Below are 121,896 nucleotides of genomic sequence, written 5' to 3' on the forward strand. Positions count from 1 at the left end.
CAAGCAAATAGATGTGTGTGTGTACGTGTTTGTATGTGCTAGGTGGCTAACCTGCTTAGGTGCTTTTCAAAATCCCACTAGGCATCTTTAAGTGCCTAAATAATTTTGAAAATCTGGCCACTAGCTATTATTACAAATGGTGGCAATTGTTCATCATGTCACATGGTGCTGAATGCCAAAATGCTGCCTAACCATCCAGATTTCTAATGTTTGTATATAGCCATCGGTGGTACACATTATTGTGAGAGACCTACTGCAAGAGCCTTGAACCCTCTAAGCAGTTTTGAAATATATTATATGCATAGATTTTTAAGGCCAAAAGGGACTATTATAATCATGAAGTCTGACTTCCTGCATAACACAGGCCATCAAACATCACCCAATGACTTCTACTTATAGCCACACTTGTAGTTGAACAAGAGCCTATCTTTCAGAAAGATATATAGTGTTAAAGCCTCCATGTGATGTTGAATTTGTTGCATCCCTCAGTAAGCTGCTCCAATGCTTAACTATCCTCACTGTTAAAAATGTTCATATTATTTCCAGTTTTGTGTCCTAGAACAAAAGTTGTGCTTTCAGTTGGAGAGTCCCATGGAAAAAAAAAGTTTTTACTCTAGCTCAGGGGTGGTGAAGCCTTCCCAAAAGTGGAGGAGCCAGGGCTTCCCACCCCCAAGGCCCCACTCCTTCCCCCTGAGGCCCTTCCCCCAGCCAAGCCAGAAGCCAGGGCAGGGCCAGGGAGCCCGCCCCTCACCCCCGATGTTCCGGTGCCCCTGCTCTAGCTTTATTTTCTCCAGCTAGGCTTTCATCAGCTGGTGTATGAAGGCTGAATTTCCCTGTACAGAAAAGCTAAGTAATTGTAAAGGGTAAGACACTGATAACATTTCATGGTTAAAGGGGATATTGTTTATAAAATCTTCAATAAAAAGGAAGTAGGTTTTTGGAAATGTGTGCCATAAAATTCACATTTAATGAGGGTTTTGTACACAGGCAGACTAAGATTATATCTGTGGTCATATTTAATAAGAATTTCATTAAGACTAAAAATAAATGGTGCTTTTTCCTCTGCAGTCATCAAGTTGTCATTAAGGTTGTGGCTTGTTTGTTTTTTTTAAACTCAGTTTTGACAGAGTCATGTGGTTTTGTTTAAACAAAATTAATCTAACAGAAATTTTTCATGTGTGTTCCTATGCTAAAGAATTTTTGGAGAAATATTAATAAATACTCTCCTTAATATTATTAGAGAACTAAATACTATTTGTGTCATAGTGAGAGACTTTAATACCCCAGATATAGACTAGAGAATAAACGGTACTAATACTGGTAGATCCCAATTGTTCCTGGGTGTGATAGACAGTTTTTTTCATCAAAGTGCCCCTGAATCAACAAGACATGATGCAATTTTAGGGTTGGTTTTGTTAAGTACTGAGGACGTTGTAGAAGAGCTGATCATAGGAAATAACCTTGGATCAAGTGATCGTGAATTGCTTCAGTTTAAATTAAATGGAAGGATAATCAAAACCAGATCATCAGTTATGGTTTTTTATTTCAAAAGGGCAGACTTTGGGAAATTAAGGGACTTAGTTAAAAAAAGTCAGCTGGACTGAAGAGCTCAAGGACCTAAATATGGAGAATGCTTGGAATTTCTTCAAATCAGCTATACACAACCTATCCGAAATTTGCATTCCAAGCAAGAGAAACAATTTGTAGGCAAAGGCTCCAGACCCAGCTGGATGAATAACCACCACAAAAAGGTTGTTAGAAGTAAGTAAAGATCCTATAGGTTGTGGAAAAAAGGGGTTGATCAGCAAAGAAATCATGGAGTTTAGAAAATGTAGTAATAAAGTGAAAATTGCTAAAAGTCAAGCTGAATTAGCTCTTCTGAAAGCAATTAAAATAATAAGAGGGTTTTTATTAAATAAAAAGTGAATAAGGAAAGATGAGGTTGGGGCCCCTATGTAGTATGGATGGGAAGGAGACTAAAGATAATCTGGGCATGGCACAAAAACTCAATGAATACTTTGCCTCAGATTTTAGTACAGATGATAATATGGAACATGGGCATGAAGGTAAGATGGCTGTTGGAAATGAGGGACTAGAAATGGAAATTACCATATCTGAGGTGGAATAAAAATTTAAAGAGCTTAATGTGCTCAAATCAGGGGGCCTGGATAATTTCTATCCCAGACTACTGAAAGAACTGGCACATGAGATTGCTAGTCCAGTAGCAAGGATTCTTAATAATTCTATCCAGAAGTAGTACTGTATGACTGGAGAATAGCTAACACTGTACCTATATTTAAGAAAGGAAAAAAAAGTGATCCGGACAATTATAGACCTGTTAGTCTGACCTCAGTAGTATGAAAGGCTTTAGAACAAACTGTGAAGAAAAGAATAATTAAATTCATGGAGATAAATGGTAAAGGGAATGTAATGCAACATGGGTTTACCAAAGGTAGATCATGCCAGACTAACTAACCTGGTTTCCTTCTTTAAGAAAATAACTGATTTTTTAGATAAGGGAAGTGCAGTATATCTAATATACAGGGGAAGATTTTGTGGGGTCCCTGGGCCAAAGTGTGGGCCCCTCCCCACCCCTTCTACCTGCAGTCCCTGCTGCCCCCCCACCCCCCAACTCGCCACCTCTCCTGCTGGAGCAACAAAGGAGGAGAGAGACCTGGGAGTGTGGGGTAGAAATTAGAAGACATTTTCCAGTCTTCGGAGGAGTGAGGTTCTGGAACAGCCTCCCAGTAGGAGTAGTGGGAGCAAACAATGCAAGCAGTTTTAAGAGAGCTGGATAAATCTATGAATATGATTGTATGATGGGGTTGCTTGTGATGGTAGGGACCAGGGCTCAGCAGTGCTGGGGCTCACTTCCAGTTTATGTCTTATGTTCCTAAAAGCTCATGCTTCAGGGCTTCAGCCAGTCACCTGCACAGGTCAGGAAGGGTTTTCCACCAACCCTATGTATTCTGTTGTTTGGTTGGTAGGTTGTTGGTTTTTTTCCGTGTTGTTGTTTTGGTGTCCTTCCTCTAAACCATCAGAGATGGCTATAGCTGAAGATGGGATACTGGGTGGGGTGGGCCGGTGCTCTGAGGTGTCACCAAGCATTCTCTCTCAGGTAGCTGGCAGGCTGATTCTTGCTCACATGATCAGGGTCTAACTGATCACAGTATGTGAGATCGGAAAGGAATTTTCCCACAGGTCAGATAGGAAGTTACCTGGGGGAAGAGAATTGCCTTCCTCTGCAGCATGTGGGTGCAGGGTCACTTGCTAGGATTATCTGGGTATATCTCACTTAGTTCCCTGACATTGCAGGAGCCTTGGGCATTGATGCACCTCAGTCCCTCCTTCTCTCCCTATGGCATGTAATAGTCTAGTCTCCTGTGGTCTGTAATACTTTGGTCTAATTTCGGTTGTTGTGATTAGTGTGCGGGTACTGGGTGGTGTTGGTGGCCTGTGAAATACGGGAGGTCAGACTACATGATCTGGTGGTCTCTTCCGGCCTTATACTTTATGACTCTGAATTCAAACTAATAGTACCTTCTATGATTTTCAAAGAGCTTTAGGAATGTTAATTAATTAAGCCCCACAACATGAAGTAGAGAAGTATTATCGCCATTTCACAGGTGGTCATACAGAAGCCCAGAGGGGTTAAGAGACTTGCCCAAGATCAAATAAAGTCTGTGGCTATGCTATGCTGCCCTGAGGTTCTGGGTTCATGCTATCAGGTCAAAGACAGTTTTGCATAGAAATGTAGACTTCAATAGTGGTTTTCTTCAATGAGAAACATGGTGTTTGATGATTTTTGTAAGATTTGGCATTAATTTTGAAGTCAATACATTCTTCCCCTTAAAGCTTCATGAACTCCAGGTTTCCATAACCCACAGGTGACAAAACTTAACATATCTAAAGGCACAGCTAAATACTTTCGATTTTCTACCCTAATAGGTAGGATTTTGCCACAAGCCGGACTGCCCTTTAAGGGCAGTCAGGCTTAGCCTTGCCTGTGAGGATCAGCTACCCTCCTGGCTGGATCCTAATTGGCTGGGGATCAAGGGGCCTTGGATAATGATTGGACCTAACTTAGAGAGAGTTTGCACAAAAGGCTGAGAGCTCAGTTAGGATGGGGAAAGAAGCTTGAAGAGGGAGTTAATACTTTGGGAGTGACCCTGATAGGAAAAGGTAGCATGGGTGAAGGAGACATTGCAAGTGGGCTTCAGAGATGTCTGCTCCACAGGCAGGTAGCCTTGGGAATAGACTGGAGTTGAGGATTCAGACTAAGCGAAGAGACCTAGGAGGATGGATACCCAGGAGAGATAGGGTGTAGGGTTCCCTCTTGCTGGAAAAGGAGCTAGCCCTATGGTGGGACCTGAAAAGGGACAAGGTTCCAAGAAGATAGCCTTGTGTGTCAGTGTTCAAGAAGAGGAGCAGAGAATTGGGGAGAACCCAGATGGACTAAAATCACAAGCCCAGGGTGGGCAGTAGTAGCTTTGGTTTTGTTTAGGGATGGGGGTTGAGTCCTGCTGGGGAGAAACCCAGGAACTTGCCCCTCTGAAAGAAGAGGGGGATTAAGGAATAGCTCAAAAGGGGTGGAAGACTGTATGAATGACTAGTATTGTGTTGCATATTAGTACCCTGCAAAGGGTGAAGCTGTGTGTGACCTGGCTGGAGGGTTGAATCACAGAGAGAAGTGGACCAGCAGCAGGGCCAGAGTGGCTATTATCAGGGAGTGCCCCTGGAAGAAAGCCTGCATGCTATGACCAGCCACAAGTGGACATGCTGGCTGATGAGTGATTCCTTTACAGGTACATAAAATATGCCCAGGAACAGACTAAAAGTATAGGGCTTCAAATGGTAGAATTTGGGGGTAGGCTGTAGATGAAAATGTAATTGGATGTTAGACCAAAAATGTATATTGTGTTACTAAACATAAAAACATGCTAATGAAATTTCAAGGCAATTTTTTCATGCTGAAATAAGATTGTGCCTTTGCATCTATAACACCAGAAAAAAATCCTAATAAGAACAAAGAAGTCACTAAAAACTTGAGAGAAGGAAACTGTAGGTTAAAGTTATACTTTAACAAACCCAACCATTTCAAATTACCACAGGGAAATACAGAATTAAGTTACCTGAAACAAACTTAGCTCTGCCTCTGTTTCCTTGCCCAAATTACCAACATAGCCTTACATCTATACACTGCAGAACTTCTACATTGAGACCATGAACCATATATCCCCCTCATACCGTCTCCTATGCCAGTGGTTCTGACGGTTTTTATGTCTGTGCTCTACCAAAGCCATCAGATTTGGACCAGTGAAAAATCAAATGGGTGTCTGGTGTGAGCTGCTGCATGAGGGACTGACTATAGGTGCTGGTGCTTCTTTTCTCCACACTGGGCAGTACTGCTGCAAAAGTATCTAACAGCATTACTTCCCCTGGCTCCAGAGCTGGGTTTGGGACTGAAAAGGAGACAATCAGGCACGGGACAACAGGAGAGGTGGGGAGAGAGAGCCCTGTTGGGAGTAAGAGAGGGCAGCTATACTTCTTTCTGGAGAAACTGGGCCCAGTAATGAAAGTAGACTTGAAAAGAGAAGGAACTATCACAAAACAAGATAGGAGGAGTGGGAGTTCCCCCTCTGCTTTAGCAGAGGAAGGAGAGCTATGATTCACTGCACCATTTCCCCTACCTTCACCATCTGGACCTTATTATATTCATCAGGGGATATAAAAGATTTCTCACCTGTGGGATAGAAAATGATGAAAAAGTGGGCATACATCGGCAAAGGTGCAAGTAAAGAATTGCTCTAGGAAGCTGTGAGCTTATTTTTTAAAGTTATTTGCTAAATCTCATTCTTTTATAGAGAGCTGTATAAGGGAGAATTATGGCTCAGTAATAATGTCTGAGTAACTTTAAAAAAAAACCCCAAACCCAAAACTAAATAACTAGAATGATCAAAGAGGGATCTCACATCACAGAATGAGAGAATAGAATGGGAGAAAGCGACAAGAAAGGGAATCCAGTGCAGGTATCAAAAATAGGATACTTTAATTTAAATCCCAATAAAGTAACTACAATTCTGGTCAAAGCTTTACCTTCTCATATCGCCTTAAGGCCCAGTTTTACAGTTTAATAGCCCATTTGAGATTAAGTTGTTCTTCTTTGGACTATGCTCCACAGATGCTGGGAACTAACTTTATAGTCACATGGTTGCTCTGCTATTTTGATTCAGCCAATGAGTCCTCTCCACTTTTCCACCAGCTAATGGTGTTGCATTCCCACCACCTAGGGTGACCAGATGTCCCGATTTTATAGGGACAGTCCCGATTTTTGGGTCTTTTTCTTAAATAGGCTCCTATTAGCCCCCACCCCCAGTCCCGATTTTTCACACTTGCTGTCTGGTCAGCCTACCACCACCAGAAAGGGCTGTGTGAGGGTAGAACAGTAGCACTCATATGACCTAAAATGGAATCCAGCATTACTATCAAATGCAGCTAGTTTCACCTGGTTCCAAGAGGAAAATATTGTTCCCTAAGATAAGAGTACCCAGACCTCCACTTTTTATAGTGTAAGGCTGAAAGGAACAGGAGCAAGCAACCAGTTGTGTAATGAGCACCCTACAGTTGCATTCTCTTTTCTGCTTAGGATTTTATAGTATGAGGAGTATCTAACATGTGATGTTTACACACACACACACACACACAGGCGATTAGGATGCCAGTCTCATCTCTTTTGGTGGATAAACTTTGCAGCACAAGGGCTGCATTGGCAACTTGCCAAGCGTTTGAGCACTGCATTTAATTTGCAATAAAGTACACAACAGTCTCTGTTTGACTTGTATCTTCCTTGCTGGATGAACAGAATTCATTTGTTTTATGTTCAGCAACAATAAAAATATGTAGTTTAGCTTTGTCCTTAAGTGGCAATGATAGACTGTTTTTCTTGTGTACCTGATCCATGTTCATTAGGCCTTCTGTATAACCAAGTTTGAGGCTAAGTGGTGGGGAATAATGAAATATCAGTATCACTGCAGCCACCTAGGGCCTGATCCTGCAGCTGGATCTACAAAGGTAGATGGCTGTTTGTGCTTACATGAAGCCTCATTGACATTACTGACTGGAGTAAAGCCAAGCAAATGTGTTAGTATTTGTAGAATCAGGCCCCCAGATATGATGGCGATGAATGTGGTATAAACCCTCAATACATTCAGTAATTTTCCTTCAGATGCTTCTCTATACCAAAAGTTTAGCAAAAATCCTAATACAGTAATTTGACACTAGACCTGGAAAAACTACCATAATGATTGTAAAATAACTTAAATACACAAGGAAAAGCCTTAATCCTGCTGAGCTACTTGCCTTTTGAAAAACAAATGTAAACAGCAAGCTTCACTCTGAAAATCATAGTATGACTGATTTTTTTCAAAGAAAAAGGTTTATTTCAGTTTCCTGAATGATGTGACTCTGAAACAAAAGAAAGTAAGAGTTTTGAGGTGAGTTATTCAGAGTACACTTGCCGTAAGAGCTTAGATCAACTTCACAAGTTTCTGAAACTGGCCTCTTACTAATTAACTCATGTATAGGTCTCATGCTATACATGTCAGATTTGGCTACCTTTATTGACTTTTTTACTACTAGGGAAACTTGCTACTGTGAAACATCTGTGTGTTACACTATTTTTTTTACAGTATTTGCTCATTGTTTTTTCATATTATTGTTTACTATCCTGTTTCTTACATTAATATACGTAGTCTTCTAGCTTTTTAACTCAGGCTTGATTTTTTTATTTTATTTTTTTTCAATATTCAGTATGTGTTGTGTGAGTTCCATTCTCTTTGGCTGTATTCAGTATATCATTTACTTTGAGATAGCATCAGTAGTAATGATTAGGGTCTGGGGTCCTTTAATTAAAGCTGGTGCCAGCAGACTGTCAGATGAAAGATCCCCCCCGCCCAAGCAGGCCTTACCAGCAAATGCTGTAGCTAGAACTGACAGATCTTATGCTTGGTTATTGTGTACTCTATCCATGTAGAAACTCAGTCATGTGGCATTAGGTTGAGCACAAAGTAGAGATGAGCACACCTCAAAAGGTTCAGTGATGTAAAGTGAAGCCTCAAGATTCACCACTAAGTCAGTTTCATTATTATGACTGTAGTAGCCTCCAGAGGCCTCAGTTGAGATCGGAGCCCTATTGTAAGTTCTCTGGGGTAGGGGATGTTTCTTGTTAGACAACTCAGGCCTCCCTTTCTGGGGGGGCACAATCTAAAGGGGAGGACATGTGACTGCCCCATGTGTCTCCTCTGCCCAGTGACACCCCCCACACCCTGTGCCGTCATGCTCTCCCTGCCCCACATTACCTGTGGCCGGGGGGGAGAGGAGGAAGGGGGCTCTGTCCTTCTCCTCCTGAGCCTCCCATCTGGCATGTACGCTGCTTTCCCTGGCAGCCGCGTGGGAGCGGGATGGATCCGCTTCTGCCTGAGAGAGCTTGGCTGGGAGGCAGTGGCGGCCCACTCCCTGCCTGGGTTCAGCTTCCGGGGACAGAGGCCTTGCAAGCCGGAGCCTCCTCTGCTCCCTGCCATGTTTCCAGTTCGCTTGGCTCCTGTCCCCAGCAGCTGCAGTGGCAGCGGGCCACCCCCTGCCTGGGCCCTGCTCCTGGGGACAGGGACCAAGAGAGCTGGAGACCCTCCTCGGCATGCTCGGCCCCTGTCCCTGGCAGCTGAGACTCAGAAGGGAGCAGGCCATCGCTGCCTCCCAGCCAGGCTCTCTCGGGCAGAAGCGGCTTCATCCGGCTCCCTGCCCTGCTGCCGGGGGGAGGGAAGACCTGTGGGAAGGCCCAAAGCCCATGTAGAGGCACAGCACCTTTTTGCAGGTGGTCCTGGCAGATTTCCGCAGCCCCTAAGATCTGTCTGGATCTCACAGGGTCTGTAGGCTGCACCTCTGGCTTTCCCTGTGTACAAAGATAGTGGTGCAACCCTCCCCTCCAGTGGAAAAAATGTGAAGAACCTCCAGGAGGGGACCTACATAGAATTTTCATGGCCCCTTTGTGGCTGCCTCTGAATAGGAACAAGATCTGATCCCATGTGTCCATTTTACATGAATACTGTTTCAATACTTTCTAAGAATATCCATTATTTTTCTTGTGGGTCTTGTAGCTTGCCCATGTACTGTCATTAAACATTAACTATTTCTGGTGTTAACAATGTCTGCAATTTAAATGAAAGTAAAAGGAGAAATTAAGCTTACATTACTTCTCTATTTTTATGTTTTGTATAAAGAAAACTTCCATAACTGAAACACTAGTAGGCTTATGATGAAATTCTGTCTAGGCATCTGCAACTCCCAGTAAAATAAGTGAGAGTCTCATGCAGCTACCAGAAGGCAACATTTGGTCTGCAATATGTCTAAAGTCTACATCAGTACATAGCTAATTGTAAGTTGGGGGTTAGAATCTTGAATTCTATCATTACTGGATTCTGTCTCTCAAGAAAGGAGACCTAAAATCTGGTAACAACTAAACAGCCTTTCCTTCTGTTCTGTCCTAGTCAGTAAACTGACATAAGTGGTATTCAAAGGTTTTGTAAAAAGAAAAGGAGTAGTTGTGGCACCTTAGAGACTAACCAATTTATTTGAGCATAAGCTTTCGTGAGCTACAGCTCACTTCATCGGATGCATTCAGTGGAAAATACAGTGGGGAGATTTTATATACACAGAGAACATGAAACAATGGGTGTTTACCACTACAAAAGGTTTTCTCTCCCCCCACCCCACTCTCCTGCTGGTAATACCTTATCTAAAGTGATCACTCTCCTTACAATGTGTATGATAATCAAGGTGGGCCATTTCCAGCACAAATCCAGGGTTTAACAAGAACGTCTGGGGGGGGAGGGTAGGAAAAAACAAGGGGAAATAGGTTACCTTGCGTAATGACTTAGCCACTCCCAGTCTCTATTCAAGCCTAAGTTAATTGTATCCAATTTGCAAATGAATTCCAATTCAACAGTCTCTCACTGGAGTCTGGTTTTGAAGTTTTTTTGTTGTAATATCGCAACTTTCATGTCTGTAATTGCGTGACCAGAGAGATTAAAGTGTTCTCCGACTGGTTTATGAATGTTATAATTCTTGACATCTGATTTGTGTCCATTTATTCTTTTACGTAGAGACTGTCCAGTTTGGCCAATGTACATGGCAGAGGGGCATTGCTGGCACATGATGGCATATATCACATTGGTGGATGTGCAGGTGAACGAGCCTCTGATAGTGTGGCTGATGTTATTAGGCCCTGTGATGCTGTCCCCTGAATAGATATGTGGGCACAGTTGGCAACGGGCTTTGTTGCAAGGATAGGTTCCTGGGTTAGTGGTTCTGTTGTGTGGTATGTGGTTGCTGGTGAGTATTTGCTTCAGGTTGGGGGGCTGTCTGTAGGCAAGGACTGGCCTGCCTCCCAAGATTTGTGAGAGTGTTGGGTCATCCTTCAGGATAGGTTGTAGATCCTTAATAATGCGTTGGAGGGGTTTTAGTTGGGGGCTGAAGGTGACGGCTAGTGGCGTTCTGTTATTTTCTTTGTTAGGCCTGTCCTGTAGTAGGTGACTTCTGGGAACTCTTCTGGCTCTATCAATCTGTTTCTTCACTTCCGCAGGTGGGTATTGTAGTTGTAAGAATGCTTGATAGAGATCTTGTAGGTGTTTGTCTCTGTCTGAGGGGTTGGAGCAAATGCGGTTGTATCGCGGAGCTTGGCTGTAGACAATGGATCGTGTGGTGTGGTCAGGGTGAAAGCTGGAGGCATGTAGGTAGGAATAGCGGCAACCACATACCACACAATAGAACCACTAACCCAGGAACCTATCCTTGCAACAAAGCCCATTGCCAACTCTGCCCACATATCTATTCAGGGGACAGCATCACAGGGCCTAATAACATCAGCCACACTATCAGAGGCTCGTTCACCTGCACATCCACCAATGTGATATATGCCATCATGTGCCAGCAATGCCCCTCTGCCATGTACATTGGCCAAACTGGACAGTCTCTACGTAAAAGAATAAATGGACACAAATCAGATGTCAAGAATTATAACATTCATAAACCAGTCGGAGAACACTTTAATCTCTCTGGTCACGCGATTACAGACATGAAAGTTGCGATATTACAACAAAAAAACTTCAAAACCAGACTCCAGTGAGAGACTGTTGAATTGGAATTCATTTGCAAATTGGATACAATTAACTTAGGCTTGAATAGAGACTGGGAGTGGCTAAGTCATTACGCAAGGTAACCTATTTCCCCTTGTTTTTTCCTACCCTCCCCCCCCCCCCCCCCCCGACGTTCTTGTTAAACCCTGGATTTGTGCTGGAAATGGCCCACCTTGATTATCATACACATTGTAAGGAGAGTGATCACTTTAGATAAGCTATTAGCAGCAGGAGAGTGGGGTTGGGGGAGAGAAAACCTTTTGTAGTGGTAAACACCCATTTTTTCATGCTTTGTGTGTATAAAAAGATCTTCTATACTTTCCACAGTATGCATCCGATGAAGTGAGCTGTAGCTCACGAAAGCTTATGCTCAAATAAATTGGTTAGTCTCTAAGGTGCCACAAGTACTCCTTTTCTTTTTGCGAATACAGACTAACATGGCTGTTACTCTGAAAGGTTTTATAAATTCAAATGACACAAGAACTCTCTTCTGTTCAGTATAGAATTATTCACTAGATGTCACTGTTGTCCTTCCCAGGATAAACAGCCTAACCATTCATATATATCCTTAGCTACTGTTTTTCTCCTTATATGCAGTCTTGTTGTAGCTGTGTAGGTCCCAGGATATTGCAAGACAAGGTGGGTGAGGTAATATCTTTATTGGACCAAATTCTGTTGGTGAGAGAGACAAGCTTTTGAGCTTACACAGAGCTGAAGAAGAGCTCTCTCACCAACAGAAGTTGGTCCAATAAAAGATATACCTCACATTATATGGGGGAAGGGGGAGTAACTTCATATTTACTCATAGGCTGCTCTAAATCATTCATTGTGCTGATGAAGGCATGCATAATGCTAGGAAGGAAGACCTAGGACTCAACCATTCCAGTGGTTGTCAGGACTATATTCCTTAGAGTAATTCCTTCAAGATGCTGATCTCTAGCATTTTATATCTGTGCCACAGGAGCCATTGCTGTGTCCCTCTACTTGTTCCTCATGTGTTATTCTGGAGGTTGGGTGGCTAGTCAAACCTCATTGAAGCTTTGGGGCATGTTAACCACCTTTCATTCAGAATAAATGAGGGAACAGTTAAATATTCCTTTGTTTAGTATTAGCTGAAACAACAGAAGCTATTACTCAAATCACAGACCAGCATGCAGTGCTGGTGTAGGAGCTGAATCATGGCATTTTCTTTGGGGAATGCATGCAAACGCAGGAGCTGGGTATTGTTAAGTGAAGCTTTGGATCTGTGAGCCAGAGAAGGCAGCAGGAATACCAAAGACACTGCAAGGGAATCACTGGTAGGTGTCCCTCAGAAAGCCAAGAGCCAAGGCTGGAAAGAGGCTTGGAACTGTGAGGAGATAAATTGCTTCCTGTTTGATTCCTACTGTGTTCAGTGAAACAGGACTTAGTACATTCTTTGTCAATAAACAGGATTGCCTCAAAGGCAACAGGATTATCTGTTTGAATCCATCATCAATCTCTCCTTCAGAAAGTTAATATTCATGGCTTGCAGGTTGTTTCTAATCACTCAGGCTAACACGTTTACCTGGAGTTCCTAAGACTACTTAGAGCAGTTCTGGCTGTGGATTTGTGGGTAAGAGATGTTTCAGTTTCTTAGTGGTATAGGTGCATATGATGTTGTCTAGGGTTTTGTAGTCTATTTCTCCTAGTATATGATATTGTGCTCATTTGTGTGGGGATGATACAGTGCTTTGGGAGCAATGCACTAATCCACATTTCTGCATAGAGGAGGAGGAGGATGGGATGGGAGTCATTTTAGCCACAAAAGCAGCCTTCCATTTGCTAAAAGGATCCACTGACCTGTAGAACATACTACTAAAGTGATTTTAAATATGTAGCAACTCTAACTTATTTATCAACTTCAGTTTCTCATGTGGGTGAGAAGAAATTAAGGTGTTAATAAAACAGTTGCTCCGGAAAACTTGTATAATAGATAACTGTACCTCAGTATCTCTTAATACTCAGGGAAACAGCGGCAATAAAGTTCTCAGCACTTGCATTTAATCTTTTGTATAACAGATTATAAAATGTGTAAAGAACAAAACCAAGTTAAAATAAATAACGTGTGTTTTAGGAGTAACTTGGACTATTTTAGCTAGAAAATTTGTATAAATCTAGTTTGCTTATTTACCATTTATATTACATGTTTACTTTTTGCCCTTCATTTACCTTCTATTATATCAACATAGTACCTGTGTGCCTTACAAAGTAAATATATGTATTGGATTGATAATACATACGGGACCAACAGTATAAAGCTGCAATATCTAGTTTCCAAAAAGAAGTCTTCAGTGAATGTAAAACTGTTTCTGGTTTGTAAAAACCTTTTCACATTTAAAAAATGAAACTTACATTTAAGGGCCTCAACAGCATTTTGGAAATGGAGGTGCTGTACATAATGGTACAGCAAACATAAACAGGCATACTTCATTAGCAGAATCGATTTACTTAGCAGGGTTAAGTATATCATAAATTCCTATATCAAAGGTAAACAAATAGAGGGTTTAAGATTATGCAATAAAGTGGATGCCAGCATTTAGTAATAGACATTATGTTGTCTTATTCCAAGCAATATATTTAGTTATTACTATTTCCTCTATAGGCAGCCAATATGTTATTGCAACTATTTTCTAACATAGTCTGAATTAAAACTCAAAGGAGCATAGAGGCCAGTTCTGCCCAGATTTACACTCTGTGTGCAATCCAAGGAGCTTGTCCAAACACCGCTCTTATACCATTTTAATTATATCAGTTTAAAACTAGTGTGGTCAAAGGGGTACAACCAGTGATGAGCTGCCAAAATCTTAACAACCGGTTCCCTATAAAAAGTTCTGATTTAAGGGATGTGCCCAGTATGTATTTTTTGTACCAACAGGGTTACCATACGTCCGTATTTTCCCAGACAGTGATTTAAGAACCAAAAAGCCTGACCTGTCCGGGAAAATACGGATGTATGTTAACCCTGCCTAAAGTTCTTTTTTAAAAAGATGGGCCTGAACTAGAAATGAGCTCCATTTCACATGTGTGGGTCCCCGCCACTCCCTGGGGGTGTGCTAGGGTGACCAGATGTCCGAATTTTATAGGTTTCAGAGTAGCAGCCGTGTTAGTCTGTATTCGCAAAAAGAAAAGGAGTACTTGTGGCACTTAGAGACTAACCAATTTATTTGAGCATAAGCTTTCGTGAGCTACAGCTCACTTCATTGGATGCATAAAGTGGAAAGTAGAGGACAGTCCCGATTTTGGGGTCTTTTTCTTATATAGGCTTCTATTACCCCCCAACCCCTGTCCTGATTTTTCACACTTGCTGTCTGGTCACCCTAGGGTGTGCACATGTGTGGGTCCCAGCTGCTCCCTGCCCCCCCCTCATTGAAGCAGGTGTGCAGGGTTACTGCCCTGGGAACTGCAGGGCACCAGTGGACGTGGGGCCAGCTGCAGACAGGGGCGTGGGGCAGGGCTAGCTGGAGGCAGGGGGTGCAAGGCTGGCTGCGGGCAGGGCAGGGGGTGCAGAGCCAGCTGGAGACAGGAGGGTGCGGGGTTGTCTGGAGGCAAGGGGGTGCGGGGCTGGCTGGAGACAGGGGCAGGCTGCGGGCAGGGCAGGGGGTGCGTGCAGCAGAGGTTGGCTGGATACAGGGCAGGGGGTGCGGCAGGGGCTGGCTGCAGGCAGGGGGTACAGGGCGGGCTGGAGACAGGGCAGGGAATCGTGCGGCAGGGGCTGGCTGCAGGCAGGGCAGGGGGTGCATGTGGCAGGGGCTGGCTGCGGGCACGGCAGGGAGCATGGGGGGGCTGGAGACAGGGGCTGGCTGCAGGCAGGGGGTACGGCAGGGGCTAACTGGAGGTAGGGGCTGGCTACAGGCAGGGCAGAGGGGGTGCAGGGCTGGCTGGAGATGGGCTGGCTGCGGGCAGGGCAGGGGGTGCATGCGGCAGGGGTTGGCTGGATACAGGGCAGGAGGTGAGGCAGGGGCTGGCTGCAGGCAGGGGGTGCAGGGCTGGCTGGAGACAGGGTAGGGGGTGCGTGCGGCAGGGGCTGGCTGTGGGCATGGGCTGGCTGCGGGCAGGGCAGGGGGTGCATGTGGCAGGGGCTGGCTGCAGGCAGGGAGTGCAGGGGTGGCTGGAGACGGGCTTGCTGCAGGCGGGGGTGCGGCAGGGGCTGCTGCGGGCAGGAGGTGCGGGGGTGGCTGAGACAGGGGCTGGCTGCGGGCAGGGCAGGGGGTGTGGCAGGGGCTCACTGCAGGCAGGGCAGGGAGTGGCTGGAGACAGGGGCTGGCTGCGGGCAGGGCAGGGGGTCCGACAGCGGCTGGCTGGAGGTAGGGGGTGCGGGGGTGGCTGGAGGCAGGGCAGGGGTGGCTGGAGACAGAGGCTGGCTGCAGGCAGGGGGTGCGGAAGTGGCTGGAGGCAGGGCAGGGCAGAGGGTGCGTGCGGCAGGGGCTGGCTGCAGGCAGGGGGTGCAGGGGTGGCTGGAGGCAGGGCAGGAGGTGCGGGGGTGGCTGCAGGCAGGGCAGGGGGGGCTGGAGGCAGGGGCTGGTGCGGTCAGGGCAGGGGGTGCAGCAGGGGCTGCTGCGGGCAGGGGGTGCGGGGGTGGCTGAGACAGGGGCTGGCTGCGGGCAGGGCAGGGGGTGTGGCAGGGGCTCACTGCAGGCAGGGCAGGGGGTGGCTGGGGACGGGCTGGCTGCGGGCAGGGCAGGGGGTGCGGCAGGGGCTGGCTGGAGGTAGGGGGTGTGAGGGTGGCTGCAGGCAGGGCAGGGGTGGCTGGAGACGGGGGCTGGTTGCAGGCAGGGGGTGCGGGGGTGTCTGGAGGCAGGGCAGGGGGTGGCTGGAGACGGGGGCTGGTTGCAGGCAGGGGGTGCGGGGATGGCTGGAGGCAGGGCAGGGGGTGGCTGTAGATGGGAGCTGGCTGCGGGCAGGGGGCGCGGGGGGGGGGGCTGGCTGCAGGCAGGGGCTGGCTGCGGGCAGGGCAAGGGGTGCAGCAGGGGCTGCTGCAGGCAGGGGGTGCAGGGGTGTCTGGAGGCAGGGCAGGGGCTGGCTGCAGGCAGGGGGTGCGGGGGTGTCTGGAGGCAGGGCGGGGGGGCTGGAGGCAGCGGCTAGCTGCAGGCAGGGGGTGCGGGGGTGGCTGGAGGCAGGGCAGGGGGTGGCTGGAGACGGGGGCTGGCTGCTGGCAAGGGGCGCTGGAGGGGCTGAAGGCAGGGGCTGGCTGTGGGCAGGGCAAGGGGTGCAGCAGGGGCTGGCTGCGGGCAGGGGTGTGGGGGTGGCTGGAGACAGGGCAGGGGCTGGCTGCGGGCAGGGGGCGCGGGGGTGGCTGGAGGCAGGGCAGGGGGTGGCTGTAGATGGGAGCTGGCTGCGGGCTGGGGGCGCGGGGCGGGCTGGCTGCAGGCAGGGGCTGGCTGCGGGCAGGGCAAGGGGTGCAGCAGGGGCTGCTGCAGGCAGGGGGTGCAGGGGTGTCTGGAGGCAGGGCAGGGGCTGGCTGCAGGCAGGGGGTGCGGGGGTGTCTGGAGGCAGGGCGAGGGGGCTGGAGGCAGCGGCTAGCTGCAGGCAGGGGGTGCGGGGGTGGCTGGAGGCAGGGCAGGGGGTGGCTGGAGACGGGGGCTGGCTGCTGGCAAGGGGCGCTGGAGGGGCTGAAGGCAGGGGCTGGCTGCGGGCAGGGCAAGGGGTGCAGCAGGGGCTCGCTGCGGGCAGGGGTGTGGGGGTGGCTGGAGACAGGGCAGGGGCTGGCTGCGGGCAGGGGGCGCGGGGGTGGCTGGAGGCAGGGCAGGGGGTGGCTGTAGATGGGAGCTGGCTGCGGGCAGGGGGTGCGGGGCGGGCTGGCTGCAGGCAGGGGCTGGCTGCGGGCAGGGCAAGGGGTGCAGCAGGGGCTGCTGCAGGCAGGGGGTGCAGGGGTGTCTGGAGGCAGGGCAGGGGCTGGCTGCAGGCAGGGGGTGCGGGGGTGTCTGGAGGCAGGGCGAGGGGGCTGGAGGCAGCGGCTAGCTGCAGGCAGGGGGTGCGGGGGTGGCTGGAGGCCGGGCCGGGGGTGGCTGGAGACGGGGGCTGGCTGCTGGCAAGGGGCGCTGGAGGGGCTGAAGGCAGGGGCTGGCTGCGGGCAGGGCAAGGGGTGCAGCAGGGGCTCGCTGCAGGCAGGGGTGTGGGGGTGGCTGGAGACAGGGCAGGGGCTGGCTGCGGGCAGGGGGCGCGGGGGTGGCTGGAGGCAGGGCAGGGGGTGGCTGTAGATGGGAGCTGGCTGCGGGCAGGGGGTGCGGGGCGGGCTGGCTGCAGGCAGGGGCTGGCTGCGGGCAGGGCAAGGGGTGCAGCAGGGGCTGCTGCAGGCAGGGGGTGCAGGGGTGTCTGGAGGCAGGGCAGGGACTGGCTGCAGGCAGGGGTTGCGGGGGTGTCTGGAGGCAGGGCGAGGGGGCTGGAGGCAGCGGCTAGCTGCAGGCAGGGGGTGCGGGGGTGGCTGGAGGCAGGGCAGGGGGTGGCTGGAGACGGGGGCTGGCTGCTGGCAAGGGGCGCTGGAGGGGCTGAAGGCAGGGGCTGGCTGCGGGCAGGGCAAGGGGTGCAGCAGGGGCTGGCTGTGGGCAGGGGGCGCAGGGGGGCTGGCTGCAGGCAGGGGGAGCTGGGGGGGCTGGAGGCAGGGGCTGGCTGCGGGCAGGGGGTGCGGCAGGGGCTGGCTGCGGGCAGGGGGCGCTGGGGGGGCTGGAGGCAGGGGCTGGCTGCGGGCAGGGTGGTGGGTGCTCACGGGGAGAGCAGCTCAGAGCAGCCCGAACAGCAGGACGCAGCCCAGGCCCAGCAGAGCAGCCGGGGACCCACCAGGCAGCAGCGGGAGCCCCAGGGCCAGGGGTCGGGGGAACAGCAGCAGCACCAGGGCTCCTGCGCAGGGCCAGGCGGCAGCCCACATGGCTCCCGCAGTGCAGCACCCCCGGCGGCCGGAGGAGGAATTACATCACTTCCCGGCCGGAGCCCATCAAAGCCTCAGCGCCCCCTGCAGGGAAGTGGGTTAACAACTGGTTCTAAAACTGCTTCAAAATTTAACAACCGGTTCCAGCTCACCACTGGGTACAACCCCATAATGTGCCTGCAGTTACACTGGTATAAAGCTACTTATATTGACATAGCTTACTCCCCAAAATGTAGAGGAATAAGCTATCCCAGTATAATGTATCTGGATAGCAGTATAACTGTGCCAACAGTATGAGAGGCTCTCTGTTTTGGGTTTAAAAACAAACAAACCCCTAGCTGAAAGTTAAATTGGTACAAAAACTGTGTGTCGGGAGGACCAGGCTGGAGCTAAACTAGGTTTTCAGTTGTGACTGAGTAGTGCTATTCATGGAATCACTCAGTAAATGGAAACTAGGCTCTGTGTGTTTGGTTCTCCATGCTTGCCACCTGCCAGACCTTTTGTAACCTAGGAAGTTGTTTTTAGGTCGACAGGCGGGGGAGAACTTTTTGGTAAAGTGACATTAGTATAGGCAAGACCCCTGCTTCCTGCAGGCGAGATTTCCTGCTCCTATCCATGACTGTGACTCAAGAGTACTTGGGTTGTAAACTAGGGGAAATTCACCAGGAACTCAATGGACAGTGCATGTTTCAAAACGTCACTCTGTAATTTTTTTGATTTGGTTACAGATCTTAAAAGAAATGTTAGTACTCTGAAACAACCCCGGCTATGATAGACTGTTCCTTATTCTAGTATTCCTTTAAAAAAAAATTGAGGTACCACTAGCAAACAAAGTTAAAGTAGACATTATAAAGTGTGTGCTAAGACTGGTAGCAGCAGGAAGATGCTGCTGTTCTTTTTCCAAATCAGATCTCATTCATTTTATCGACTATCTACTTTCATCTACAAATAAAAATAACTTGTAATATTTTTATGGTCATTGATCTTCAGTAAGTGCTTTACCCCTTCACCCTCATTAGTCACTTTGGTGTTTCATGAGGGGACACTCATACAAGGATTATGACAATTTCAGATTGTCAAAACATTGTAAACTCTATTGGGATGATGGGTAAAGCTGAGGGGATATTGTTATGCATGAAGATGTTAATGGCTGTCATCAACAGATTCTTTGATCTATAGATAACTTGACCTGGTTGAAGCTGATCAGCTGCTGATCAGATCCCAGGGGCTCTGTGTTCCCCATTTCCCCTTCTGGTTTTCTGACATTCCCCAAAATCCAGGAGGGTTCTGCCTTTTGATGCCTCACCAGCAACCACACACCACACAACAGAAGCACTAACCCAGGAACCTATCCTTGCAACAAAGCCCGTTGCCAACTGTGTCCACATATCTATTCAGGGGTCACCATCATAGGGCCTAATCACATCAGCCACATTATCAGAGGCTCGTTCACCTGCACATCTACCAATGTGATATATGCCATCATGTGCCAGCAATGCCCCTCTGCCATGTACATTGGCCAAACTGGACAGTCTTTATAAAAGAATAAATGGACACAAATCAGACGTCAAGAATTAGAACATTCAAAAACCAGTTGGAGAACACGTCAATCTCTCTGGTCACTCAATTACAGACCTAAAAGTGGCAATACTTCAACAAAAAAACTTCAAAAACAGACTCCAGCGAGAAACTGCTGAATTGGAATTAATTTGCAAACTGGACACCATTAAATTAGGCTTGAATAAAGACTGGGAGTGGATGGGTCATTACACAAAGTAAAACTATTTCCCCATGCTAATTTTTCCCCCTACAGTTACTCACACCTTCTTGTCAACTGTTGGAAATGGGCCATCCTGATTATCACTACAAAAGGTTTTTTTTTTCCTGCTGATAATAGTTCACCTTAATAGATTAGTCTCATTATAGTGGGTATGGCAACACCCATTTTTTCATGTTCTCTGTGTGCATGTGTGTGTGTGTGTGTGTATATGTGTGTCTGTATATATATATATAATCTTCCAATGAAGTAGGTTTTAGCTTATGCTCAAATAAATTTGTTAGACTCTAAGGTGCCACAAGTACTCCTCGTTCGTTTTGCTGATACAGACTAACACGGCTACCACTCTGAAAGAAATTATATATTGTTTCCCATAGAATTAAGCAGATAAAGTTTCTGTACTTATAAATCCCAAACCATATCTAACTGCTGAATGTTACACAGTAACAGAGTCACTTCTTAACATTTTCTATAGTAACAGTCTAATCTTTCATATATATATATATCTTTCTTATATACATTATCTAATCTTTCTTATATATTGTACCTTCTCTCTGTCATTATCTTAAATGCCCTGATGTCCAGCTGCCTCTGAGCCATGGTGTTGTTGCTTTATTAAGTACTGCTACCACTAGGCCCTTCTGTCTGTTCCCAGTTGCTGTGGAGGCCTGAGCATGCCTGTGCAAGTGTTTATTCCCCCTGCTATTTCAGAGAATTTTTCTCTCTACCATAAAGTATATAATGGGGCACCCCAACCATACCTTGTAATCTAGTGTGGGACATGACCCACTTCATTGAGGAGGTGAATGGTAGGAAGACATCAGATTGCATTGTATTTGGACCTGGGATCAGCAAGGGGCAAGGATAGGGTAACCAGATGACTTTTGGGAGATAGGAAATGGGAAAAGCTACCTGGCTAGTTCTAATGAAATTTGGACAGAATCCTGGCTTAGCTAGAATTGGCTTGGGGGCCGACAAAATCCTGGTGTGATTTTAGCTCTTGGCAGCAACTGGTGTGCAGCATATATTCTAACAAAATAAAGGGGATGGCAGGTGTAACAGGTGCATTCTGTTTGCATTTATCAAAATACAGAGCATCAATAAACAGTTAATTTGTAAATTCAAACATTGTGAAGGGAATGTTCTGCAGTTAATGAGCACTCTGACTTTTGTATCATGCCAACTGTGATAGGTGAGTTTTAAACTGTATTTGTTGAACAAAACAAACCTCAGCCATTCCCTTATTCTTTGTCTTCTGCACTTTTGTAAAGATAGCTCTCATGGTGGAGCTACATTAAACCTGGTTCTGGACCAATGATGCTGCAAGAGATTTTGTTCATTTTTGTATTCACCGGAGGTAAGACTAATCCATGGGATACATATACTTAATTCATTTTACTCAGTTTAGTGTGGGATGTTGTGCTCTGAGCTTTGATACAAAGGGTTATCTAGAGCCCCATTTGGCATTGATTTCATCATTGTATATTTGTTTAAAAAACCTACAATGGATGTATGTTCTCCTAGGGTCATTTGTTTACTTTAAAGGAATCAAAAATACTTGAATAAAACAATGGGAAAGGATTTCATCTACTACCCTTCTTAATTATCTGAGACAATGAAGAGAACAATGGATCAAATGAGGCTTTCATCTTTTCCGTTCATCTTTTGAGCCCTGAATGACTCTGTTGAGGTCAGTAGTGTCATATCTGTTTGTCTGATAGGATTGGCAAATGGACTCCTGTTTTTGCAGCCTCTGATATCAAGTTTATTATTCCATGCTAAACGTCTGAGATATACGAGAGAGTTGGAGCATATACTTTGTCCTGGCAGGCAAGAGAGAAGAGGTGGAGGTAAGCGGAAGACCAGGAGAGCCAAATCATCAATTGTAAAGAACTGGCATGCCTGGCTGCCAACCAGTCTGTTTAAAAAACCAACAACAACAAAAAAACAAAGTAATAAGCTCATTTTCAGTCCAAGGTATCTCCAGCATTCTTATTTAAGGCTTTACTACTGTTTGTTTGCCTGCTGTTTTATAATCAACACAGTCCTGAATAGGTGTTTCTTTAAAATGTGGGAGTTATAGCAGAAAGTACCACTGAATTCTCCACCAATTCTCCATAAAAGTCCCCCCTAACTGAAATGTTTTTAACACTTGAACCCACTTAAAAAAGGTTTGTTTTAATAAATGGAATTGAGTGATTAATCCCTCTTTTACTTTCATAAGTGTTTCTTCACTATACATATATTAATATAGTTACATTTAGCTCTTATTGCAGTTTGAGCACTTCTACAGAAAAAATGTTTCCACACGCTACCACCCAGAATCCTATGAATATTGACAAATATATCTCGAATTGCTTAGAATCTGTCTGGATGCAGGTTCTCCCATCTTTATTTTATTTGCATGCTGAGATCATGAGGGTACTCTCAGTTACAGCTTTCATAATGCCTATATCTTGTTGCAATTAAACAGTTGATTGCTATAGCAAACCTGCCTTCTGACCTGCAGTTTAGAGAGCTTTCTTGATAGAGAAGAGTAGAAGCAAATGTGGCATATGAAACAGTAACAAACAGTGTTTACTTACCTGGCTACTAAAGCTTAAAAGCAGTGCAGAGTTAAAAAACTTGGAGACTGGGGCTCTGTCTAAACTAAGACAGTTTTAGAAACACTGAACTAATGGAAGCAACGTTGGGAACTTTAGTGTGAGTATGGTTAGACTGCCAGAACAGTTGCCAGCATCATGTTTTCTAAACCTTCTGGGAGCAAGTTGAAATGACGTGGTGCTGAAAACACTTTCTAATTCCCTGTGACATAAACATGCAATTCCCTTTGAATTCATGGGAATCCCATGTGTACACATCTGAGGGCAGAATTCGGCCTCTAAGTTAAGGATGTTTCAAGTTTTGAATGTATTTTGGGGGGATCAAAGCCATCACAGTGTGACTTCAGCAATGTCGTGACAAGAAGCCTGTCGGATGACAGCATCACACATTGCTGCAACATCAAGATGTTAAGATTGGATGAGGTTTGAGAGGGTGGGACGTGAAGACTAACTTTGCTAGCGGCTCTCAAAATACTAGTGCCCATTAGACTAGCATGGATGACTGTGGTCACAAGTACAAAAGAAAGATAGTCTTACTTATCCCTTCCCTCTCTAGAAGGGCAAACACCACATTTCTGTGCCTCCTGGTACGTTAAGGGAAGCTTTCTTACAGAAAGGCATATGTAAATATTACCCAATTTCCTCCAGAGAAGAATTGGGATGTCTGCAAAAAGCCAAGAAAAAGCTGCCCTTAGCCACTGGACTACAGTCCTATTTCTCTCCCTCTCTCTTGCCCGATGAGTGTTCCCATGTGGATAAATCATTAAATAGTCATTAGGCTAGAGAGAGAGAGTGGGAATGAGTCTGTAGCCAAGTGGTCAGGGCACCCACCTGGGAGATCCTGGATCCAGTTCCTCTGCTCCAAGCACTCTTTATCCACAGTAGAACAGCTTCAACAGGAGAGAGACAGAGAGCCCCTGCATCAGAATATCCCATAGCCTAGCGGTTAGAGAACTCTCTTAAGAGGTGGGACATCCCCAGTTGAATCCTTTCTTATCCTCTGGCAGAGATGGGGGAATTGAACCTGGGTCTCTCTATGCCAGGCAGGTGCTCTAACCACTGGGCTAAAAGTTATAAGGTAGCATCACCAACATCTCCTTCTCTGCTGGCCAGATTTTGAATGGGACCACCTGATCCAGTAGGCATGTTTAGAGGCCGCCTATTGGCTTGGCCCCTGCATGTGAGAGAGGTGGTCAAATGCCTATCTTTGCCCTGTTCATGATTCGCTCAGGGGGGAGAGAGAGAGGCAGCAGAGCATATACTCAGAGGTAGAAACTTAGGCACCGAGGGAACTTCTACTGTGAAGTTTAGGTGCTGAGTGAGTTTAGCACCTACAGGGTTTGGCTGCAGTTTTGTGGATCGTAGTGGAGCCAAAACTGGGACTTAGGTGCCTAAGTCTGGGCTTTAGGCACCTAAGTATCTTTGTAGATCGCAAATTAAAATTGTCTGTCTAAATGTATTAGAGAGAACGTCATCCAGTAGGGTCGGGGGCATGGTCCATGTGTCTTGAAGTGGGTTTTTGCCTGTTCCTCTGCTCCCCTTTTATCCAATGTGCACTCACCTGTGCTGGAACTGCTCATAAGGATTCTGCAAAGGCAGCTATGTGGGAGTTTTGTGGTTACTTCAAGGCCAGATTCAATGCAATTGCAAAACTATGCTGCTTTTGTAGTGTGGTATTCCACCAATTTTGTGGGCAAAAGCTCAGAATTCCAGCCTACCTTTGTTTAAAAAACAAACTAGTATACTATAACAGTAATATGTTTAGAATTACTTCAATATTAGTTTTAGAATGTTTTCCAAATTGGTATACTTATTAATGAAATAAGCTAATGATTTTATTAGCTATGACTGATATAACTAATCCAATGTAAAGTCTCAATAGCAATTCAAATCGATCTCTTGTTAAAACTATCGGATTTTTATAGGAAAAGAGAGAACAAAACTGAAGCAATGGTACTGTCATGAACAGCATAGTAAGTTGCCTTCATATGTGAGAACAATGTTTGGAGAAGAGATCAAATTCTGTCATCAGATGCCAGCACATGACCAGAAGAGAAGAATTGGTACTTAGTCCACTGTTGGACACTATAGAAAATTCTTATATATATTTTACTTCAAGTGAACCTGCCTTTAGAAATACTTCAGTATGTTTCTATAATGAGGCTCTTAGAAGTGTAGTTTCACTCTGGATCTGTAAAAATGGCATTGCAAGATTTCATGTTTGTCTTAAGAATGTATATAATAATATTCTACGATTGTCACTCTGAAGCCTAAAATGTCTGAGTCAGTATGAAGTGATGGAAACAGCTACAAGCATGGTTGAGGGTTCTTTTTGTTCAGAATATCACCAGATTTAATCACTGGGATTTGGGGGTTGTTACTGTCCAAGTTTTAATTTGTCAGCTATTTTGACTTTACAAATTACAACTATGCAGGGTACAGCTACAGTAAAGCATGTTTAATGTATTTATGCCACGCCAAGAGTCCTAGACTATTGTGGTATCACAGGTAAGTCAATAAATCACTACCCTTATTCAACAGCGAATTTGCATGCAACAATTTAATGGTTATATCAGGGAGATTGCACAGATGGTGGATTACTTGGCCCAGCTGCCACACCCAGCCCTGGTTTAGAAGCTACTAGTTTTATCTAACACTTACTTGGTTTACAATTAAAATCACTTTTTTTTTCTGTCAGCCCTGCAGCCTTAAATTGGAATATGAAAGTCAAACAGAGTTCCGTCTGGCTCATATAATCCGTAATAAAGATTCTCTATGCTGAACTGTTGTACAGGTCTGAGGGCAATCCAAAGATGCGAGCAAAGTTTAAGTGGGTGTACCTGAGAACAGAGTCTGGACAATGGGCAGTGGGTATTAAAGGCCATGGCAGGCTAAGCCTCCCCTGACCTAGGCCATGGCCCACTCATGTTCCCACGGGAGCCCTGCCATCCCTCCCCCTTTATCCAGAAACAAGTGGGGGCTCAGCTTCAGCCAGCAATCTGGAGCTCAGGCCTGTTGGCAGCCAACAGTGGTGCTCAAGCTGGCAAGGGTGAGGGTCGGGCCAGTGGCCTGGCCCAGCGATGGCAGGGGGCCAGTCGACATGGCTGGGGCTGGTAGGCCAGGGCTCCTCTGGTCGCAAGGGGTGGGTTGGTCTCGGGGCTCCTCTGGTAGCAGGGGGTAGAGCTTGGGGTGGAACAGGCAGGGCTGGAGGGTTAGCCTCCCCGAAGTGAGGGGGAGGGGGGTTTCACCCGTTGCCCATTGTCTGGACCTGCAGTTAAATCTTACTGAAAAATTCTAATACTGCACAGTTTATAACAGAATCTCGCTCACTCCCTAGTAAAAACTTCTGAGTTGTTAGCTATGAATCTGGAAGCAAATATGGAAGCTGTCTAAAATCCTACCTGCCACATGGGGCCACAACAGTGGTACCCCTAACTCACCCAGCAATATCGTTAATCTATCCAGCTACACACTCAGCCCAGCAGAAGAATCTGAACTATCTCGGGGACTCTCTTTTTGCCCCACCACCCCCACAAACATGATAGAGTTCTGCGGTGATCTGGAAGCCTACTTTCGCTGTCTCCGACTCAAAGAATACTTTCAAGATAACATTGAACAGTGCACTGATACACAGATACCCTCCCACCAACAGCACAAGAAGAAGAACTCCACATGGACTCCTCCTGAGGGATGAAATGACAGTCTGGACCTATACATAGAATGCTTCTGCCGACATGCACAGGCAGAAATTGTGGAAAAACAACATTGCTTGCCTCATAACCTAAGTCGTGCAGAACGCAATGCCATCCACAGCCTCAGAAACAACCCTGACATTATAATCAAAGAGGTTGATAAAGGAGGTGCTGTTGTCATCATGAATAGATCTGACTACCAAAAGGAGGCTGTCAGACAACTTTCCAATACCAAATTCTACAGGCCACTTTCCTCAGATCCCACTGAGGAATACACTAAGAAACTGCACCGTCTACTCAGGACACTCCCTACACTAACACAGGAACAAATCAACATACCCTTAGAGTCCCGACCAGGGCTATTCTATCTACTACCCAAGATCCACAAACCCGGAAATCCTGGACGCCATCATCTCGGGCATTGGCACTCTCACTAAAGGACTGTCCGGATATGTGGACTCTCTACTCAGACCCTACGCCACCAGCACTCCCAGCTATCTCTGTGACACCACTGATTTCCTGAGAAAACTACAATGCATTGGTGATCTTCCAGAAAACACCATCCTAGCCACCATGGACGTAGAGGTTCTCTACACAAACAACCCACACACAGATGGAATACAAGCTGTCAGGAACAGTATCCCTGATGATGCCACAGCACAACTGGTTGCTGAGTTCTGTAACTTTATCCTCATGCACATTATTTCAAATTTGGTGACAATATATACCTCCAGACCAGTGGCACCACTATGGGCACCCGCATGGCCACACAATATGCCAACATTTTTATGGCTGACCTGGAACAACGCTTCCTCAGCTCTCGTCCACTCACGCCCCTTCTCTACCTACGCTACATTGATGACATCTTCATCATCTGGACCCCTGGGAAGGAAACCCTGGAAGAATTCCACCATGATTTCAACAGCTTCCACCCCACCATCAACCTCAGCTTGGACCAATCTACACGGGAGGTCCACTTCCTAGACACCATGGTGCAAATAAGTGATGGTCACGTTAACACCACCCTATACCAAAAATCCACTGACTGCTATGCCTACCTTCATGCCTCCAGCTTCCATCCCGGACACACCACATGATCCATTGTCTACAGCCAAGCGCTGAGGTACAACCGCATTTGCTCCAACCCCTCAGACAGAGACCAACACCTACTAGATCTTCACCAAGCATTCTCAAAACTAGGATACCTGCATGAGGAGATAAGGAAACAGAGCCGACGTTTACCAAGAAGCCTACTGCCGCGAGACAAGCGCAAGAAAGAAACCAACAGAACTCCACTGGCCATCACATACAGTCCTCATCTAAAACCTCTCCAAAGCATCATCAGTGATCTACAACCCATCCTGGACAACGATCCCTCGCTTTCATAGGCCTTGGGAGGCGGGCCAGTCCTCGCCCACAGACAACCCACCAACCTGAAGCATATTCTCACCAGCAATGACATACCGCACCATAGTAACTCTAACTCAGGAGCCAATCCATGCAACAAACCTCGATGCCAACTCTGCCCACGTATCTACACCAGCGACACCATCACAGGACCTAACCAGATCAGTCACACCATCACCGGTTCATTCACCTGCATGTCCACCAATGTAATATACGCGATTATGTGCCAGCAATGCCCCTCTGCTATGTACCTCAGCCAAACTGGACAGTCCCTACGTAAAAGGATAAATGGACACAAATCAGATATTCGGAATGGCAATATACAAAAACCTGTAGGAGAACACTTCAATCTCCCTGGCACACAATAGCAGATTTAAAGGTAGCCATCCTGCAGCAAAAAAACTTCAGGACCAGACTTCAAAGAGAAACTGCTGAGCAAAGTTGACACCATCAGCTCAGGATTAAACAAAGACTGTGACTGGCTAGCCAACTACAAAAGTAGTTTCTCCTCCCTTGGCGTTCACACCTCAACTGCTAGAAGGGGGCCTCATCCTCCCTGATTGAACTAACCTTGTTATCCCTAGCCTGATTCTTGCTTGCATATTTATACCTGCCTCTGGAAATTTCCACTACATGCATCTGACGAAGTGGGTATTCACCCACGAAAGCTCATGCTCCAATACATCTGTTAGTCTATAAGGTGCCACAGGACTCTTTGCTGCTTTTACAGATCCAGACTAACATGGCTACCCCTCTGATACTTGAAGCAAATATGCTGTGGAAAGGGCTACCATTTTTGCAGTCACTTTTCTGGAGTATAATGGCACTCTGAATTACAGCAATTGACAAATCTAAGGACTTTTTCCTTAATGGTGTTGAGCTCTCAGAAATCCCTCTGATTTAAATAGGCCACACCTTACCCCATGTGGTTCAGGGAATAAGCCTCTGGGCTTCAGTGGATACTGAAGCTGGGGCTCCTATATGATAAAGCAGAAACCCATGGGCTTGACATGCTTATTTTCAGTGGCCATGAAAATTTCTTGAGTTATGCTTTGGCTAGCAAAAGCAGAACCAGAAAGAAGTATAGTATTTGTGAAGTTGGAGTTAACTGGTATGACTAAGCTAGTATCAACTGAACTCTTTTCGGTACAGGAACTTAGTATTATGTAGTAATGTGAGTGCAGGGAATAATGTCCCTGTGAGGATTATTGTAAATGTAGTATGTTATCAGTCTTGTGTATGTATTTAAAAACAAACTGTACATCTAAAGTTATTGTTTATTTGACATTTGAAAACATTTTTTCATATATGTAAAACTTGCTACTGTAGGTATTTTACTTAATGTCAGATTTTACTTACTTTACAAACATTATACAATTATATCTCCACTTTGGCTCTTAACATTTTTTTTTAGCTGTCTGTCTCCTTCCATCTCCTCTGTTAACCCTACACAAACTATTCACTCCTGAATACCCTTTGGGAGTCTATTTCCCCCATCTCTCATCTCTCTGCATGCTCACTGGCTGCCTTCTCTGCACTTTCATGTCTCCTTTTTATATTTTAATTTAGCTTTTAGAGTATTTTGAACACAAAAAGTGATGTCTGTTGGTAAGTGCTAAATATTTTCTCTGTTCTTACTAGTTTTTCTTTTCTTTTTGTTTCGCCTTAGTGAGTGTTGCCCTCTTTATAATAGGTTTCTGTAGGGTTATCAAGTAGTAGTGCTTTACACATGGAAGGAAGGGAGAGGAAATTGACTAGAATTCTAGTCAGTATTCTTCTTCTGCAGTCCTTTCCACATATGCAAAGCTTTATCTACTTGATGCAAGGAAGAAACTTGAAGTTAAAGTACTAGGATTAGTCATCTTCCTTCTGCTCCTAGCTTTCTACTCAAGAAGCTGACCTCAAATTAAAATACTAATCAGTTTTAAAAAGCAGCTCAATAAGACCTACAAGTGACCTCAGCCTCCTCAGTTACCAAGTTGTATATTAAATAAAAAATTGACATTTTAATATCATTCATTAACAGTGTAAAACTTTTAGGGTTATAATTATAACCCTAATTTTTATCCACTAGCATACATTCTTAAAGGACTTGTAACAGAAACTGCTTTCAAGGAGCACAAATTTAAAAACCTGAACAATTTCTAACTGTTACCTGTAATCCTAGCTCTTGCTATAACTGACAAACGAAAGAGAAAATGCTGCTTTTTTCATTTGACATCACTTTAGGACTGATCTTGCCAGCACTTAGACTATATGAGTAGTCCCATTGACTCAAGGGGCCTTAGGCATGTGTATAGTAGTTTGTAGGGTCAGGGTCTCTGTGTATAGTTAGTTTCAATGTTGCCCCACTTTGTATGTGACTCTTTCATTGGGTATGTCTGCACATGGAGGGATATGAAGAACTTTCTTAAACATTTAACAAAAATGGCAAGACTCAGACCAATGTTCCCTCTAATTTGTGACAGGCCGTGTGTGCCAAAAATTTCTTCTGTGCAAATTGTTGTTCTTCTGTGCACAGTTTTGAGTGCACAGTGTTTCACTGTGTGCATGGGGTTTAGGATCTGTGTGCACGCACATGTGCACAGCTTAGAGGGAACAGTGACTCAGACCTAGCCAGGGCTTTTTTTTTTTTTTTTTTTTTAAAGGTTTACTTTATTATTTTGTATTGGAAAAGGATCCTGTTCTACTAAAATGCTGTACCCAGACACTCTACACTGCAACTTTGTTCATCCTTCAATGATTTTTTCATGTTCTTTTTAGCTACTACTAGCATTGTTTCAAGGAAGGGCTGTCTGAAAAGGACACTATCTCTTTTTAAATGCATTCATGACATCATTGCTGCACTAGCAACTCAATTTCACTTTACAATCATTTTAGCTCAGCTTCTGCCTCAAAGTTCATCTTGATCTTTAACAATTCTCCTCTGCAGTTTTATAAAACATTTTTCTCCTTCCTTCCCCACTGACCACATTTCAGTCCTTAAGTACAGAATGAAATGCCCTGTTGCATCATTCACTAATACACATACATCTAATTTGATGTGGTATAACAGAGGCTCTAAATGACTAACAGTAATAGCCTCTAATCGCGAAAGCCAAAAAGTGGTGGTGGTGAAAACATTGTGGAAAGGCACTGGACTTTTTCTGCTTGGTCTCAGCAACTGGTGGGTGTGGTCCATTTGGGGGGAGGGATAGCTCAGTGGTTTGAACATTGGCCTGCTAAACCCAGGGTTGTAAGTTCAATCCTTGAGGGGGCTATAGGGGGCTATTTAGGGATCTGGGGCAAAAATTGCGGGACTGGTCCTGCTTTGAGCAGGGGGTTGGACTAGATGACCTCCTGAGGTCCCTTCCAACCCTGATATACTGCGTAAGCACAGTGTGCCTGGTGCAGCCATCTACAATCCCAGGGCGTCAGCAGGCAGTTCTTGCTCGGTTGTTCTTGGCCAAAATTCCCCCTTCTCTCGGGGTTAGGGAGTTTGTTCCCCCCCGGTGTTCCCCTCCCCGAGGAGCGTGCAGGGGCGTGGTGCGGGGAATGCAGCCGACGGATGGGGCGCCGCCATAGGAAATGTTAAAGGGTCGGGGGAGAAGTTAAGTTTCTCCTCACACGAAATAATCCGGGCTCTGTCTCCTTCCCTTTACCCCCAGCCCCCCGCTTTCCCATCACACCCGCGGGGCTACAGAACGAATTGCCTGGGCAGCAACATGAGATGACGGACCCTCTTCTTTCTGCCGCTGCCTGCAGCACTCAGCCTCCCCCTGCAGGAGGCGCACACCCCCAAGAGAGCAAGCACTCTTGCCAGAGCGGACACAGAGCGACGTTCTGGACGCCACCTCTATGGTCGCTGCTCTGCGAGGGCCGGGCTGGTGCGCGCGCGACCGCCAGGGGCCGCTCTGGCCGCCGCCTCCGCTGCTCTCGGCTCCCCCGAGCTGCGCTGCCTGGAGCCCGTGTGTCCGCCATATTGGTGCCCGCGCTGCCTGCTTCTGCAGCTGCTGCGCCGTGTCCCTCCATCTCGTCCCGGCCAGGCCGAGCCCGGGAAGCCGGCGGCGCAGGGCGGGAAGCGGCGCGAGGCGGCCGAGCGGAGCAGGGAGGAGACGGCAACGAGCGGGCCCCGGGTCCCGCGGCCTCTGCGCCACCCGCCATGGCGAGGAGGCCCGGCGGACCCTGAGAGACACCAGCCCCCTCCCCGGCCCAGCCCAGCCGCCATCAGCGGAGACGAGCCGCCCGGCCCCCGCCTCTGCCTCAACATGGAGGCCGTGAAAGCCTTTAACAGCGAGGTCAGTAGCCGCTGCCGGGGATGGGCGCGGCGGGAGCGGGCGAGCGAGAGGCGCCCCTGGGCCTGGTCCCCTTCCCTGCGTGCACGACTCGCCCGGCCGCCACCCCTGTGGCGCTGTGCCTGGGGGAGCGCGGGGAGGAATCGTCCCTCCCCGGTTTCGGGTGGGCTAAGGGCTTCCCGCTCGGTGGCGGCGGGGGGAAATCTCTCTGCCTCGGGGGAGGAAGGACGGGGCTTCTCCTCCGTCTGACGGCAGGGGCGTGCCACTGCCAGGGAGAGGGCGCAGCGCGGAAATCCCGTCCTTGCCTACGGGGCTTGGGGAGAGGGACGGGGAGGGTCTGTGTGCAGGTGGGATGGGGAGAATGGAAGGGAGATTTCTCCTGGGGATTTCTTTTCTATAGCTGGGGGGATGGTTGGCGGCGTCTAACAGCACACCACCACACAAAGTTAAGCGGGTTGTACTAAGAGGGAAGGGAATCCACTGGTTTCTCCAGGCCATGCAGGTCTCTCTCCTCCATTGAAGCTCTCATGTTTTCTGTCGCTCTTTCTTTCCGTTGTTACACACACATCCGCACACCTCAACACCTCTTAGATCAGGGGTAGTCAATTATTTTTTGTCCAGGTCCAAATTTCAGGGTCAAGGTCTCATCAAGGTCCAGACTCCAGAGAAAATAATAAAAAAAACCTAACAGTAACGATAATAAGTAAATAAAAAGATTTCGTAGGCCATTCAAAAGCGTCTGGTGGTCTGGATTTGGCCCACAGGCTACCTATCGACTACTCCTGCCTTAGACACTTTAATGGATTTAATTTTTAATCAGGGAATAATCTGAAGATTCAGAGGGTTTTCTTGGTAGCTGAAAGTGGTATTTCTACTGCAGTTAAACCAAGAACATATTTCCCCATCTTTGTTTCATAGCTCTTATGTGGGATATCAAGACATCATCTACATTGGAAATGGGAGAAAAGGTCTCTAAATTTGCACCTGCCAGTCAAGATGTTGAAGCAGTATCCCAGTTTTTCTTTGAGGCTAGTAACCAAATGTGCTGTTAAAGTGCAGGATCAGAGTCTGGGTCACCTTATTTTGCTCTTGGCCATTGCAGGAGTAGATAGTCAAGTTAAAAAGTTACATTTGTAATGAGGAGGGAAATTTGATTTCCTGTTGTGAGGCCAACAGGAGATTTGATTATTCATATTTGAAAGCTGATATGTGGTAAATGAAAACTAGTAAAGGTAGTTAAACAGCTGTAATTTGCCATACCTGTTTATGTACATGTAAGAAAAAAATGTGTGTATGTAATGGTCTTTTAAATCAGTGGCTCTCAACCTTTCCAGACTATTGTACCTCTTTCAGGAGTCTGATCTTTCTTGCCCCCCAAGTTTCACCTCACTTAAAAACTATTTACAAAATCAGATATAAAAATAAAGTCTCACCGCACACCATTATTGAAAAATTGCTTACTTTCTAATTTTTACCATATTATTATAAAATAGATTGGAATATAAATATTGTACTTACATTTCTGTGTATAGTATATAGAGCAGTATAAACAAGTCATTGTCTGTATGAAATTTTAGTTTGTACTGACTTCGTTAGTGCTTTTTATGTAGCCTGTTGTAAAATTAGGCAAATATTTAGGTGAGCTGATGTACTCTGTGGAAGACCTCTGTGTACCCCCAGAGGTACTCATATCCGTGTTCAAGAACCACTATTTTAAATTGTTCAGAGTGGTATGGTTTGCAATGAAAACTACATATTAGAGCAGGAATAGTCAATTTTTTTTGTGAAGGTCCAGACTCCAGAGAAAATAAATAAATTAATTAATGATAATAAGTAAATAAAAAGATTTTGGGGTCCATTCAAATCACAGAATATCAGGGTTGGAAGGGACCTCAGGAGATCATCTAGTCCAACCCCCTGCTCAAAGCAGGACCAATCCCCATTTTTGCCCCAGATCAACTAAACAGCACCCTCAAGGATTGAACTCACAACCCTGGGTTTAGCAGGCCAATGCTCAAACCACTGCTCTGGTGGTACAGATTGATTGCCCTTGTATTAGAGCCTGGAGGCTGTCGTCTTCTTCTGGTGTATGGATAAGGTATGGGTTTATTTAGTGAAGTAATTTGATACTTTTTAAATATAAGTAACAATTAAGTTTGGTTTATAGAGTGGAGTGCCCAGCAGATTATTGCTACCAACCAAAATTAGAATATAGATTTTTTTGCAAAGTAGTTAGATCAGTGGTTTTCAACCAAGGGTATGTGTACCCCTGGGGGTGTGCAGAGGTCTTCCAGGGGGTACATCAGCTCATCTAGATATTTGCCTAGGTTTGTAACAGGCTACATAAAAAGCACAAGTGAAGTCAGTACAAACTAAAATTTCTTATAGACAATGACTTGTTTATACTGCTCTATATACTGTACACTGAAATGTAAATGCAGTATTTATATTCCAATTGATTTATTTTATAATTATATCGTAAAAATGTTAAAGTAAGCAATTTTTCAATAATAGTGTGCTGTGACACTTTTGTATTTTTATATCTGGTTTTTAAGCAAGGTGAAACTTGGGGATACGCAAGACAAGTTAGATTCCTGAAAGGGGTACAGTAGTCTGGAAATGTTGAGACAGCTGAGTTAGAGAATATGGGAAAAAATAGTTAGAAGCAGTCAAACAAAATACATCTGATCTATGAGTATATTACCCATTACATAATTTAATGAACCTTAAGTGGAGGAAATAGTAGTTTGACAATTAGGGTTGGGGAGAAATTTAAATCAGACACTAAAAATTGATTTCCAACTCAATTTTTAGTCAGACTATGTGTGTGTTTTGTAGGATGGGGAAAAGAGCATTGTTGCCATAAGAACAGCATCATGTAAGAACACATTGATTTGGAATCTCTGCTCAAACACCCTTGGGACATATGAGCAAAAGTTTTCAGTTTCATATTGAAAAACACAGAAGCTCTACACAGCCAGCCAAATGAATACTCAAATATGGAGACTTTGCTTCACAAAGCTTCTGTCTATACTCATAAAGATTTAAATTGAGAACTCTTTTAGAAAAGAAAGGCATGGGACTCGTGTGGGTTTTAAATTTAAAACCTTTGATGTAAAACGTAATTTTGGGTGGCCAAGAAATGAAGGATCAAGTCACAACATTTTAAATCAATTGCCCCCCTCTCTTGTGAGCAGATACTGGTGTTGGGGGGTTGCTCAGTGGTTTTTTCCTGTTACATTTTAAACTATGTTTTATAATTGAGTGTTGGGCAACACTGATTAGGGCATTTAAAAATGTATTAACCAAAGCTCTGAACCTTGGAATGAACTATAGATGGGTGCAGAGCACTTTGCATGATTGAGGCCTTGAACATAACTTATGCCAAAATCTCTGGCAATATCTGTGACTTCGGCCCCCCTCCCCTCTGCAGAATTTATCACTGACTTCCTATACCTAAAGATCATACACTTTATAACTGGTTTTGAAGACACCTTTGGGAGGACTAATAAGGAATATCTAAAATACTTGAACTTCGAATCTGTAAGCAGTGCTGCATTTCTTTCAACACCTAACTCCTTAATATTTGTGTTAATATACTAGTTAAATTTATTATACTTCACATTTAAAAAGTGCATTTTACTTATGTTTATATTTTAAGGTCACATTTATTTATTTTCCAGTCATTATGGTATGTATTTCTATTTTGGTCATATTGACTTAAAGTAGAGGCAAATTGGCAGCTGATAGTGTGGGCTAAATTTGTAGAAGGATCTCAGAAATGCTTTCACTTCTGCAGTTTGGATTCAGTTAATAACTTTACATATGTTTATGTAACTTACTGGTTAAATTCAGGTGACAGCTCAGAAATAGCATTTAAACAAATGTAAAATATTAGGTCCACTGATCTAACACTTTTTAGTTGTGTAGTTGTTGTTTTTTTTTTTTCTCTCACAGAGGAGGGAGTTGTATTTGGGTCTCAAATCAAAACCAAAATGAAAAGCGGCTGTGCAAGCTTATAGTTTAACTTGACTTCACATGAATGGAAGGTCAATACATACAGTGGACAAGGTCTTATATTGCGTGTATCTGTTTTTTCATGCAGCATTGAACTGGTTAACAATGACATTTGATTTGATTCAAGAGAAATTTTTCTTTGGGTTTCTTGTGTTGTCCCTTTTGTTTGTTTTTAAGGGTGAAGGCCTTTTTCTGCAAACATTTCCTAGTGGGAGTAATTCCTACTACTGTGAGTAGTTGGATTATCATTAGAGGGGCTACTCATGATAGTAAGTGCACCATCTAGTAGTAAGTGTTCGCAGACTCTAAAATCCCAAATCTCCATTAGAATACATGTGTAGATTTAAATGAAGAGTACACTTTTGTATCACAGTTATTTAAAACAACTTTGCAAAATCCTAGAAGTTTACCGATTTACATAAAAAAATGCTCATCTATCCTTGATATTATGAAATAGCTAATGAGATTTTTACTTTCCAAAGTTAATTTTCATAGCTTATGTCAATGGAAAAATAACATTTTGCAAGGTTTTAGTTTAAAATCAGTTTGCCTCTCTTGCTGAGTTTCATATTTTCAATAATCTGTGTCCTCTACCTCATTTGACATCACAAGTGCTTAAAGGATTGTTCTGCTTTGGGTGTCAGTTGTGGCACTGATGTTTCTTCTGGGACACACAAGTCTCAGAGCCAGAACTTTTGGAAGAAAAAAAAGCTTTTAGTTTATTTTTAAAATATTGTCATTTATAATTTAAAGTTTAGGGAAGTATTTTGTTAGTCAAGATTTGAGATGTACTCGAGGCAAGCACACATACAAGGTTCCTGCACCAAAAGGGATAATAATCAGAAACTGATTTATAAATTTATTTAAAAATATTATTTAAGTTCAACTTTAAAGGGACTCCATCAACTGAAATCCTAGTCACTCTCCAACTATTAGAGGAAAGTAGTTTCAGGTACTATACTTGATCCTGAGTTCCTCTGCAATTTTTGTGCTTTTACAATAACATACTCCTACTTTTAAAATGTCTTTCTCCTCTATTGTTCAGTAAAAAAATCTATAGGAATGTGGGGGAACAGACGGGGAACTGACTAAGCAAGCATGTGGTTAATTTTTCCCAAGTTAATAGTCCTAGTAAGTCAGTAGGACTAACATTAATAAACTTCTGCATGTGTGTCTATATTTGCAGGATTGGGGTCTAACTTACATAGAAAAATAAAAATGGATATTCATAAATTACTGTTAAATGTGAATATAAATAAACTGGAACAGTTTAATTTTTTCTGTTTTTCGATAATACCTTAAGTATTACTTGTAAAAATAATTTCAGACAGAAGTATGATTTTTTTAATTTGTGTTCCATTAAATATCAATTAACTTTAAAGCCTATATCTGCAAAACTCTAAAGAGGGTTCTGCCCCACTCTGCTTTGTTCTACAACCAAGCCTGGAATCTTTGTACTTAACATTTGTAAACATCTCTAACTTAGTATGCACACACAGAAACATGGCTATGACTTTATCTCTTTCTATTCCCCTTTCTAAAATCGCATGGTGTGTTTTGTTGGCTTGTTTGTTTTTCTTTATATTAAAAATAATCCCCAAAGCTTGTCCGTTTAAGGTGGGGAAATCATTAAAAGTTGCTTACCCTTTCTCAGCACTTTTTTTTTAAAGGGTAAGTAATTTGAATTTACAAGCCCTGACCCTGCTCCTTTAGGATGGCTGTAGTATTGAAATTGTGTAAAAGGGTAGCTATAGCAAAACTGAAAACTATTGGTGTTGAATGTTTGATGCTTTGGAAAATTAATTCTAAAAACGTCTTGTCCTTCATGATAATTGGCCTTCCACTTGTTGCACTGGCAATTTGTGGAATGGTTAACTTCTAATCGTAAAGTGTGGTTGATTGTAACACTTGGTCTACTATCGTATTGTACTGATTATTGGAGGAGCTAGTGTGAAAAGTACACTGTTAACTTAAAAACTACACTCGTTTGAATTGTTTTAAGTACTGGTACTACAAGTACACATAAGATTACGAAAACTGAAAAATATTAGATTTTTTTCAGAACTGTTTTTTTTATGTAGATAGTATCACTGTTTTCCCTGTTGTTTTGTGTTGTTTTTTTCCCCATACAGCTAAAGGGGAGAAAAATGTACAACAGGAAACCATAAATATTGTCAAAGACTCAGTGGTAGGAATGAGACCTGAAGATAGTTCTGATTCATTTATCTTAAACGGTTTCAGGCTAATGGTGCATTTAAAGCAAAGTATAATGAGATTAAGGAATCATAACATATAGTTTGGTTGCATCATGGAGTGGACTCTGTTCTGTCTTTTTGATTATCTTTACCTAAAAATATATTTTCAATAACAATTGATCCTACAGTCCCAAGTTTAGAAGTGTGTTTGACCCACACATGCTTTGGATAATTTAGATTCTGTGCATCTAAGTCCCTTCATATGTACCTCCAGGTCTCTGATAGAGCTTTTGGAAAAGAATCATGATTATGATCATGTAAAAGACCTCAATTTTGAGGGTCCAGTACTTATTAACAATAAAAATGATAGTCCTTATGTAGTTCATCGTCTTAAGATGAAGTCTTGACCAGCCTTTGGTTTGGCCAAAGGGAGCACTAAGTAAGAATCTGGGGGATGGTGAAGGAAATGCAGTTATCACACCATAATGATTATTTTTCAGATTCATCAACAAAATTCACGCAGTAAATTAATTGTTAATTACTTGCTAGTTAATCAGTTGCCTGTATGTAGGATTTTTGGTTCAGTAACTGTTGATAAATCTCTGGATATGTTTTTTTAAACATGTATTTTATTAGCTTTTTTGGTTTTTAGTGATGCAGTGCTTTCTCCATGCTTTAGTTGGAGATGTTAAGAACCCCTGCTTTTGCCATAAATTTTCTCACATAATGCAGTCTTTCTTCTGTCATCACCTCCACTGCCCCCTTGACTAGTCACATGTTTTCTGCAGTGCTATTGTAATTAAAAAAAAAAAAAAAAAATCAGACCTCTCTCCCCACCCGCCAGAATTTTAGAAAGATAAAAATCACGTCCCAGCTTGACCTAGGGAAGTAAGCAGCCGTCATATTATTTTTGGATGGTCTTTTAACTATAGTACACTAGAAAACTGAATGAATGCACATAAAACTATGGAAACTTAAATCATGAATTGAACTTTTCTGTACATTTAATGCTGAAGTCTAGAAAGCACTGAAGTAGCTTGTTTACAAATGGAAGCCAAGTGATGGTGAAGAAACTTAAAAGTTAGAGCTTGAAAAATGCACTAAGTAGGGAATGATACAGTGTATCGGGGAAGGGGAGCCAGTGGTGCCCATGTGCAGAGATAAACCCCGAGCCTTTTGAGAACTGGTTTTGTGTGTGGGGAGGGAACAGATTTGCTTCCCACCAAGACATTAGCCTTAGACCCTCCTGGAGAGTTTCATCTTTTGACTTGCTGTATCAGGCACATCTGGAGAATGCTTCCTTGGCTGCTGAGAAAGTAAGGAGTTGCACATTTCTCCCCTCAGTCTGCCTACCGTGAAAAGATGAATTTACCACTCTTCTACATCCTCTGCTTTCTAGAAAGAGGAACTCCACTTTTTTCTCCGAACTTTAGTGTGTTTTGAGCTCTTTTTTATCTTTTCTTCCTTGCCTCCCGCCTTTTGCTTTCCTCTGATGCAGCTGCTCAGTTTTTTTGTAGCAAAATGAGATTAAAGCTTTTGATCATTTTAGCTACTGCTCCATAATCAGTAGGAAGAGTGAAACCAATTAAGTTCTTGTATATTTCATTGTTGAAAGATTGTGTGTCTGTTGTCTAGAGTTTCATCAGTCTCAGTCCTCTGCTGGTTGTAGTGGGTGTGGAAAAGGAACATCTTTTATCTCTCTCACCCCATTGCAGAGTGCCCCTTCAGTAGGCCAGGACAGTCTATCTCTCTGCTGTCCATAACTTTCATCTGAGGTGAACTGAAATGTAAAGAGTCTGATCAGTTTCACTCTTGCTGCTCAGAATATTAGGGGTAGCAGTAGCTACACAGATCAGATTCTTGGAAATGTCATTCTGCTGCCTCCACAGCAGCAGAGGTGCATTAGCACTTGACCACTTTCCAGATAAACTTCCCAGGTTGTCACAGGGGGATGGGAGAGGAAAGCTATTTTTTCTTTAAGGTATAGTAAATGTTCAATTCTTCCACTCTCAGACCTGGTCTTGGTCTGCCATCTCTTGGTACTACCCATGATTACCTCAGGAGGTCTGATTTGTGTTCAGGACCTGCTGTTTTTCTCTCTGAGAACAATGACAGTGGTATCACATCCAGTAATCAAAAAGCCCGTATAAAGTAAAGTATTATGTATTTAGAACAAATGCATTTCAGAGAGAACAGATCCAAAAACACAGTGCATGTGTGTCACAGTCCTGAACTTTGATCGTAATTGTAGGTGTGTTCTCCTTTTGCTCTGTGTATTTCTTCCCCATTTCTTTCCCTTACTCCTGAATTGCTTCTGTGCTGTTTTCTTCTGCGTGCAATGCTTCCCCAGTAGCACATGCAGGACGGCAGAGTTAATCTGATATAATTCTACAGTTTTATTTAACAGCTTCTACTGCACCAGACAAAGTGTCCTGTGCATGAACAGTATGGGCCTCAGCTGCTGCTGAATTAGTTCGGATGTTCGGGAGAAGATATGTACTTGGTCCTTGCTAGTGCGGCTGACCAAGTAAGAAAAAGTTCTAATAGAAGAACTTATAAAATGTGGAGGAGATGAAAGGAGGAAAGAATTGCAGTATTCCCATGATACTAATCAGAATTAACACCCTGTAAAATGTTGCCCGTTACCTATCCACCTCATTGTGTTTGGTTTTCATACTCTTTGTTTATTTTTAAATCTTTATGGACATAAATATCAACAAAATATTAGATATATTTGTTTTTTCCTAATTGGATATTTAATATGTTCCTAATTTTAATAAAACTTGAGATAGTCACCATATCAAGATCTTAAGAAATCTGAACTTCACTTTTTTTTTCTGTTAAGTATTGTATTTGTGATGTCATTCACTCTAACAGAAACCAAGAAGTGTAAAATTCAGATTTCTGAGCCCCCAGGGAGGAGATGTTAAAAATGCATTATTAATTAGTTTTTAAAATAGCATCAATGTATTATACCATTTCCTGTCTTGGAAACTAACAGCCATTTTTAACTAGAAGTTCAAAATGTGTAAATCTCTAACTTTGGCTTTTTTTGTGGCCTTTTAAAAAAAAAAAATCTGTTTGCCATTTAAACTGGGTCATTCCATAAAGAGTATGTTTGTGATGCTAAATCAGAAGGAAGCAGTTTTGATGTTTGCTATTAAGTAATTAAAAATAAGATATTTAACTGGCTTGGGCATTGTATGTACAGGATATTTCAGTCATTCATGACCATACAGTGGTGTAGCTGCACCAGTGAAAACTCTTACTGTAGACTGACAACACAACTGTAAATATTGCTTAAAATTAGTCTTTTAAATTGTTGATTTAAATCAGGATCCTCCATTTGTAATGAAATAAGGATGTCAAACTGCATTTAGTAGGGATAAACATTTTAAAATCAGCAGGCGTGGGTAACTTGAACCCAGGAGCCCTAAAAGAGTTGGGTGGGGAGATATCTGGCCTGCTGATAATTTTTAATGAATCTTGGAATACAAAGTAAATTCCAGAAGATTAGAAGAGTGCTTAATATGCCAGTATTCAAAAAAGGCACATGGGATGACCCAGGCATTTATAGGGTAATTAGCTAGACATCAGTCCCATGCAAAATAATGGAAATGATGATATGGGATTCAATCTATAAAGAATGAAAAGATGAGAGTACAATTAATGCTAGCTAACATGATTTTTGGAAAGTAGATTTTGTCAAATAAACCTGACTTCATTTTTTGATGAGATTATCAGTTAGATGTAATATACTTAGACTATTGTAAAGAGTTTGGCTTAGTACCACATAACTTTATGATTAAAAATGAACACTATATAATATCAAAGCACAAGTTCAAAGGATTGAGAACTAGCTAACAGAGATCTCAAAGAGAGTTATCAATGGGGGGATCATCAATGAATGGGGATGTTTCTAGTAAGAGTTCACAGGGATTAATAACAGGCCAGATGCTACTCAACATTTTTATCAATGGTATTTTTTATTTTAATAAAAAAACTACAGATAATAAATTCTGTGGATGAATCAAAGATAGTGATAAAAAATAATGAGGAAAAGGCAGTCGGAGTGATTTGGATCGCTTGATAAGCTTGGCTCATTCAAACAATGTTTTTTAACACAGACAAATACCAGGACAACATCTAGGACAGAACTGTCAAACTATTAAAAAAATTGCAATTGTGAGATTAAAAAAATTGCGATTAATCACAGTTTTAATTGCATTGTTAAACACTGATAAAATACCAGTTTAAATTTATTATAAGTATTTCGGATGTTTTTCAACGTTTTCAAATATGTTGATTTCAGTTACAGCACAGAATACAAAGTAGTATGTTGCTCACTATATTATGTTTAATTACAAATATTTGCACTGTAAAAAGGGTAAAAGAAATAATATTTGTCAGTTCACCGCATATACTTACCATAGTGGAATCTCTTTATTGTGAAAGTGAAACTTAGAAATGAAGAATTTTTTTTACATAATTGCACTCAAAAACTAAACTATATGAAACTTTAGAGCGTACAAGTCGAAGCATGAAGGAATATACGAATGTTTAGCATATTTGGAACATAAATACCTTGCAACGCTGGCTACAACAGTACCCTGCAAGCGCCTGTTCTCACTATCAGGTGACGTAAATAAGATGCAGGCAGCATTATCTCCCATAAATGTAAACAAACTAGTTTGCTTTAATGATTGGTTGAACAAAAAGTAGGACTAAGTGGAACTGTAAGTTCTAGAGTTTACTCCTGGGGGAATTCTGCGCCAAAAAATTTAAAATTCTGCGCACAATATTTTCAGATTCTGCATATTTTGTCAATATAATCACACCAGTTTCAATTATTTTTGGTCATTTATTTCAAAATACCTGTCAGCAAGTATGTCTGTAACAATACAGACAACAAAAAAGATTCAGGAAATATTTTTTGACAAACAGATTCCTTACTAGGCGTATTAATACAGAACTCTGAGTAATAATACATTTAAACTATAATACAAAACTGTATTTCCCGCATACCTCAGAAGCAGTCCAAAGGTTTGGAGGAGTCAGGGGTAATGGAGGAGCTGTGGGAGAGAGAAGTAATTGCTGGGAAGGAGCCTGGGTGTGAACTTGGAGGGTTGTAGGGTTGGGTAGGAAAGGTATGGAAAAGGTTTTTTGGGGGCGTGAAGGGATTATTAGGGAGCTTTCCCCATGCAGACTGTGGCTGACCCCTAGCCTCTCATATTCAGTCAAGCACATCTGCCCCTGTCTCCATGTGTTCCTGCACCCTTATGTGTCCTTGCACCTCCTGTCCACATGTGTCCCTCACCCACTCCCCCGTCCCCTTGTGGCCCTGCACCCCTTCCCTCTGCCCCCACTCAGCCACCCCCTATCCCTATGTAGCCCCGCACCTCCTCCCCCGTCCCAGTGTGACCCTGCACCTCCACTCCTATTCAGATCCTGCCCCAGTTTGTCCTTCCCCACTAGCCCTTATGAAACCTCTGTCTGACACCCCCCCAGCAGCCCCATGCTATCCGTCTCTTCCCTAGCTGGTCAGGAGCTGCTGCTCTGTTCTATCGCCACAGCGCCCTCTGGTGGGCAAAAGGCGGAACTGCAGCAACTTTCTGGCAGAAGCTTTTTTCCTGTGCAAAAAATTTAAGATATGCACTCCTCATTAATTATGCAGGCACACAGTGGCACAGAATTCCCTTGGGAGTAAGAGTTTTACATTGTTTTGGTTTTGAGTGCAGTTATGAAAAAAATAATTCTACATTTGTAAGTTGAACTTTTAAAATAGAGATTGCATTATAGTACTTGTATGAGGTGAACTGAAAAATAGCATTTATTTTGTTTTTTTTTCCAGTGCAAATATTTGTAATAAAAAATAATATAAAGTGAGCACCATACACTTTGTATTCTGTGTTGTAATTGAAATCAACATACCTGAAAATGCAAAAAAAATCTAAAAATATTTATAATAAATTTAAATTGATATTCTGTTGTTGTTTCACAGTGCAGTTAAAACTGTGATTAGTCATGACAATTTTTTAACCAAGTTAATTTGTTTTGCATTAATTGCTTGCGTTAACTGTGATTAATTGACAGCCCTAATCTAGGAACAAAGACTGTAGACTGTCCCTACAGAATGGGGGATCATATCCTAAAAAACAGTAACTCTGAAAAGGATTTAGGAGTCATAGTGAGAAAGCAACTCATTTTGAGCATGATCTGAACATGAGTTCCCAGTGCAGCGCTGTAGCAAAAAAGGTTTAGTGTGAGCCTTGGATGTATAAACAGCGGAGTAGGGAGATTATTTCCCGCTATATATTGGTGAGACTGATGATAGACTACTGTACATAGTTCTCATGTCCACATTTTGAAATTTATGTTGAAAAATTGGAGAGGATGCAGAAATGAGCCACGAAAACTATTTGAGGGCTGGGATAAATGCCTTACAGCGAGAGAGTTGAGCTTAATCTATTTAGTTTATCAAAAAAGGAGATTGAGCGGTGATTTGATTACAGTGTGGGGAGAAAATACTGGTTACTAATGTGGTCTGAAATCTAACAGAGAAAGGTATAACAAAAGCCAATGGCTGCAAATTGAAGCCAAGCAAATTCTAATTAGAAATCAGGCATTCATTTTCAACAGTGAGTTTGATTAACCATTGAACCAAACTACCAAGGAAATAGTGTGTTCTCCTGTTCCTTTTTGGAAGATATTCTTTAGCCAAACACTAGTTATTGAGCTCAATACAGAAGTAACTGGGTAAAAATCTGTGGCCTGTGAGATATAGGAGGTCAGATTAGATGATCTAATGGTCCTTTCTGGCCTTAAAAATCTATGAATGATTAAAATTGATCATTTAAATTGCCTTGATTTTGATCAGATCACCCTGAACTGTCCTGGTGCAGTTAATATGAACATGCAATCATTGCATTGCACATTCAAATAAAAAATCCACACTCTTTGAAGCTGTGTGAACCAGAGTTCATGCTACTTTTTTAAAAAATATGGCATTAGAAATGCATGGTCAAAAAGATCCAGCGGGGAAGCTGCCAAACCACCTTGATCTCTTCCCATGCTGCCTGAAAGGTTGGAGAGTGGCTTACAAGCACTATATCAGAGGTTCCCAAACTTTTCTTATTGGGTACCCCTTTGCAGATCTTCAGCTGCTTACGTACCCCTACCCTTCTCATCACTGATACATAGTGTGTTGTTCTTAACACTACCTGTCTTTAGCCATCAGTCCACATTTCACTGTTTATGTACAGACAAAGTTATAGTAAGACGTATACAACTGAAAAAACCCCTTGACTAAATTCTGAGCTCAGTTAGATTGGACAGTTACTGGGCAACTGAACCCGTGCTACGCGGTGATTGGAGGTGAGGGCTCTGTATGTCAATGTCTCTGTGTATCTGTGGTCTTACTGGTACATATTTAAGTAAATTAGCTGCTGTATTTTATATAACAAATTCCCACAGAGTTCTAAAGCTTTGTCTGAGTAGCCTATTATGAAAATGCAATAAATAAAATAATTAATAAGCAAATCCACCATTACACAATTTCTACCACGTATCCCTGAGAGATATCTCGCGTACCACTGTTTGGGAACCTCTGCTCTATATCTTATCTGTCCTATTCCACATCCCACACACACTCAGTTAAAATGTGGATTCTAATCTTACATTTAAAAAGAAAAGTATGAAATAAGATAAAAGCAGGGATGGGCTGAAATGCAAGGAATATATATAATGAGACATGTTTCTCAGTTTTTCAATGCATGTACTTTCAGATGGAATTAAACGCACGGCTAAAAAGGAAAACATCTACTTAATATTCAGTATATAGTGTTTGATATGGATTTTATATCAAATTATGAACATAATTTGCCATGTTTACGAAAGTATTTTATCATTGAGGGTTACATATCTGCTGTGTTTGAAGGCAGCTGCTGGGAGGATAGACGGTGTTGGGGTGTAGTCCCTGGATGCTGTTCTCATGCCCTTTTTTTTCGTTTTGTGTGGTTTTTTTGTTGGTATCAGGCATTTACTAGCAGATCTGTGGTACACTTGAAACTTCCCTTCCTTTGCCTCTCTATGGCTGATGGAAGAGTGTATCCCTTTCTCTCCATCCCAAACCCAGTACAGAAGAAACATGAGGGGAAGGGGCATCTGCTACATTACTCCCTTTCAGCCTCCTAACATGCAGATTTTTGTGGATCTGTACTTTAACATTTGAATGGTGCATACAGCAGTGAGGTCCTGGTCCATGACTGGATTCCTTGGGGCCATCCCCACTGCAAATAAATAATTCCACCAGCCTTTGTGCGGAGGGAGAAATAGTTCTCATCTGCAAATCGCTTCAGTTTCTGGGTATTGCTTATTATGTTCTCAAACAGCAGCAGCAGAATGAAATTGACATGACTTAAAATTTCACTGCCATGCGCACACAGATCCAAATAAAAACAGATAATTGGTGTCTTGTTAACTTCACTCTGTTGCTGATAGTAACAGAGGCACTGGTGCTGTCTGAAGATTTGAGAATACGTCACTTCATTGTTTCATATTTGGAAGGTTATCTTTGCAGCCATAATGACTTGGCACTTCGATTTTTTTTTAAAATGAAAGCTTTAATTTTTCAGGCATTAGTGGTCTAATCCCCACCAATCACTGGGGCGTAGATGAGTGGACTTTTCAAGACATATGTTTGGCAACTTATTCTTCTCTGGGGGGAAAAAAGAATCTCTGCACATATATGCAGTGTTACACTTAGTAGAAGTTTGCTAGAAAAATATTAAAAAGCACTGACTGACCATGAGGTTTCTTGGCTCCATTCATATTTCTTATCAACTACATGTGTGTTGAAACACCAGAGAAGAAGTGATTTTCATCTGTTCATATAAATGGGTGTGATTTTTCCAGGAGTGTTGAAATATGCAAGAAATTAATCCTTTTAGCGGCCTAGTGCCATACAACATATGCCTAACAAGTGCTAATTTGGCCTTCTGCACATAAACTTTTTAAATATGATATGTAATTTAAAATAAGTTGTAGGAATTGCCATAGTGGATCAATGGTCAACACCAGATAACTTCAGAGGAATATGTAAGAACCGTGAAGTAGGCAGATGTGGGATAATCTACGCCAGACGTGAGGTTTCATGGTTAAGCCCTGAAGCATATGCCTTCCAAAAATTTTATTCCTGTTAACTATAACTTTGGGTATTCTTGTTTTCCATATAAATGTCTAATCCTGTTTTGAATATTTCTAAATTCTTGGTATCAATGACTTCCTGTGGAGGTGAGTTCTTCAGTCTAATTACGCATTGTGTGAATTCTTTGAATTAGTTTGAATTTGAAACTGTTATTTCTCCTCTTCAAGGCTACCACTCAAACTCTGTCCATTGTCATACGTCCCAACAAATGCATAAAAGAGTGTAAGGGCTGGGGCATGAGTATCCTGGCCTAGGGTTTAGTGTCAGGTGGGGGCTGAGGTTCCAGGAGCCAATTACCAGGAATCCAGCTGGGTTGATGGGGGGGTTCCCATTATTCTACTCCTCCTTCATGTTCCATTTTTAGTCCTACAAGTGAACGTGCTCATTGCTTTCCTGTGCTGCTTTCTCAAGAAACACCTAAACTGAAATTGATCCGATTCTTGTCAGTTTTGTGGAAGCCACAAAAATTGAAAAGTTTTTCAGCATGACATCTAAAAAGCTTGAGTCAAAATGGATAGGCCAATATTTTCACAAGTAGCCTCCATTTAGTATTCTTTGTTTTGACATGGAAAAGCTATGGTTTTAATGACACGTAAATATCATTACATAGAAAAATAAGATTGTTAACTTATTTGCCTATTAAGTAAAATACAACATAGAATAGGTAACAATTTATCTGTTGTCAGTAAAGTCAAAGGCAGTTGACCAGAGTTATGGGCAGGGTGGATTTGATTTAAATTTAAATTGATTTAAATCACTAGTCAGGAAGACTTGATTCAGTCATGGATTTCTACATAAAAGTGCATTCTTATTGATTGTTATAATCTTAATACATATTCTTCACAACTCAGAGATAGTGGTATGTTTCATTTTTAGAAGGTACACACTATACATTTTTGAAGTGATTTATTTTGAAAACTTTTCAGATTAGTTTTACAGCTATATCAGAAAATGAATGATTGTTTGGTTATTTAATTTACCAGAGGTAATTGAAGCGGATATTTATGAAGTCATTGGGAGGTGAACTGTCTCCAATTCAACAGGTTAATCATTAATATTTGGAGGATTTTCTTGCCATTCTGTATTAGGAGGAGAACATCACCAGACAGACATTTAAATTGTTTTATTTAACTAAAACAACGTTATGTATTCTGGATATTTTTCTTCAACAGCAAACATATAATATTTTAACAAAACAAGCATATGAATTTTTGAATTTAATTAAACATTCAAGTTTTTTAAAATCAGGTTTGTTTTTGTTAAAATTGTTTTTAACTAAAATAGTTAAATGAAATATTAAAAACAAAAATTAAATCAACTGTGTCAGCCAGGTCAACGTGAGAAACTTAAAATATTGGCTTCTGCCGCTAACTCAGTCGTCTTCACCTTCATTTTCCTGTGTGTTCATAGTCTGGAAAAGAAAAACAAGCTTTCCTGCTTTTTCAGGTCCCAAACGATTTCTCAATTTGGGATGAATTGGTCCAAAGGAAGACAATATTCCTTCTACACCAGCAGAAGAAGCTACTGCTGTTAAAAGTGAGGTTATCACTTCACCAGTCTCTGAATCTAAGTGCTTAAGTGACTTCCACCAGTTCACTGGTGTGACTTTCTTTAAATTACAACATCATCAGCAAACATATGTTTCTTGAATGGTTGACCCTTAGCTCTGAAGTTTATTAGAGTTGGCATTATGGAGGGATGATTGCTGCATGTCCATGTCATTGCCAACTCCTCTTTTTCAGCAGTTAAGGTTTGACCCTGGTACCGAGTATTGAGAATATTTGCAAGAAAATGAGCTGGAGATAGTGCTTGTCACATTCAGTTTTTTAATGCTTGTAATTTAACTCTGTCATTGCATATTTCTCTTTTTAAGATCTCACTCAGTTCCTTCCAAATTTCAACAGCATCAGCAATAAAACAGCTATTTCCCTGCGTTTTGTTCAAGGCTACAGAAATAGGCTTCAGGGTACTCAGCATGTGTTCAACATTTCTCTTAAGCCCAGTGTTGAGAACTTTGGCTGTGACAATGCCATCTATTTTTTCACGATTTTGTTCACAAACTCTCATCAGATTAGGCCAGTTCTTGATATTGTGCTCAAAACAGTCCAGTACTGAGTTCCACTGCACAACTTGTGGGAGAGTTAGCTTGGTTCCTCCCACTTTTTTCAGAGCAGCTACTGCAAAGTGGTCATTACGGAAGTATTTTGCAATTTCAACAACATTAGCCCTTATTTCTGGAACACTGAAGTCTTCGGCTAGGAGGTGCATGAAATGAGCATTGCAACTGTATATTATTAGTTTGGGACTCTTTTCTAAATTTCTTCTCATCTTGGATACATTTGCAGTATTGTCTGTGACCAAGCTGTGTACTAGACATTTGAATTTTTATTCACAGTTTGTTATAGCTTTTTACTGCTACTTCCTGTAAGTATTCTGCTGTGTGTGCATTTCCTGATGTATCGATTGTTTCTGTAAGGAAGACATTCCCTTCTTCTGTTTTCTTACAAGTGCATACAACAGGATCATTGTGGACATTGCTTCACCCATCAAGACTCAGGTTAACAATTTCACCCTCTAGATCTTTTGCACACTGCTCGGTTTCTCTTTCGTACACTTTATCCAGTAATTTGCCTGCGACATCTTTTGCTCTGTTGGGTGGACTGTATCCTGGTCTTAATGACTGAACCATGTTAATGAAGTTTGGGTTCTCAATCATATGGAAAGGAGAGTTTGTTGCATAAACAGACCGGGCAATTTTTTCATCAGTTATCTCTTTTTGTAATCTGCTGGTTCTTATCACAAATGTATCTATGGTTGTTTCTGGATGATAGAAATTTTTTTTTCTTTTTGCAACAGGTGATATACTGTGGCTATATGACATACATGATGTGACTGAAACACTATCATTGGCAGGTTTCAGAGTGGTAGCCGTGTTAGAGTGTATCAGTAAAAAAAAAAAAAAAAAAAAAAGAGTAATTGTAGCACTTTAGAGACTAACAAATTTATTATGCCACAAGTACGCCTCGTTTTTTTATCATTGGCAGATAACTCTAGAAACGATAGAAAATGATGGTGACCTTGAAGGTGGATAGTCTTCAGAATCCTGTATGTTGAGGATAGATTCTCCTAAACAAAATAAGTCAATGCAGTCATTTTAATTATTGTTACCATACTGCTCATTTAGTATTACTCATTGCATTCACTGACACTCGGTACTACTTTAAAGGTGAAATTGTAAAAGGAAGATCTGCCTATTTCAGCTATTTATTTTTTATCACAACTGCATCTAAAATGATAGTATCATAGAGTAACAACTATATTTTTTGCTCAAACATGAGAATTCAAGAATGGTCCAGAAGGAAGACAGGCAGTCCTTAAGAAAGAAGTATGAAATAAAAAAGTTTACCAACCTGAAGATCCTGCATGTTCAGACATGTTCCTTTCATCATCTTCAATGCAGCTTCCTCCTGAGAAGGAACACTTCTCATGATGTTGTTTCATTCAGGCAACCCAGACCTTGCATTTCTTTGTTGCACTGTTTACATTTTGCACATATGCCTGTCTTACCCACAGGTAGAGGAACTTCATTAAAATATTCCCAAACTGGGTCTCTCTTAACGGCCTGCTGCCATTATAGGTTTTCGTTTCTAGTGAGAGAATAGTATGGTAGATCTCAAATCAGTGAAGGCTACACTCAGAAAGACCTCAAGACTTCTGGCATATGCCGCTCAAATAGTTTCACTGTTGTTTCTACTGCCTGCCCCTCCCTGCTCACATTTATCTCCAGACTTCTTTTCCTTTTCCAGATCTATTCTGCCCCCAACAATCTTCTGTTCATCAAACTTTTTTGAAACTTTGCACTTTTAGAGGGAGGTAAGGGTTTGATTCTGTGTACACAAATTTGCAGAGGGACAATAGGGTTGAGGTCTGTTATTTCTCACCTCTATATTTTATTTATTTATTTATAAACATTTTTGCTGTTAATAAGTATGTTATCTCTGGAGACACAAATCCACAGTTTGAGAACTTCAAAACTAAGCTTCTCTGATGGTATCTTCTAAACTGAGCACTGAATCGCATTGGGTAGCTAGAAAGATTAACCTAAATCTATACAGAAGCCCCTGGAACCCCATAAGATTGGGTCCTTAATCTGTGAACTGTTGGAACTCATTTACAAAACTTTCCTTAAACTTTACTTGAATATATTGTCTCATACTATAGAATTATAATTTATAATCCCTATTCCATTATGAGATACATTATAGCTCAAAGATATCTTAATTAAAACTATTTTTAGATCGGTTTTTCCTCAAAAAGCATTTTATTAAAAAAAATCTGATTTTAAATTTTAAAAAAATCCATTTTTTAAAAAAAAAAATCATTGATATTTTTATCCACCCTGGTTATGGGTATGTATTCAAGAGAGAGAAGTTGTAAAATGTATTGTTTCTAAGGAAAAGACTGATTCTCAGAGGTTATCAGAATAGAAGACATCCACAAGACTTGGAAGTAAAGCTATCTAATAACAATTTTTTTCTATTAAGATAATTATTTTTCCTTCTAATAATACTGTAGTTCAGTAGACTATAATTTGTTGGCAGCCAGATATTTGACATGAATGCATTTTAACCTTTTAGCCAAGGACAACTAAACTTTGACCAATGAAGTACCACACTGGAGACTTGCCAAGAGTCTTAGGACTGAACCTGCATCCAAGCAGGGCAGTTAGAGCAACATAACAGAGAACTGTGCTGTCTGAGTAGAACAGTTAGAGCAGCATTTCAAGTTGTGTGTTGATGGCATAATATCTCAGCGTGGCATAAATATAACTAAGATCACACATGCTGCCAACAACCATTTAGGAAGGCTGCTATGTAAGTTAGAACACCTCTGTAGTAAAGATTAAAGTGGCCGCTGGTTACATTATCCCTCGTTTATTTGAATAATACTGGGCTAATGACCGTTATGAAGTACTCCTAGTTGAATGGAATATAAAGCTTAGTTTTCAATTCACTTATAAAGAATAGAACAGAGCATATTAAAAAACAAACAATTGTTACCTTAATTAATCTTGGTAAAATTGTATCATGGGGCTGTGTGCATCCCTTGTGCTGAACTACACTGAGAGGAAAATAATTTTCTTGCTCCAGAAGACTTGCAATCTGTTAGACAGTACATTGGAGACATAATACACCAGTTGTCTAAATTATAGTCTGTTATCTAAACAAAGTGTGTTTTAATGTGCAGACTTAAACTTTATATAAATATTTAAGGAAAAATAGTTCAAAATACTTTTTCCTTATCTGGAAAGAATTGAGTTCAGGATTTGTGTTTTTTTGTGTGGAACAGCTGGTGTTAATAACGGCTAGAACAGCATAACAAATGCAGCTGCAGATACATTTGTTGACAATGCACCCAACTATCGCAAGAGAGACACAACTTTTGAATTTGGCTGTTGGCATGAGAGAAGCACCTTTCAGGTCACCTTTTCATTTCTCTGATGTTACATAATCTAAAACAGAAAATATTAACTGTATCAAACTTTGGGTGTAATTGTATGAATTTATGACTTTAGTGAATTGAGTGGGGGGTTACACCAGTAGGGTGGGATGGGCAGGAGTTGAGTGAGAACAGAAGGGGACAGGGAGAGGCATGAGGGAGACAGGGACACAAGGGTCTAACCACTAGAGAAGTTTCTTCCCTTTAGAACCTTGAGTTGAATCCAAGATTCTTGAGTCTCTAAATTCCTTTGCTGTCCAGTAAATAGCTATGAAACCTACCAGCAAAGTGTGTCTCTATTACTTTCTAGTGGTAGGGCCACATAGAGACTCTTCCTGTTATTACTCCTACTTTTTCTCCAGTAGCTCCAGGGGGAGAGGACTTTTCTTGGGTCTAAAGATTCCAGTCTTTCTGATGACCTCTGTGGGGGAATCGGTATGATTCCACATGATGGAATTTTTGTTTTTGAATTTTAAAGTTATTAAAGAAACTTAGGAAGTTATATCCAAAAGAAATAAGAAATGATCATGCAATTGAAGACCAAGATGCATATGTACAAAGGGAACAAATTAAGTTTGCACAGGCAACTTTGATGTAGCCATTTCCTGGCTTTTGAGTGCTAGACTTTGCAACCTTAACATTCTTTAAAATAGTTTTTTCATATAAAACATTGAGGCAGACTGACTAACTGTAAATAGATGTGTAAATTGAAAGAAGAGCTGACATATTGTAGATTGATTCTAGGTCACAGTTTAAGCCAGTTGTAAAGCATTCTGGTTTGGCACTCTATTTCTGGCTTGGCGCCGGATCTGCTAGTACAAGTATAAAAAACATCACAATATCTGACTAGCTTACATCTGGTAGCACAGAGAGTATGGGAGAAAGAAGAAAAGAAAATGAATGTAGAGACAATTAACTATGAATAGCTTGAGGCTTTCAGAGCAAGTAAATGGCTTTGGAGTATGGATGTCCAACTTGTTCAGGGGAGGGGGATGAATTATATTTTTAATTATGGTCCATCAGTCAGGACTACAAAATTAGGATTACATACTGACCTCAGTCCACAGCAAACCTCTGATGAGCCCTGTTTTGTTGGATCACTACTGACAATGTTCTAGTTATTAAAGTTACTATTGAATATAGTATCACTCAGTGAAGCATGATTCACTATATATGCAGTTACATGATTAAATTGCATAACTGCATGCTCAAATGAGGCATACAATTGCATGCCTAAATTATTTGAAATTTAACTATATGATATAAGGGGCTTTAACTGGATGCTTTACTCACTGCTGTGTGGCACGTCCTTCTGACTGCTCTGGGGATTAGCTCTTTCAGCCTGATGCCCCCTTCTTGTGGTTCCTTTCTTGCTCCTCAGGAGCTGTCTTGCCTCATCTTCATGGTTTAGCCCTCCAGCCAAGTCACAGTAGTCCTCCCCTTACAGTGTACTATCAGCATCTTCCTCACAGTCCCAGGTGGTCCTTAAATTGTCTGTCCTGGCTGGGCCACTCCCTCCATGGGTAGAATGCATGGTCCCAGACAGCCTCCAAGTTCTCTGCCCAGATCGTACCAATCACTGAGTGAGTGGCACAAAGTGAACCCGGGCCTGCCCTCTACTCAGGGTTCCGATCCAGGGCTCTGTACCCAGCAGCGAGGATCTGGACAACCACAAACCTTCCTGCCGCTCCCCTGGACTAGTTTCTACCTTGCCTATCCCAGGCTCACATTATCCATTCTTCTAGTCAAAGCCCTCTTTTTGGTTCCAAATCCCTTTCTCTCCCTCCTCCCAGAGAAAGTGACTTTCTGCTGCCGGCTCCCTCACTTTATAGATGAGCTGTCTGCTCCTGCACAGGTGAGCCTCCCTTGATAAGGTCTTTCCTTTCAGCCTAAATGTCTCCCTCTCCCCCCAACCCATCCCTTTGCAGCCTAATAGGTTAATTGGCCTATCTGGCCTATGTTAACCCCTTCAGGGTGAGTGTGGAATGCACACAGGCATAAATGTTCAACATTAACTTCCCACTGAGATTGGTGAAATCTTTCCTTTCTTCTTACAAAGCTCTTGCCTTTTTTTCCCCCAGTTGTACTCGCTAAATGAATACAAACCACCTATTTCTAAGGCTAAAATGACACAGATCACTAAGGCAGCAATCAAGGCTATAAAGGTAAGGAATTGACTGTTTTTTATTTCCCTTCAGTTACTGCTATTTTTACTTCTTAAATAACCTGATAAAATGCAGAATTTGCTAATAACTTCTTTTCGTTCTGTATGTCTTCTCCAAGATATGGGCAGGTATGATAAGTAATGGGGATTTTACAGGTTTAGCTGACAGTTTTGGCTTAAAATTTTTTGTTACTGGTGGTGATATGTGAGAAAGAAAGACCTTAGCTTGACTCTTAGGGCAGGTCTACACTACGGGGCTAAATCGACCTAAGTTATGCAACTCCAGCTATGAGAATAACTTAGCTGGAGTTGACATACCTTAGTTCAATTTACTGCGGTGTCTACACTGCGCTGGGTCGACTTACCTTATGCTTGTCGGTCCGGAGGAGTACCGGAGTTGATGGGGGAGTGATCGATGGTGGATTTAGTGGGTCTTCACTGGACCCGCTAATTTGATCCCTGGTGGATCAATCGCTGCAGTGTCGATCCATGGTAAGTGGAGACAAGCCCTTAGAGCCTAACATGAGTGTGCAGGTCTGTTAGTATATGAATAAGATTTTACATCCCTAAATGAAAAAACAATTAGAAAACAGCGTTGAAAAATGGAGGAAAAGACGCAGGTTATGCAGTTGAAAGAATGGAAAATAGGAGAAAAAAATATATGAGAGAGTATAAAAGCAAGGGAGACATTAAGCCTTGGCACCTAAATTTTTACTCTGAGTATTCTGAGGTGTTTTGGTGTCAGGGAAATTACTGGCACCTGAACTAGGGAGTTAGGCAATCAGAGGGAGGTAGTGGCATGACAGCAGGGGAATGGAACGAACAGGTGGAGATTGAGGAATAAGTAAGAGCGCTATGTTAAGTATGGTTTGCAGTGTACCAGAATTGCTGCAAAATTTGATCAAACAGCAGTTTGTGTGATGCACCACATAATAGCTGCTGAACTAAGTGGTTAGTAATAATAATACTTGAGGGACCTGGTGGGTTAGGTAGCATCTTTTTTTGGACCAACTTGTATTGGTGAGAGAGAGAAGCTTTCCAGCTTACACAGAGCTCTTCTTCAGGTCTGGGAAATATGTCTTTTCTCTGAGTGTATTTCCTACACCTGAAGAAGAGAACATAATTAATGCCACATGATATAATAAAAAGTAATGTTATAGTTAAAAAACAACAACACAACAATAGCAACCCCCTGTTGGTGTTTGTGTTATACCACATGGAAATCCATATTTTGTAATGGACTTAGAACTCTTTTATAACTCTAAGTATGAGCAGAGGGGGAATCTCTGTCACACACTGAGCATTACAGAGTTCTTGGTTGCTCCGGGCTGCAGAGCTGCCTGTGTACGAAAGTCAGGAGGCAGCCATAAATTAGAGAAGCTGCATCTTTGCCGCCCCCTCCTCCCCCCCCCCCCCCCCCCCCCCCCCCCCCCCCCCCCAGCGGTGCATTCTGGATTGCAACCCCTGGAGGTGTAACAGAGAAACTCACCATGTGTTTCCAAATTTGCAATGTGATTTGGATAGAAATGTTCACTGGTATAGGATGTTCCAACAAGTGCAATGAACTAGGGCAACTTTTTCTGAATAACTTATTTTGAAGAAAATGGAGACTTGATAAGATCCTCATTTACTCGTTTTCTCTTTTAGATTGGGAAATGCAAATTTTAAAGTGTTGGTAAAATATAGACCAATGGCATGATAATAGTATGTTGAATTATATGCAATAGGTCTAACTTTTCCTTTAGCTCCTTACAACAAAATAACAGTAGCTTTTCAGGAATTTTGCCTTTCTCCTATTTCTGTAGCAATAAACATTTACGGTAGAAATTAAAGTCAAGTTGACAGAACTGTACGTTCAAATAATATTGGAGGTCAGATATGTGTAAGCATTTTTGTTGGTTCCCTACTCTAAAAATATCTCTTATTTTTTAGTTCTACAAACACGTTGTACAGAGTGTTGAGAAATTCATTCAAAAGGTACGTAACTTGAGCGTATTGTATTAACATACAGATATAAACCAGGACTTAATATTCTACTATTTGAAATATAAATGAGAAGAGATTTTTTTGTCGTGTGTGAGTGTATATATACAGATAAATATTTTGCGTGCATATAAAATTATAAAATTCAGTGGAATATCAGTCATGCAAAAATTCTGCATAAATAAGATAGTTCTCTTGATTGGAAAATAAGTTGGTGGTATGTGTAAGATAAAATTGTTGCCTGAATGAGTACAGAGATAAGGTTATTAAAGTATTAACTGATCTAAAAAAGAATAGTATCTTCAGAATTGGGATTAATTTTGTTTGTGTGTTCATGTAGAGTTAAAGGGATGCTGTCAACTTGAAAATTAGTCAGTTTAAACAAAGAAGAGTTTCATGTATTACAGCTTCCCTTGATTTCCTGCTAATATTTTCCATAGATTATAAAGTTTAGAAGGGGACAACTGTCATCATCTAGTTTGGCTTGTATAACACAGGCCATTGAACTTCACTCAGTGATTCCTGCGTTGAACTCAGTAATTTATGTTTGAACTGGAGCTTTTAGAAAGACATACAATCTTGATTTAAAGATTCTGAGTACTGGAGAATTTACTACATCAGTTGGTAAATTTTTCCAATGGTTAATTACCCTACTGTTAAAAATTTTCATCTTAGTCCCAGGCTGAATTTTTCTGTGTTCAGGTTTCTGTTGTTGGAGCTTGTTATGCCTTTGTCTAAATCATGAGAACTTCATAATATAAGATATCTTCTGCCTGATAGATATGCATTGTGATCAAATTACCTCTTAACCTTCTCTAATAAGTATATTAAGCTCATAAAGTCTCTCATTATAAGGCATGTTTTCCAGAGCACAAGTCATTCTTGTGGACTATACTAAATTTAACAACGGTACTCTGTGTAGTATTAAAGCAGGGGGAGGCAACCTATGGCACGCTTGCCAAAGGTGACACGCGAGCTGATTTTCAGTGGCACTCCCACTGCCCGGGTCCTGACCACCAGTCCGGTGGGCTCTGCATTTTAATTTAATTTTAAATGAAGCTTCTTAAACATTTTAAAAACCTTATTTACTTTACGTACAACAATAGTTTAGTTATCTATTAAAGACTTATAGAAAGAGACCTTCTAAAAATGTTAAAATGTATTACTGGCACACGAAATCTTAAATTAGAGTGAATAAATGAAGACTCGGCATATTGCTTCTGAAAGGTTGCAGACCCCTGTATTAGAGCGTCATGTGTGGAGTTAGTGTGGTATAGCTATTGGGCTTTAAATTCAAAGTCCACCTCATACTGCATTCACGTCCTCATGTAGACACTCCCTTAGATGCATAAGACCTTACATTGGCTGTGTTAAAATGTAAACTGAACGTAATGAAAAAATAAACAAAGCAATCCATTTCTCTCCTTGTATCAGTGACATGTCCTTGTCATTCCTTACAACCCTACCTTATATGCCATTTGCAGACTTTATCAGTGCTGATTTAATATTTTCTTCCAGATCATTAACAGGTTATTGAATAACGTTGCACTGAGAACCACCACTGCCAGGATTCCAATTGAAATAACTCCCTTGATGATTCCCCATTAACAATTGCATTTTGAGCTCCATCTCTGGTTTTTATTTAATTTCGTATGTGCCGTATTGATTTTGCATAGTACTAAATTTTAAATCAGAATATTGTGCACTACTAAGTCATACATCTTATAGAAGTTTAAAGTATATCACATCAGCAGTTACCAGATGTGTAATCTTATCAACAAATTATATTAAATTAATTTGAGGAGACTTATTTTGATTAAAGTCGTCAGCCATTCCATTATTTTGCCTGAAATCCATGTCAGGCTAATTGTCCTGTATTTACCCAGGAGATTCAGTTTACCTTTATTTAAATACTGGCACAGCTTTGGCTTTCTTCCAGTTCTCTGACTCTTCTCTACTTTTCCAAGATTTAATAAAAATGTACTCAAATGTTCCAAAAGGTGCTCAGCCAACTCTTTTAAAATTCTTGGATACAAGTTACCCAGACCTGATAACTTAAAAAAAAATGTGTGTTTTTTTTTTTTAAATGGATGCTTTTTAGCATCCTCCTTAGTTACTGTTTGAAAAGAGACTCTCTTGTCATTGTATGACATGAATTATTATTAGTAGTAATTTATTTATGGCAGTAGCCGCTATATGCCAGGTACTTTCCAACTATAAGGGTGGTCTCTTCTCCAGGGAACTCAGAGTCTAATGCATGTAATAGATACACTGTCCAGCTTTATTTCAGATACATAAATATTTATTGAACACTTCTGCCTCTACTGCATCATTATTAAAAATTTTACAGTCTTCATCTAGTAATGGTCATATACCATTTCTAGGACTCCTTTTGTTCCTGATATATTTAAAAATTCCTTCTTATTGTCCTTAACCCTATTAGTCATAGGTATTTTTTGGATACCTTAGTTTCCTTTACTAATTGCTTGCATTTCTTAATTTCTAATTCACTGTTATGAGTTAAATTTGTTTTAGGGGTTTGCAGCAATAATTTCATTCAGTTAAAATGTTTACTTTCTTGTTCATTTATAAAAGAGGTGGAGTTGGTTTTAAACATGGTGTTGTTCAGTGTGGCTGTTAATATACGGATTAGAAACAGGACCAGAAGGCGAGAAGCAACAGAGACTGGGATTGAGTGTGGGCAACAGGAGTTAAGGCTTATTCTACTCAAATCCTGAACAACTGATATACAGCCTCGGACGGGTAAACATAATACACCAATGTGCACACATGTCAATTTCAAATCTGTAATTCTTATAAAGTAATTAATTAAAAAAAACTGATGAAAGTTTTCATAAACGTTATAGAGAAACCTCTCATAGCCATAGTTAACAGTGTGACACTAAATGTCACTTGATTACACACAGTATTATAAAACCACAAACAGAACTATGCATAGTATAATTTATGAAAGTGATACTAACCTTGTATCAAGTGCAGAAACATGTACTTATTGGTAAACGTAGTTGGAAGTTAAGGATGCCTGATGATAGTTCAGGATAAGGATGGAAATATGTGGGATCTAGGTAGTGGAAGAGAGGTAGTTGAGGTGAGAAGCGGGAATTAATGGATGTAGTGTACATTGGATGTTTGGATGACTTGTATCTTATTTCCTTTTTATGATTTGCATTGGTGATAGGTACACCTGTTTATTCACCTGAATGCTAAGCTAATGATATTTTAATGGGAATATTTTGAAATACACATGGTGCTTCTTTGAATGATAGCACATGTGCATTCCATGTCAGTTGTGCGCACACGCCCAGTGAACTGTTGCTGGAGAATTTTACCTCAGCGGTACCCATCAAGGCAGTGTATGTGTTCTCTGCAGCCTCATGCTGCTGTGCGATGGTGTATAGGGCAGAGCCTGCCCTTCGAACCTTTCTCTGTTTCTTCTTACCGCCCACAATGGTTGTTGGAACATTCTTCCTTGCTTCTGCAAGTTCTTCTTTGAATAGATGCAGATGTGTATTCCACTTAGGTGTGTGTGCACACCCAGCACACCGGAGCTGGAAATTTTGCCAAGCGCTGCACGTAGAGAGGCGGCACTCCCCCCTCGTGGCTGTGGCTCCTCTGCTGGCTATGTGAGGCAGCGCCACCCAAATCCCTCTCAGTTCCATCTTTTTGCCCATGGCTGGAGTCAGAGATCTGTGTGGTTGTCACCTCACAAATAGTCTTAGCCTAGTTCTTGTTGTATGTAGTTAGTAGTTAATGTTAGTTGTAGGGCTGTCAAGCTATTTAAAAAATTAATCGCGCAATTAATCGCACTGTTAAACAATACTAGAATACCATTTATTTAAATATTTTTGGATGTTTTCTACTTTTTCAAATATATTGATTTCAATTATAACAGAGTACAAAGTGTACAGTACTCACCGTATATTTATTTCTGATTACAAATATTTGCACTGTAAAAAACAATGAAATAGTATTTTTCAATTCACCTAATACATACTGTAGTGCAATTCTTTATTATGAAAGTTGAACTTACAAATGTAGAATTATGTACCAAAAAAAAACTGCATTCAAAAATAAAACAATGTAAAACTTTAGAGCCTACAAGTGCACTCAGTCCTACTTCTTGTTCAGATAGTTGCTCAGGCAAACAAGTTTGTTTACATTTGCAAGAGATAATGCTGCCTGCTTCTTGTTTACAGTGTCACCTGAAAGCGAGAACAGGCATATGCATGCCATTGTTGTAGCTGGGGTCGCAAGATATTTACGTGCGAGATGCGCTAAAGATTCATATGTCCCTTCATGCTTCAACCACCATTCCAGAGGACATGCGTCCATGCTGATGATGGATTCTGCTTGATAACAATCCAAAGTAGTGTGGTTCATGATGCATGTTCATTTTTGTCATCTGAGTCAGATGCCACCAACAGAAGTTGATTTTCTTTTTTGGTGGCTCGGGTTCTGTAGTTTCTGTGTCAGAGTGTTGCTCTTTTAAGACTTCTGAAAGCATTCTCCACACCCTGTCCCTCTCAGATTTTGGAGGGCACCTCAGATTCTTAAACCTTGGGCCTAATGTTGCGACTATCTTTAGAAATCTGATATTGGAACCTTCTTTGTGTTTTGTCATATCTGCAGTGAAAGTGTTCTTAAATCAAACAATATATGTGAGGTTGTCATTTGAGACTACCATAACACAAAATGTATGGCAGAATGCAGGTAAAACCATGGAGCGGGAGACATACAATTCTCTTCCAAGGAGTTCAGTCACAAATTTAGTTAACGCAATTTTTTTAATGAACGTTATCAGCATGGAAGCATGTCCTCTGGAATGCTGGTCGAAGCATGAAGCGGCATACGAATGTTGAGCATATCTGGCACGTAAATACCTTGCAACGCCAGCTACAAAAGTGCCATGCAAATGTCTGTTCTCACTTTCAGGTGACATTGTAAATAAGCAGGCAGCATTATCTCCCATAAATGTAAACAAACTTGTTTCTCTTACTGTTTGGCTGCACAAGAAGTAGGACAGAATGGAGTAGTAGGCTCTAAAGTTTTACATTTTGTTTTTGAGTGCAGTTATGTAACAACAACAAAAATCAACATTTTTATGTTGCACTTTTAGATAAAGAGATTACACAACAGTGCTAATATGAGGTGAATTGAAAAATACTATTTCTTTTGTTATATTTACAGTGCAAATATTTGGAATCAAAAGAAATATAAAATGAGCACTGTACACTTTGTATTCTGTGTTGTAATTGAAATCAATAAATTTGAAAATGTAGAAAAACAACCAAAAATATTTAATAAATTTCAATTGGTATTCTATTTAACAATGCGATTAAAACTGCAATTAATAGCGATTAATTTTTTTGAATTAATCGCATGGGTTAATTGTGATTAATCGACAGCCCTAGTTAGTTGTAGTGGTCTTTTCCCCTGGTGGTGCCCTCACTGGGGTTTAAACATTGTCCTCTGTGCGGAGAAGCAATCCCTATACGCTGTACCTTCTTTGTCGTAGCAAGAGCCACCTCAAAAAGCATTGTTCAATCTGCAGATTGCTCAAGAAAAGAACACTGGTGGTTTAGGACCTTCGCCTTAAGCAGCACCTGCTTGAACAGTCCATGTGGCCTGGTCTGGTACTGAGGCCCTCATCATGTCGAAGATCACGCTTGGGCTCTCTCAGGAGTCGTGTCACTCCTCCCCTTCTCTTTAGCTGGTTCTACTGATGTATGAGAAGGAAGAACCAGAACCAGTTCGGACAGGAGCTTCCTCATCATCCCCAGACCACCACCAATAGAAGGAGTTGTTGCAGGGGGTTGCTGTTGATTTATAAATCTTGCTAGAGGAGGTCCAGGACCCTTAGCATCAACTCCTGGGCATTTTACAACCACAGGGACTGGTCAGCGTGGCCCTCCCAATCACCTAGGCCATATTAGAACTAGTCAGAGCAGTTTGTGTACCTAAACCAAAAAGAGCCAACAGATGCTATTTTGTGCTGGCCAAGGGTGTGGACTTCTTGTTTTCCCATCCTGCCCCCAATTAGTTAGTGGTACAAGTGGCTATGGAGAGAGCTTGGTCACACTACCAAAAATTTACTGCAGCAGTTAAAGAATCAGGGAGAATAGATCTCCTGGGTAGGAAGGTTTTCTCCTCTGCAGACCTCAAATTTCATATTGCTAATTACCAGGTCTTTATTTTAACCATTTTAACATCTGTGCTAGGCTTGTGACATTTAAAGATAAGCTGCCTATGGAAGACTCGGTCCAGTTCCAGTCCTCTCTGGATGAGGGGAGTTTGGTAGCGAAGGTGGCTCTCCAGGCTGCGGTAGATACTGCAGATACAGCATCCAGATCTTTAGCCACGGGACTGGACATGCGAAGGAGCTTGTGGCTTCAATCATTGGGCTTCCCTAGAAAGGTCCAAAATACTATCCAAGACCTCCCCTTCGATGAGTCCAGCCTTTTTCATGAAAAGACAGACGCGTCTCTCTGTTCTCTAAAGGACTCAAGATCCACCCTGCAATCCCTGGGAATTTACACTCCAGCCCCGTTCCCATTCATGCTTCTTTTCTTAAGAGTGAACATGCCAAGTTTTTTTTAACTGTTCTTCATAGGTCGGGTTTTCTAAACCTTAATCATTTTTGTTGCATCATCTCTGGATATACCCACTTATTTCCTAAAGTGTAGTGCTAAATTTGGACACAGCACTCCAGCTGATACCTCACTTGTATAGAGTAGAGCAGGACAATTACCTCCTGACTCTTTGGACTTGTCTACACTTAAAATGCTGCAGCGGCACTGCTTCAGTGAAGACACTACCTATGCTGATGGGAGCGCTTTTTATGTCAGCATAGGTAATCCACCTCCCCAGGAGGCAGTAGCTAGGTCGGTAGGAGAATTCTCCCGTTGACTTATCACTTTCTACACCAGGGGTTAGGTCAGTTTAATTGCATTATTCAGGGGTGTGGATTTTTCAGGTCCCCGAGCAACATAGTTATACCGATCTAATTTTCTAGTGTAGACGAGCCCTTATATACAACACTCCTATGACTACATCCCAGAATGACTCATCCTTTTTTGCAACTGCATCACATTATTGACCCATTCAATTTGTGATCCTCTATAACCCGCCAGATCCTTTTTAGCAGTGCTGCCACTTAGCTAGTTATCCCCCATGTTGTAGTTACGCATTTAATTTTTACTTCCTAAGTATAGTACTTTGCTTGTCTTTACTGAATTTCATCTTGTTGATTTCAGTCCAGTTCTCTTAGTTTATGAAGGTCATTGTGAATTCTAATCCTGTCCTCCGAAGTGCTTGCAACCCCTCCCAGCTTGCTGTCATCCGCAGGCTTTATAATCTTACTCTCCACTCCATTATCCAAGTCATTAATGAAAATATTGAATACTGGACCCAGGACTGACCCCAGCGGGATTCCACTACGTATATCCTCCCAATTTGATAGCAAACCATTCATAGATTGATAACTACTATTTCAGTTCAGTCTTTAACCAGTTGTGCACCCATCTTGTAGTAATTTCATCTAGATCATGTCTTCCTACTTTGCTTATGAGAATGTTATGTGGGACTATGTCAAAAGCCTTACTAAAATCAAGATATATCACTTCTGCTTCCTCCCCTGTCCACTAGGCTAGTAACCCTGTCAGAGAAGGAAATTAGGTTGGTTTGGCATGATTTGTTCTTGACCAATACATGCTGATTATTCATTGTAACCCTGTTATCCTCTAGGTGTTTACAAATTAATTGTTTTTAATGATTTGTTCCAGTATCTTTTCAGGTGTTGAAGTTAGGCTGATTGGTTTATAATTCCCTGGGTCCTCTCTGTTCCCCTTTCAAAAGACAGGTACTGTGATTGTCCCTTTTCCAATTTTCTGGGACCTCACCAGCGCTTCTTGAATTCTCAAAGATAATTGCTCACGGTTCTGAGATGACTTCAACTAGTCTCTTAAGTACCCTCGGATGAATTTTACTCACTTAAATACATCTAACTTACCAAAATATTCTTTAATCTGTTCTTTCCATGTTTTGGCTTGTGGTCCTTCCCCCTTGTTAATTAATTGTGTTGAGTATCTAGTTACTATTAATGTTTTTTAGTGAAGATTGAAGAAAAATAGGCATTAAACATCTCAGCCTTCTTGATGTCATCAGTTTAGTGCTCTTTCCCCACTAACTATACCTACACTTTCCTCCTTCTTTATCATACTCCTAACATACTTATAGAACCTGTTCTTATTGCCTTTTATGTCCCTTGCTAAGTGTAACTCATTTCGTGCCTTAGCCTTTCTGATTTTGTCCCTACATGCTTGTGCGTTCTGTTCTTTTAAACTCCTCCTTAGCAATTCGTCCATGTTTCTGTTTTTCGTAGGATTCCATTTTGTTTTTCAGGTCACTAAGAGCTCATGATGAAGCCATGTTGACTTATTACTCTTTCTGTCTTTCCGTCGCATTGGGATAATTTGCAGTATTGCCTTTAATATTGTCTCCTTGAGAAACTGCCAGCTCTCCTGAACTCCTTTATCCCTTAGATAATTAGTACAAGTGAGAAACCAGGTAAGAGATAATGCTGAAAGACTTAGCGCTGAGACTGGGCAGCATATTAGACACATGAGTTTACAATGTGCTATACATATGTTTATGGACTGCATGAGCCAAGAAGGTAACCGCACCTATCCATACAGCTTCTGTGCAAACATTCCTGAAATATTGCTTATGGCATCATGTTGCTGACAGTTTAGAGGGATTCCAGAAAAGAACCACAAAAGTGATAGGAGGCTGCAGGGGTTGAGATTTAAGGAAAGATTAGAAAATCTAAATACATAGAGCTGGTTTAAGCAATGACTGAAGAACAAAACAAAGATCTTGGTATTCAAGATAAGTATTCAAAGTTGTAAACACCAAGGAGAGGAAGGAATTAATTATATGATGTTATATACTGGGTTACAAATGGGAGAAAACAAATGGAAAAAATTAAGGTGAATATCCAGAAAAACGTCTTGATGATGAGTACTATTAGGTGGTGGACCACTATTCCTGGGGAAATAGTGGGATCAGCAATAACTTGGGACTTTTAAAACTGGACTGTCCAAATTGCTAGGAAATGTAGAGATACAGACTAGAAGATGTTTTCTGTCTCTTATTTCTGTGACTCTAATGATAGGAAAGTTGCACTATTGTGTTTAAGATTCTAATTGCAACCAATACAAAATATAATTGAGAATATTTTATGAACTGTCTTAGGTTTCATTTATTTCTTAGGCTTGGTCTGTGCACATAGTTGCACAAGTTTAAAGTTGTGTGTTTAAACTGATTTAGCTAAACAAGCATAAATGCCTGTGAGACTCTCTTAAATCAAGTTAAAACCTGTTTTAGGTTGGATCAGTAAATGTACAGATGCAAGATGTACTGATATAAGAGTGGCTGCACAAAGGTTTGCACCAGTTTAACTAAATCTGTCTTTAAACTGATTTTAGTTACAGTGGTTCAACTTTGTGCATTCACAAGACCTTGGGAGTAATTTCTCCTGTGTAAAGTTTTCTTTGTAACTAGGATTGTATTTTATGCATTAGTGATCTTCTATGTACTACACCATTTGTATATAATATAAGTTTCAAATTTTCCCAGAGTTTTAAAATGTTTACAATTGGTGTCATCTCAAGTAAATAAGCGTACGAGTGTTTAGAGACAGAAATAGTTAATAATTTGCTATTTCGGATGAAGGTTTGTCATATTGCTTACAGGGACTTCCAATGAGCCAGTGTTTTGAGTGAGTGATTGATAAAAAGAAAAAAATATAGAGAAGCTTACTAACACCCAGCCCCCAACTCCCTTTGTTGACATTCTTTCTTTCTCCCTGGTCGTTAGTGCAGTGCTTTTTATTTGACCAAGGTACAGGAGCATTACATTTCTAAACTTGTTTTAGTTTGATTATAAGTCCAGTTTTTTTGGAATGATGTGAAATTTGATATTCAGCCTGCTGCATATATGTACTATGAGCTGAAAATTTGAACGAGGCTGTAATAATTGAGATGGCTTCACATTTATCATGTATGTATACAGTGCAGACTTAGATATAAAATACCTTTTTAAAAAATAGTATATATATTTTATATATATACTAGTATATATATCTAATTGTTATGAGATTGATATCCATAGAACTTTGACTAATTAAAAATTATTGTGCACCATCACAAGCATTTACTTGTACTGGTAAGTCAATTTATAAAATGTAAGGAGTGGGAAAATCTAGTCATTTGAGATTTTGTTGATATTTTCTGTCCTTGGGCTCTTAACTGTGTGATTTTGTTCTTTTTCAATTATACATTATTTTTAAACTGTCTTCTTTGTGTAGTGCAAACCAGAATACAAGGTGCCTGGTCTCTATGTCATTGACTCTATTGTGCGACAGTCCCGGCATCAGTTTGGGCAAGAGAAGGATGTGTTTGCTCCTAGATTCAGCAATAATATCATCAGCACTTTCCAGAATTTATACCGTTGTCCTGGGGATGACAAGGTATGTCTTGTTTCTTCTAAAACTAACACGATTATTAGAATTTCATTTTTTCAAAGAAAATTAAAAAGGTTTGACGACATTAATGTTTTATTTTAGCAGACCTAATTGTAACCCGTATAACTCTTCTTAAGGAAAATTTTAAAAAAATCTGAAAGTATATGAGGTCTGAGGGAGAACGGTCTCCAATTAGATCCAGGGGCACTTCTACCTAAGGTGCTTGTGAAGAGAGACAATTGGTTGAAATGAGGTGTCTATATGAGAAGAGAGAGCAAGATCTATGTAGAAGTGTACTGCAAAGAAATGTCGTCCCCCCCCCCACCCCCCCCGTCGCCTATTGTGAGGACAGTAGATGGGAAGTTTCTACAAGGTGTATCGGAGGAGGTGATTGGATATGTATTCTCAGGATGGGCCAACACATTTGGTTCAGAATTGGAAGAGAGAGCAGCAGCAATGCAGAACACTTTCCAAATTGATGGTATCCAGTATGAAAAAATTGTATTGGTAAAATTAGTATAGTCTTGAATTGTGATTTATATGAAATACCTTGGAAAGAAAGTACAACTTTTATTTGTGGCTGAATCCTTATGCCGATTTTATGTTTGGCAGAGCTGACGGGGAGGTGGTAAAGTTGTTTTAAGCTACCTTTCCACTCCTTTGATTGTGAGGATAGCCAGGGACTGAACAGTTCTAACTTTCACTATATGGAACAGTCCTTTTGGGGCCTTTCCAGCGAGCCAGGGTCACTGCCAGAACATCCCTACGCAGGTGGACGGTAGGGAAGACTAACAGGAGGCACAGCCAGCTCTACCCCAGAAAAGGAATCTTCCACTCTTATGTAGGTGTTGATTAAAAATACACTTTTTGTGTATGCTCAATAGAATGTTGACAAATCAAAAGCAGTTTTCCCGGGAACACACAAAAGCAGTCAAGGAAGGCTATTTCTGTACCATATTCAACTTTCTATCTCCTGAAATTTCTGTGCTAGAATTGTTCATTAGAAGGCTGTGAGAACATGGTTTTATAACATGGAAAATGACTCTTTTCTCCTCTTTCCTTGCTCCCAACTCCAAGTCACTTTGTTTTTTAAAAATTGCTAAATGTAGTTTTGTTCAAACTTTCAAAAATAAATCACCTTTGGGCAGAGTTAAAACACAGAAAATTTCAGCATGATAATTGAAGGTTTTGGAGAGCTAAGAGCAACTCAAAACAGGTTTAGGATGGAAGCACCTTTTGTAAGCTTAAGTTGATTTAAAATGAGCTAGTTAAATTGACATCACAATTCTCTTTATGAAATTGCTGAGACTATTTTCACAGTTTCTTGCAGAGTGTTAAAGGAAACTGACATCTAAGTCCAAAGTTCATCTATATTATTGCAATACTGTCTAATTATTGTAATTCGGTGTGAAAGCTCTTCCAGATTAATACTTTAAAATACACTACTTCATCAACAAAATTACATTTTAAAAATAGCCTCTAGCATGACTTACACACAGTTTTGGGCTCCTTCTGCTGTCTCAGCAGCAGTAGGTAACTGTAATTATTCTGAGTTGTGCACATTTCAGTGGACAAAAATGATGCTGGTGCTCAGAGGTAGATACGTATGAGCCATGTTTAATATGTGCTTGTATTAAAATGCTAGGAGGGGAGGAAAGATTTCTTGTTTTTAAGTGTCAATAACTCTTAAATTATTCCCTTAAGATTATTTTCTAGTGTTATCCCCCAAGAATAATAGTACAGAATTTGGAGAAGCCAAACTAATACTTTTCTAGTATGCTTCCAAATATGCAAGACTTTCTACCTTCATAAATTGACAGTATCAAACATGATAGTCATCATATAGTTTTCTAGCTTTAATCCTTTTGTTGTCCTATTTTTCCTTTAGAGTAAAATTGTTAGAGTGCTAAATTTGTGGCAGAAGAATAATGTATTCAAGAGTGAAATTATTCAGCCTCTCCTGGATATGGCAGCAGGAATTCCTCCTCCAGTTGTGACTCCAGTTTTGCCCAGTACAACAGCTGCTATGAGCAACAATACACCAGGTAAAGGAAAATGGGATATAAGTCTCTCAGTGAATTAGAAAGCTTGCTTCAACATTTGGAACAGAATTTTCTGTTCGGCTGTCAATATTTGCCAACTTGACATGCTTGAAATTGGACCAAAATTTTCACTAGCCTTCAGGAAAGTATTAAAGCTAAATTGAATGGTTTGAAAGATGAAAGTTGATCTACTAATAACCAACCAGCATGTAGGTCAGGGAAGTACCATAAATAGAAAGTGGTCATGCCAGTTACATTTACTTCCCAAATACACATGCTTTCTTCAATTGTAATATGCAGTTTGTCCAAGGGTGCATTGGTTTAAATCAGAGAAATTTAAATTACTGATTTTAGTCGTGATTTAAATAATCAATTTCAATCTTGTTTTGCATTTGTACTTCTAAGTTATTTTCCTAGAGAAGAGTAGATTCTCATTAAAATGTTGAATTGCAATATAATATAGACCAGGGATCGGTAACCTTTGGCACGTGGCCCTCCAGGGACAGTTTGTTTACCTGCATATTTGCAGGTTCAGCTGATTGCAGCTCCCAGTGGCCGCGGTTCGCCGTCCCAGGCCAATGGGGGCTGCGCGAAGCGGCGCGGGCCGAGGGATGTTTCTGTTCATAGATTGGAAGAGGAAAGCAAGCTTTCCTGTTTTTTCAACTACCATTCAGTTTCTTAACTTTGAATGAACTAGTCATTGAACTGAACTAGTTGAATAAACTGAAATGAAGAAAATATTCTCTCTCCACCTGCAAAAGAGGCTTCTGCTGTCAAAATCTGGTTTAGCACTTCTTCAAACTCTAGTTGCAGGTACTTAGCCAGTGACTTCCACTTCAGTATTTGACTTTCTTAAAAACTTTGGCAACAAACATGTACTGTTTAGTATTAATTTTGTAATATGATTTAAATGATTGTAATAGATTATTGTAAATTTAGGTTTTATCACGTTGTCATTTCAAATTTAATTTTAAATAGGTTTATTGAAAAAATCTATTAAAATTTAAGAAATCCAATTTAAATTTAAAAAAAAATACATTTTTTCCCAACAAACTTCCATTTTTTTTATCCACCCTGTTTTATCCAATAAAAAAGGGTTTTATGGTTGCAAATACAAATGATGGGTCAGTGAACAATCATGGGGGGGACCTTGTTAAATATTAGTGCCATAAGTGTGTGAGAATCTCTTATCGAGGATCATTGTCTTGCATTTACTTCAAGCAAAATTTGTATTTCTATTTGCTGTACATATGATCATACTTAACTGATAATCTAAGGACTTGCCCTGACATTGCCTATTGTCAGGGAGTTTGATTTCTTCTGTTTGTGTAGACTTAATCAGATTAATATACATGAAATAATTTAAACGTGCACTATTTATGTAGAAAATCCAAAATATAAACTTGTTTATACACATGAAACGGTTGTATTTTTCATTTGTGTGTGTATGTATATAGTTTATCATGTGAACTAGGTAAGCACTTTGCTTGAGCTTCATGTCTCTTGTGTGCATTTTTTTTATATTTGTACTCTTTTTACTGTATTAAACTGCTGGTATCATCACTTTTTTACCATACTAACACTTTTTGAAATCTGATGTGAATTATTTTTTAAAACATTATTGCAGTAGTTTGGATTTGGCATTGTTCAGCACTTGCCTTCACTTCTGAGTTACAGAAAGGAGGGGATGTTGCTCTGACATATGGAGCAGCATTCATCAGACCTACAGCATGGAACTAATCAGCAAAATCCCAGCCTGGGAGCTCTTTTGACTCAGAAATATTCATCTCCAAAGGAATTTGGATGGGAGAAAGACAAAACAGAGGAGACTATCACCCCTGACAGCTGTGGGTGGAAATTATAAGTAAAGTAGGCAGGCCCAGCCTGGTGATGAGCTGGGAGAGTGCAGCAAGGTTGCAGGTTATTGGACATCTTTATTATAGTTACCTGTGGAGCAAGTGTATCTCTTCCCTGAAGTTTTATCTTGCAGCAGGCCAGGAGCTAACATCTATCCAAAGCTAGAGGAGTTCACCTTTTTCCTCTTCTAGCATTTGTTCTACAGTAATTCCTCACTTAAAGTCGTACCGGTTAACGTTGTTACGTTGCTGCTCAATTAGAGAACGTGCTCGTTTAAAGTTGTGGAATGTTCCCTTATAACGTTGTTTGGCAGCTGCCTGCTTTCGTCCACTGCTTGCAGAAAGAGCAGCTGGTGGGGGCTTGGAACCAGCGTGGACTGGCAGCCCCACTGTCAGCTCCCCAGCAGGCTATCAGTTGCTGGGCAGTTCAGCTGTCCCTCCCCCCACTGCCGTGTGCTGCTCCTGCCCTCTGCCTTGGAGCTGATCCCGGGAGCCTCCTGCTTGCTGTGTGGGGGGAGGGGGAGAGGGGTGTTAATGTCTCAGGGTGTCCCCCTCCCATCGCTCCTGACCCTTTACCCCATCTCCATAGAGCTGCGGGGGCGGGGGAACATGACAGGGCTCAGGATGGAGGGAGCTTGCTGGCAGCAGCTGCTGTCTCAACTTGCTGATTAACTTAAAAAGGCAGTGTACTTAGAGTGGGGTCAGTGTACTTAAAGGGGCAATGCGCGTCTCTTTCACACACACGATGTGTGTCTCTGTCTCTGTCTCTCTCTGCCATGCCATCTCTCCTCCCTCCATTCCTGCTACCTTGTAGAGTGTGAGACTGCATTAACAACGTGTTAACCTGTGAGGGCTCAGCGGAGTGCTAGTTCATCATTTAGCAGTAAGGCATTCCCTGGGAAATATCCCACCCTCTTCCACCCTCTGACTTCACCATCTCAACCAAGCTTCACAATCATCATTGCTGTGTACAGTATTAAATTATTTGTTTAAAACTTCTACTGTGCATGTGTGTATATAGTCTTTTGTCTGGCGAAAAAAATTTCCCTGGAACTTAACCCCCCCATTTACATTAATTCTTATGGGGAAATTGGATTCGCTTAACATCGTTTCGCTTAAAGTAGCATTTTTTCAGGACCATAACTACAACGTTAAGTGAGGAGTTACTGTATTTTTATGAATATTTTAAATATTTTTAAACTTATCTACAATGAAGATTACTGAGTCTTTTGGGTAGCTGAATACTTGCCCAAGTGTGAAACCTGCCTCTTTCGTGATGTCACAGATCACTATCTTATGATATTGGTTTGGCCATAGTGACGTGTGATTTCTACTTTTCTGGTTAACTTTTTTATTTTATTGCTGCCTTATCCCCTCAACCTACCCTTACCCCATTTGTCTGTTTTTGTTCACTTGCTGTGTCTTGTCTGAAATGTTGATTGTGAGCTCTCTTTCTTAGGTTGGGATTTTCTGTTTTGTTATGTGTCTGCTCAGCACCTAGAAAAATGGGGCTTTTGATCTTTGATAACACAAATAAGAGCATTTCTGTAGAAAAAACATTTAAAACTACAGTTTTATAATTTATACTACGTCTTTAAAATGACTTAGCCCAAGGCAATTTGTAACTTCAAAATTGACTGTGTTCCTCATCTTTCCTGATTACATCCATCTTGTAATACTGCTAAGTTTAAAATAATATTAAGGATTGTTCATTGGTCCAGTAGTATTTTGGGACATGATAGCGATTATTGAACATTTTCATCTGTATTTTCAAACATGGCCATCTCTGTAGTTACCAGAAGTCATTACCATCTGATGACTAAAAATGAATTTGAAACCAGTTCAGATCTCCCTCAGTTCCCCTAAAACACAAGAGAAGTTATCTGTAATAGGGGAGACTCCCTCCAAATTTCAGCTTGCAGTGAACACTACTACATTTTGTATTCAGTAGCATTCTTGTTGGCAATTCCAGCAGACAGGCCAAGAGTAGAATTTGTCATGAGACTCACTTACAAGTAGTTCCACCAATTGAGGCACATTGGTGGAGAAATCTGCGTTACTACTGCCATGCTGTGCTGTTCTGTGTATAAAGGAATTGATGGTTTCTATGGATGTCTATGTGGCACTTATCCAGAGCACTACATTTAGTAGAAAAACATTTTTTTTTAAGTTACAAACCCATCTTTCATTTCAGACATTTAAAAATCGCTACATAGGTGTGTAACCTTTGTGGCTTCTTACAGTTCAAAAACTGTTTTTATGCAATTGGTCCATAATGTAAAATAAACTGCCATATTCAGTGTGACTCTGAATTTCAGTTTTAATTTTTACTGCTGTACTTTGTGTATGAAAAATGGTAGTTAACAACACTTAGCTTAACGTTGCTTCCCCTCTTTCAGGAACTCCTGTGACACCTGTTACTCCAGCCAATGTGGTACAAAGTTTACCTGATCCTTGGGTGTCTCAAATTGCTAATACAGACACACTTGCTGCTGTTGCACAGATCTTACAGAGTCCCCAAGGCCAACAGGTAAATACTTTTTGTAGGTAATTAGACTTTTGTACTGTATGTAGTCCACAATGTTTGTGTATGAACGATACACGTGAGAGTACTTATCAGTGTTATTAATTTATTTTTAAAAATTTGTCCTCAGTATAACCAGTTCATAGAGATGGTTCTCCAGAGATAAGTTTGAAACAACATTTAACAATTCTTTTTATCCTTTTGAAATTCTCTTGGTTCACTGAATGTATCCAAGAAGGTGACGTCAGAAACCAGAAAAAGATTCATTGCAGCCCATACAATGCATGGTATTTACAATGTTACAGAGGGAGCCTTCTAGGATATCTTCAGTGAATCAGGAAGTAACAAAATATTTTCAGTGTGGGGGGTGAAGGATGCTTTAAATGATAGTTAAAACTTATTTCTATGCTGAATACATCCTGTATGTTAAAACGCGTCTCTGGGTGTAGTGGGGGATATCAACATAGAAGTCTGTGATTAACTCAATTCTAATTTTTCTTTTGCAGTTCACCTTTAAATATTCCATTTATTTTCATTCTCAGGATATTCAGGAAGTTATCAGTATCCTTAATATGACTCTTGGCCTACATTTTCAAAAGTGACTGAATTTGGGTACCTCAGTGTATGAATGCCCAGCTTGATACATCTTAGATACCTGATGCTGAGAAAATGCTGAGCGTCTATTCTCTGAAAATCAGGCCATGTCAACATTCCATAAGTTGGACACTGAAAATCAGTAGCCCTTTTGAAAATGTAGGCCCTCATCTTCAAGTAATAATGGCATATGCTGCTACTCTGGCAGTCCCTACTATCCCAATTTGAGTGGGCTGCAGTGGTGGCCCTGGATGAAAGAAATGTTCAATGGCTGCTGTGTTGGGGCACTAAAAATATCCCACCCAAATTAGTGAGTAGGGACTACCACAGTATCAAGCACCAGTCCTGATGCTGCCATCTCAAGGGCTAAAAGTGCAACAGTTTTGCTGTGTTCAGATAAGCAGTGCCATCTGTAACTGGCCAGAAGCCTGAGGCAGAAAGATTTTTAGTCTGGTCATGACTCAGGGAAATTGACAATGGGAACTTGAGTGAGAGGGTACCAGAGTGAGGTGAAGAGCCTGACAGGAGAGGTGGGGTAAAAAGGTAACATGGAATAGGGGACGGTAGGATTTGGTGGGGGTGGTGTCTTACAGAAGGAGAGATGTAAAATGAGAATGGGGAGATGTGGGGTAGGAATTGTATGAGAGCGTGAAGATTGCTGGCCAGAGGATATTTTTAAAAGAAAAAGAAACAACAACAAAGGAGAAAAGCTAAAGACTGTGTGGATCAGAAGGGAGTTACAGAGTCTTTAAAAGATGGCAGAAGGTACAGAAATAGCTTGTGGATCAAAAGATAAGAGAAAGGAAAGATGGGACGCAGTGGGAGTATGGCAATATATTGAAGATAACATTAATATATAAAGGAAGAGAAAATGAGGTCTTTGGTAGTTAGATGATTCCCTCCTTCACATTTTAGGACTATATTTTGTGTGTGAGAGAGAAGAATCTGTGACTCAGTTTGTGGTGGTACATATGGGTAAGATGAGAGTGTAGCGATAGTAAAAGGAGAGAGAGATGGGACCCAGCAGGAGTATAGAGACAGGCAGGATGGTGACCAATCATCCAAGATTTTCCCATTCTAGGGCTTCCTCCTCAGCTTCTTCAGTTTGATTCCTGCCTCACTCAGAGCAACATACAAAGAGGTGACTTCTAATGGTGGCTAGACATGACCATAGTCTCTTAAGAACACACATGTAGAAAAGAGAATTCCTCAGGAGTAACATCTTTGACAAAAACCTTTTGAAAGAAGTCTAAGATAGTTGGAATTCCAGTTCATCCAGCTGGAAAAAAAAACTGTCCTGCATTATGTAGAAAAAAATTCCCGCATCAGAGTTAAGGTGAGAGAAATGGAAAAGGGGTACTCTGGCCTCCTGAGGGCAGCATGGGCTGGACCACCTAAACAGAGATGCCCAACCCCATCAACAGTGCAGAACAAGGTCCAGAGACTTAGGGTAGTGGGGTCTTATCTCATGAAAGTATTGAAGCACCTACTCCTTCTAGTCTGAGGTTACCTTGGGGAGAGCCTCTTTCCATATGGGTGAGCTTCTTTCCCCTTTGCACTAGCAAGTTTGGTAGGTACTATCTGAGGGGCGCTTCTTCACTTGGTAGATTTGTAGTTCTTTGCCGTGAAGGTGCTTTTCAGGTAGTAATAATTTTATTTCGGAAGACACTTCACATTTTCCTGTAGTCCTCCCCCCATATTTAGAATTCCATAGTGGTACATCTATCATAGATTTTTTTCAAAAGTCACAGCTTCTTTTCACCTAAATAGGACACCTCCCTTTAGAGTTTGTCCCAATCTTAAACCAGGAACAGAAATTTTTGACACACCTTGGATCTCAGGAAGGTCCTCATAGTATACTTGGCCTAGAAACCTTCAGAGAAACAGAACCCCATGTATCAGTCTCTTTTACGGCTCAACATATCTTGTTATGTTATGGCCAAATGAATCCCGGAATCTCAGTTTCCCGGAGATTTATAAGACCGTAAAAGTTCCTTGTACATTGAGATTTGTACCCATCCCAGCAGTCATGGACATCTGGGCTGCAGAGGGAAGGCATCAATAGAAAAGATTTGCAAATTTTCCTGTACTACTTGTTTTTTAAACTGCTCATTATCTGCTTAATGTGCAGATGCCGCCCTTAGCTGCTGAGTGCTTGGACCACTCCATTCAGGAGAGTTGATGGAGGCCTTTGGGGTTCTTGTTCCTCTTATTACCCATCTTCTGCCTTCAGGCTCCCTCTTCTGATTCAATCATGAGTCTCCTGTTGTCCCTTCCTAGAGTGTTTTCTCATAAAATACTGCTGTACAGAACCCAGTATCTGTTCTGTCGCAAGATGAGCCACAAAAAGGCAAATTATATTCCCATTTATTGGCTAATTTGCTTTTTCTGGCTTGGTTGAGACAGTGCAAACTCCCACTGTTAGACGTGCAAAGCCCAAGCTTCAATATGAGACTTGCCTTGTAGGCAATATAGATACACAAGTGCAAAGCCTTGATGTAGACATGCTGCACCAGCATAAAATGGAGCTTGTACCAGTGTAACTTACTCTGCATCAGTGTAAGTACACTGGTACAACTTTTCCTAATCTAGATGGGCTGTTAAGAGGGTAGAGCAGGCTAACAGATTATTTTACAGATCAGAAGGAATCAAACTGGAGAAGCAGAAGAGGGAGCCCTAGAAAGCAGAAAAATCCTGGATTGTGATTGGTCGTCATCTACCTGTCAGCGAATTAGGAGGTGGAACCTCATGTCTACAGTATCTTGTCTGAGCTGCAGAAAGCAAATTAGCCAGTAAGTGGGAATATAATTTGCTGTAACTACCAACAGACTAAACTGAAATTATAACCCTGAGATAGATATACTGCACTGGTGAGATCTTTATTCATGAGAAGGGCAAAAAGCTAGGTGAGTTTTATTTTTTTGTTAATGTAGTTATCGCTCTCTTTCTTCCAGCTTCAGCAGTTAATACAGACACTGCAAATACAACAACAGAAGCCACAGCCTTCACTACTTCAAGCGCTGGATGCTGGTCTTGTCGTTCAGTTACAGGCCCTCACAGCACAACTTACAGCTGCAGCTGCTGCTGCCAACACACTTAATCCACTGGAACAGAATGTCTCTTTTAACAAGGTAGAAGTTGGAGGACCAAGTTTGAAGAAATGCATTTACTATTTATATTTAAAGTCTTCATATGGGTTGTGTCTCTATCTTTAGTGACTTGTTAAGAAGTGCATGACTAAGCTACAGAAAAGGTTTTTGCACACAGGCTTTTCCAAATACAAAAAATATTTTCTTTGAGAGTTATACAAATACACAAATGATATATTTAATATAATTTAAGGGTAAAAGACGTTTTTCAGAAGGCTAGAGTTAATTTCCATTAATAAAACAAAGTCGTTGTATTTCCTTCTATAATTGTGTAGAAGGAGGATCTGAATTAACAAATTTGACGATTATCTGCACAAGAAAGAAGGTTGGGCTTGTATATTTTTGCCTTCTCACCTCACCCTTCCTTTATGGCATACAAAGAAAGTCTGAAAGGTTTTCTCAGGGGAAAAAATACTCTAGAAATTCAGGTCTTATGTACCCTAGTTTTCCAGTAAGACTATAGATGACTGGAGAATCAGTAGGTTTATTACATCATAAATACCCAAGGAAATAACTGTACTAGAACTTCAAAGTAATAGTGACCACAAATATAATAAAGTTTACATTCTTAGCAGGAGGATCATATGAAAGCTAGTACTGTAACACCTAAACTTCAGGGAGGGATTTTGTTTTTAAAGGGACAAACCTAATCAAAAAGACCCCAAAAGTGAGGAAATTAAAATCCTTAGACATAGTATGGAGGTTATGTAAGTATGCTTAATAGAGCACAGAAAACATGCATACCTTTTTTATTTTTTTTAAGGGAAGAGAGAAGCCAAGAAGAAAACAGATAGAGTTGAATGGCAAGGTAGATGAGCGTACCGTAAACTATGGCAATGGTAAAATATAATGTTAGGAAGGTTTGGATGAAATTTGAAGACGAAATAACCAAAGACATAAAAACAAGTTATTTCAGTATATAAAAAACAGGAAGTCTGTGAGTGGGTAGTCTCGACTCTATTATTAGGGAGGATAAGGATGTTGTAGAGAAGCTAAATTATCTTTTCATCAGTCTTCACTACCGAGGATGTTGGGAGCTACCTATTCCAGACCATTTCTTTTCAAATAATTAGCAGAAGGAATTCCCGGACAAGTGTGAAGCGTTTGTAATATCTTACAAGTCTGTGGTAGTTAGTGTGGAGTAGGGTAAGTGTTTGAGTGTAGGCAGCTATGACCTAAACCAGACTTGACTATGGCTGACCTAAACCAGAGTTTTGCTTTAGCAAAGAGGTGTTAGGCTTTGTCAGCCATTGCTCTAGAGCTCTGTTCCCAGAGTATCTGTAGAATCTATAAGAATAGAATGGTAGTAGGTGTGGTGTTGGGACTTCGGAGTTTAGTTTGCATTGCAGAGATGGTGTATACCTTAACTCTGTAATTCCTGTTTTCTGAAGTGGGTTGTGTTACCTTAACTCTTCATTTCCTAATTTTCAGAGGTTTGAGTCTAGCTGACGTACATTCGGGACAGGCATGAGACACCACTGGGCAACCTTAAATTTGTGTATCATTTAAACCCTTGAACAGATGACCAAAATGGTTGAGTATGAGTCATGCCCTAACTGCTTACTAGAGTCTTTTAATCTTCCCTCTAATTACCATTAATTTCCTTGACAATACTTTAAAAGTGAAATTAGTCTGACTCTAAATTCTTTGAGGTAAGGACTACCTTTTTGTTCTGTGTTGGTAAAGTACCTAGCACAGTGTGGACCTGGTCCATGACTGGGGTTCTTAGGTGCTACAATAATACAATTAATTAGTAAATCCCAAATGGCTGAGATTAGTTTGGGAAGGATTAGATCGCACCAAAATGTCATAAGAAAGGGTGATTTTTGTAAACAGATTATTTGTGTATGGGGAGGGAGCTGTATCTCTGGAACAGCTTGCTCAAGTGACCCAAATGTAGACCACCCTCCCTGCATCCCCAAGAGGTGCATCAAATTTCAAGACAAAACTGAATTTGTGCATTTTAAAGCACACCTAAAATAATGGTCTTTTAATAGTAAGTGATTTTCAGCCTTAACCAAGATGAGGCACTGTCAGAAATCTTTGTGTCAAAAAAGTAGGTACTGGAACAAAAACATTAAATTAAACAGTGACAAATCACCATCACCAGATGGTATTCTTCCAGAAGTTGTTAATAAAATATTCAATCTCTTACCCTCCAATCCTCTGCAGTCTGCAGAGACTAACATATTGTTATATCTATCTTTAAAAAAAGTTGCCTAATGGTAATTATAGCAATTATAGACCCATGATCTTTAGTTTAACAAGAAAAATAAAAAATGAAGGGGAATGTAAGATAGGATCAAACTACACAGTTTCTGTGTAGTAAACTGTGCTGGCAGAATTTTTTTGAGTGTCAACAAAACAGTAATGAAGGAGAACCACATGAAATATCTATCTGGACTTTCAGAAAACCTACTGCTATTACTTTGAGTAGCATCCCTGTGGGTACTCCACTTTAGGTGTGCATGCGCCTTTGATCAGAGAATTTTGGTGGTAGTGCCTGTTAATCCTGCACATGTGCCCTATCCATCCTTTTGCCCCATAAGGGCTATATATAGGGCTGCATGGGTGAACCACCCTCAGTTCCTTCTCAACCGCCTTCAGTCTGAGATGCCTGTTTGCTCCATACTTGTTTGCCTCTTTTATTAATCTTTAGCTATATAGTTAGCTAGTAGAGTACAATTTAATGCCTTATATTTGGAATGTTTGTTCCTTTTTTCCTTTTCTGGATGAAAATTTGTGGGGTTTTTTTTCTTTTCTTTTTTCTTTTTCTTTTTCTTTTTCTTTTTCTTTTCTTTCAGGATTTGAATAATGTTTTTCTTCTGTCAGAGATGCAGGGCTCCCTGAGTTTTTAAAGGTGCCTCTTGTGTCGAAGAGCAGTCCCAGTTAGTACAGATATTCCCACTACATTCGTTGTTTGGGAGACTCTCACATTCCTAGCAAGTATAAAATCTGCTCATCTTCTAAGGAAGAGCCTATAAAAACAGGGAAATGAAGTACAGACTTTTAATGATGGAGCAAGTCTTTAGACCGGCTTCAGACCCCTGCTCAGGGAAACCCCCTGTACAGGGACCTTCCATTTCTGTCAGTGCCCTGTCATCATTGAGACCATGGTCACTAAAAGCTTCCAAGGGGGAGGATGACACTGACACCCAGGTCTCCAACATTCTCCATGATTGAGATACCGATAACTGTTCCGCTGGTATGGAGAGCTTCGCACTCTTAAGTATAAGGAAGGGGATAAGAGGAGCAAAACATCAGAGTGTTCTTCTTCAAAGAAAATACGCTCACCGGAAACATCAGTCCCTGAGAGGAGTGCTAGTGAGGCTCTGGGTACTTCGAGTACAGTGAAGCACACTAAGACTTCATCTGAGCCCCATACCTCAGCGATAAGAGTTCGGTACTGAAGATCACTATTTCTTAGAGATCAGCTTCAGTGCAGCCCTTGACACCCTCAGTACCAGCGGCAGTGCCTCACATGGCCTTTGCAATGTCATCGGCACTGGTAGTGAGTTCTCTTGTATTTCCAGTACCGCAGGAATTCTTGTACCCAAGGAAGCTAGCGGTACCAGATGAGCCTGAGTCTCCGCTCCTTGCAACGTCTGGATGCCTCTCAGTACCAAGGTCTGCTGGGCCACCAACTGTTCATGTTTCTGGGAGACCTTCTTCTTCTCCTTCTTCAACTATCCACTGGGTTGGGGGAAGGGGATCACCTCCTTTACCATATATGAGGATCATTGCAACTCAGACTCTGAACTTTTGATTCAAGTATCTCCAGGTTATTCTAGCAGAAGTTGTTATCTGTTGCAGATGCAAGAAAGATAGTGCACCAGACGATTGCTTTCTTTGGGAGGACCTGTGCTGGATTTCCTGCCCCCGCCTCCACTCCCATCCCCACACATTTTTGTCTCCCCCATTGGCCTGATTCGGATCCATGGGCAATATATCAGCAACAATTTTGAGGGACCTCAACTCAGTCCCACAGGGAACACACAAGACTTAATTCCCTGGTACCTTCCATCCCTCCTCCCCATTCTGTGAGCCCCAGGGGACCTTTGAGGAGAGAGAGGCAAGATCTAACAAGGAGGTTACCCCCTTAAAAACAGCTTACAAACACCTGATGAGGCAGTAATGCCACCACTGCCATCATTAGCTGATGACTTTAGGCACTTCCAGGACTTGAAGTGGGTTGCTGATGTCTTGCAGACTCCCCTATACGTAGTCCAGGATTCCTATCACAAGCTCCTGGACATATTTCCCATCTCTACCTCAGCATGGGTGACACTGCCAATTAATGAAGCCCTCCTTGAGCAAACGGAGTCTATCTGGTAAACTCCAGCAAGAACCCCGCATGCAAGAGAGCTGATTTAAAAAAAAACAAAAAAACCCGTAAGTCCCAGTTAAGGATTCTGAGTTTTTATTCCTTCATCCAGCACCAAACTCTCTGGTCATGGACAGTGGATTAGGCTGTGCACCAAGACAGATATGTTATACCTTACCTAGGATGTCAGTTGCTCAGGGTCTTAGGCCTGGTTTACACTTGGGGGGAGGGGTGGGGGGGGCAGAATAACGTAGCTGAAATCGACATACTTAGATCTGCTTACCGCGGTGTCTTCACTGCGGTAGGTTGACTGCTGACGCTCCCCCATTGACTCCGCCTACGCTTCTCACTCCGGTGGAGTAGTACCGGAATCATCGGGAGAGCGCGCGATGGTTGATTTATTGTGTCTTCACTAGATGCAATAAATTGACCCCCGCTGGATCGATCGCTCAGGAGGTAAGTGTAAACATGCCCTTAGAGTGCACTCTACCATGGCTAAGGTGTCATCAGTGGCCTTCCTCTATAATGTTTTCTTCACTGAAATCTGCAGAGTTGCTTCTTGGAGTTCTGTACACACATTTGCACAGCACCACTCTTTTTACTTCTAGATCTGATGCTCACTTTTGTCATCATCATGAATTGGTTGGAATATGAACAAGAGGCTGCTAGGCAGCTCTCCAACACCACTTTCTACAAGCCATAACCCTCAATGGGATCAGAGGGTAACCAAAAGAAACTACAGCATTTGCTCAAGAAACTCCATGAAAAAGCACAAGAACAAATCCTCACAGACACACCCCTGGAACGCCTGGGGTATTCTGTCTGCTACCCAAGATCCATAAACCTGGAAATCCTGGACGCCCCATCATCTCAGGCATTGGCACCCTGAGAGCAGGATTGTCTGGCTATGTAGACTCCCTCCTCAGGCCCTACGCTACAAGCACTCCCAGCTATCTTTGAGACACCACTGACTTCCTGAGGAAACTACAATCCATCGGTGATCTTCCTGAAAACACCATCCTGGCCACTCTGGATGTAGAAGCTCTCTATACCAACATTCCACACAAAGATGGACTACAAGCCGTCAAGAACAGTATCCCCGATAATGTCACGGCAAACCTGGTGGCTGAACTTTGACTTTGTCCTCACCCATAACTATTTCACATTTGGGGATAATGTATACCTTAAAATCAGTGGCACTACTATGGGTACCCGCATGGCTCCACAGTATGCCAACATTTTTATGGCTGACTTAGAACAACGCTTCCTCAGCTCTCGTCCCCTAATGCCCCTACTCTACTTGCGCTACATTGATGACATCTTCATCATCTGGACCCATGGAAAAGAAGCCCTTGAGGAATTCCACCATGATTTCAACAATTTCCATCCCACCATCAACCTCAGCCTGGACCAGTCCACACAAGAGATCCACTTCCTGGACACTATGGTGCTAATAAGCAATGATCACATAAACACCACCCTCTACCGGAAACCTGCTGACTGCTATTCCTACCTACATGCCTCCAGCTTTCATCCAGACCACACCACACGATCCATTGTCTACAGCCAAGCTCTATGATACAACCGCATTTGCTCCAACCCTTCAGACAGAGACAAACAGCTACAAGATCTCTATCAAGCGTTCTTACAACTACAATACCCACCTGCGGAAGTGAAGAAACAGATTGATAGAGCCAGAAGAGTTCCCAGAAGTCACCTACTACAGGACAGGCCCAACAAAGAAAATAACAGAACGCCACTAGCCATCACCTTCAGCCCCCAACTAAAACCTCTCCAGCGCATCATCAAGGATCTACAACCTATCCTGAAGGATGATCCCATCACTCTCACAGATCTTGGGAGACAGGCCAGTCCTTGCTTACAGACAGCCTCCCAACGTGAAGCAAATACTCACCAGCAACCACACACCACACAGCAAAAACACTAATCCAGGAACCTATTCTTGCAACAAAGCCCGTTGCCAACTGTGTCCACATATCTATTCAGGGGACACCATCATAGGAGCTAATCACATCAGCCACACTATCAGAGGCTCGTTCACCTGAACATCTACCAATGTGATAAATGTCATCATGTGCCAGCAATGCCCCTCTGCCATGTACATTGGTCAAACTGGACAGTCTCTATGTAAAAGAATAAATGGACCCAAATCAGACGTCAAGAATTATAACATTCAAAAACCAGTTGGGGAACACTTCAGTCTCTCTGGTCACTCGATTGGTCACTTTTAGGTGAACCCCCCCCTCCGCTCTCCTGCTGGTAATAGCTCACCTTGAGTGATCACTCTTGTTACAGTGTATATGGTAACACCCATTGTTTCGTGTTCTCTATGTATATAAATCTCCCCACTGTATTTTCCACTGAATGCATCCGATGAAGTGAGCTGTAGCTCACGAAAGCTTATGCTCAAATAAATGTTAGTCTCTAAGGTGCCACAAGTACTCCTTTTCTTTTTGGGAAAGTAGTTCAGCAGAATCCTTGCTTAATACAAGCCCCTTAGCCAGCCTTTTTTAGAGGTTTGTATTGTTTGCTAGACTCCCATAATTTACAATAAGCAGAGGCCACCCTGAAGAAGGAAAAAAGCTATTTATTCATGTTAACTAGTTATTTAAGATTACATTCTCTGTGTACCTCCTTACCTTCTCCCCTCTCTCTAAATTCTGGTTTCATAAGACTGGTGTTTAGCAGAAGGAATTGAGGTGGTTGGTGATATAACTTTTGCTGAATGTTCAGTGCTGAGAGAGGGCACTTGTGAGGCACTGCAAGTGCAGAGACAACACTCTTGAACTACCACAGTTTCCATGGCAAATAACTTGTGTTTCTTAATCTATATAGTTTGTTTGTGTCTTTGATTTTTTCCCCTTCAAATTAAATCATTTACAGAAAACAATGCCCTAATTCCTTGGACATCCACAAGCAGTATATAACAGGTAATTCTTCTTCAATGCCATGTTTGATGTTGGCGTTGGCCATAGTAATTGGCCGACTGCTAAAGGAACAAGAACACACACACAGATTATATATAATGCTTTGCCCCAGGAGAGTAGTCATTTCTTTACTATTGGGCAACACTTGTTCTTCTTGGATTATCAGACAGAAGTCAAGAATGATGCAGCTAAGGGTTTTCTATTTAAAAGAATGGTCAGCTTTCCTACATTATGTCATTGCAGAAACAGAAACTTCCTGTTTCTAGATTACTACGTATTTTGTATGGCTTGGTAGGAAACGTTATAAAATATGCTCTTTCTAATGCTTGATTTGTTTTCTCCTAGAAGCTGATGGACAGGTTTGATTTTGGGGAAGAACCTGAACTCAGTGAAGAGCCTAAAAAGGAAACTCCCACTTCCCAACTGTAAGATCAGGTTGCATTCCTTTTAAGTTAGATTAATTTGATCATTTTTCCTATTAAACATGATGATGATTGAACATTCAGTGTGAAAAGTAGACCAGCTGTCTGGTCCTTCAGTATATGTAAACTACTATACTGGAGCAGTGGTAACAGAGAACAATTTACATGAATTTGAATGATGGACATGTATATGTTTTAAATGTTTAACACAACATCTCTACCATTGCATGAGAACCCTTCAGCTGGATGCCTACCATTTTAGAACAGAGAGAATGAGAGTTTGGTCTGAAGATAGCGCTCAACTTAGATACTCCTGGGGGATTCTGTGCCAAAAAATTCAAAATTCTGCAAATTTTATTTGTCAAAATAATGCAATATAATCACGCCAGTTTCAATTGTTTTGGTAAGTTATTTAAACTACAATACAAAAAAAAGTCACTAACTGTTCAGCATTTCCTAGACACATGAAAGTTAAGTTACAAATACTTGGTAACTAATACCCTGCATTTCAGTTATAATCCTGGATTTTCATTTAAATTCCATTACAGAACACCAAATGGGAGGGGGAAAAAAAGGAGAATGTCATCTTAAATAGCTCAGACTTTCACACATGAAAGTCATACAGTTTTGCTAATCATTGTTCTGGACCTAGTTGGGTACTTTGAGAGGTGCTTGGTTCTGATTGTCCTGACATTTTATTGACTGCTTGGTAAATGTTTTATTTGCCCTCAAAAGTCTTTTTTTATTTTTTTTTTAAATGGGTAAGTAAAAATCTAACCCCATTGTGCCACTTTGGCACAGGAAAAAAATGAGTGCATAGATCTTCCTAGCTGATTGCCTTACTGGAATTTATAAGGCTTTACATCACTCTGGCGATGTAGGGGCCTTAAAACTTTTACAGGTTTTTATGCTCCTGGGGGAATTGACAGAGAATGGGAACAGTTAACTAACAATCGTAATTAACAATGTTACTATTCAGACAGGTTGCTACATTTCTGCCTCAGAGAATGAGATCAATTAACCATCAAAAGCAACATTAACAAAATGTGGTGGTTTTTTTTTACAAAAGCTATTTTCTTTAACTTAAAAACAAACCATTTTCAGTAACATGATTTTAATTTAAGTATTTTTTCAATTCTCAAGAAGTTACCTTTTACTAGGCAGGCAGGCTGCTACACTTCTGCCTCAGGAACAGAGCCTTCCTCCTGCATAACAAAAAGACCTACTCTCCTCCATGCCCCTTGAGCTGCAGTATCAAGAGAGAGGGACAGAGTCTCTCTTGCTTGTTGGCCAGCCCCGCCCCTGATTATGATCAGCGTCGCCCCCAGCAGGCACGCACACTGAGCCCCCCTCCCCACGCAATGATTTGTGTCTCTGAAGCTGCTCCAGGCACTGTGGAACAGATGCGCTGCCGGGAAAGAGACGTGTGCCCCCCTGCAGATTTCTTTTGCGTTTTTCTTCATGGGGGGCAAAGAAATATGTGGGCCATATGAATTCTGTGCCCCCAGATGGGCGCAGAATTCTGTCAGGAGTAAGTTAGAGTAACAATCTTGTATTTCACTCGGAGGGATAATAATTGCAACTAAGGAGTATGTTACTAAGTTCATTTGTTTGAAAATGTATGTGTAGCTTGCTGCTTTTTAAACTATGAAATTTTGTTTGTTAGGTTATTTAGTCTCGAGAAAAACTTTGATGTTAAGAGTTTTTCAATTATTTTATTTTAGGCCTCTAGTATCAGAGTCTGTGAACAACTCACTTTTTCATCAGCTAGCTGAACAACTGCAACAACAAAATTTAGAACATCTCCGACAGCAGCTCCTGGAACAACAGCAGCCTCAAAAGGTAACTACTCCATCTTGTGGTTATCATAGTAAATGATTCTAGTGTCTTCTTCCTAATACTCCTGCTCATAATAATGAAACTTTGTCACCTGCTAATCACCTGGGCTAGGCTTGCAAAGTGATGACTTGGAGCAAGTGAAGGCAAAAAGCATAAAACAAAAAAACCCACCAAACAAATGTGAGCTATACATTTTGTACTTTGTACTTAAATTAGGAGAGACTAGTATTCAGCTGAGCTGGAGACATGCTTCACTTTCAGTTATCCTGTCCACTTCTTAACTAAGATTGTTTTTTTAAATGGTTTCCCTTCTTTCATGGAGGGCTGAAAGATGGCATGCTGCTCTGACTTGTAAGAAAAAAAGTGATAATTAGGTACATTTCATTTACTATTTGTATCACATTTAGTCATGCACAAATCCAGAAAATTCCCAATTTAGAGAAGGACCTAAACTTTGAGCGGATGCGCTTCTCTCTGATTGGGAAGAGGATAGAGTAGGTTGTATGCTGCTGCAGCAGGTGGAAGGGGCTTCTTTCAACTCCTCCCCAAGATCATTCTGTGCCCTAGTGACTGAGTGATTTTGTTCTCTTCTCAGCCTGTGTGCGCAACTCAGCAGGCACCATCCATTGCCCCACTGAGGACTCATGCTCCAGACAGCCCATGCTCATTTTCTAGCTGATGCTGTACATTGACTCTGTCTCTCTGCAACGTAGTAAAGCTCTGATTCCGTCTTCCACAAAGCAATGAAAGCTTGCGCTACTTAGCAAATACTACTACAGCCACATATCCCTGTGAAGGAGTAATAGAGTTTTTGGTAGCTGTTGATGTACATTATCTAGAAATAACCATTAAAATTCCAGAATAAATATATTGAATAGATTAGGTACCTTCCAGTGAAATGTGGGGTTCTTGAGTGAGTGAATCGGTTGAGTTTAGGAATGAACTAATTTTGGGGACTGTGAATTTAGCATTTCTAATTCATTCAAGAGTAGGGTGACATGTCTCACCACAGGGGATTACCACCTGACTCCCCCATTCCCGATGTGCTCCTGTGTGTGCTTCCAGCAGGTGCCTCTCAGCTAATCAGCATGGGAGAGGGAGTTACATCTAGTCCTGGTTGCAGCTGAGAGGCTCAGGCTTCAGCTGGAACACACAGCAGATACTCTCAGCGTGCAGCATGCTATGAAGAGGACCTTTGGTTTTGTGTCCAGGCCCTGGTGAGAGAGATAAAGTGAGAAAGAAAGCAAGAATAAAATACAAAGGTTCTGGAGGAGTAGGAGGGCAAAAAAACAGACAGAAGGAGCAAGAAATAAAGTAGAAATTGGAAGCAGGGAGCACAGGAGATATTCAAAGGACAGTTGTGTTTTCTTGATCTTGTTTTCCGTAAAACCAAAATGGTGGGTTCAGGAAAAATAATGGTGGTGTTGAGAGGCAAATACATGAAGCAGGAAGGTAATGGGACAATGACATGCTTCAGAAAAACAGGAAGGTAATGTAGAAGAATCTGGGTACTGTTCAACATTCTGCCACTTGATGTCACTAAATAGAGTAAGGTACAGAGTTTTTAAGCAGAGTGGAAGTATAATGAGAAACAGTTGTATATTTAAAAGAATGCTTAAACACCAGAATTCAGTATCCTTTACTTCTGTTTTATCTCTTTGGGTATTTAAGACACACACATCTTCCTAAAGGATACATTTGGTTAGCAGTCTAGAAATTGACTTCTAATAATTGACGTGACATTTTAAAATAGTCATTACAAGAATCCTAAATTAAGAATCCACATTTTCCAAGTTTAAGTTTGTTTTATTTGGAGCTATCCTTTGGTCAATTTTTAGTTTAGTTTTCATTCATTTTATGAATAGCCAGTACCGTTAGTAGTGGCAGACTCCATCATGGTGCCCTGGCAGTTTTTTGGATGCAGTGCACTACTGTTATTAAATGATGGTAATAATAATAGCTTCTTCCCATTCTGTCAAGATGAGAAGTAATATTCTATTGCACGTGTCCTGTTTTTTATATAAATTTTTATAAAGACAGTTTTTTAGAAAATTGTCTTTCTCTGAATTGAATTTAAAACTATAAAAGTCATATTTTTTCTTCATGTAGAAAGCCATCTGCCTTCTTCAATGAAGTTCACATAATCTCACTTCTGTTGTAGTTAAATTAGAGAGCTGTTTGCTTCATTTTTCTAAAATGTGTTAATTCAGTAAAAGGATGTTTTGGGAGAGAATTTTTTTTCCAAACAATATCTACGTTTCAGATAGGAAGCTTGTTATCCAAACCCTCCAGCTTGTACATCCAGTGTACACATTGTTTATTGTAAGCATTCACTTTAACAAGCCTAAGCTCTAAAGCTAAAATGCAGTAAGTGTGACTGTTAATTTTTTGTTAATTATTAACTATTTTATAGTTTTCATTCTAAAATTAGTGTGATTTGTGACATTTTTCAGATGTAGTTGCACTGATAGATTTCTTTCTTGTAACTAACATCCTGGCATAAAATACTACAGTTTCATGATTTGTTTTGTCTTACTTGTTTTATCTTAAATCTCATACTGGTCCAAAAGGTTGGAATTAAATGAAGATTTTAAAATTAAATTTAAATTGGTATTGCATTTACATCACACAAAATAATTAGTCATGAAAATGTGTGGTTCTCGATGGAACTGATACAATAAGTTGTCAATGACTTACGTACCAACAATATTTATAAATTTAAAATAATATGACTATTTTGATATATGCTTCTTAGTATTGTACAAGATTACTATAGTCCCTCAGGGTATGTATTTGTTTTCTTGTTTGAGTTTTTTTTCTAATTAACCAGAATTGTGAAAAGATAGTCATCCTCTATGAACATTATCTGACTCATTAACTTGATGATGGTATTTTAGGTGGGAACTGAAAACGCACTGGCTCTGTTAAACTCTGTTTGTGTATTGGAGTACAGAGTGGAATAGAGGGAAATCAAGTTCAACTCAAAAGTTCTCTTAGCAGGTTATTACTGCATATTAACTTGATGTGCATTTACAAAAAACGAAGTGGTAAAAAAAATCCCAGACCCTTGCAAATAAACTCTTTTCAAAAATGTTCTAACAGTCATGTTTGTATGTCCTGTGTTGTATCGCTCAGTGACATAACATACAATCTGGCTTCCTACCTTTTAAAATGTAATATTAATTTCCTGTGCAGGCAAGCCCTGAGGAAAATCAAGAGGGAAATTTTGGATCAGAGCACTCTGCATCACCATCACAAGGGAGTAGCCAACAGCAGTTTTTAGAAGTGGAAACAAACCTAGATGATTCAATGGATATTCAACAACAGGTGAAATGTACCATTTCTGATTAAATTACTGAGATTTGAAGAAAAAAATTAAACTTCAGAAATTATGTTGTATCTCTTTGTATGCCAATGTATGTTTTGTATATTTTTGCTTATATTTCTCATTGTTTCCATACTTAGGACATGGATATAGATGAAGGGCAAGATGTAGTTGAGGAAGAGATCTTTGAACAAGAAGAAAAGAAATCAGCTGTTCGTTCAAGATCAAGAACACACTCGAGATCTCGTTCAAGGTTTCATAATAAACTTATTACTCAAGTATAAGCAACTTTATCTTATTCTAAAATACAGAGGCAGTGTTGGTATATTTGTTGTAGCTATATCATCATTCTGGATTTCTTGGCTTCCAGCATGGTTATGTGTTCCATTGGAATAGAACAAATAGTTTACATAGTTAAACATAGGATTAAGTTATATAGTAACTTAAGACTTTTTTTTATGTGGCAACTTATTTTGTTTAGATTTGGATTCCTTAAATTTTCAAGTACCTTCCAAGTAATACAAATAAGTAGCTAAAAAAATTGTTGACTTTGGGATGGACTTTTCCTCTGTAATGCTTATTTTTCTGCTGTAAACTTTGCAGTTCTTTTTTGTTGAGGTCAGACTAATGCCCTTTTTCTCCTCCACCACACTAATGGCAGTACATTTCTTTTCTCTATACAATAGTAAAATAAAATGTGACTAATTTTTCTAAACTTTTAAACAAACACTAAGAAAAGTCCATATTACCGTACTGAGTTGTGATTTTTAGTAGGGCTGTCAAGCAATTAAAAAAATTAATCCCGATTAATCACATGATTAAAAAATTAATCATGATTAATCACACTGTTAAACAATAAGAGAATACCATTTGTATGAATATTTTTGGATGTTTTCCACATAATCAAATATATTTATTTCAGTTACAACACAGAATACAAAGTGTACAGTGCTCGCTTTATATTTATTTTTATTATAAATATTTGCACTGTAAAAATAAGATAGTATTTTTCAATTCACTTAATACAAGTACTGACGTGCAACATTGTTATCGTGAAAGTTGAACTTACAAATGTAGATAGTTATGTACAAAAAATAACTGCATTCAAAAATAAAACAATGTAAAATTTTAGAGCTTACAAGTCCACTCAGTCCTACTTCTTTTCAGCCAATCGCTCAGACAAACAAGTTTGTTTACATTTGCTGGAGATAATGCTGTTTACAATGTTCTTGTTTACAATGTCACCTGAAAGTGAGAATGGGTGTTCACATGACACTATTGTAGCCAGCATTGCCAGGTATTTGCATGCCAGATACACTAAAGATTCATATGTCCCTTCATGCTTCATCCACCATTTCAGAGGACATGCATCCATGCTGATGATGGGTTCTGCTAGATAATGATCCAAAGCAGTGCAGACCAACGCATGTTCATTTTCATCATCTGAGTCACATGTCATCAGCAGAAGGTTGATTTTCTTCTTTGGTCGTTGGGGATCTGTAGTTTCCGTATTGGAGTGTTGCTCTTTTTTAAGCTGTCTGAAAGCATGCTCCACACCCTGTCCCTCTCAGATTTTGAAAGGCACTTCAGATTCTTAAATCTTGGGTCAAGTGTTGTAGCTATCTCTAGAAATCTGATATTGGAACTTCTTTGTGTTTTGTCAAATCTGCAGAGAAAGTGTTCTTAAATCAAACAATATATGCTGTGTTGTCATCTGAAACTACCACAACACAAAATATATGGCCGAATGCAGGTAAAACCATGGAGCAGGAGAGGTATAATTCTCCTCTAAGGAGTTCAGTCACAAATTTAATTAACACACATTTTTTTAAACAAGCATCATAAGCATGTCCTCTGGAATGATGGCCAAAGCATGAAGGGGCGTACAAATGTTTAGCACATCTGGCACGTAAGTACCTTGCAATGCCGGCTACAAAAGTGCCATGCAAACGTCTGTGCTCACTTTCAAGTGACACTGCACAAGAGAAGCAGACAGCATTATCTCCCATAAATGTAAACAAACTTGTTTCTCTTAGCGATTGGCTGGACAAGAAGTAGGACTGAGTGGGTTGTAGGCTCTAAAGTTTTACATTGTTTTGTTTTTGAGTGCAGTTATGTAACAAACAAAAAAATCTACACGATAAAGAGATTGCGCTACAGTACTTGTATGGGGTGAATTGAAAAATACTGGTTTTTTTATCATTTTTACAGTGAAAATATTTGTAATCAAAAGTAATATAAAGTAAGAACTGTACACATATTCTGTTTTGCAATTGAAATCAATATATTTGAAAATGTAGAAAAATATCCAAAACATTTAATAAATTTTAATTCCTATTCTGTTAACAGTGCGATTAATCGCAATTAATTTTTTAAATCGCGATTATTTTTTTTTGAGTTAATCACATGAATTAACTGTGATTAATCGACAGCCCTAATTTTTAGTGAAACAAAAATAAAAGTGGAGTAAGTCTCTCTCCTGACACCTGTTCAAGGTATTAAAAATAAATGTTTTGTAGGTCACCAAGAAAACGGAGGTCCAGGTCACGGTCTGGTTCCCGAAAACGTAAACACAGAAAACGTTCACGCTCAAGATCAAGAGAAAGGAAGAGAAAATCATCTCGGTCATACTCCAGTGAAAGAAGAGCTAGGGAAAGGGAAAAAGAACGCCAGAAAAAGGGATTGCCTCCTATTCGGTCTAAAACACTAAGTGGTAGGTAATGCTTATTTTACATTTTAATATCTTAGTATTCGAGAGAGGGAAAAAAAGTAGCCCTTTACATTTCTCTGGCAAGGAAACAAAATTTATATTAAGTACCATTATGACTAATTTTAGTCTAGTAACTGAAATATCAAAAGCGAGATTGTTAATAAGTAATTTTATAATTAATCTATAAATATGTCAGTCATTTAATCATGAAGAAAGTAGGATTTTGTTCCTTCAAAGATTTTATTCTTGTAAAAATTATGAGCAGTGGTACCTGCCCCACAGACAAAACTACAACGTAGATTCAATGTTGAATTTTGCATTCCTTCTAAAATATACATAGTTAGAGTGACTTGAAAATTGATGTTCCAGTTCAGGGGACAGGATAGAGTTTGTGATGCAGATTTGAGGTCATTTGATCAATGGGTTCCTGAGAAATGTTCCCCCTTCCACCCTATTCTGAAATTACCTGTTTCTAAAATGTCAGCATTCTTATCATACTTTTTTTTGTTGTATATAGGGACTAAATTGGGGTGTGTTGGGCTGGATCCACAAGAAACTTACATCACTGGGATTGTGTGTACAACACCAAGAGCACTGTACAAATCCCAGTTAATTCAAAGTTGTTCATCTTTAGTTCTGGTTCTTTGGAGTGCTGCTCGAGACAGCTGTGATCCCTTCAGGGAACACTAGCATCCTGAAGATGGAGGAAAAAAGGGAGGAGGGGAGAAAGAACCTCCCCCGCAAAATATCCTTTAGCCTAGAAGAATGTGTACTGGGGTGGGTGCCAGAAGCCATGAATTCAAGTGTCTTTGTCCACTGATAGTCTGGATCACTTTACAACCATTGTAATTAGTGTTGTGCATATTCTGCTGCTGCATAATTTACAACAGATTTCTAGTAATAGGAGGTGTATGTTCCAGAGTCTTAGCTTTCTTTTTCATAAATTGTCTCTAGATCCTAATGTTTGCAAAGATGATCTTGAAAACATTGATTTAGTGTAAACCAATGCAGAGTCATCTAGCTCAGCCTTCAGACAATTTGAAACGTACCCCAAGAGGGGTAAACTGCCTTATCCATTTCAATCAGGGCCCACTGCACTTATGTTTTCCCAGGATGCTTTGGAATTCAGCATTTTGCTGCAGCCTCACGCCTTACAGTTTGTTTTTGTATTCCTGACCTACTTACAGGTGTCTCTTGTGTTATGGCTTCTCCACAAAGAAGAGTTAATTAGATTTATAGTGTACATTTCCTGCAGTGTTGAGCTAGGCAGCAGGGAGCTAGAGCTGGTGTTCTAGCTCCTGCTAAAGCTTTGCTGGCTGAAAGCTGAAGTGTAGGCTGGTGAGCTGAGTAGCCTGGAGTTCACTGCAGAAATTGAAGCCTGGGGAGATGCCGACAAAAGAATTGTAACTGGGCAGGTTATTGGAAAGACGTGGGAGGTCTGGAACTTTCTCAAGTGGGGAAAAAGTGCAAGGAACCTGAGCTATTATGGGGGTTCAGGAATGGTGGGAGTATTGGAGCTTTGCCAGCAGTAGGAGTAAGTGTGGATGAGGGCCGGGGATCTCTTCTTTGCTTACTGGGGAGATAAGATGGACAGGAACCAAAGGACACCAGGAGCTATGGAAAAATTGGCTGAGAAGACACAGACCAAGTCTCTTCTTCTCTGGTATATGTAGAAATATCTTTTGGTAAATGTCAGGAGGAAAGATGCTCTTGTGGTTAAGAGCCCGAGGGATTGTCTACATCTATAACTTCTGTTGACCTGGCTACATTGCTCAGGGGTGTGAAAAATTCACATTCCTGAGCGACATAATTAAGTCAGTCTAAGCCCCAGTGTAGATAGCACTAGGTTGATGGAAGAAATCAACCTTGCTAGTGCCTCTCAGAGGGGTAGATTTACTACAGCGATGGAAAAAACCCTTTTGTCGCTGTGGTAAGTGTATACACCTACAGGAGCACAGCTGCAACTGTGCCACTGTAGTGTTTGTTTCTAGTGTGTAGACATACCCTCAGGAGACAAAGAGTTTTGGGGGAGGGGGTAGAGAGAATGTACCCATTTTAGCACTTCATTGTGCTAAGATATTAAACAATACTTCCTAAACAAAGAATAGAAAATATTGCTAAATTCCATGGCTGGGTTAAAGTACCACAGCACAGTAAGCATTAAATGTTTTTAAATTAACACTAATGTAATTCATCAGGGCTCAAAGTAAAGTAAAATTTCAATCCCTAATCTCACTCTGTTTAAGGATGAGAAGTTCTTGTACAAAAAAAAAAATCCATTTTTCAAATTTTAGAATAGTCACACTCTCTTTTCAAGCTGATTTCCCCTGGGTTTCTTGGTTTCCATCTGAGAATGTTATTTTCTTTAAACCACATTTCAGAAGTTTGAAGTTTAATTGTTTGTTGGCAAATAATTTTTGATAGTCTTCAGTTTAATACCTGCAACTTGATATGCCATTAACGTTCAGTGAGGGCAAACAGCCTTGCCTACTTAGCAGAAAAGATATATTTTTAAAGTGATGAAGGTATTCATCAAAACATTAACCAAATATAACATTCACAAGAAGGTTAATATCAAAATGGATATCAAACATGAGTTAGCTTTCAGGTGAATGACCTTTTATATGAAATAGCTTTCTTTGCAGTTTTACATTCAGGAGAGGAAGGAAACTGACCCAATGATTACTACTTTAAATACCAGTTCCAATAATGCTCCTTAACTTTCATTTTTTCATGTATTCATCTGTTCTATAAATTGTTCTGTAAGTCTTCAGATTTACATGTGAGATTGCATGCTCAGTAGAAATGTTGCTTGTTAAAAATACTTGTTTCTTTAATGGCTACATTAGCGGATGATCTACAGTATGCTTTCATTTCCCTACCTCTGATGAAGTGTTTGTTTTGAGTTAAGAAAGATCAAGAACCTTTTACCAAGGCTAGTTTATCTGAATGGAATGTTGTCTTTTTTATTTGTTAGAGCTGTGAGCAGGGAGTCAAGACTTCTTGATTCTGTTCTCAGCTTCATCACTAATGCATCTTGTGAACTTGGGCATATCACTTGATTTCTGTGCCTCAGTTTACTTAACCTCTGTTATCTGGGTAAAATATTATAATTCCTGCCTGAGATTGGTGGTTTATACTTAATTGTTTGTAAAGCACTTTCAAATTATTGGATGCAGAATGCAATGTCTTGCAAGGTATTGTCATTTTAAATTTATATAATCTCTCTCTTGACAGTCTGCAGTACTACTCTTTGGGTTGGTCAAGTAGACAAGAAGGCCACACAGCAAGATTTAACTAATTTGTTCGAAGAATTTGGACAAATAGAATCTATTAACGTAAGTGAGCACAGTGTAATAAATTTTAAAACTCTTTTTTGCATATTACCAATTTAGGAAAGTTTATGCTGTATGATACATTTGCCAAATCCACAATAATGTGTACATAATATGTAGGAAAACATGACAGATGTGATGCATGTTGCATTTAAGAAAATAAGATGTGTGAGCTGAATTGTCTGTTAGAAAAAGAAGTTTTCTTGTAGTTTATTATTATAGGCCAAATTTTTCAAAAATGAGTGCCTCTGGTTAGATTCATAAGTCTTATTTAACCATCTAAATATATAGTTAGGAACTTTAGGGATCCATTTTTACAAACCTTGGCCATAATCCTTACCTGTGTATTTCTATTATATTACAGTTGGCATTTGAACAACTAAGGAAAGGCACTCTACGTAGTCAAATGGGTGTGCTTCTTCCCTCAGATTATTCATGGGAACTGTTGTTTTGATTGTTACAGTGAAATATGCTATAAGAGAGGAATTTGTTTTGTTTTTTTAAAAGATTCACAAATATTAGTTACAATACACACATTATAGTACAATATTAGGAAAAATTAATGACGAACACACCTGGACTGCTACTCCAGTAACTGCTTCAAACAATAATATTTTCAGTTGCCTGTCAGACACATGCTATTTCTTAATGTAACAAAATAATTTATCTCATAAAAAATAAAATGTTCCATTTTGTCACTCACTTTAAAATGTAGTTCTTTTTCGAGTCATTGTTTACAGAGATTCCACTCTTGATATGCATACTCCCCAGGCCCATGAGACTGAATTATTGAATAGCAGTGTGCATTGGTGCTGTGCCTGTGCGCACCTCCAGGTGAATGGGCAACTGCTTGTTTGTCATTGAGAGTGGAATCTGTGGATAAGTACTAAAAGAAGAAAGGATGTTTACTTCCCCCACAGTAACTGTGGTTCTTTGAGATGTGTTGTCCACACATATTCCATGGCCTGTCCTCCTTCCCTCCCAATCAGTCCCATTCTCATGTGGTTCTTACTGGCAAATGAACTGAGTTTGGGTTACAGCTGCTCTGCCCCTTATACCTTCAGCTATGGGAAGAGGGAGGTGGCCAGAATGGTGGCGTGGCCTCAGTACACACAGCTATTCAGAAGATTCCAGTCTTGTGCAGGTGGGGCACATACACACCAAGAGTGGTTTTTCAAGATGTGGTGTTCACACAGATTCCACAGTTAATGTAGGGTGTGTAACCATTTTTTGTACTCTGAAAAGTCTCTGTAAAATCAACATCTTATTTAACACATCTGCTTCCTGTGAGTATTCAGTCAGATCAGATTACTTTAGTGCTGACAGTAAGTTTGGGTTTTAGTTCTGCCAGTCTTGCAGAACCAACACCATTCCAGGAGAGCAAACTGGGTTCTTTCTGGCTTCAAGAAAAGAATTGTTTAAAAAGCTCCAGTTTCAGGACCACGTATACTAGCCCATTCTTTACAGGTAATTTCCTTATTTGCACCTGAATGCAGTAGAGTGATACAGGAGTAGCTGAGGGTAGCATTTGCCCTGCAGAATCTTAAATACAGGTGCAGAAACAAAAGGAGCACTGTTTGTATTTCAGATCCCAGGTTTAGTTAGCAGTTAAGAAAAATATCTTCTAAGCTGAGCGAATTTGAGATGGAAATAATGACAGCAATAACCATGGAATCCCACAGTGCCATTTTTATAAAGTCACCTTTCAGAGTAGAACTACACTTGAAGTCGTTCGTGCAAAGCAATTTCAGCCATTTCCCCACCCCCTTCTTCCAAATTGGAGCACCGACACTCTTACATCTTATAAAAATTAATCTTTTAAAACAGCGGAATTCAAGTCAGCCATTTAAAAAATATTTTGTTGCTCTGTGTAGTACTATTTAGTTGTTAAACAACATCCAAAAACTTTTTATATTTATAACTTATGACCAAAACTTTTGGCCACAACTATATAATAAATTATCACTGAGATGCTATCCCTCCAGCATCATAGTGAAAGCTATAATTAATATGGCAAAACAGATTATTTTGCAACTCCCTAACTTTGGGTGCTCAGAAGTCTAAAATGTTTTTCTTTTTGACTATCAACTTCTGTGCTTAGCCTGTATGGGGAAAAATAATTGTATGGGAATCTTAAGAAAATTTAGTTCAGTTGTTTGAATTGGTGAGTATATAACAGTACTTTTGCCATTTAAAAAGATAAATTAACCACACTTTTGAAACATTGATTATAGCACAAAATTAAATTTACAAATTTCCATGTTTGTATTGTAAATAATGGTTAATGAATAGTGCTTTTATTGGATTAGGGTAAATAATAAACTATCGAAAAATTGCTTTTGAACATGCTCAGTATGAGTGAGAGAACTGTTCAGACTTTGTCTCCCATCTTGAGAAATGCAGGAATGCTGTTTTTCAGGCAGCGCTGCTGGGACATTTTCCAAGATGGATAATAGTTATTTTACCAGTGTGTTTGCATGCGTGTTCACACAAAAACCCTAGTCATTTAATTTTGATGTGAACTACAAAACCTAATTGAGACTGTATAAATACTAACATGAAGCAGAGGTTTGGGGGAGGAGGGGTTGTTTGTTGGTTTGTTTATTAAGAAAACTAAACACAAAATGTACTATTAAGGCTTTACAGTTAAAACAGAAGTCAAGTAATGGGAAAATTACAGTTACTACAATCTTAATATGTCCATGCGCCGAAGCCCCTCTGTATTTTGTACTGTACATTTAATATGAGGAACTAAGAATAGAAAATATACCATTGAATTTAGTCAAGTTAATACTCTAGGAACGTTGGACTAGATCCTGGCTGCTGCTAAGAACCCTTTGTCATACTTTTGGATTGCAGTGGACTATATAGCTGGTTTAACAAGCCATGTGAAGATTCCTTGGCATAGAGAAATCCCTCGCTGGCTGACCCAGAAGCTTCAGAGCCCAGATGAGTGGGTGTGTTTTGCTACTGTGGTCCTCAGTTAACGCAATGGTCCTTTGGAAGTCATTATCTCAGGGGTTCACAAATCCTTTCTGCTGGGAGCCCTTTGAAAATACTTCACACTGTAAACCCAATCCCCTCTCCCCCAATATATCATGCCACCCTTACTTCTGTGCTGCTGCTGGCGGCGGCACTTCGTTCAGGCCTGGACGCCTGGCCAGCGGCCTCTCTTCTTCGAACCCCCCTACAGGAGTCTTGTGACCCTCTTTTGGGCCCTTGTGACCCCCAGTTTAAGAAATGCTGCATTATCGGGTCTTCTCTCACTTGCATTTGGCAGAACTGGCCCCCAGCCATCACCAGGTTAGGAACAATTCACTCCTTTATTACTCACCACCAGAGCTGTGCCAAGTGAATTTCAGCCAGAACAAAGGAGTTGGGCCCATTAACATTTGCATTTTTTCACTCTTTTGCCACCTTAACATTGCTTTAAAGTAGTTTTTATATTTATCCATCTTTCTGCAGTTGAATAAATGTGAAGAGGGCTGTTATCAATATTAATAAAGGGTGTTGCCTATTGTTGATATGTCATTTTAAATTGTAAATACGATGTCTTACATCTATTTGCATTTCTCAGAAATGCTGTAAATTTCCACTTTCTTGATGAGAAGTAACTTGGAATTGTGTTACAAATTCATCTTCATGACAGTTCTTCTGCTCCTGTACCTCTTAAAGTACAGAGCTATCACCCATTACATTGGTTTTAAGAAATGTTAACTTGAGTGTTTTACAAAAAATTAGAATTCACTGACACATGAAGACATTGTCTAAACAAGTGTTAGTTGCTATAATAAGATATATTTCTTTTTCGTAGATGATTCCTCCAAGAGGTTGTGCATATGTCTGCATGGTTCATAGACAAGATGCATATCGTGCTCTTCAGAAACTTAGTTCTGGATCCTACAAAATTGGATCTAAAATTATTAAGGTAAGCCATATTTTGTTCAGTAACATAGCCCAACTTAAAGTACAGCAGTATTTTTATTATGATGGTTTAATTGTGTACTTTGAAAAATAATGTCAAGTATCAGGGGTAGCCGTGTTAGTCTGTATCCGCAAAAACAACAAGGAGTCCTGTGGCACCTTAAAGACTAACAGATTTATTTGAGCGTAAGCGTTCGTGGGTAAAAACCCCACTTCTCCATGCATCTGAAGGAGAGGGGTTTTTACCCACGAAAGCTTATGCTCAAATAAATCTGTTAGTTTTTAAAGTGCCACCGGACTTCTTGAAAAACAATGAATTTTCTATACTATGAGCCTGATCAAGGTGTACAATATAGAGCACGAGAAGGAGGCAAAATAACTTCTGTTTGTAAGAGGTAGAGTGAGAAATTTTCTTATCAAGTGTGTATTTGGGCAGGAAGTGAGGAAGACCTTAAAAATAAAATAATAAACCTGCTGTTTAGGGAATACTTTGAGTACTTAAACACAAACATAATTTCAAGCTTGTATGTAGTCCCATTGACTTCACTGAGGACTGTGTGTTGAAAGTTAAGCTTGTGCTTAAGTGTTTGGCTTGTTTGAGGTGTCTGTCACTAGTTTACTCCGAGACCCTTGGGTAAGTCTTTTCAGCTCTGAGGTGCTATTTCCCCATTTGTTAATTAGAAATAATATTTAACACACTTCTTAAAGTTCACTGTTACCAAAGAGCTAAAAGATCTTCCAAGTGGCTGCTGCTATTAGATGCTGAGTACGTGCCCTAGTGCTTGGTACATACAATAAATGTACAGTGGAGATCAATCCTCCACTGACGAGGTGAAGTAGATAACTGAAGTGTTTTAATTCAGCTACATCATCTGATTGGATTTTATTTTCAGATTGCTTGGGCTTTAAATAAAGGTGTGAAAACAGAGTACAAGCAATTTTGGGATGTGGATCTTGGAGTTTCATATATACCTTGGGAAAAAGTAAAATTGGATGATTTGGATGGCTTTGCTGAAGGAGGCATGATTGACCAGGAGACTGTAAATACAGGTATGGATACTTACGTGTAACTTTTATTAAGTAAAAATTATGTTTATTTTCTTTATTCTTTAAATTAATTTTCAAAAGTTGCGTATTTATGGTATACATGTTCTTTTTTGCATTTGTTAGTATTAATTTCCTGTGTACAGTTCAGATGGCACTGAGATCAGAAATCCAGAAATTTGGAGTGCCTCTATAGTATGTTTGAGTCAACATCTGATGATAACACTGCAAGTCAACATTAACACTATGTCAGCATTCAGATCAATGGAGTTAAGCGAGACAATAAATATTAATATTTTTAAAAGTGGCTTCTGATTTTCTACATTCAGTCACTAAATACATGTGCAAATATTAGTGCATGCAAAATCTGAGACCTGGTTGTGCTCCTTTTGAAAAATCAAGTCTTTAGATTGTCGTATGTAAAAGTAGAATGATGGAAGAGACTGATCTGAATATTCCTTTATTGTTTAAAACTTTCTGTTGAGACTGTCAGTATTATTGAGCTTCCTCTTTCCAACCTCCAGAGATTGGTTTATAATCTGTTTGTATCACAGGGCTTGTCTACATGGTCCCACAGTTCAGACTGTGGGAGTATGAATTGCACACTTCTCCCCTGTGTGCACGCTGCAGGAGCTAACTAAAAGGCATCTAGTTCATATAATGTCAACTAGGTATCTTTTAGTTGACACTGGCACCATCCACACAGGGGAGTTGCAATTCACACCCCATAGTCCAAATTGTGGAGCTGTGTAGACATAGCCTTAGATATTGACAAGGGTTGTTTAAGTATATAAATGCCAGTCTTTTTAACTCTGTCAGCAAAATTTAAATCAATATTGAAAATTAAATCCAACACCTTGTGTTTAGAATGCCAACTTCATTTTCTCTTCGGCTGGTGGAGGTGGGATTTTTTTTGTTGTTAAGCACCCTATGTGACCATGTGTCAGACTAGTCACTCAGTAATATAGACATATTGTAAATATAAATGACAATACATAAGGGGCTACTATATTCTTTACAGATCATGAATCATTTATAAAGTGACAGTCAACTTAAATTTTTTAAATCAGCATTTAAAAAAATCAGTTTCTGATATAGTAACATTCAAATTGCATACCTAGAATTTTTGTTTTTCCTTTTCCATTCACTCTAAAAAAAAAGTTATGGGATTTCTGTGTTCTCTTGCTGATGTTTGACGGTCTTTCTGCCAAGAGGGGAACTCTGTGTGCCTGTATCTATATAATTTTATTTTTCACCCCTCAGCTTCTTTCAGTTACAGTAAGCTTGGCTGTTACTTTGTAACTTTCTGACCAAAATGTGATTTTTCAAGTTGATGATGGTTTTTGTAAATGTGGAAATGGAAATAGAACATTTAAACTCATTTTCTACAAAATAAGTATATATATATTTTTTATTTAGAATGGGAAACTGTGAGGAGCTCAGAAGCTGTTAAAGAAAATATCCAAACTACTCAGAGTACAACTGTCGATAAGAATACAGCTGTTACAACACAGACAGAAGCTTATACTCAATCTGTAACTATGCTACAGGTTGGTATTGAGTGTGGTTTCTGGAGAGAGAGATTTAATTTTTGGTTAATATGGATATATTCAAATGCTAAATTAGAATAAATAGCAGAGATAAATATAGAACAAGGAGGATTGATATTTTATTTTATCTTTAAAATAAGAAAGCTAATTATTTTATTCAGCAAAGCTCTTAAACTTCTTCTTGACTCTAAGATCATGCCTGTTTTGCTGAATCCAGGATTAAATATTGGTGATGGAATAAATGTTATAAAACTGAAATGGCAATCAGTTGTTTAAAAGAAGAAGATTGAAATGTGGGAGCTACAAAAGCATCCTTTTTTAGGAGCACCAGCACAATGACCCGTTTTTGCCTGGAACCACTTCTGCTTGACTTTAGTTACTTTTTACATTTGTTTCCCCTTTCTTTCATATTAATCTGAGAATAAATGAGTTATTTTTTTCCTGCACTTTTGGTCAGTCTTAGTATTGATTTAGGGCCTTGTTGAACATTTTTGTTAAATGGAATTTGGTAGGGACAATCTAAGGCTTAATACAGTTTGAATTATTCTGCCTCTAAAAAGGATTTTCTCTGCTTTAATAAACAGATGAATAAGGTTTGTTGTTTCTTTTTTGAAAGCTGGAGGTACTGTATTATAACTTTTTTTAGTCTTTCAGGTGTGTGCAATACCACAGATGTTGGTCAAGAATTGATTGAAATGCTCACAGTCAAAATTATTTAGTGTTCAGATTATTTTTACTAAGTTTTGTTTATAATGACACCACAGAAAAGTAAATTTTAAACTTTTTGCTGATTTTTTTTTTCTTTCTTGCATTGATGCAAGGTTGCTAATTTACATGGCTGCTCCTGAGGATTGAGCTTTTGGCATTTAATAATTTTTTTTAATGTTAAAGTAGTTTATTGGAGCCTCAGAATGAAGATTAACTTTTTTAGTCTATTTCCAGGACTAACGTCCCTTCAACACAATTTGTGTATTGTCTTCCATTTTCTGTCACAAGAATTATGCTTAGTTTCTTATTTCAACCACCTTGCGCTATATTGTATTCTGTTGTATTTCTAATACATTTCTGCCTTCCTTACTGTTTTACATTTCCCATTGAATCAAGAAGGCAGACATACTGTTAATACTTGAGCATGCTCTTCCTGTTTTGAGGTAATTATATTCTCAGCTAATAAATTCAGGCCTGAGAGCCAAGTTTTTCTTCGAGTAGTGTCCCTATGGGTGCTCCATTCTAGGTGCGCTTGCGCCCCATGTGTCTTAGATCAGATATTTTAGGTAGCCATGTCTTTTCAGCCTGCACATGCACCCCCTGGAGCCTTATGCGGTGCACCGAGGCTATATAGCCTTAGTTTGTTCTCAACCACCTCAGCCTGCAATGGAGCCTCAGCAGCATCCAAATAGATCTTACCTCAACAGTATTTTTCTCTTGTTCTCATTAGTTCGTTTTAGTTCTTAGTTTCTTTTGTGTGAGGTAGCTGTAGTAATTTTATAGATTTCAGACAAATAATTTTTAAAAAAAAACCAAAACTTGACTTTATACTTTTAGGATAAGGACTGTTGTCCTTTACCTATTTTTCTTGGTTTCTCCCCCTTAGGGGAACTTATGCCCAGTTCTCCCGGGTCTCTCTGGATGCTGGTTTTCAGAGGGAAGTTCAGAATACAGTTGAGGACCTTCCTTTTGATGGATCAAAGTTGTTTGTGGAAAAAAATGATGAATCTCTGCATCCCTTAAAAGACGCTAGAGCCACCTTGCACTCTCTGGGAATTTGTGCCCCTGCACGTAAAAGAAAGTTCAGTAAGTCCCAGTCAGCACAGAGATCTCGTCCTACCTAGTTTCCCACCTCCCAGAGATATTACAAACCCCAGCATAAGAGACAACGGTTTCAGAAGAAGAGACCAGCTATTTCTCAAGCATTGACCTCCCAACCCACAACTTCAAAATATCAGTTTTGATGGGCTGGTCAAGGTGCTGAGTTACCATCTCCACTCTTAGTGCTGCAACAATCTGCATGCCTCCCTCACTTCAGCCATCGCCTTTCTCATTTCCATCAGAACTGGGAACATACCACTATGGATAAGTGGGTGTTGGAGATCATGTCTCCATCCACTTTACCTTCCTCCCCCCACCCTACATCCCACCTTCAGGAATCCCTCTCATGAGCACCTTTTGCAACAGGAAATTGACTCTCTTCTGAATCTGGGTGCTGTAGAACCGGTTCTTGTGCACACAGGAATGGGATTTTATTCCAGGCATCTCCTGATTCCAAAAAAAGAACAGCAGTTGGAGACCTATTCTAGATCTAAGTTTATTCAATATATTCATAAAGATTCAGACGTTCAAAATGGTAACTCTTGCAGCAATAATTCCATCATTGGACCAAGGGGATTGGGACTTGGGATTGGCAGAACTGTTTGTTTGCCAAGCAAACACAGTTAAAGAAAATTATTCTCCATGCCTCCAGTAGTTTTTAAAAAAAACAGCAAACCCTGAGATGCCGCTCTCTTTTGGTGGAGTCCAGACCTTCTGTATGCATTTATCCCAACTCCCTTGATATCCAAGGTGCTATGCAAGATAAGGAAAACCAAAACAAAGTTATTCTTATAGTTCTGAGGTGGCTGAGACAAACATGGTTTCCTTACCTCACACAGCTGGCTCTTTGTCAACCGATCGCTCTCCGGACCATCTGTTCTCTCAGGATGCCAATCAAATCCATCACCCCAAACTCAGGGTTCTTTGGCTTAAGGCATGGCTGATAGATGGTTTGCAGGGTTAGAAACAGTGTATTCTGAGGACGTAAAGAGAGTGCTATTACGTAGCAGGAAACAATGTACTTGTGGCAAACATGCCAAAAAATTGATGAGATTCAAAGACTGGTGTGACCTAAAACATCTTTCACCTAAGTCCTCTCAGTTATCATTTGTACTAGATTACATTTTAGAGCTAAAAACGAAAGGGTTATTTTTAAGCTCCATAAAAGTGTATTTGGCAGTTATTACGGCCTTCCATCATATGGTAGAGGGTTTTTTCATCTTTGCTTATCCTACAACAAGGAGGTTTCTCAGAGGACTGGACAACCTCTTCCCACTAATCAGATGCCCTACGCTGTCATGGAACCTCAACTTGGTACTCAGATGTCAAACGAGGCCTCCCTTTGAAACTATGGACATCTGCTCCTTTCAATACCTGTCTATGAAAACTGCATTTCTAGTAGCCATTGTGTCTGCTCGAACAGTAAGTGAGATGGGGCATACTTCACAGCCTTCTTTAAGACTAAGGCCACGCTTCGACCACATTCCTGCCAAAGGTATCTCTATGGACTTCCACATAAATCAGCCTCTACATCTTTTAGTTTTCTTCCCTAAACCACACCAGGATATAGGATATGTGACACTACATACACGTGAGGTCTGGAGGACATTAGTCTTTTACTGAGACAGGACTATGCCCTTTAGGAAATCTCCCAGATTATTTCTCTCCATTGCAGACAGATCTAAGGAATCTCCAGTTTCCAAGTAAAGATTCTCTAGATGGATATTTGGTTGCATTACCTACTGCTGTCAGTCTCATGATGTTCAGCCTCCCTGTAGAGTACTAACTCACTCCCATGAGATGCCTCTCTACTTCAGTAGGCTTTAAGAATGTTCCTGTCGTGGAAATATGTAGAGCCGTGATTTGAGAGCTTATTCTTATATTTTCTGAACACTACGCAGTCACTCATACTTCAGCGTCTGATGCCATATTTGGGTCTACTGTTTTATCTTCAATCTTAGACTTTTCTCCTAAACCCCACCCCTCTGTAGAGGTTACTGCTCGATAGTCATCTAGAGTGGAGCACCTATAGGGATACTACTTGCAGAAGAAGAGATTACTCACCCTGTGCAGTAACCGTGTGGTTCTTCAACATGTGTTTCCCCTATGGGTGGTCCACTATCCACCCTCTTCCCCTCTGTTTCAGAGTCCTGTATGGCATTCTCTGCGGTAGAGAAGGAACTGAATGTGGTTCGCCCATGCAGCTCTATATAGTCTCAGTGCAGGGGACTCATAAGCAGGCCAAATGGACACTGCTACCTAAAATCTCTGATCTGAGGCACATTGGGTGCAAGCGCGTCTAGAGTAGAGCCCCCATAGGGGCACATCTTGAAGAACCACAGTACCTGCACAGGATTATTAGCCCACTAAATCATTTTCTTTTTTAAAGCACCGTCAAGTTATCGCAAAAAGAAAAGGAGTACTTGTGGCACCTTATCATTATCAAGTTATCATTATTCTACTGAAATATTTAAATACTTCAATTTTTAAATGAAAGGTGATGGGGTTGTAAAACAAAAACCAAAATAGGTTCTCACTTGCTGAAAGACACAGCATTAGAAAAAAATAATGAAACTCCTTTTAAATCCTTCCTTCTCCACACAACCTATCACCTGTTCTTTCCTTTCTCCCTTCCCTCTCTGTCTTTTCCCCACTGTCTTCCTTTCCTACAAGTTATCAAAGCTCTAGTTCCTAAATTAAGTACAATATATAAATATGTATTTTTATACCGTTTCTTTAAAGCAGAATAAGAAGGGATACGATGGCATTCTCCCAGTGTGCATTCAAATGTCTTAGATATTCATGCTGACCTGTAGTGAGGCCTGGGGCCTAAATGTTAATTTTAGGGCTAAATTCTGCATTTAGCTATGTTTGCAGGGTTCTATCAATGTAATTTGGACAGAATTTAGCAATACAAAATCTTTTGCAGATAATGTTAGATCAGGGATCTCACACTCAAATCACCATGAGGACTAGCACATGGGGCCACATCACTGACACCTTTTCATATAAAGGTACAAAAGCGCCCCCCCCCCCCCCTTACCCCCCCAAAAAGTGATAAAGTGCTGGCAGCGGGAAGTGCCTGGAGGTAGGCAGAGGAGCGGGGACGCGGCACGCTGTGGGGGAGAGGGGGCAGCGGGTGAGGAGAGCTTGGCGGCTGCAGGAAATAACTTGGGGGGGGGGGCGGGGAGCTTGGCGGGCTGCAGCAAATAACTCGGGCTGCGTGTTTGAGACCACTGTGTTAGATGAAACCAGTTAGTGTGACTTTCAGTTACTGAGCTGAATTTGCAGGGATAGCAGTTAGAAAAACAATTTTATTTGTAAATGGGACAAATTTGATATGAAAATCAAAACATAATAAACTTTAGTGCTATTATGCTATTTTTAGTCACCTTTCAGAGGAAAACTGCCTTCATCCCAGCTTTATCTGGCAACTTCTATAATACAGTTTAGTTTTTGATATAAAATTCTATAGGATATTAGAGAAATTAGGTATAATATAAAATTTAAATTTAAGGTTTTAGTTAAAACACAAATAATGCCTTACTGTGAATACATTATTTTCCATATTAAATTTATAAAACCCTCAATTTTTTATTTACCTGCAGCTGCTGCAGAAATTCCAGTGTACTACCCCGAAGTGCCATGTAATTCATCGTGCTTGCAACAGCATAAGTAGAACCTTGATTATAATTACTGCTTTCAGTTAACAAGAATTGCAATCAAATCATTTTATTCCTTTTTCAGAGTCATTGAATAATGTAAAAGTTGAAGTTTTTGTTTTGTTTTTCCTTCCCATCAAAAAAAGATTCCGGTAGCTCCAGCTGTGCCTGCTGTTAGTTTAGTTCCACCAGCATTTCCTGTCACAATGTCTGTCCCACCTCCTGGCTATAGTTCAATTCCACCACCTCCCTTCTTGCGGGCAAGTTTCAACCCTTCACAACCACCTCCTGGTAAGTTACCATTTTAATTGATTGTATAATAAGGATATCCATGCTAACTGAGTGTCTTAAACATATGTTATGTGCTAGGACTATTTCTGACTCTAAGATTCAGGGCAGAAGACTTAGTTAAAACTTCACATTTTCAGTCGAGTTTTAAAAATCAGATTCTTTATTTTGTTGTTTCATTTTACCATGTTTCTTCAACTGGAAAATTTGATTGTTAGGTGAAACTTTAATTGTTCCTTTGAGTATTGCTGGTATAAATGACAACTTAAAGAGGTACATCCTCTGTGTTAAAGTTGGAGCCCTCTGGAAAGCAGTAACCATTGCTGATTATCTTCCTACACCGCTAATACTTGCCGGTTTGCAGTGGGACATTCTTCTCCTGATTAGTGCAGATTAGTGAGGTTTTACTGTTCTTATTACTGAGGTTTTATTAGAGTTGGCCATAGTATTAAATTATTTCTGATTGTTCATACAGGTTTTATGCCTCCCCCGGTTCCACCAGTCCCACCACCTGTTGTTCCACCACCTGTTGTTCCACCAGTAGTCCCAACATGTGAGTTGGCTTGCCTTTTTTCCCTAAAAGAATACTAATTTTGTGTTAATGAAAGTCTAGCTATTTGATGTACTAATTCTTACTCAAGGTGGATTGATATAAATTAGCAAGCAGGAAACTTTGATTTAAATAATCAATATTAATCTTGTTTTGCATTTGTACTTTTTAGTTACTTTCTTAAAGAAAAGTTGATTCTCATTGGTTGATAACCATTAAAACACGTTGATTTGCTACTAAATATAGCCTTTATATTAAATTTGGTTCTTTTTGTTAACCAGGAAGATACACTAGATCAGTACACATTTATTGAAGCAATTACATAGCTTAATTTGCATTTATTTAGATTCTTAATCTTTACATTTTTTATTATGTTAGAAAATGGTGACTGATGCATTTCTTACTTACTAAATTAATTTTTTATTTGTGATTTGTGTCATGCTCTATTTGGAAATGCAAATTCAATTAAAAATGTACAAAACCAACATTTTAAAATCATTTTTTTAGTAAATAAAGTCACCTAAAATATGCTGGGCACATAAGAAAAAAAAGTTTATCACAAAATATATCAGAACGTGTTTTAAATTTAAAACAAGCTGATTTATTAAACCAAGTATTATGTCTAGTTAGTGAATTGAACTGATTGTTTCTGGTCACCATTGTACTTCAGAATTATAGAACAAGTAGATCTCATCCTCTCACACCTAGTTTTTATTTATAGATTGGAAGAAGAAAACAAGCTTTCCTGCATTTTCAACTCCCAGGTGGTTTCTTAAGTTTGAATGAACTAGTCATTGAATTGAACTAGTGGAATAAACTGAAATGAAGAAAATATTCTCTCTGCATCTGCAGAGGAGGATACTGCCATGAAAAACTGGTGTAGCACTTCAGCAAACTGTGGTTCCAGATGCATAGCCAGTAGTGACTTCCCATAAATTCAGTGGTTCAACTTCCTTTAACCCTCCACAGCAAACATGTACTGTTCAGTATTATTGTTTTAATTTACTATAATGATTTTAATAGAGTATGGTAAGTTTAGGCCTCAACATAGATTGTCATGATTTCAAATGCAATTTTAAATAGGTTTATTTTTAAAAACCCTGTATTTAAGTCAAAAAATCTAATTTTTAAATTTAAAAATAAAAATCATTGAATTTTATCTACCCTGTTCTTAATTAATAGTATGCAAATTATGGTAGATACCGCGTTCTAGGGGGTATTCATATGCTGTTTTCATCAATGTATTGAGACCAAGTTTATAGCGCATAGTTTATAGTGCACTTTATAGTTTATAGTGCATAGTTTAGTTGGTCTAATAATATTCACAAACAGTATATTTAATATTTTCTCAGGAGTCATTGAAAAAATTATTTGCAAATTATTGTTTCATCGGGAGTTGTATAGGTGATCAAATAATATTCATTAAGCAATTTATTTCTGTATTTTTCTTTCAATCATTGAATTTGTTATTTATTATTTATTATTTTCATTATTCAGTCTTTTCAAGTTGGCTCCATTCAATGGTTCGAACATTAAAGCCCGTTGAAACCAGTGTTGTTTGCTTCTGTATTTATTCATAATCCACTACTTGAGAGTGAAGCATTGGGAAGCCTATATTTAAGGATTACAAATGTTTTTTGAAAAAACAATTTATTCCAAAGTGAACAATATTGTTGTTTTTGATGACCATATTTGATTATATGCTCTAACAATAAAGCATCTGCCAAACTAAATTGGCAAGAAATACTGAGATGTGTTTTTTGTTTTGTGTTTTTTCCCCTACAGCTCTAGTGCAGCCTCCTCTTTCCATTACTCAAGAGACAATGAAAGATGTTCCTTTTGGTAGCCTTGTTTTACCAGTTGGCACTGTTTCTAGCAGTCTAGCCACTCCAACATTATCAGCGGGAAGTGTTTTTAACCCTCTTCCAAGCAACAAACCAGAGTCGGAAGAAAAAGGATCACATCTTGCAGACGTTCAGATTTCTTCCAGTGAAAACAACAGATCTGGTAAGAAATGTCTGTACCCTACATATTTTGCCACATATAAATTGACTTCATAAATACAAGTTTTTAAGTTAACCCCCATGTGTATTGTGTTAACTCATCCTAATGTAGGACGTTTTAGGTTAAATATGGTCCTGGATTTGGGATTTAATCTGTGACAAAGTGTGCTGATAATGAGCTCTTTTAGCATCTCTTGATCACTGTTTTCCAGTAGGTCATGTCTTCAGTGGACAAGAAATTTCTCTCACACATCTGTGTGCATATAGGCTAGAGAAGTAAAGCTGGGCCAGGGGATGTAGTTAAGAGTATTTAAAATAAATCCTTTAAATTTTACTGAAAGTGGAATGGGACAGGAACTTGTAGTTAAGTTAAGTACATGGTTTTAAGCATTCAAACATGTTCACGTTTTTCTTGTGAAGGCTTGGTGAGCATGTAGTTTTTCCTACCCCTTAAAAGCTTCTGCTCAATCTTTACTATGTAAAGACATTGGTTTCAGTGACTTAATGCCCAGTCATCACCATTGTGACTAAAAAATCTGTGTTCATACTCAAAACTATTACAAATATTTAAATAAGTAAATATTCCAACTATGTATATATTAACTGAAATAATGGATTAAAATATTATTTGTATTGTAAACTGTTTAGTGTTATGTTGACTTTCCAGACTACTAAATATTTTTATTGTGTTTCAGTTCAAAATGATGTCTCAAGCAGCTCCGGGCTTGCGGGAGGAGTGCAGCCACCCGGTGTCTCAAGCAGCTCCGGACGTGCAGGAGGAGTGCAGCCACCCGGTGTCTCAAGCAGCTCCGGACGTGCGGGAGGAGTGCAGCCACCCAGTGTCTCAAGCAGCTCCGCACTTGCAGGAGGAGTGCAGCCACCCGGTGTCTCAAGCAGCTCCGCACTTGCGGGAGGAGTGCACCCACCTGGTGTCTCAAGCAGCTCCACACTTGCGGGAGGAGTGCAGCCACCTGGTGTCTCAAGCAGCTGTGGACTTATGGCGGGAGTACCGCCACCGAATGTCTCAAGCAGCTCTGGACTTATGGCGGGAGTGCCGCCACCGAACGTCTCAAGTAGCTCTGGACTTATGGCGGGAATGCCGCCACCAAACGTCTCAAGCAGCTCTGGACTTTTGGCGGGAATGCCGCCACCGAACGTCTCAAGCAGCTCTGGACTTTTGGCAGGAATGCCGCCACCGAACGTCTCAAGCAGCTCTGGGCTTTTGGCAGGTGTGCCGCCACCCAATGTCTCAAGCAGCTCTGGGCTTCTAATAGTGCCACCACCCAATGTCTCAAGTAGTTCTGGACTTCTGGGGATGCAGCATCCGGTGGGGGTTCAAAACATACCCCATTTAAATATTAGTAGTCAAAGGATGCCTGGAATGCCTCTCTTAGATCTCCGTCCAGGACTAATACCCCAGTCACCTGGACCAAGATTTCCATTAATACAGCCTGGAATGCCACCACAGCGTAATATCCCTCCTCCAACACTCCTTGACCCATCCCTTCATCCACCACCGAGAGGTCCTTTTCCTCCTCCAGGAGATCTTTTTAACCAAACAGAGAGACATTTTGGAACACCTGGAAGACAAAACGTTGATAGCATTTCTAATCCAGAAAAAAGGTTACCACTTGGAGGTGATAGCATTCAACAGGAAGGAGACCGAGACTATCGCTTTCCACCAGTGGAAAACAGAGAGACTCTTAATAGGCCATCCCCAGTCGATGTCAGGGATTCTATTGGACGGCCACCAGTAGATCCAAGAGAGGGTCTAGGAAGACCTCCAATAGATGGAAGAGAACATTTTGCAAGGCCACATATAGATATGAGAGAGAATTTTGGAAGACCAGGTGTGGATAATATTGGTCGAAGAGAGCATTTTGGTTTTAATTCAGAAAAGCATTGGGGACAGAGAGGAGATTATGATGAAAGAGAACACAATGTTTTTCCTATCTATGGTGGTCCTAAAAGCTTCCATGAAGATAGAGAGAGGTTTCGGCATGTAAATTACAGATTTGAAACTAGAAGTGGTCCCAGCTGGAACAGAGGATTTGAACAAGATGCTCACAGAGATTTTGATGACCGTAGAAGACCCTGGGAAAGACAGAGGGATAGGGATGACAGAGATTTTAATTTTTGCAGAGAAATAAATGGAAACAGATTTGGAAGAGACAGAATGCAGAACAACTGGATCCCTCCTCCACATCCAAGGGTTTTTGAATATTTTGAAGGGGCCACTTCACAGCGTAAAGCTGATAATATACCCCAGGTAAATGGTGAAAATACAGAGACAGAAAGTCAGCCACCAAATGTGCAAGTGCAGAATGATCCAGAACTTTATGAAAAACTAGCATCTTCAAGTGAGATAAACAAAGAGAAGAGTGACACAGAAGCTGATATAGAAAGTGAACCAGTGGTAGAAAGCACAGAAACTGAGGGGACATAATCATCACTCAGTAGGTAAAAGATACCTTTTGTAAAGTTGTCATCTCTCTGTAATAGATAAATGGCTGACTGGACCTTAGCAGTTCACTTTTGTCTGCCAGAATTAAGTTAATCTGATGTTCATGTTCATCTTTCACTTAAATAACTGTACAACTGACTTGTATAGAACATTGTTCTTAATTTGAACATGGTAGGTAAACATTTTTTATTTCTCTGATAAAACACAGACTTGCCCCCAGTTGCTTTTAATGTCACAATGATAAATAACAGCTTGTCAAACAAAGACTTCCTATGGAAGAAAATGGAATTTTTTTAGATACTACCATTAGGTTGGCTGTGGAAATTGTTATACTTGAAAGCAGGTGCTGGTGTATCTTGTCCATGTTTTTAGGCTGCTGCAGAATTTTAAACATAGACAAAGCTGTGATATTTTATGTTCCTGAAATTTGGCAAAAAAAAAAAAAGAGAGAGAGAGAGAGAAAGAAAAAAAGAAATAGCCCTGGTCATTTAAGGAGCATAATACAGAGATTAAAAGTGATTTTGTAAAATCCGCACTATAGTCTCTGTTTCCTCTAAAGTAAGTGTCTGTGATTTGTTCCTCGTACTGCAGTGGGTTAAAAAAAAAAAGTACATTTTAATGTTGGGTGCATTTTGTTTTTAGATGCCAATAAAGCATATTTGTTTGATAACAGTGTTCTAGGTATTGTATTTTTTTTTTAAAAAAAACCTACAAGCTATGAAAACCTGGATCAGCTATGGTATATGCTTTAGCTAGTTGTTGCAAAAGGTTTATATTACTCTTGTAAGACCAATGCAACAATTATATGTGCTAGAAAGAAGCATATGCTTTTATATTGAAAATCATGCAGTCACATTAGTTTATGTATATAACATGTATGTAAATATTTGTGTAAACTGTAAGTAGATATCGCTATTTCTGTGCGTGCCTGTGTGTGCGCACAGAACAATGAAGACAGGTTAATAAAACTTTGAAATGAAATTAGGGTATAAAAATAAGTCTTTCACCTTCTTGAGGTAGCAAGATATTTAGAGGTGTTAATTTGATTAAATAAATCAAATTTACATTTTTTTACTCACTCATAGTTAGGTACTGTTCTTACTACTTTTAGAAGGTGGAATGGACATGATATACTGTAAAGATATACAGTAGGATTTTAGCTTACTTTTTAAAAAATGTAGATATGCATGAAGCCAAAATTGAAGCAAATGTTTACCTTGTCTTATTTTGTAATATATTTGGTGTTCTGGATAGATAGTGGTAGTATTAAAGTACTTTGTGGTTATTTGTTTGCAGTGAATCTCTGAAGTCCAGAATTGTTGCATGAAAAGTATAAAGCTGTTGTTGGTTTTTCTTTTAAAAAAAAAAAAAATCTACATGTGAATAGAAATGAAGTGGGCTTTGTGCTTTGGAGGCTTAATACTGAAATAGAACTTCTGAGTAAAATGTTGAGATGAATTGGCCTCCTAAGTAATACAGGAGCACTACTCTCTTCTGTTTCACCTGTTTTGCTTCTTGCGTTTTTTTTTTTTTTTTTTTTTGGACCAGAGGTGGAAGATTTGGTGAGATAGTAATGGAAGATTTTCAGCTTGTCCCACTTGCAGTACAATTATTCCTCTCCCCTTCCAAAAAATCTGTTGTTAAAATTCACTGAGTCCAAAAGCATCCTCTGATTAAGTTTTGAGAGAGAATTTTCTCTCTCAGTAAGTTCTGAGAGTCGATAATGATATTTCTGTAGAATGGAAAATATTTAATTCAGGGAAATCTGAGTTGAACTTTACTATTAAAGAATACTAATTTATCGGTAGTTTGTATTGTGTTAAAAAAATTTCCCCAAGGATATGAAGTGTGAGGATGTCACTTGGGAGTTCGGCTGTAGTGCATAAGGATACATCTGGACTTACAGAGAAGTTATATGTGATCCTTTTTTGTGGTGACCTGGTTCTGTTTCTTAATTATTAGGATTTTTTATTTTAAAAGCCCCCAAAATTGCTTTCATAAATGAAAATACCGCTTTTAAAAGCTTTGATATGAATCATTTTGCACCTACAGTGCAAGTAGTAATAATATTTAGTCCTAGGAAGCAGTGAGATTCAGGTGCATTAAATAAGCAATAGCATGTAACAGGACCATGCTGATATACTGGATTCCAGACAGGTTTTACAACGTTTAGGGCAAAAATACTTTCAAATGCAGACTGTGCAGGTCAAGGAACTTGATCAGTGTTGTGCCTATCAGCCTGCCAATAATTTGCTAATCAGGCATGCATGATTTAGGATGACTGAACATAAAATAGCTGTATAGTATTTTTTTAAGTTACTCCTTTCCTTTCTTTCAGTTTGATAGCGTTTTGACATTTTTAAGTTAATAGTTGTACATGAAAAAGCTTATTCTCATTGATTTTCCAAATGTTCATAACAAAATGCAAATATTTCCAATAGCTTTGCTTTCACCATTGTGTTTTACACAATGAAACAAAAAACAAGATAGAAAAGTTAATCTTGCTTGTTTTTTCTTAAATTGAGATTTGCAGTATGTTTATTGTTTGCAATAGGATGGTGCAGGAAAATCATCACATGGTGAGAGAGATTAAATAATTCAGTTGGCAATGCTGTAAACCAGATCACATTGCCATTTCCTTGTGCATGTTTGTTGGGTCAGGCAAAACATTTTGACTCTCTGCAATGTATATTCATTAGATGAACAGCACTGTGTTAATATTTTAATCTGTTGTGTAAATGTCTTTTAAATTTTAATAAATTGGCTACTGTATTTAGTGTAGTTGTACACTGTACTATTACAGTTTCCAACAGCTATTCAATTCTTGTGTAGAATAAAACTTTATTGTACAGAAAAGTAGTCTTTAGCTGCATCATGTTTCCAGCTAGAACTTTTTTTTCAGACCTTCTAATTTTAGTAGTCCCTAAGCATAGAAAAATAGCCCCAGGAGGAAAGCATTCAGAAACAGGGAAAGGGTCTGAATCCCATATTTATTAGCAATTAAAGATAGCGAGTTGTAGCTGTTTAATCTTGTCCCTGAAAAATTTTGTCTTTGAACGTTCTCAAGAAAAAGGTTATCCTCTTACAAGAAGAGAATATTCTACCCTTCTGAGCTGTTTTTGACAGTGAAGATATTTGCCACATTCCAACAATTAAAGAACCTGACGCATGAGTCTGTTTACATTTTTATTTGCATAAATAACACAGAAATATGCATGTTTTATAGTTTGAAAAAAGTCAGACAGTTTTAATGAACAGGAAAGATTAAAATTTACATATACACATTTAGTTGAAAACCGTACTCATATCAGTTCAGACATGCAAAATGTTACCTTTTGGGACATTCTGTGTCACTCCATCCTGCATTGTGATCTGTATGAGTAGACTGCTGTGACCATGTCATTCACAGTGTAGGATCATGGCCTTTATTTGTTATGGTGAGGTCATGTCTATACTGAGACTATTTTCTGCAAGCCTTAACATGCAGTTATATTAAGCTTTTATCTGTGCTGTGGGACATTATTAGACAAATTAAATGTATAAGACCAGATTCTGATATCCTTCAGTAAATCTGCAAAAAAAAACCTATTAATTCAAATGGTTCTGTTCGTGAAGTCAGGTATTATTTGGTAGGAGTATTGGTCCCATAATTTTGTCTATAATGCATAGGGTGGGCATCCCATGTAAGTATCTTTAAAAGATTTTGAGATAGCCTGTAGAGGAAATTCACAACATAGTGCTTCTGATAGACGTCGCAGTAAGTTGATCTATCCCCTTAGATGATCAAATTTGAAAGTATACGGAGGTTCCAAATGTCTGTAAAGATTTTAATTCATTTTCTGGATTCTAATTCCACTGGGCCTCATGTATTTCACTCACTTCATCTTTAGAGCTGCAAAAATTAGATGCTAAATTTCCTACATTCACATTTCAGTTAACATATTTAGAAATAAATAGTGATAGTAACCTTTTTTCCTTGCTATAATAATTAAAGCTAGAAATGAATGTATTTCATTTAGTAAACCTGATCAGTTTTTAAAATGAGGCAGTGTGCATCTTTTGATTTTTTTTTAATATAGATAATAATGGGCAAGGATTTTTGCTTTCCTGGTTAAAATTGTGATAGTTGATTTTTTTAGTTGTACATCAATTGCTTTTTTCAAGCACATACAAGGAGTTCTCTGGACTTATGCAAATAGGAATATACCAAAATGTAATCTGTTTCTTGCATGCTGATTATTTTCAGACTTGTGTTAAGCATACCATTATTGAAGAGTGACACACCTTGCCTTTATGACCTTTCTGTTTTTAAATCCATCTCTTGATGATTCAATACCTATGACATATCCTGTTTTAGATTTTTTGCTTTGCTTTAAAATATGAAAATGTTTAACCAAACAGGAGTGTCAACAGCATCTTTCTGTTTAGTATTCTATAACTACATTCTGTTCCATCTCCAGTAGAATAATAGAAGCCTGTTACTGGGAACTGAATGGTGGCTGAGAAAATACCTGATTGACAGAATTGTCTTAATCATAACCATTTGCTCCTCTATCTAAAGGGAAAAAGGAAGTTTGATCCAGAAGGTGTTCATTTTTTATAGGTTTAGCTATATGCTGTACAAATTATGCAGTGCTTTTGACACTTGATAAATTGTTTTGTTATTCATTTTAAAGTTTAGCCATGAAGTTTTACAGTGAAGAAAATGTCCAATAGAGCTTCTAAAAAGTTGAAGAAAACTCATAACATCTTTTTAAACAACTGACATCCAATAAAAGAGAATCTGCTTTGAATTGGGTTTTTAGGTGATGACGGGCAGGCTTGTTCAGATTTTTTAAAGCAGTTATTTTGAGGTCAGTAGACTATAAAATTTGATTTGCCTTAAAATTGTACCCTTTTGTACTCTACATGCGTAAGTTGGTGTGGTGAAGAAAAGTTACTAAGCTGAAAAATCGCACTCTTACCATCTTTTAGAGGCAATAGTGTCAAAGATTAGAAGGGGGGAGGTTTGATATATGCACTAATTAAACAGATATTAATTTGTTACGCAACTTAAGGTTTCTTCCGTTTGCTTTAAAGTAGTTAATACATACTTACTGATATAATTGACATTATAAAAATCTTCATTGGTTTGCTAACTTTCATGATTTACAGAATAAATTTTAAAAATTGGGGGATTAAATTAACTTTCCAACTTTTTTTCTCATTATACTATCAGATAAAATCATATTTGTGTACTTAGTTATATAGGAAGAAATTTGTAGATAATCTCAGTTAAACACTTCTTTTGTACTTGTTCTGTCAATATTGCTTTTTTCTTCTATACTTATTTTTTCCTGTACCTATGTCTACAGCATAACACATATAATGAGGGTTAACACTACTGTATATCTGATGTTTTACCAATTTTTCCACATGCTGCTACTCAGAGGAATTTAACCTCTTTATGAAACTAGAGCAAGTCATGCAGGTGCAAGACTGCCTAATCTGGATGCAGCACATCTGCATTGGGGTTGCAACAGTGTAGTTATATTGATATAGCTACACCAGTGCAAAAATTTCTAATGTGGACAAGTCCTTAACTGGTGAAGGAGTGTCAGCAAAAACAGATATATTAATTCAGGCCTGGATTAGTAAGACTTGAAAGCATGGAAGCAGCAGACTTTGTGTCTGAGTATAGTTTCCCAGTTGAAAGTGAGATTTTGGTTTATAATATGATCTAGAAAATTGAGAACTGAGCCCAGCTATCATGTTGAACACAATGTTAAAAATACCTATCAGCTAAGTAAATGATTCGAAAATACTTACCGGTAATCGTTTTTTCCACTGCTCCCCTTCCTTCCAATCAAAGTAACCCTACCATGACTCTCAAAATTGATCAAAGTACTGTATTTTATCACACATGTTACTCTAGTTATGCTATTATTGAGGTAATTAGGGCTTTAGTGCTTTGCTGAATGAGTACCTTAGTTACCTTCCTTTAAAGGCATATAAAGTAAATAGTTTAAGTTAGCAGTATGGTCAAAAGAACACATTACTAGCTCTGGGAATTGGGAGGGAGGAATCTTGTGACCTTCATAGTACTTTTTAAAAAAAAAATGATTAGCTGTTGGGCATTGGTCCAGTGACTGAATTTTTCTCTTGGAATATACAAGGAGCTTTATTATAACTATTCCATTACTACAGAAATGTATTAAAAGTTTTACTAGGGATACCGAATCTTTTATTGCTTGTTAATGTTTCAAGTAGTTGGAAATATAAGGCTACCCATAAACCCTACCCTGAAACTCATGGGATTACTCCTTACTCATGGGATTACTGTTGTAAGAATTGCAGTATTGGGCCCTTTATTGATAGCTATCAAAAGAATCAGTTCCCACATATTACTTAGCACATCTTGGAATGTGCGGTGTCCTCATATAATCCTGTTATATCTGCTGCCGTAATTTATTCCTTTCAAGTATTGCAAAAATGCTAGTTTTCCTCATTTAAATTATAAATTTCCATTATTGGGGCTTATAACTTAAACTAAGCATTAATTTTCAGGGTCTCAGGAAAGAATTTTCATGCTCATTGAGATACTGTTTTTCCGTCTTATAATGAGTGAATTAGTTTAAGATTTTGTATTCCTATATTAAAAAAAAAGTTTTTACTTGAAAACTTAAGGATTTAAGGTTTCTAACAGTGGAAATTAAACTAACTCAAAAGACTATTGAAAGTTAGTGAGCCGTAGGCTCCGAAAGGCCTGCCTCTTTTGAAACTGGGATTAGGCTCCTAAACCACTTAGGTTTTTGGGAAATTGTACCACATGCTGTGTTCCACATACTAACTTGACTTTTTTTTTTTTGCATGTTAAGTAGATTTCTACTTTTGCTTCTGATTTTTAGTATTTATTAAAGGACCAGGAAGATGGTGTATTCTCAGATGTCTTTGTTGATAAATTTTGACACATTTTAAAAATGAATATTTGACCACATCAGATGGTGGGTTCTTGTTTGACCCTCTAGTAGCTGTTCCTGAACAGTCACTGATTAATTCAGTTACTTTGTTTTTATTAAATATATGCTCAGTAAATTCAAAACAGCCCCATATTAGTTTATTGTTAAGGGTGAGATTTCAATTGCACAAAATTTTATGAAATTCAGAGTTAAGTTTCTGATGCATCCTAAATTCTGCTATTATAATTTTCAATTCTGCTCCATTACATTGTATGCATAACAACTGAGACCTTTATTACATGCCCACAAAATATTTTATGAAGTAATACAAAAAGAGATACAGATTACATATGAGGCTTTCTTCAGATAAAATATTTTTTAAAATGCACTATTCGGTTTATTTATATGGTCATTTATATATGAACAGTGGGGCAGAGTTAAAGATGTGGAAACTAACTTCTGGGGCAAATAAAATCTTGACCTATTATTTAATGTATTTATTGTATTTTTTGTGTTTAAAGAAAAATTAAAACAGCTGTTTTGACAAAATACTTACTGAAATACATTTTTTCAGTGTCCAGTTTTCAAATGTCTGAACAGATTTGTCTGAAACATTTTTTGAAAACAAATTGCTATGCTGAAAACAAATTTCAGATCAAAATGTAATTCTTTGGTTAAGTTATAAATTTCTGAGAATAAGTATTTAAGATACAATGCCATCTCATCTATTTCTGCAACAAAAATTGAAATAATACACTCATTTTGGCAAGAATAAATAACTTTTAATGCCTGATACATGGATACACTGCAGAACTCAGAAAAGGTCCCAAGTAAGGAAGTGAAGAGGAAAACCTTGTTTGTGATAAATCTGTTGAACTGAAGAATGTGTGCAGGAATTTTTTTTCTCTCTTACTCAGTCCCCAGATCAGTCTCAGGGTTCTAATCCAAGTACTGACCAGAGGATAGTCTGATCTGTTACCTTTATTCATTTATTATATCAGTAGCTTCAAATTTATATAAGCCACTGTCCAGATAACAAGTTGGGAGTGTTTTTACTCAGAGAGAAAAATTTCTTAAGAGGTGGACAATCGGTTTTTATTAAATCACATAAACTACCAGTCTGAATTTTAATTGCTGTGTTAAGTACACCTAATACAGAGACAAC

The 121,896-nt window shown here is 40.0% G+C and overlaps 1 protein-coding gene across 1 annotated transcript; it reads left to right on the plus strand.

The window, feature by feature from the left end:
• The first annotated feature begins 31,260 nt into the window (after window positions 1-31,260).
• Window positions 31,261-114,463, plus strand: SCAF8 (SR-related CTD associated factor 8). Its single transcript, XM_037895030.2, is given in 22 exon segments — window positions 31,261-31,279; window positions 31,282-31,352; window positions 31,355-31,828; window positions 54,823-54,906; window positions 56,838-56,882; window positions 67,276-67,437; window positions 69,320-69,476; window positions 73,729-73,859; window positions 77,402-77,578; window positions 85,214-85,293; window positions 87,015-87,132; window positions 90,325-90,456; window positions 90,595-90,707; window positions 92,974-93,167; window positions 96,402-96,502; window positions 100,314-100,427; window positions 101,317-101,473; window positions 102,887-103,017; window positions 108,635-108,779; window positions 109,252-109,329; window positions 111,112-111,333; window positions 112,025-114,463. Coding segments are annotated over 22 exon segments (4,656 nt in total). The 3' UTR covers window positions 113,776-114,463.
• Window positions 114,464-121,896: the final 7,433 nt, after the last annotated feature.

Source organism: Chelonia mydas, chromosome 3 (assembly GCF_015237465.2).
Source record: "Chelonia mydas isolate rCheMyd1 chromosome 3, rCheMyd1.pri.v2, whole genome shotgun sequence".
NCBI lineage: Eukaryota > Metazoa > Chordata > Testudines > Cheloniidae > Chelonia > Chelonia mydas.